This window comes from Chionomys nivalis, chromosome 1, assembly GCF_950005125.1.
Source record: "Chionomys nivalis chromosome 1, mChiNiv1.1, whole genome shotgun sequence".
NCBI lineage: Eukaryota > Metazoa > Chordata > Mammalia > Rodentia > Cricetidae > Chionomys > Chionomys nivalis.
Genome location: NC_080086.1, coordinates 8,839,617 through 8,981,279, shown reverse-complemented (window position 1 = coordinate 8,981,279; position 141,663 = coordinate 8,839,617). Strand labels below are relative to the sequence as shown.

General features: G+C 37.8%; 1 protein-coding gene across 4 annotated transcripts; it reads right to left on the bottom strand.

Annotated features, from left to right (window-relative positions):
* Positions 1–47,433: 47,433 nt before the first annotated feature.
* Positions 47,434–119,861, bottom strand: LOC130873907 (solute carrier organic anion transporter family member 1A5-like). 4 transcript variants are annotated; one of them, XM_057768950.1, is made up of 14 exons: positions 119,802–119,861; positions 115,052–115,193; positions 111,713–111,845; positions 103,226–103,332; positions 97,601–97,747; positions 89,267–89,365; positions 84,702–84,923; positions 66,661–66,825; positions 62,118–62,323; positions 60,537–60,692; positions 54,595–54,767; positions 51,651–51,715; positions 50,488–50,605; positions 47,434–47,653 (listed from the first exon to the last, which is right to left on the bottom strand). In XM_057768950.1, the coding sequence occupies exons 1-14, from the start codon at positions 119,859–119,861 to the stop codon at positions 47,434–47,436; spliced, it is 2,013 nt and encodes a 670-aa protein (XP_057624933.1). The 4 variants fall into 4 exon arrangements, with proteins under 4 accessions (XP_057624933.1, XP_057624923.1, XP_057624941.1 ...); XM_057768940.1 differs by having other exon boundaries at positions 60,537–60,702; positions 62,122–62,323; XM_057768958.1 differs by lacking the exon at positions 115,052–115,193 and having other exon boundaries at positions 119,802–119,820.
* Positions 119,862–141,663: the final 21,802 nt, after the last annotated feature.

The window sequence follows — 141,663 nt, the reverse complement described above, 5'->3', positions numbered from 1 at the left end:
CAGACATAAAAGACCACAGTGTTGAATGAGTATACGTAGGCTTGAGAGAGAGAAAAAAATATATATAAAGAATAAAGTTAATGTCTTAAAAAAAGGGTAAAGTCTTTAAAGAGACAGAGTACAGATAGTTATAGATTAAAAGAAATAAAGAAAAATAAGCCACGTAAAAATGGAAAATTCACAGAGAGTCTGGATTCTTTGTATTATTGTGTTTTCTTTAAAATTTTTGACTGTAAAGGAGCTAAGTACAGAGAGACATTTCATTATATGGGCTGCCAAGCTAAACCAGAATGGATATAAGGGTATTATGATTTCAGAATATGGGTCTAAGGATATGATGCTTTGGAGAGGGTCTTCTTTTGTTTTCACAGAGGATGAGACTCTGTGGATTGCGTCTATCCCGATATGGTATGATAGACCATGCCCTCCTGAAAGGTTGCTGTGAACACTTTCAGAAAATTACTTCACTCAACTGCCGACTGAGATGACCCTGACACACAGGTTACACCATGAAAGATCTGAATACAGCGCCCCCATTCAGCAGGAAGCAGTTTGGAGAAAAAAACTGCGCCCATGTTCCCAAATATGGTTTATGAATGTTCTTTTACATTTAAAGGGGGATATGATATAGATATAAATAATTTGCATTGGTATGGATTATAAGGTCAATTTTGTTATGTGTATATGTATTTCTGATCTTGATTAAGGTATTGTGATTGTGTAGTTCATTTAAAAATGTAATGTATAATTAAGAAATATAGATTAATGGATAATCATCAATAGTCAAGCTTGTAGTCATGTTAGATAGATTTTATAGATATATAGAGATATATTTCAATTAGATAGGCATTCTTCATATCTTTCAAAGACTACAGAACATGGCATTTAATGTTTTAATAACTTAGGGTTCTTCATGGCAATGAGACACGTCTGCTCCTGGCAGCACCAGCTACTTCAAGAGAAAGATGGGCATCAAAGAGGCTCCTTATGGAGTTGGATAGCCATTTGGGCAAGAAACTGTTCTTGCCTGGACTGTTGCATAAACAGGACACAGAGAACCTGCAGAAAGAGGACTGCTGAACTTGCCTAAAGGTGAGATGGCTTTTCGGGGTTCCTGACTCCTAAAAGAGTCTGTGAGACATTCTGCAGGACACAGCAAAAAGTGACTGAACTGTCTTTGGAATTTCCTGCTTGATGAAAATGTCTGCTGGATACTATGGGCCTGAAGGCTGAAGATGGATGTCCCAACAGTACAAAAGAACTTTGGGTGACTGTCCAGGCAGTAAGATGTCTCTGTCATTTCTAGAGTTTTGGATCTCTTGTTTGCTTAGGTAATATTATATCCTTCTGGAGTCTTTGATGGAGTTGAAGAATGGATAGATAGTTATAGTTTTCCTTAGTTATGATAAAATAGATATAAATATTATAACTGTAATTATTGCTTGATAACTGTTTTGCTATATGTAATCTTATTATGTTAAAGTGAAAGCCTTTCTTTTTTGTTTAAACAGAAAAAGGGGAAATGATGGAGGTGGTTCTTGTATTTTATCTGTTGCTTTCCTTGGTTAACTAATAAAGAAAACTGCCTTAGCCCATTTGATAGGCCAAACCTTAGGTGGGTGGAGTAAACAGAAGAGAATGCTGGGAGAAAGAAGCTGAGTCAGAGAGTCGCCATGATTCTTCCACTCCAGACAGACGCAGGTTAAGATCTTCCCTGGTAAGCCAACTCGTTGTGCTACACAGAATATTAGAAATGGGTTAGATCAATATGTAAGAGCTAGCCAATAAGAGACTGGAACTAATGGGCCAGGCAGTGATTAAAAGAATACAGTTTCCATGTAATTATTTCGGGGCATAAGCTAGCCATGCGGGCGGCCGGGTGCCGGGGACGCAGCCCCGCCGCTCTTATTACAACATTTGCCAGATTTTCAAATCCCATTCACAAATAAATATTTATGTATGAAACTAGTTCTCTTTACTGCCTTGAAGGTATAGCAAATATTTACTGAAAATGTACAATGTTCATGAAGCATCAAGATTGAACAAAGAACAGGACAAACTTGCTATTCTATAGAGAAGTGAAGTTGTTTGAGACACCTCAGTCACCAGAGTAAGTTGTTTGTCTCAAATGCCTAGGAACCTAGGCTGCTTCTGAAAAAGATAAAATTTCTTTTTTTTTTTAAAAAAAAATAGAGGTACACTGGGATAGAATGGGGTCACATAGACTGAGGTACAACTTCCTTACTGTGTAAATAAGAAAGAAAATTCATAGGTTCTAGATGAAAATTATAGCGGCTGTCTTGGCAGTTATGAACAGACATAGGAATGAAATCCCAGACTCAAGACTCCCACATAAAACTTCAGGTCCATCAACTTCCTGAGAGGACCTACTACTGATTGAAAAAAAATGACAGAAAGTGGCAATATTCAGTACAGAAAATATTCATGATTTAAATCTATACCGAGTACAAATGAAACATCATCCTCTGGACTTTCCTCCCTGCCTTTTCTTCTTATCTTTAATGCAATCTCTTATCAGTCTTTTCTAGCTTCTCATCCTTCTTGCCCTTCCTGAATCCAGAATGGTCTCCCAGCACATCACTAAGAGAGCTTACTCCTCTCCCATATCAAAGCTGTCTTCTCTTTCCTTCGTGTCTTAAAATGTAACTTATCTCAATATCTACTTTTCATTTTTTAGCCAAGAGGAACGGGAGTTGTCACTCAGATCTTTGGATGGCTGTTCCCACAAATACTAAGTAATCATTGAGGTATTTTTTTTTTATCACCACCTTGAAATTCCTTTCCAAATGCTTTTGCTCTGTCAGAGAAGTTTTACAAACAAGTGTCTTGACTGTAAATAAAGTGTGCAAAGCCAAGTTCTTGAAAACAGATTCAATGTAAATAGACTAACACACACCTACCTCTACTGTGCCAATGCTGTCGATGAAAAACATTGTGTCTTCTCAGATAAATTTTCAAAATGTCCATAGAAGAAATGAGGCAAAGCAAACATGTTTTATTTATTCAACAAAACCCAATACTGAATCATGTCACATTCCCCATGTTGTGCACATTGAACCAAATGAGAAATGTGCATTGAGTAAGTGGCAGTCACATGAACAGTGTGTCTTTGCTATGTCAGCATTGTTTAAACAATGCTTCTGGTCCCAAGATCATGCAGTATCACTGACAAATATGTACTACTCATCAGTGCTCATGAAAACAGAATTTTACACTTTTATTAAGCAGAGAACACTGTCAAGTCTCCTCTTCTTTAGCATCCAAATGAAGGATAGGAACACATTACTTTTGTTCTCAAGAAAAATAATCTACAGCTCTAAATAATTTTGCACAATTTGTTTCATTCTAAAGTGTATGACATAACGTCTGCTCTCTCAAACACTTTAAGAGCACAGTGCAGAATTGCTAAGACAGTGGGTGAGCATACTACATAACAAATCTCTAGAACAGTAACTATCTTGCAGTACTGACACTCTATACACACTGAACAGAAACCCTATTAGTGAGAACCTTTTGGTTGATGGTCCTTAATGGCATCTCTATCCCAGGAGAATACAACTCTGTATAAGGTGAATAAATATACTCACGCATGCTCAGTATCCAAATAGTTTGTGATTATCAGTACCTACATGTTGTTCATTCCACCTTACTCTATACTATTAAATAAATGAATCAAAGCATTTGTTTTTACTATGGCAAAGCAAATAATACATACATGAAGAAGCCTTAGGAGATGGTCTTCTCCCTGGTGAGGAAAATAAAAAAAAGTCACACCAGCCAAAATCTTGTGAAATCACCATTCCCTGAAATCCTCAAATTGCCTCTAACTGCTAGAGACAGCCTATTGGGTGTCATCCAGCTGAAATGCTTTCAATCAATAACAAACCAAGTAAGGGCATGGAGAATCAACAGTGACTTGTTTGCGTCCAAAAAAAATTATTTTACCTTGGTCAGCTCTTCTAGTCAGAAATAAAATAAAACAATTCTGAATTTCAATTATTGAACCTGACATGTACAAGTATACTTTTATATCCTACATTCAAGGTATCTGGAATGTACTGCTCTAGAGAAACCTTAACATCAAGCACATTACCCATTCATGTGATTCTCCCATGCAAAAGAAATCTGGAACACGGACAAACCCTTCACAAGCAATCTTGCCAATTTGTGACTTTGGATGTGCTCTAAGACTGAGAAACAAAATTAGAAATTCAAAACTGCCTTTAGTTCTGCCTTTAGTGGAACCAGTTTTTTTTTTTAATTTATTTAACTTTTATTTTATGTGTATTGGTGTGAAGGTGTCAGATCCCCAGAAACTGGAGTTTACAGACAGTTGTTAGTTGTCATGTGGGTGCTGGGAATTGAACCTGGATCCTCTGGAAGAACAGCCAGTGCTCTTACCCCCTGAGCCATCACTCCAGCTCCCGAGTGGAACCAGTTTTGAATGTCATCAGTGTCACTTCCTGAAGGAAACATATCTAGAGAATAAAGAGATGATTGCAGGAATTGGTACCTACATTTGCTTTGGCCTATGTCTCACCAGGAAACTTCAAGTTCTCTAAGACACAGTCCTGTGGAATCTTGTGCTTTCCATTTAAAGCAGGAATCAGGCCAAGTCACTGCACAGAGTGCTATCTTTATTTCACATCACATTTTAAATGATTCTCTTAGAGTTTCACATCATGCACCCCATCACAATCCCTTACCAGTTTTCCCATGTTCATAGTCCCCTCATGATACCCCAAAAGGAATTTTAAAAAAAGAAAAAGAAAAAAGACCACTTTGTGTTATCTATATGCAGTGGAACATGGTCACATTCATAGTGGTCTGCTCCTTGTATTGAACTGAGACTGAGTTGTACCCCTCTGTTGGAGGAGGGAGGCCACTTGTTAGTTCCCGGCTTCCTGGCTACCTCAGTCTGGAGAGTATGAGACTCTTTTTTATTTATTTATTTATTTGAGTATGAGACTCTTAATCTCAAGTCATGGATTCAAGCCCCACATTGGGTGCCAATTTGTTTGAGGAAGCTGCTTGTTGGTTCTTGGCTGCCCCAAAATAAACACACAGAAACTGTGTTATTTATAACATTGCTTAGCCCGTTAGCTCTAGCTTCTTATTGGCTAACTCTTACATCTCAATTTAACCCATTTCTAGTCATATGTGTTTCTCCTCATAGCTGTGGCTCACTGGGTAAAGTTCTTTCCAGCTCCAGTAGGGCTACATGGTGTGGATCTCACTCTGCTTTCTTTCTCCCAGCATTCCATTTAGTTTTCCCCACCTAACACTTTTCTACTCTATCAGGCCATGCTAGTTTCCTTATTGACTAACCAATAAAAACAACACATAGTCAGAAGGACCTCCCACACCATCCCTCCAATTTTCTGACAGAATCCATCAATTGTGTGAAACTACTCTTCTACATCTCCATCACACTTTTTAAGAGTTCTCTTTGGTATTTCTTGTCTAGGCTGTTACTTTTTGCAGGTGCAGTTTGGGGGCTAAATATTGTCACAGAAGTCTTCCATGTCTTTCCCTCTCAACTGTGCATCTGCAGTCATCAATATCATAAAACAAACTCTCCTTGCTCTTCAGTCAATGAGAATGCAGATCATGGGCCTCCACCTGGTATCTGGCTACAACAAAACCATGAACATGGCCCCTAGCCTCAGTAAGCTCACAGACCTAATCAATGCTCTTGAAATCTGTCCACAAACATTACTTCAGAAGGCAGAGATGGGCACATACATCAACATGGCTTCCATGACGGCAGCATGGCCTATGGATATCAACATGGATTCCGGCTACAGCACAATCATGGACATCACCATGACCTATTGTGGCAATACAGACCATGGACATAAATCAGACTCCAGACCCAGTAGGACCCAGATACAGCTCTCTGCAGCAGTACAGCCCCATATCACCATAGCCTTAGGTGGCAGTTCAGGTCTCTCAGATCAGTGTGGTGTCTGGAGGCAGAATGGCCCACGGACAACTATGTGGAATGAAGATGCAGTACAGACCAAGGACATATTCCTGACCCTTGTTGGAAGCATATACAAAAGACATCATCCAAGCCCCCATCAACAGGCAACTGGGTATCATGTAGGAGTCATGAACTCTGGCTTTTTTAACACACACACACACACATATATCCACTTTCTTCTTTGGTCAATTTCTGCCTCCCCTCTTCATCACCAGAAAGTATTTTCTTAGCAAACACTAAAACAGCTGGCAGATGTTTCCACTCAGTGGCATTCTTCCATCCTCCTTGTCTGTGAGTCCCCATTGATCTCCACTTAATCCTAAACTGTACCCAGTCTAGACTGAAACATTCCCCACAGTTGCTGCAGTTCCTGACGAAAGCTTGCCTTACTCTGCTCACTACTCACTACTGGTTTTTTTCAGAGAACAATGCAGTGAAAATTATAATTTTTATATGGTCTCAATTATTCTCCTTTTTTTATCTGCACAGGCAAAGTTTGAGGAACAAAAGTAGATATCTTAATCTTGTGGAAGAAAATAGTTGAACTTTTTTTTAAAAAAAAGTTTACATCTTTCCATGTACTCCTCATATCTGAAAATACAGCAAAATCCCAGGGTTTCCCCCTAATCCATTTATGTGTGCATTTTTCTCATTATCATCCTAAAAAGGAGGAGATAGCTGGAGAGTTTCAGGTGTGAGACACCATTGTGACTTTAATCCCAGATGTGTTGACTTGCCTATTTGACTTTTTGTCTGTTTATATTGAAACACAGGAATATTTATGTCTATCATGCAAGACTGTTATGAAGAATGAACTGCACATCTACCATCAACACCCTCACTCAGGGATGGAATAAATTAGTCACCCTGTCAATGGTAGTGAATATTATTCATTCACTCCACAAATTTATTAAGGCTTTACTAAATTCCAAGCACAGTTGTAGGTGTCAGGGATCTGAAGATGAAGAAGATGAAGCTCGTTCTTACTCTCAAGAGTTCTCAGAAGCTATGGGAGAGACAGATCATATACTGGTAAAGGGTAGCTATTGCCACGATGCAGTCAGTGTCAGAGGGAAAAGAAGATTAATGAGAACCATTCTTATGCCTGTGTCACCTGAGTGCAGTATAATAGCTTAGCTTCTTCTTCTTTGAAATAAGTACAAGTTTGAAGATCTGTTTGCAAACTATCTGTACGTTTTGGGACAGACCATTCAGTTTCTCTAACCACAAATAAAAACAGCATCTATTGTCATCAAAGTGCAGAGAAGAAAACAGAGTTTATAACCAAAACCAAAAGAATTTAATGTGAGAAGACAGTCACAAAGGTGCAAGAAGCATTAAAAAGTCAAACTGGGAAGCAGGTTAAATCAGGAGGTGAAGGAGCTGAGATGTACAGGCTGGAGATCTCAAAGTCAGAAAGACACCACTGGAAACTCAGAAATCCCTGGCATTTCACTCTTCCCCAAAATCGCAACGGCACACAAATATTTACCAGTAACACATACTAAGAGTCTGATATACTTAGTCTTCAGTCTGGAATATAGATTAAATAGAGCATGGGAGAGAATGGATGTAAAAGCAGATGAACACTAACCAAAACAATCATAATCCTCATTGCCAAATTCAATATCTTAACAAATATTATAAAATCACCACACAAGCAAGGGTCAGCTAATGGTAGTTGTTTGCTGCTGCAGAATAGATTTAAAGTCTACAGTGTTGTTCCAACTGGGTCAGAAGACAGTTCCTTGAATATTTCAGTAGTACTCACTTCCTATACTCACATCACTAAGCCACAGTAAACACAAGGCTTGCCATCAAGTCAACTGATTTATTGACTCAAATACATGGGCTTTTCCCTTCTCCATCACTGCAAAAAGAGCCATAATCACTAGGTCTTCACAGAATATGTTGTGTCCACAAGGAGATGATCAACTATTTGGAGGCTTACTGACAGGAAGTCCATTTGCCAACAGAGACAAGCCACCACATTCTGAAATATCAGCTTATTTAGTGCTCAGTGGTATTTTGGACTCCATGTATGATATAGGTATGAACAATTTGCATTGATATAAATCTTGACTTATTGATATAAGTTTAAGGTCAATTTTGTTATATGTATATGTATTTCTGATCTTGATTAATGTATTGTGATTGTGTAGCTCATTTAAAAATGTAATATATAGCCGGGCGGTGGTAGTGCACGCCTTTAATCCCAGCACTCGGGAGGCAGAGGCAGGCGGATCTCTGTGAGTTCGAGGCCAGCCTGGTCTACAAGAGCTAGTTCCAGGACAGGCACCAAAAGCTACAGAGAAATCCTGTCTTGAAAAACCAAAAAAAAAAAGTAATATATAATTAAGAAATATAAGTTGTTAATGGATAATGATTGATAATAGTCAAGCTTGTAGTCATGTTAGATTTTCTGGATATATAGAGATATATTTCAGTTAGATAGGCATTCTTCATATAGTTCAAAGACTACAGAATATAACATTTAAGTTGTTTTAGTAACTTTGGTCTTTTATGACAATGAGACATGTGTGCTCCTGGCAGCACCAGCTACTTCAAGAAGGTGGGCATTGAATAGGCTCCTTATGGAGTTTGATAGCCATTTGGGCAAGAAACTGCTCTTGCCTGAACTGTTGCATAAAATGGACACGAAGAACCTGCAGAGAGAGGACTGCTGAACATGCCTAAAGGTGAGATGGTCCTTCAGGGTTCCTGTTTCATGAAAGAGTCTATGGGACATTCTGCAGGACACAAAAGAAAGTGACTGAACTGTCTTTGGAATTTCCTGCTTCATAGAAATGTCTGCTGGATACTATGGGCCTGAAGGCTGAAGATGCATGCTCCAATGGTACAGAAAAGCTGGGTGACTGTCCAGGCAGTGAGATATCTCTGTCATTTCTAAAGTTTTGGAACTTGCTTACTTCTTGTTTACTTAGATAATATGATATCCTTCTGGAGTCTTTGATGGAGTTAAAGAATAGATAGATAGTTATAGTTTTCCATTGTTATGATAAATGATAAAATAGATATAAATATTATTATTGTAATTCTTGCTTGATAAACATTTTGCTATATGTAATTTTTACTATCTTAAAGTGAAAGCCTTTCTTTTTTTGTTTAAACAGAAAAAGAGGAAGTGTTGTAGGAGGTTCTTCTGTTTGTGTGCTGCTTTCATTGTTTGAATAAAGAGACTGCCTTGGCCTTTTGATAGAGCAGAATTTAGATAGGTGGAGTAGACTGAACAGGATACTGGGAAGAAGGACATACTGTAAGACGCCATAATTCTCCTGCCCAAGACAGACACTGGTTAGACTCATGCTGGTAAGCCACAGTCAAGTGGTGTACACATTAATGGAGATAGGTTAATCAAGATGTGAGAGTTAGCCAATAATAGGCTAGAGTTAATGGACCAGGCAGTCATTTAATAATACAGTTTCTGTGTGGGTACTTTGGGGGTTAAATTAGCTGAGAGGCGGGAAGCAGCCTGCTCCTCCTTGCTACACATGTATGATGTGTGTTTTTCAGTTGAGTGACAGCATGTAAGAAAAGTTTTAAAGAGTCTTCATTCCTGAAGAGCTGCTACTACAATGGAAGATATGGCTCTGGTACCCTTTAGATAAAACGTAATCCTACCAAATTTGAATATTATGGGAGACTACAGACAATAAATAATAAACATCCACCTGAAGTACTCTTCACAGATTTTAAGCATTGTTCCTGGAAACCTGTCACATTATTGTATTCAGTTCTGATAAAATCCTGTGGCATAAATATTGTCATCCCAACTTTAAAGGTACAGGATTTAAAGTAAAGGGGAGTCAAACAACTATTTAAAATCACAGAGGTCATAAGTGATAAAGTTAATTTTTATCCTTGTAGACTTGCCAATTGCAGCCAGTTGCCCCCTTTAGGTGCATTTGTCTCTGTGTAAGACCTATTCCAGAATCTTCTGTCTTCTGAATGAGTTTACAACACATTTTGTTTTTAAAATCCTATGTTAATTTCTATACGGTTTCTATAAAAACTATTGGAAATTTTTTTCTAATTAAAAAATGGAAATGGAACTAGAGAACTACTGTTAGGAACACTTGCTCATTGGGTAGAGGACATTAGACAGTCGTCAAATCCCTAAAATTGAGCAAGGAATGCCAAAATACCAAGAAGTGGCAGTAACTCTATCAGAAATGTTTGTGACATTTATGCTAATGCATTTTCTTCATCTTTGGTTTTGTGTTTGTGTGTGTATACATGAATGTGCACATGTCTGTGCGTGTGTGAGCACATGTACACATGTGGGTGCATATATATGTGGTGTATGTGCATGCGTGCATGTGTGTGCATGTGCATGCATGTTGGGGAGTTCATGCATGTGTGTGGTTTTGCACATAAATATGCATGCATGCAAATGCACATACCCATTTATACAGATACACATGTGGAGGTCAAAGAAAAGCCTCAATCATTGCTCCTCAACTTTTACTTGATTGAGACAGGGATCCTTCTCTTTGCTGTTCTCTTCTGAGGTTCACTGGCCTGTGAGCTTCCCAGGTTTCTTCTGGCTCTGCCTCCCATCTCTCTGTGGGAATGCTAGGATTTCAGACACTTCCAGCTATACTTGGGTTCTGGGGATCGGAACTCAGATCCTTATACTTTCATGGCAAGCATACTGCTCTCTAAGCATTTGCCCCAGCTTCCCATCTTAGAGCTTCTTGCAGCATAGGCTCATGTGCTATATTGTAAAACACATCATCAGAGCTGCTTTTCTCCTGGAAAATATGTTCTTTTGCTAGAACATCATTACCAAAGGGTACCCAGCCTCCAGAGCTCCACTGTGGATCACACCAGGAACAAATATTTCTGTCCCTCTCCATTTTGCAATTGCCACAGTTTTGAGATTCTTTAGTACATTACTAATTTGGGGGGCATTTGTACTCAGGTATCTCTGGTAATGATATTCTCTGCTGCCAACATAATAAGTAGACTCTAATGCATCTGAGTTCATATGATAAATGCATTGCATATCATGAAGGCTTGATGTGTATGTGAGTGAGGACTGTTGAATAATTTTGTGATTCTGACATTTTTCCATGTATTTAATTACAAAACATTCAGGCATCTGAATCAATAGTCTCATCTCAATGTATCAACAGCACATATTTGAAGTCCAAAATCCAAATTGTGAGTTCCTTTAAAAGCTACCACAAAACAATAACCCACAAGCCCCTAACGGAATGATCTTTAAGACACAAAGTTGAAAGTAAAAATTAATTAGTGAACTCAGTGCATCTAGCTCTTTTGAAATGGCTTGGTTTAGAGCTCTTAAGGTCCAAATGAGGAGCAGAAGGAGGGAGAACATGAGCAAGGAAGTCAGGACCATGAGGGGTGCACCCACCCACTGTGACAATGGAACTGATCTATTGGGAGCCCACCAAGGCCAGCTGGACTGGGACTGAAGAAGCATGGGTTGAAATTGGACTCTCTGAACATGGCGGATAATGAAGCCTGATGAGAAGCCAAGGACAATGGCGCTAGGTTTCGATCCTAATACATGAACTGGCTTTGTGGGAGCTTAGCCTGTTTGGAGGCTCACCTTCCTGGACCTAGATAGAAGTGGGAGGACCTTGGTCTTCCCGCAGGGCAGGGAATTTGGACTGCTCTTCAGTATCGAGAGGGAGGGGGAATGGAGTGGGGGGAGGAGAAGAGGAGTGGGGATAGGGGCAGGGAAGTGGGGGGAGGGGGCAATATGTGGGAGGAGGGGGAGGGAAATGGGAAACGGGGAGCAGGTGGAAATTTTAATTAAAAAAGAATAAAAATAAATAAATAATAATAATAATTTTAAAAAGAAGGGTTTACAGGACAAAAGAAATTGACAGTATTGGTTCAATTACAATCTCCTTTTATACCATTGAAGCACCAATACTGTAGTAGTCCTTGCATATAGAGGCCTACTAGAGCTCTCCAACACACATGTTAAAACCTAAAATTTTTGCCGGGCGGTGGTGGCACACGCCTTTAATCCCAGCACTTGGGAGGCAGAGGCAGGCAGATCTCTGTGAGTTCGAGACCAGCCTGGTGTACAAGAGCTAGTTCCAGGACAGGCTCCAAAACCACAGAGAAACCCTGTCTCGAAAACAAAAAAAAAAAAAAAAAAAAAAAAACCTAATTCTTTTAGAAGGTGCATGTATTCATTATCTAGCAGAATGCTTGCCTTTATGCCTGTTTACATAAGACAATTTGGCACATATAACTTTGTGAACACAGCATTTATATAAAGAGCTCCATTTAAACTGTTTTAGATACCAGTGTTGTTTCATAATTTTTTATTTTGATTATTAAAATCTTAGATTTAACATTAATTTAATAGCAAAAACATGATAAAATTTTTACATGCCACTTAGACCCATTATACTAAAAATACTTTTTTATACTTTTTGAAAAAAATCATCACACTTATTTATTTTGTATGTACATATGTGTGTGTGTGTTGAATTTGTGCATAGGTCAGAAGAAATCTTGCAAGAGTCAGTACTCTCCTTCCACCACATGGGATTTGGGCATGTCATTCAGGTATACGTCCAAGACAACAACTAACTTTTTACCCATTGAACCATTGAAAAGCCTCCTTAATAGGTTTTCTAGTACTGTCCCAAGACACAATCTGTTGTTGGAGGCCACTTGTTCGTTTCCAGACTGCCCTGACTTGAAATAATCACACAGAAACTATATTATTTGCAATACTGTTTTGTCAATAGCTTAAGCATATTTCTGGCTCACTCATATATCTTAAATTAATCCATTTTCATTATTTCATATTTTACCATGAGGCTTGTGACCTACCAGCAAGGTTCCAGTTAGTAGCTTGTGTCTTTCTCCTCTGATGGCTCCATGGCTTCTCACAACTCTGCCTTCTTTCTCTCAGTATTCAGTTTAGGTTTCCCCACCTAGTTGTACTCTGCCCTATCATAGGCCATGCCAGATTCTTTATTCATTAACCAATAAAAGCAACACATATGCAGAAGGGCTTCACGCACCACAAATCCAATATCAGACATTGTGTTTAGGTTATTATTTGTAGTTTATGAATAAGAACCAGAGTCTTGGCTTTTTCTTGGCAAGAGGGGGATTTTTGATCATTTACAGAGAACATCATGGGGCTGAGACATTATTTGTTGGTTAAAAGTACTTGCTGTTCTTCTCAAAGTACACATCAGGTGGTTCAGAACTACCTGTATCTCCAGCTCAAGGTATTCAACACCCTCATCTAGCCTCCTTTGGCACCAAAACCCATGTGACAGACAAACATACTCACACACATCAATTTTTTATTAAAATTTCTAAGAATGCCACCTGTTCAAAATACCTCCCAATACTAATCTATCTAAAGTCCCTTCATGATAAGGCTGTCATTACACTGCTAGTGTGGGAATATTATGGGAATGATATGATGCCTTCCCAATGTGCCCAAGCACATAATGCTCATTTGTTCCAGTATTGGTAAAGGGAGCTTTGGTTATGTGGTCCATGTGTATCTCCCAGTTCTCTTAGAATCAAGGTATTTTCCCCGATTATAATCATAGGACATTTGTGTGGAGTTCTATAGATCACAGTTTCTTGCATATCATTAATTCACTAGTTTTAGCACTCAGTGGTAATTTAAAACTCCATTATTTGTGTTAAATGCAGCAGCTGATATGCTGTGCTAGGAGACTGTTAACTTTATTTCTCAATACTTACTAACTCAAATCAGTATGGATTTAGAGATTTTTATTATACTAAATGAGTAAAGGTCTACATCCTCAATCATTGCATTAGCTGCCTTTTCAATTTCTGAGAAAAAATATCTGACAGAACATTGTGGAATATTACTTTAACTATGTAAAGATAAGTTACGTTTGATTATGTTCCAGACTATCGCTTCAACAATGTAAAGGTCTGTTGAATTTTTATGCCGCATTTAATAATAAAAAGTTACATTAGGCCGGGCGGTGGTGGCGCACGCCTTTAATCCCAGCACTTGGGAGGCAGAGGCAGGTGGATCTCTGTGAGTTCGAGACCAGCCTGGTCTACAAGAGCTAGTTCCAGGACAGGCTCCAAAGCCACAGAGAAACCCTGTCTCGAAAAACCAAAAAAAAAAAAAAAAAAGTTACATTAGTTTATGCTAGAATTTTAATGATGTAAAATTGTGTTCCATCACCTGACTAAAGCTCCTGATTGGACTGATAAAAAATTGTTTAGCTAATAGCTAAGCAGTAGAGCCATAGGTGAGGATGGCAGACAAAGTGACTAAGAGAATAAATCTAATCATAAGAGGAGATAATGAGGAAGAAGCCCTGGGCCAGACAGACAGACAGGCAGTGACCAGACAGACATACCCAAAGGAAGTAGAGAAGTAGGACATATAGAATGAGGGAAAGGTAAAATGTCCCCAGGCAAAACGTAGATAAAGAGAAACAGGCAACTCTCAGCTAAAAGAGTTAATGAAACAAGCATAAGTTAAGGCTGTGCATTCATAACTAATAATAAATCTTCATGCCATGATTTGGGGGCTGGCAGTCTTAGAAAGCCTACTACATTTGATACCCAATGTGGGGACCTAATTTCTACGTAAGTGCTTAAGAAAGCTTTAAAAAGAAAGAAAAATGGATAGAGCTCCTTTAAAAGACTCTGCCAAACAAGTAGTTGAGCAGCTGGTACATTAAGTAGAAACAGTGAACTAAGTAAAAATGCTCAGGGAGGAGCACCAACTTCCTAGAGCTGGGGCAGTTGAATGGAGCTCCTGGTGAGAACCAGCTCCCACTTGATGCACCTCTTCATCAGGGAGGAACAAGTTACCCACATAAAGCTGTGCTGCTAAGGTTTGGCTCACACAGTCAGAAAAGGATTGAGACATGCAGTAACAGGTTACAGTGGTTTTGCAGAATCAAACAGAGGTAAATGAAACCAATTTACTAAGGGGTTCCAATGTAAAGGAATGAACTCACAAATACAGAGAAAGGGCTGAAACTACCACTGATCTTGTGCTGTCTCTCTTCTGTCTTATGTCTCTCCTCATGCTAAGCAAGATAGTGAGCATATTTCTTCATGCAGCTTATAGTGCATACATAGCCCTTCAGACTATGCCCAAAGGTCCAGTACTCCAAAAAGAAAATGAAACCTATGACAGTCACCAACAGAAACCAAGAATGACAGTGTTTTCTAATCATACTTCAGTTGTTATCAATAGCTTGAAGTACTGTCTGTTTTCATTGCTCCTTCAAATTAAATTGTTTTTAGATTTGTCATTAAAAAAATGAAAATGAGCCGGGCGGTGGTGGCGCACGCCTTTAATCCCAGCACTTGGGAGGCAGAGGCAGGCGGATCTCTGTGAGTTCGAGACCAGCCTGGTCTACAAGAGCTGGTTCCAGGACAGGCTCCAAAACCACAGAGAAACCCTGTCTCGAAAAACCAAAAAAAAAAAAAAAAATGAAAATGAATGAATGAATTCCGACAATGCAGTGTGTTTAAAAATGTGCATAGGTTTAAGAAAGAAAAGAAAATGGATATAGACATTCATAGGGAACAATATGTAGCTTAGAGATAATAAAGTCTTTAAAGAAATAGTAGAGTAATACAATGTAAAAAAGACATGTAAGGATGGGAAATACAGAGGGAGTCTGGATCCTGTGTGTATGTTGTGTTGACTTTGAGTGTTTTGTATGCTGGGTAAACATCAGTTTCTGAGAGACATGTGATTGTAAAAGGGACTGCTGAATTAAACCAGCCTAGATACCTTAGGAATGCCTTAACTTTAAAATGGAATTCAAGAAATGTAATTGCATTGGGAGAGAGGTTATGCTTTCGTTCCTGTGGAAACAAAAGCCTGTGGATTCCTTCAAGGTTAACAAAGATCAGGTTTGATCAGAGGAGACCTGCTAAAAAATCTTGACTACAAACATCAAGAAATAAAAAACAAAAACTACAAGAAAGGTGACATATATATTTATCCCTCAGGATGTGAAGACTACTCAGACTGGACAACAAAGGTTACAACTAGTTTTCCCAGGACTTGACCATTGTCTCCATTTCTCATGGTCCCCTGGAGATGCTGTCACCCACAGACAACAGGAAGCAGTCTAGAGAACACAAGCTCACTTTTCCAAGCAGGGAGGTTGGTGGTTTTTAGTCATTTGATGTGTTATGGATGTTTGTCATCATTTTGGGGTATATGGATATAATATGTAAAAATAACGTCAAATATTTTACATTGGTAAGGGTTTTTGTATATTGATAAAAATTTAAAGCTATTTTTGTATGTAGAAGCTGTATGTATGTTTCTACTGTTGTTTGGGGTATTGTGTATATTAGGTTCATTTAAATATGTAATGTATAATTCAGAAATACAGATTATTCGTAAGTAAGCTATATGATTGGATTATATTATAATCAAACTTGTAGTCATATTAGGTACATTTTCAAGGTTAAAGAGATGTATTTTACACAAATAGGTGATTGTCAAATGCTTCAGAGACCTACAGAATATAACATTTAAGATATTCAGTGACATAGAATTTTCATGACAGTGATAAATATCTACTTCTGGAAGCACCGATCTACTTCATAAAAGGATGATAGACATCAAAGAAACTCCATCTGGACTTGCTCTCATTGTGGCAAAACTATCCATTTGGGCAAGAATCTGTCTGTCCTTGCTTTAACTAGTGACAGTATTCCATCCAAACTGGACAAGCAGGATACAAATGAAAAAGGCAGCAGAACTTTACCAAGACAGGTGGGACAGTCATTTAAAATTCCTGCTTCATAGAAAATTCTGCCAGATATGCTTGGCCTGTATGGTGAAGTTGGATGTCCCAATATTACAAAGAAGTTTGGGTGGAACACCATGCAGCCAGATGTGTTTGTTATTTCTTCAGTTTTGGAAATGGCAGTGACTTGCTCTGTACTTTCTATTTACTCAAGTAATATAAATCTTCTTGGAATATTTTATGAAGTTGAAAACTAGATAGTTATCTATACAGTTTCCCTTAGTTACAGTAGGTGATAAACTAGGTATAGTACTAATCAAGATAGAATAAAGAATAAAGTGTTTTCTCTCTGAATTTGTCATATACAAATATACTAGATATTATAAATGTAATTCTTGATAATTGTTCTTATTGTATATTGTCTTTCTATGTTAAAGCTGAAACTTTTTTTATTTAGACAAAAAGGAATATTACTTTAACTATACAAAGATGTGTTGCATTTGTTTATGTTGTGGAATATTACCTTAACTATGTAAATCTGTATTGAATTTATCCATGAAAAGATTGCTACATTTGTTTATGCTTCATTTGTTTAATGATGTAAATGTGTGTTGCTTTACTGTCTAAAACACCTTCTCAGTGAAGTAAAAAGTTGAATAATCAATAGCAAGGCAATTGGGGGATATTCAGGGTTGTTGGACAGGGAGAATAAGTAGGAAGAAGAATTTAGACTGAAAGAGAAGAGAGGCAGAGGGAGAAAGACAGGAAGACACCTGGGTCCAGCCAAACAAGCAGCCAAGAAGCAGGAAAAGTAGGATATCCGGAATAAAAGAAAAGTAAAAAGCCCTGAAGCAAAACATAGATGAAGAGGAAGAGGTTAATGTAATATATAAGAGCTAGTGGGAAAAACTAAGATAAGACTGAACATTCATAATGAATAAAAAAAAGTCTCTGTGTGATGATTTGGTGGTGAACAATTCAAGATCCTGCTATGACAGACATAAGCTATATAAGAAAGAAATTATTTTGTCTCATACCTTGAGGGTGCAGTCCATCATGGCATAGAGGGAAGGGTAAGAGAGTTGAGAGGTGTCTTATTGAAGCCACTATAGAAAAGCTAGTGTTAGCTCTCTTTTCTCCTTTTGACTTAGTCTGGGAGACCCTAGCCTGTAAGGTAGTGACACCCATATTTTTCAGTTAAACTTTCTGCATATTGTCCCATAAATACATGTTTCCATGGAATTTTTAAATCCAGTCAAGTTGACAATGAAAATTAACCATTACTATACCAAACTCATATTCAATTTTGTCTAGTAGAAGTTATGTCAATTTAAGTCCTGCATGTAAAGGAACCGTTCAAATATTATATCATTTTGAAAGTTGCTATTACTGTTCACTTGTTTATTCTTTGTTCCTACTAATGGCTACTTTTTCATTTTCTGTCTCTACCCTGGCAGCTTCTTCATCTCATATCATGAGATGATCTAGTTTTATTTATTTATTCTTACTTTCCCCAGCAGATTTCTCAAGACAAACGTTCCTCCAGAAAATTGATTTCCATTGCTAAAAATTAATATATAGGAACCAAGATGTAGACAGAGATATAGAGATGGTCATACACAGATAAGAAATAGATGTATGTGTCCATATATAGTTACATAAAAATAAAAATAATAAAAGTGAGGACACACTGATGCTTGAAGTTCTGATCCAGCAATGGTCTTTCTTTCTGTACTTGTAGACTTCATTTTCATCAGAGTAAATAGATACCCATTATCATCTATCTCTATGCTTATCTATTCCAGCATAGGATACATAGGTAAGAATTTTCACAATTGCTAGTAAACATCATTTTAAGTAGCTAACCTACTAAGAATTCAACATTTGCTTGTAGCTTATCATGTAATGAAACATAAATTAAGTACAGCATCCCATGAAATACACATGTACAGCTCACAATCCTCTCAATGTATAGAAAATTTACCTCTTGAGAGACAGATTTCCTGTGGACAATCTTATTTTGAATGGTAATATCATTTCCATCTTAGTGCATATCTTAAATAATATGAAGAGAATTAATTACCACTTTAGAAAGCAAAAATAAGCTAAGAATGACTGTATATGGCATTGTGATCTGAGTTTGAGACCCAGAACCCACATAAAGACAGGAGAGAATCTACTCCAAACAATTGTCCCCAATCCACATACTCATACCATGTATCTATCACATACCATGTAACACACACACAAAACAAACCGCACACCATATATGTCAGTACCCTTCAACATGATAAAGAGAATAAATTTTAAGGAAAGGCATAGCACACTACAAAGTACACAATTAGTTGTGAACTGTTTACAAGATTAAGATGGCATTTTCACAGAAAGAAGTAGAGTATTAATGACTCTGAGATTGTTTCACTCATCTACCTGTCTCCATGAATCACAATGATCTGCATTAAAAAATATTTTTTTGCATTAGAGAAAATATTTTCTATTTATTATCAAATTTAGGTAATTTTTAAAAATCTGACTTACTTCAATATCTTAATTTCTTCTAATGTGTTTGACTGAAATCTAAAACAGTGCCAGATGATGATGATTATGATAATTATGATGATGATAATGATGATGATGATGATTATCTGTTTATTACCATGTAGCAGTCACTTACCAGCAAAATTTCAGCATGTTTGACTCTGGCAGAGGCTCCATTGCTTCTTTCCCTCTGTCTTCTTTCTCCCAAAATTCAGTCCAGTTTTTCCCGCCTACCTAAGTCTTGTCCTATCAACAGTCCAAGGCAGATTCTTTATGGGGGAAGGGTTCTCACATTTATTTTATTTTTTATATATTTTTTTTTCTTAAAAACTCCAACCTCCTCCAATCCTCCCATTTCCCTCCAAATCCTTCCCCTCCCCCTTGCTCTCCAGTCCAAAGAGAAGTCAGGGTGCCATGCCCTGTGGGAGATCCAAGGCCCAGCCTCCTCCATTCAGGTCTAGAAAGGTATGCATCCAAACAGACTAGGCTCCCAAAAAGCCAGTGCATGGAGTAGAATCAAAACCCTGTGTCATTATCTTTGGCTTCTCAGTCTGCCCTCATTATCAGCCACATTCAGAGAGTCCAGTTTGATCACATACTCATTCAGTCCCAGTCCAGTTGGCCTTGGTAAGCTCCCATTAGATCAGTCACACCGTCTCCATGAGTAGATGCACCCCTCATGGTCCTGACTTCCTTGCTCATCTTCTCCCTCCTTCTGCTCTTCATCTGGGCCTTGGGAGCTCAGTCCAGTGCTCCAATGTGGGTCTCTGTCTCTATCTCCATCCATCGGCAGATGAAGGTTCTATAATGATATGCAAGATATTCATCAGTCTGGCTATGGAATAAGGCCAGTTCAGGCACCCTTTCCTCAGCTGCCCAAGGACCTACCTGGGGAAATTCCCTTGGACACCTGGGAACCCCTCTATAGCCAAGTCTCTTGCCAACCCTATAAAACTCCCTTAGTTAAAATATCTTCTTTCTTGCTCCCATGTCCACCCTTCCTCCATCTCAACCATCCTGTTCCCCCTAGCTCTCCCCAATCCTCCCCTTCTCCCTTCTCTCTCGCCATCTCCCCTTACCCCAATCCACCCCCACCCCCGTGCTCCCAACTTTTGCCCGGCAATCTTGTCTACTTCCAATATCCAGGAGAATAACTACATGTTTTACTTTGGGTTCACCTTCTTATTTAGCTTCTCTAGGATCATGAATTATAGGTTCAATGTCCTTTGTTTATGGCTAGAATCCACTTAAGAGTGAGTACATACCATATTCCTCTTTTTGGGTCTGGGTTATCTCACTCAGTAAAGTGTTTTCTATTTCCATCCATTTGCATGCAAAATTCAAGAAGTCATTGTTTTTATACCACTGAGTAGAACTCTAACATGTATATGTGCCACACCTTCTTTATCCATTTTTTCTATTGAGGGGCACGTAGGTGGTTTCCAAGTTCTGGCTATTACAAATAATGCTGCTATGAACATAGTTGAACAAATGCTTTTGTAATATGATAGGGCATTGTTGTAATAAGAGCTGCAGGGCTGCGTCCCCGGCACCCGGCTGCCCGCATGGCTTTACCCAAAATAATTACATGGAAACTGTATTCTTTTAAACACTGCCTGACCCATTAGTTCCAACCTCTTATTGGCTAGCTCTTACATATTGATCTAACCCATTTCTAATATTTTGTGTAGCACCACGAGCTGGCTTACCAGGAAAGATCTTAACCTGCGTCTGTCTGGAGTGGGAGAATCATGGCGACTGCCTGACTCGGCTTCTTTCTCCCAGCCTCCTGTTCTGTCTACTCCGCCTACCTAATTTTCTGTCCTATTAAAGGGCTAAGGCAGTTTCTTTATTTAACCAATGAAATTAACTCCTCCATCATTTCCCCTTTTTCTGTTTAAACAAAAAAGAAAGGCTTTCACTTTAACATAGTAAGATTACATATAACAAAATAGTTGTCAAGCAAGAATTACAGTTACAATATTTATATCTATCTTTTATCATAACTAAGGAAAACTATAACTATCCATTCTTCAACTCCATCAAAGACTCCAGAGGATATAATATTACCTAAGTAAACAAGAAATCCAAAACTCTAGAAATGAAAGAGACATCTCGCTGCCTGTACAGTCATCCAAAGATTTTTTGTACTGTTGGGGCATCCATCTTTGGCCTTTAGGCCCATTGTATCCAGCAGACATTTCCATGAAGCAGGAAAATTCCAAAGACAGTTCAGTCATTTTCTGCTGTGTCCTGCAGAATGTCTCGCAGACTCTTTCATGAGTCAGGAACCCCGAAAAACCATCTCACCTTTAGGCAAGTTCAGCAGTCCTCTTTCTGCAGGTTCTTTGTGTCCAGTTTATGCAACAGTCTAGGCAAGAGCAGTTTCTTGCCCAAATGGCTATCCAACTCCATAAGGAGCTTCTTTGATGCCCATCTTCCTCTTGAAGTAGCTGGTGCTGCCAGGAGCAGACGTGTCTCATTGTCATGAAAAGCCCTAAATTATTAAAACAGTTAAATGCCATATTCTGTAGCCTTTGAAAGATATGAAGAATTAACTCCTCTATCAGGGCATCTCTTGGGTATATTCCCAAGAGTGGAATTGCTGGATCATGAGGTAGGTTGACTCCCAGTTTCCTGAGAAAATGTCCCGCTGATTTCCAAAGTGGTTGCACAAGTTTGCATTCCCACCAACAATGGGATGTTACTCTACATCCTCTCCAGCATAGGCAATCATTGGTGTTTTTGATTTTAGCCATTCTGACAGGTGTAAGATGGTATCTCAAAGTTGTTTTGATTTGCATTTCCCTGATCGCTAAGGAGGTTGAGTGTGACCTTAAGTGTCTTTTGGCCATTTGAATTTCTGTTGAGAATTCTCTGTTCAGTTCAGTACCCCATTTTTAATTGTGTTAATTAGAGTTTTAATGTCTAGTTTCTTGAGTTCTTTATATATTTTGGAGATCAGACCTTAGTTTGATGCAGGATTGTTGAAGATCTTCTCCCAGTCAGTAGGTTGCCTTTTTGTCTTAATGATAGTGTCCTTTGCATTCCAGAAGCTTCTCAGTTTCAGGAGGTCCCATTTATTCATTGTTGCTCTTATTGTCTGTGCTACTGGGGTTCAACGTAGGAAGTGGTCTCCTGTGCCCATGCATTGCAGACTACTTCCCAATTTCTCTTCTATCAGGTTCAGTGTGGTCAGATTTATATTGAGGTCTTTAATCCATTTGGATTTGAGTTTTGTGCATGGTGATAGATATGGATCTATTTTCATTCTTCTACAGGTTGGCATCCAGTTATTCCAGAACCATTTGTTAAAGATGCTTTCTTTCTTCCATTGTATAATTTTAGCTCCTTTGTCGAAAATCAGGTGTTCATAGGTTTGTGGGTTAATATCTCGGTCTTTGATTTGATTCCCTTGGTCTGCATCTCTATTTTTATACCAACGGCAGGTTGTTTTCATTACTATAGCTCTGTAATAGAGTTTGAAGTCAGGGATGGTAATACCTCCCGAAGTACTTTTATTGTATTGGATTGTTTTGGCTATCTTGGGTTTTTGTTTTTCCATATAAAATTGATTGTTGTTCTCTCAAGTTCTGTGAAGAATTTTGTTGAGATTTTGATGGGGACTGATTTAAATCTATAGATTATTTTTGGTAGAATTGTCATTTTTACTATGTTGATCCTCCTAATCCAAGAGCATGGGAGATCCTTCCATTTTCTGGTATCCTCTTCAATTTCTTTCTTCAAAGACTTAAAGATCTTGTCAAACAGATCTTTTACTTCATTGGTTAGAGTACCCCAAGATACTTTATGCTATTTGTGGCTATTGTGAAAGGTGATGTTTCTGCAATTTCCATCTCTGCTTTTTTGTTCTTTGTGTATAGGAAGGCAACTGATTTTTTGGAGTTGATGTTGTATCCTGCCACATTACTAAAGGTGTTTATCAGCTGTAGGAGTTCTTTGGTAGAATTTTTGGGATCGTTTATGTACACTGTATCATATCATCTGCAAATAAAGAAAGTTTGACTTCTTCCTTTCCAATTTGAATCCCCTTGATCTCCTTATGTTGTCTTATTGCTATTGCTAGAACTTCAAGCACTATATTGAAGAGGTATGGAGAGAGTGGACAGCTTTGTCGTGTTCTTGATTTTAGTGGAATGACTTTGAGTTTCTCTCCATTAAATTTGATTTTAGCTGTTGTCTTGCTGTATATTGCTTTTATTATATTTAGGTATGAATCTTTACTCCTAATTTCTTCATAAGCTTTATCATAAAGGGGTGTTGAATTTTTTTAAATGATTTTTCAGCATCTAATCATATACTAGGTTTAGGCAGGGACAGGGATAACCCTATACTGACTTTTTTCAAAGATTAATTAAGGCTCTTAACACAGGAGTAAGAGACTCAGAAGCTAGAAGGCTAATTCTTGAATCACTGGCTTTTGAAAATGCAAACTTAGACCGCAAAAAGATAATTGTGCCTTTAAGGTCTAGATCAGCACCTATGGATGAATGGATCCAGCATATCATGAATTTTCAGACCTTTAATTAGGATGACAAATGTTGGGTAAGAGAAGTGATTTCCAAAGCAATGAGGGGACATCAACCTGCCAAATGTTTTAATTTTGGTAAATTTGTACATCTAAAAAGGGATTTCAGGCAAGGTATTTCTAGCAATAACACTTCATCTGAGAATGGCAGGAATAGGAAACCTCAGCCTTCAGGTATATGTAGGAGGTGTGGGAAAGGACAACATTGGACCAATGAATGCAGATCAACAACCAAATAGACCAAAGCTGAGAGTACATATAAATGGAATTGTGATTGTTTGCTTGATAGACACAGGAGCAGATGTGAGTATCATCACTCCAGAATCTTGGCATCCAAATTGGCCTTTTCAAGAGGCAGATGTTCAATTATTAGGAATTGGAACCATATCTCTAGTTAAACAAAGCACGAGACGGGTTGACTGTATTGGGCCAGAATGTCAAAGAGAAAAGCTAAGGTCATATGTAGCTGATATTGCAATAAATTTACAGGGCTGTGACCTGCTACAACATTGGAATACCCAGATTAACATTCCTGCAGTCTCAGGAAGTCATAATTCTGGGAAGGATGTAATAAAGTACTATGCACAAAGGTCATCAGTCATTCAGACTGTACAAGAACATAAAGCAACTAATAAACCTTTAGAGGTACCAACAGCCCTACTTTTCAAATGGCTAACTGAGAAGCCAATATGGGTTAAACAATGGCCTTTAGCTGAAGATAAATTGCAGGTTTTAGAACAATTGGTACAGGAGCAATTAGATGCTCGACATATTGAGGAGTCAACTAGCCCTTGGAATTCTGTGTTTGTTGTAAAAAAGAAATCTGGGAAATGGAGAATGGTGACAGATCTAAGAGCTGTCAACAAGGTAATTCAACCTATGGGCCCTCTACAATCTGGACTTCTTCTGCCTTCTCTGTTACCCAAACAATGGCCTCTCATACTTATTGACTTGAAGGATTGCTTCTTTACCATACCATTACAAGAAAAGGATAAAGAAAAATTTGCCTTCACAGTACCTACTTATAATAACTCCCAGCCTACTAGGAGATACCAGTGGACTGTCCTACCCCACAGGGAATAGCCCCAGCCTGTGTCAATACTTTGTAAGTCAGCCATTGGAAATAATACATAAGCAATTCCCTAAATCTATAATATACCATTACATGGATGACATTTTGCTATCCAATTTAAACATAGATAATTTAGAAAGAATGTTTGAGGAAATAAAGATAATTTTGCCTAAATGGGGATTACAAATTGCTCCTGAAAAGATTCAAAGAGGAGATTCTGTTCATTATCTAGGTTACAGAATAGGTTTACAAAAAATTAGGACACAAAAGGCACAAATTAGGATAGACCGGTTACAAACTCTTAATGACTTTCAAAGATTGTTAGTAGACATTTCCAGTCTACGACAGGCTGTTGGGATAACACCTGATCTAATAATTCATTTAAAAAAAACCTTAGATGGTGACAAAGATTTGAATAGTCCCAGAGAGTTAACAGCTGAAGCAGAAAAGGAACTGATGATGATTGAGGAAAAATTACAGGAGGCACATGTAGATAGGGTTGATTCAAATCTTAGTTGTATTTTAGTCATATTGCCTTCCAGAATTTCTCCTATGGGAATTTTAATGTAGAGGGAAGATATTATTTTTGAATGGATCTTTTTACCACACGTAAAAAATTGAAAACTTATGTAGAAAAGATCTCTGAATTAATTATAAAAGGTAAACTGAGACATTGTCAACTAGCAGGTATAGACCCAATAGAAATTATAGTGCCTTTCACTACTGATGAAATAAAAAAGTTATGGGAAGACAATAAACCATGGCAAAGAGCTTGTACTAATTTTTTTGGAGAAATTAATAGCAACTATCCCCAAAGCAGTAGACTTATAGACTTATAAAGAGAACTTCTTGGATTCTTCCTCAAATTGTATGTGATGCTCCAAAAACAGGAGTCTGTAAATTTATACTGATGCAAATAAATCAGGGAAGGCTTGTCACAGCGTAAATGAACTGCAGATGGAAATTATAATAAAATATTCAGCTTTAACTAGGGAAAGACTCACAGAACCTAAGTTCCAGCAGAGAACAGGAAAACAGAAGGGGCAGCTGGGAGCACACCCGCAATCTTTATAAGTAAAATATATCCTCAGGGGACCCTGCCCCCTGCTAGCAAGGTGATTGGCTGGGTCTCCCCTACATCTCCCCCTTTTGTCTAAATAAGATAGAGCCAAACCAAATACAACTATATACAATAGAAACAAATAATAAATATACTAAACATTCTATTTCAAAGAGTCTAAATAATGTAGAGAATAACTACAATTATCTAATCTTCAACTCCGTCAACGATCTGAGAAGGAAATTAATATTACCTAACAAACGAGAGATATCCAAAATGTGCAACAATTGACAGAGACAACTGACTACCTGGGCAATCACCCAAAGTCTCGTTTGCAATGTTGAGTCAACCAACTTTGGCTAAGGCCTAACATAACTAACATACCATTATTAAAGGCAAGGAACTTTCTTAGAACTATCCTACCCTGTCTTGGCAAGATAATACAATCTTGTTTCATCCACTTCTGGACATTCTGTATCTTTGTCAGTAGTTGAAGTATGGGCTTTTCTTAACCCAAAGGCCAGTTCTGCCAAGAAGACAACCTCCCAGTGGAGTGTCTCTGGTGCTCAACGTTCTCTCGGGAGTAGAGTGGTGTTGCCAGGAGTAATTGTGTCTCATTGGCACAGAATTCTAGGTTAGATTAAAGGCCATTTTTTTACAGTTCTTCGAAGAGGCTGAAGATCATACTATCTATACTAAATAAGAAACCTGATTAACCTAAAAATAAATATGACAAACATATAATTCTTGATACCTATCTAACTTGAATACTAAGAGAATAAACAACTGTGCGATATATGAAGACAATAATCTCCAACTGTAAACAATGTCATTACATATCAAATGTAAACAATGTTATTATATAAATAGTATCAGAAGTGGAAATATACATTGTAATATGGTAGATGTATCAATGCAATATAAATAGTATCAGAGGTACATTCTTATATGGTAGATGTATCAATACAATATAGACAAAGTTATAAGCATACTATTATACAAAAATAGAGGTAGGAACACTCACATTCAATATTCAATATATCAATATACAAGAAACGGTATCAATACAATTTTATAAAAACAGTAATTCACAAATACCAATCATCCCATCAAACCAGTTAATGCCCCTTTTATTTTTTATATTTTTTAATTTTTTTTTGAAAATACTCCTAATACCATAAAATATCTCTCCATCCCCTCAACCTTAAACCAACCACTAAAAGATGTCCGTAACCCTGAGGACAAACTCTGTTGGGAGAGGGGACGTCACCCTCTAAGATTGCTTCTAGCTGACATGGGGGTGACATTCTTCTTAGGGGCTCCTGTGAAAGCAAATGATGGTAAAATTCCCAAATTACCTTTGATCTAAGAAAATTGTAATGAGTCTCTGAGTGCTTTGAGAAGGTCCAGCCAGAGTGTTGTCAAAATTGTGCACCATTCGAAATTGTCTCGTGCAGTTGGTACCAAAAAACAGGTCTAATTTTAGCACTTAAAAAAAAATTCATGACATCATAAAAACCAGATTGAGTTGATGTCATGGGGCCCCATCTTCATCCTGGAAACTTTAAAGATTACTGTCGGAAAATTTGTTGCTTGTTATGGGAAATTTGAACATTAACAACAAGGACATATACTGACATAAAGAAAGACACAGATATGAGGAAAGGCAAAGAAAGTTAATCGAGTACATAATTATTCTTATTCTGTCCCATTTCATGGCTCCTGACCTGAGACAGAAACTCTGAGATATCCCTTATCAACAGGCTTGGAAGTGAAGAGGGATTGAGCCATAGTCCAACTCCAAAACCAGCTCTACATATTTATAAAGAAATGTTCAATAAGACATATAAAAAATTAATACTTACTACACACGTTTAGTTTTATTGTTGATCCCTAGTGGGTCATAACTAGTTTCCATCCATCAGTAATTAAATATTCAGGGTCCCTTAAATTCTTTGAAGATGAGTATTTTCCTGTGGAGATAAGAAAAGAACCCTGCCCCCAACCTATCTGTATTTCTTACCATCAGTGTAATCGCCATCCTTGTGAATGAATTGTTATTTATTGTTTCCAAGTGGCTTCTCTTCTTCAAACCGAACCTTTATTAATTGTGACGGTATCCACAATTTTTCCTCACCTGTGGAGACAAGAGCAAAACCCCTTCCCCAACACAGCACATCTCCTGGCTTCCATTGTGAGGTCAGCACAACCTTGAAATAAACTGGTTGATTTAGTTCAGTAGACTTTTCCATTATCCAATGTCTTTCTGCAGCCGTTGTTCCCTTCTCATTAGCGTTGAGAAAATTCAAGGTTAGCAAAACATTATGTAACCTATTTCTGGGGGTGTTTTCCACCCCTTTCTGTTTGTTCAACATATCCTTTATGGTTCAATTTGATCTTTCTATGACTGCTTGACATGTAGGATTGTATGGTATACCTGTAATATGCTTGATATTGTAATAATCAAAAAACCGTTTCATTTTCCTAGAGACATAAGCAGAACCATTATCTGTCTTTATTTGTGTAGTTATACCCATGATAGCCATGACTTCAAATAAATGAGTGATTACTGAATCAGATGTTTCTGAACTTAAAACAGCTGCCCACTGAAAGCCTGAATAAGTGTCAATGGTGTGATGAACATATTTTAATTTGCCAAATTCTGCAAAGTGGAACACTTCCATCTGCCAAATTTCATTCCTTTGAGTGCCCTTAGGATTAGCCCCTTCAGGCAGTGGTGTTTGATTATAGAAAGAGCAAGTAGGGCATTTCTTTACAATCTCCTTAGCTTGTTGCCATGTAATAGAAAACTCTTTCTTCAAACCTTTGCTATTAACATGATGTTTTTTATGATATTCGGAGGCTTGTAGCACACTACCAGTCAATAATTGATCAATTTCTGCATTACCTTGTGCTAGAGGACCTGGAAGACCCGTATGGGATCGGATGTGCATTATATACATAGGGCAAAGTTTGTTCCTGACCAAATCTTGTACCTGGATAAACAATGAGGTTAGTTCTGTATCATCAGGTATAAATTCAGCAGTTTCAATATGTAAAATAACTCTTTCTGCATATTGTGAATCAGTAACTATATTAATAGGTTCTTTAAAATCCCTTAGCACCTTAAGAATGGCATATAATTCTGCCTTCTGGACAGAATCATAAGGACTTTGTTCTACCTTACCCAAGTCTTCTGATTTGTAACCTGCCTTCCCTGATTTATTGTCATCAGTATAGAATGTACGGGCTCCAGTTAGTGGAGCATCACGGACGATTCGAGGAAGGATCCAAGAAGTTCTCTTTATGAAGTTAAGCCTCTTGCTTTTTGGATAGTTGTTATTAATGTCTTCCAAAAAAATAGCACAAGCTCTTTACCATGGTTCATTATCTTCCCATAATTTCTTTAGTTCATCAGCAGTGAAAGGCACTATAATTTCTCCTGGGTCTATGCCTGCTAGTTGACGAAGTTCTCAACTTGCCTTTTATAATTAACTCAGAGACTTTTTCCACATAAGTTTTCAGTTTCTTACTTGGTTTATGTGGTAAAAAGATCCATTCCAAGATAATATCATCTCTCTGCATTAAAATTCCTGTAGGAGAAATTTTTGATGGTAGTATGATGAGAATACAATCGAGCTCTGGATTCACCCTGTCCACATGCACTTGTTGTAATTTTTCCTCAATCATTGTCAGTTCCTTTTCTGCTTCAGCTGTTAATTCTCTGGGACTGTTCAAATCTTATCACCATTCAATATTTTGTTCAAATGAATTATTAGATCAGGTGTTATCCCAATAGCTGGTTGTAGGCTGGAAATGTCTAACAGTCTTTGAAAGTCATGAAGAGTCTGTAGGCGATCTCTCCTAATTTGTGCCTTTTGTGTCTTAATTTTTTGCAAACCTATTTTATAACCTAAATAATTAACAGAATCTCCCTTCTGAATCTTTTCAGGAGCAGTTTGCAATACCCATTTAGGTAAAAGTATCTTTATTTCTTCAGTCTGTTCAAGGTATCCATGTTTGAATTGGATAACAAAATGTCATCCATGTAATGATATACTATCGATTTGGGAAATTTCTTGTGTATTATTTGCAATGGTTGATTCACAAAATATTGGCACAGGGAGGGGCTATTTAACATACCCTGGGGGAGGACTGCCCAGTGGTACCTCCTCTAAGGTTAAGGACTGTTACATGTAGGCACTGTGAAGGCAAATTTTTCTCTATCTTTTTTTTGTAAAGGTATAGTGAAAAAACAATCCTTTAAATCAATAACTATGAGAGGCCATCCTTTTGGCAATAAAGAGGGCAAAGGAATTCCAGATTGCAGAGGGCCCATAGGTTGAATAACCTTGTTGATAACCCTGAGATCTGTCACCATTCTCCATTTACCTGATTTTTTCTTAACCACAAATACAGGAGAATTCCAAGGGCTGGTAGATTCTTCTATATGTCTAGCATCTAATCGCTCTTGTACCAGCTGTTCTAAAACCTGTAACTTTTCCTCAGCTAAAGGCCATTGCTTTGTCCATATTGGTTTCTCAGTCAAACATTTTAGAGGCAAGGCTGTTGGTATCTCTGAAGAGACATCAATTGCTTGCTCTTGTACAGCCCGAATGGCTGGTTTTCTCCGTTTGTAATATCTTTTAATATTATTCTCAGAAATATAAGCTCTAGAAGTAGCAGGAATGTTAATTTGGGTATTCCATTGTTTGTTAATTTGGGTATTCCATTGTTGTAATAGATCACGACCCCATAAATTCATTGTAATATTGGCTACATATGGCCTTAATTTTCCTATTTGTCCCTCTGGCCCTATACATTCAACCCATCTCATGCTCTGCCTTACTCGAGATAGGGTTCCAATTCCCAGGAGCTGAACATTTACATTCTTAAGAGGCTAATACGGATGCCAAGATTCTGGGGTAATAATACTTACAACTGCACCCGTATCCAGCAGGCCAGTAATAAAAATGCCATTTACACACACTCTCAGCTTTGGTCTTTGATCATTTATAGAAGTTTGCCCAAACACACGGAACTCATCTTTCTGATCATTATTGCTTGTAACAGTAGGCATGGGGCTTCCTAATTGTGCTGACGAGGCACATTCTCTGCAGTAACTAAAAATGACTGAACCATGTTTGCCATGGGGGCCTCTGAGCCCCCCCCACGTTTCCCATCTGTATCAGGTTGCCTTGTCTATCTCTTGTAGACCTGCGTTCGTTCATCCAATGTCTGCCTTTCCCACATCTTCTACATAAACCTGAAGATTGAGTTCTCCTATTTCTGTTATTTCTAGAAGATGCATTATTATTATTTCTGAAAATCCATTGTCTACAATTCCTTTTCATATGACCCATTTTACCACAATTAAAACATTTGGTATTCTGGTGTTTTCTTTTACCATTGGAAATTGCTTCTTCTACCCATGCTTCAGTGCCATAGTCAAATGCATCAACATTCAGTGTATGCAAGACCCATTCTTCCAAGGGCGCTGATCTGAGCTTTAAAGGCCCCAAGATCCTCTTACATTCCACATTTGCATTTTCATAAGCTAAAGACTCAATCATTATATGTCTGGCTTCTGGGTCAGATATCCCTATTTGTACAGCCTTAGTTAGTCTCTGTAAAAAGTCACTAAAGGGTTCTCTCTGACCCTGTTTAACTCTGACAAATGATTCCAATTTCTGTCCTGGGTCTTTTACCCTGTCCCAAGCCCTTAAGGCTGCTGTAGTACATACGGAGAGTGTGTTTTCACTCAATTAGCACTGGTATAGTACTTTTCTGTAGTAATAGGAGTGGCAGGCTAAGTTCCTGGCACCTGGACACCTGCACGCTTTATACCAGAAATAATTACACAGAAACTGTATTCTTTTAAAAACTGCCTGTCCCATTAGTTCCAGCTTCTTATTGGCTAGCTCTTACATATTGATCTAACCCATTTCTAATATTCTGTATAGCACCACGAGCTGGCTTACCAGGAAAGATCTTAACCTGCATCTGTCCGCAGTGAGAGAATCATGGAGACTGCCTGACTCAACTTCTTTCTCCCAGCATTCTGTTCTGTTTACTCCACCCACCTAAGGGTTGGCCTATCAAATGGGCCTAGGCAGTTTCTTTATTAATTAACCAATGAAAGCAACAGATTAGAAAGAAATCACTTTTCTACCCTATGGTCCCTTTCCAGGTACTCACTATGGACCTGACCTTCCCTCATCTTTTTCCCTCCAGCCTGCTTTAGTATATAGAGAATCTCCTCATTTACAAACCTCCCCTCTCTCATAGCCAATCAGATATCATTCCATTCCTCTATTTCTCCAGCTCCAGGCATTACCCAACCTCACCTCCCAAATCTCAACTCTCCACTACCCAAGTCACCAATCTTTAATTATCTCTCAACCCAACACACAAACATCTCACTTTAAGCTGAGTGGTCCATCCACACTCCTCTCCTCTGTCCTCAATGAAATCAAAACTACTTAAAATTTAAAATGTTCTCCTTTCTGTCTCAGCACTCTGCCTTGCAGATCTAGCTATGCAGACCTTTCCATCTTTACACTTTCAAAACACACAAACATTTCCTAGGACTATAAGCATGGGTAAATGAGTCCATGAGACAAGGGGATATCAAATATTTATTAGAGAACACTCATAAATAACAATAAAGTAAAGAACTACAATGGTTGTCAGCCCTGGAGGAATTTGAAGCTGCTATAAGGTTCTGACCCCCACAAAAGAGAGGGCGAGATATCTATAGAATATTCCATCGAAACAGAAAAGAATATACCTTCTTCTCACCACCTCATGGAAGCTCCTCAAAAATTGACCACATACTCGGTAACAAAACAAACCTCAACAAATACAAAAAAAATGGAATAACCCAATATATCTGATCAGATCACCACGGTTTAAAACTAGAAGTCAACAGCAATACTAATTCCAGGAAGCCCACAAACACGTGGAAATTAAACAATGCTCACCTAATCATCAATGGGTGAAGGAAGAAATAAAGGGAGAAATTAAAGACTTCCTAAAATTCAATGAAAATTACCACAAAACATACCCAAATTTATGGGACAAAATGAAAGCAGTGTTAAGAGGAAAGTTCATAGCAATAAACATCTACATAAAGACGCTGGAAAAATTCCACACTAGTAAATTAACAGAACATTTAAAAACTTTAGAACAAAAAGAATAAAACTCACCTAAAAGAACCAGATGGAAAGAAATAATCAAATTGAAAGCTGAAATCAACAAAATAGAAACAAATAAAACAATACAAAGAATAATGAGACAAATAGTTTGTTCATCAAGAAAATCAACAAAATAGACAAAACTTTAACAAAACTAACCAAAAGGCAGTGAGAGAGAGAGAGAATATCTAAATCAACAAAATCAGATATGAAAAGGGAAACATAACAACAGACATGGAGGAAATACAGAGAATTATCAGGTCATATTTAGAAAACCTTTACTCCAGAAAATAGAAGAAAATTTAAAGGAAATGGATAACTCTCTGGATAAATATCACTTACCAAAATTAAATCAAGACCAGATAAGCAAATTAAACAGTCCTATAACTGCAAAAGTTGGCATAGGCAAGAGATAAGCTATGTTTCAAATATGAATACATCCTCTCCAACTATGATTTTTGAAAGCATAAAATCAAAGAACTATTGAAAGAGTTATACCAGTAACTTGGAGGCATGGTGGCTTGCATCTGTAAGATCACTCCCTTACTGCCTTTTCTGATTCTGTTTACTTAGGTCTGTGTATCCAATGTCTACATATATTCAAGAAAACATAAGTGACACAATAAATCTAACAATTGAAGCTGCCATTGTCACTATATTTAAAATACCAGGAACATTTCAAAACCATTTGATCAGAGTCCAATTAAATATATTTACTTTTTCTCACACAAATTTTGATCATATCCCCTAATTTTACTTACCCCAGACCCATGTCCACTTCCTTACCCATCCAAATTTGTGCCCTCTCATCTTTGTGAAGCTCATCAATTTTAACTTGTGCCACCCATATGTTCTTGGGAATGGCCTTTACCAGACCATGGTGAACCAATCACAGGCCACACTCTTAGACAAACTTATTTTCCCTGTCCTAGTAGCTATCAACTGCTAATAGCTCCTTAGCGATGGAACTTATTATCTACCTCCCATCCTGAAGCTACGGTTTTGTCATCTTGAACTTGTAAATTAATGGATTTTGTGCAGCATGTTTATATTTATAATATATAGCACATTTCTCTAAATAAGTTTATTCTAAGTACATCAATTTACTTAGAGAGCTGGGGACATAGTTCATAGTTTAAAAGTATTGTCAGCTCTTTGAGAGGTCCTGGGTTCACTTTCCAGCACTCAAATGTAGCTCATAACCATCTGTAACTCTAATTCTAGGAAATCTGACACCCTCTTCTAGTACCCATGGACACTGCATACAGGTTGTGCACTGACATGAATGCAGCAAATAAAACATATAAATACACATATAATTAAATAAACAAATTCAGAAACAATTTGCAATACTTAATTTAGTAATGCTACCATTTTAAAGTTAGACCCAGAGAAATTAAGGGATGAATTTTACATTGCCTAAGTACACAGAGGAGTGACTTTCTTTTATAAAGTCATCATACAGAAACTCTCCAGAGGCCCTGATGGTATTTTCCCTATCCCTCAAAACATGATCTCCATCCAAAAACAAATCCACATATATGACTTGCATCCACTTTAAGAATATGAGAATGGCATGTACTTTTAGAAACTTCAAAGCTCACTCCCAGTGATGTAACTCATCTAATGAGGTCATAACTCCTTATCCCTTCCAAACAGTTCCATCAGCTTGTGACCATGCATTCAAATATGAGCCAATGGGGGCCATTTTCACACAAACTAGCACAGGTTAAAAAGTTATCAATATATTTTATTCTAACAAATCCTGTTAATCCCTCTTTCCTTTTTTTGATTCATATATTTTTTCTTTCAATCCACAGCTACATCAAAAAGCAAATTCTTTGCTCTAATATTAAAATGTGACCACATTATGGAATATGAGTTTGTGTCTCCCCAAATCACCATGTTGAATCATTAGTCATACATACTGTTAGGGCAATTAGGAGGTTGTTGGTTCTTGAGAGTTGAACTTTCACACTGGAATGAGTGACCTAAGAGAAAGCAGAGTGCTTGTTTCTCTTGCTCTATCATGCAAGGATGCTGTAAGAAGTCCACCTGCACATTCAGAGAGAGAGTTCTCACCACCTGGCTCTGGAGGAAGCTTGGCTTCCGTTTCCCTGCTTCCAGTGAAATGCAAAATGAATTTCTGTTGTTGAAGTTGCCTACTCTTCTCTTTCTCAGTTGAACATTCAGTTTAAAAAGAGGTAGAGTGATGCATTCACAGTGTTGGGAGGGCAGAAATAAAACCTCTAAACTAAAAGCTGTAGTTAGAAAAAATGTCCTTAAGAATTCAAAGAAAAATAATTATCTTCCTCAGATGAGTAGAATGTATGGGCGTTTATTTAAAAGTTTTCACAGTGAGAGAGAACAGAGGGAAAGTGGAATCTGATGTTTATTCTCTTGTTTCCTTTCATCGTTTTCACTTTGTTTCCCTTACTAAAAACTAGTTGGGTGAGTCTACTCATTTATTTTGTCACTGACTCATTCCTGAGACAAAGCACCAAGGTCCCACAATCAGAATTCACTAATTGGCTAATATATGCAATCAGGATTTACCAACTCACCTAGCACAGACTCCCCTCCCCTCCCTTAAAAGCTCTCTCCTGCAGAGATAACTTTGTTTTCCCATTGATTTCCTTGTTTACTTGCTGCTGCTACTACATTTGCAGCCTCCCAATTACAACCCTACATTCCTGCCAGGTTATAAATCCCATTTGTGCTAAGAATTCAGTGTTCGATATGTTCTGTACTGATTACAGGGTGGCAGGTGACCTCCCTTCCAAGAGATTTGCTATTTGGTAACTTCTGAGAAATATTTCAAAATATATTACCTAGATTTATGCAAGAATTAGTGACTACATCTATTCCACTTAGGTGATACCAACTCTAACAAAATAATTAGTTGGGTATATTTAATGTGAAACTTCCCTGTTCCCTAAGAAGTTAAAAGAACGTATATTTACTCCTATAAACTCCTAATTTTTTAAACCTGGAAGACTCTGGGATGCTTCAACACAGATTCAAGATTAAATAAAAATAGGTTTGGGAGAATTTTGTATCAAGATTGATGAGATGTTTTCTTCATGATTCATTAGTGTTTAAAAAATTAAATTTTATCATCCTGTGAGCAGGAGTATCCATCTTAAACAAAGGAAACAGCTTTGTAAATAAGGTTTACGGGAATTGCCACTTAAATGGCCTTGTAGAACATTTGTCTATTGTTCTATTATGCTGTTTAAGAATGTAATGAAATCAGCCGGGCGGTGGTGGCGCACGCCTTTAATCCCAGCACTCGGGAGGCAGAGGCAGGCGGATCTCTGTGAGTTCGAGACCAGCCTGGTCTACAAGAGCTAGTTCCAGGACAGGCTCCAAAACCACAGAGAAACCCTGTCTCGAAAAACCAAAAAAAAAAAAAAAAAAAAAAAAAAAAAAAAAAAAAAAAAAAGAATGTAATGAAATCCCCTGTAGGAAAATTAACTACAGAGTTAAAGTATTTGGCTTCTACTACATCCTGGCCTCATGGGATGTTCCCTAGAGAAAAAGCAGAACAAATTCTTTGATAAAGGGAAAAGAAGGAATGGACATTGAAGAAGGTGAGAGATAAGCCTTTCATCTGAAATGTGGGAGAAGAAATTATGCACGAGGAGAGTTGAAGGACAGACACACATGCTGTCTAAGCCATCCTATCATTAAAAAATGGATATGACTGATGCAGTCACCATGTGAAATGAGATTAAGTTTTAAGATTTTAAATTTTTATGTATGCATTTATTTTTTATTTATTTATTGTTAATTTGTTTATTTGTGAAAACAGGTGCTTTATTCACATGCTTGTGTGTGTCCCAAATGTTTGCATATAGAGGTCAGAAGAGAATTTTGGATCCTTTCAGATTGGTGTACGTACAAGTTTCCTGTCTCAGAGCCACATATTTCCAAATACCCTGTAGCTGCTTCCCTAATTACAACACAGACGCATAATATAAATTATAAATTCTCAACCACTAGCTCATATTTATTATTAACTAACTCTTACATTTTAAGTTAACTCATAGTCTTTATTTGCACTCTGCCATGTGGCAGTATGACATGTCCATCTTTGATGACAGCCCAAGTTGGACATCATTTTCTGTATCCCATGTCAACTACCAGGTCTTGTCTGGTTTATTCATTCATGCTTGGTGGGAAGCATGAGGACTAAGAAAGAAATAGACAAGAGGCAACTGAGAGAGTCAGAAGAGAATCTATTAAACTCTGAGATTCACCTGGTGTTTAGTTTTCATAGGCTTTCTATACCCCAATCCAGAAAGGAGGGGAAAGGCAAAAAGTTTCTTTACCAAGATACAAAGAACAAACTAAGTATTTGCCTTCTTTTTTTTTCTTTTTTAATTAAAATTTCCACCTGCTCCCCGTTTCCCATTTCCCTCCCCTCCTCCCAAATATTGCCCCCTCCCCCCACTCCCCTCCCCCTATCCCCACTCCTCTTCTCCTCCCCCCACACCATTCCCCCTCCCTCTCGATACTGGGACTGAATAAGTATTTGCATTCTTAATAACAAAAAGATCAAGTAACCACACTAGGTAAAAACACCTTGTTAGTAGCCATACCATATATCAAACCTTCTGTCATATAACCTTGAGGGAACAAGAATAGGTCTGAAGTCTCTGACCTTAGTAAAATGGATCCACTTCTGTAGGTTCCCACACATCTTGCTCTCTCTACATCTGGCCAGTGTCTTTTGACTCCACCCTTCTTCTTCCCATCATCCCTAGTTTGGTTGGCCCAGCTATACAGTTGATCAGTCACTCAAGGTTCCTCTGTAATGTTGGGGCACCCATATTCAGTCTGCATGCCTAAAATACCTGACAGACTATTCTGTGAAGCCAGAATTTTGAAGGAATTTTGTAGTGATATTTCATTTGTATTTTAATAAATAAAGCTAGCCAGAAGTTCAGAGAGTAAATCAGCTGCACTGATCAGCCTTATAGACCAGGCAGTGGTGACACACACCTTTTACATTGGTTTGCCATCTAATCATGGTGGTAGTGGTGCAATCTTTATTCCCAGCACTAGAGAGGATTATAAAATGGAAGGAGAGAGATCTCACATACAGTCTCATTCTGAGATTTCTGGAGGCAGGACCACTATTTTGGACTGAAGTAGAGGTAAGAGCCAGTGGCTGGCTGTTTTGCTTTTCTGACTATCAGGTTGAAACCAAATTTCTATCTCTAGGTTTTTATTAATCATGCTACATATTGTACCTTGTCATGTCAGATTACAGCAATCATGTTTTTGTGTGTTGTGCTTGTTCAATTTGGACAGTGCACTTTCATTCACATGGCAAGGAAAGCTTCTTGCCCAGTGGCTAATTTTTGCCACTAAGAAAGTAAATTCCATAAGGATTTTCTTCAATGCTAATCATCTACTCTGAGGTGTATTGGTTCTGCCAGGAACAGTCATGTCTCATTGTCATAAAAAACCTTATGTTATTAAGACATCTTAAATGAAATGTTTTGTAGAGCTATAAAGTGTTTGAAAACCATCTTTCTATTGAAAATATAGCTCTGTTTGACCTTGAAAACCTACCTAACATGACTACAAGTTTGATTGTAATAGGTAACTATTAACCTTATATCTATATTACCCTAAATAGTTTGTAATAATAACATTTAAGGACTAGGAATTTACATCACTGTGTTCCTTGAGCTGTATAGGTATAATGCCTTGAAAAAGAGTAAAAACATATGTAGGTTGTGCCACCATTCCATTCTACTCTATTTTTAAGGACTTCTCTATCTTTTTTCTTTTCTCTCCCAAGGCTTCATTTATTTTTAAATACACTGTAAACCATTTAAAGTTTTTATTTTCTGTCTGAATATGTCTTTAGTGTATATATCTATCTTTTTCTTTGCACATGAGTATTTAATCTGATAAGTTATATAACTAGGATTAAAGCTGTAGTTTGGCAGCTTGCTCTACCCAATTCCTTAGCTTATTGAGAGTCTAGCTTCATGGCAGAGGTACTGGCAGGAGTTGCTTTATTGCCAGAACTCTATGGAGTTTTTAGGTCCATGCTACCACCAAAGGAATCTGATGCTAACTTCCTATAAGTACTATTAAGTGTTTGGTGTCAGGACTTCTTAAAAGAGATGTTAGATTTTTACTGCTAATCCTGAGTCAGGAAGCCTCTCTTAAAGGAGCTATGCTTCTGCTTGCCTCTAACAGAGCCCACATGAGAAAATTATGCTACCAAGAAGCCATGTTTGACTCTTTTATGTCTAGAATCACTTCCCAAGCTCTCTCAAGTTTTATGTGGATGTAGATGCTGAATGTTGGGCATCTGTTGTTAGAAGTTTCTGTCCCACCTGGTCCCACAGCCATTCAGTACCAAATAAACATATAGAGGCTTATATTAATTATATATTTCTTGACCTATTTGCTCAGACTTATTATTAATGCTTATAAGGAAGAGCTTGTTCATCCCCGCTGCCCTAAACCAAAATAACCACACAGAATTTGTATTAATTAAATCAATGCTTGGCCCATCATCTCTAACTTCTTATTGGCTAACTTACATATTTATTTAATCCATTTCTAGAAATCAGTATATCTTCACGAGGTCGTGCCCTACCTGCAAAGTTTCAGCACATCTATCTCGGGTGGTTGATCCATGGCATCTACTGACTCCTCCTTCCTCCCTGCATTCCGTTTAGTTTTCCCCACCTACCTCTGTTCTTCTATAGCTCTGTTATAGGCCCAAAGCAGTTTCTTTATTCATTAACCAATCAAAGCAACACATAGACAGAAGGACCTCCCACACTAATTAACTATTATTACAATCTAAATTAACCCAGAATTCTTGTCTATGTTTAACCACATAGCTTGGTGTCTTTTCTCAATGAGGTATTTTTATCTTGCATCTTCTATATCTGGTTGATGACTGATGCTCTATCATTCCTCTTCCCAGGATTCTCAATCTGGTTGTCTTACCCACACTTTCTACCTGGCTACTGGCCAATCAATGTTTTATTAAACCAATATGGGTGACAAATCTTTACAGTGTACAATAGTGTTTTCCCACAGCAATGGAGCAACATTTCCAGGACAGCCAAATCTACACAGAGAAGCCATTTCTTGATAAGCCAAATATATATTCCTCCCATTCTGGAACTGAATATCAGACTCTTGCTCACTAGACTGTACTCCTTCCTTGAATGTTAGCCCAAGCCCAAACATCTCTTTTCTTCCATATGCTGAGGTGCATAAGGACTGGGGAGGTGACTTAGAGGCTAAGTGGTCTAACTTCTTGCTTGATTGAATTTCAGGTCTATTTAATTTAGAAGCATTCAACAGTAGCAATTTTAAGAGTGATGATGAAATCCATTCTACAATGTAGATTAGAGATAGAATGGAGACATGGGTTGCTAAAATGACCACAACTGCAACAATCAGCTTTAATAAGTATGCTCAGATTAAACTTACCTATTCTTAGGTGGGTGCCTGGATCAAAGAGATGAAATCTCAGAAAGGTTTTTCTCTGGGTTTTTAGCATAAGATTGTTTCTTTCTGGTAATAATATTGAAAAAAAAAACATCTGCCAAAATATGTCAAAGTGAACTGAAAACATCATAATAGTCAAAGTAGTTGGCATCCATAATTTAACTCGGCTTCTTTCCTTTTTGGTGGTACTTTTTCTTACAAATATAAGTTCTAAGGGATAATGGAGTATAATAAAGAAACAATAGTCAAAATGGTGATTCAGAAACAGGCAGAAAAAAGTAGCTGAACCAATGAAGCTTTGACAAGAGTTACATATTGGAGGAAAGAGAGGGGAAAGACATCAAGAGAATGGTTGAAGGCTTCTCTCTGACTCCTCCTCCTTTTTCCCAACATTCATCTTAGTTTTCCCTGCTTTCCTACATTCTGTCCTATCAACAGGCCAAGGCAGTTTCTTTATGGTAATCACGACATACAGAGGGGAATCCCACACCAGAGAGCAGGGAAGAGGGGAGCAGGGAAGAAAGTATATTAAAATATGGAAATGCTATAAGAAAAACCATTTCTCTGAATTCTAATATGAAATTTTAATGTAAAATGGAAGGAGTCAGAGAGAATTGGTTAAATCGAAAGAAAACACTTAAAAGCAGTTATAATGAGTTCAGTGTTAGGCTGAACTATAAGGCCAAGGTAGGACCACTCCCAAACTACCACCAACAAAAACTGAATCAGTGTTGTTTGTTAATTTAACAGGACCCAGAATCTCTCAGAGGGTAAGATTCTGAGAATGTCTTGAGGGATTGTTGATATTAGGTTAACTGAGATAGGAAGATCCATCCCAAAGGTGGACAGAATCATTCAATACACTGGGTTTTAAACTGAATAGAAAGGAGAAATCAAACTGAATGCTCATCTCTCTGCTTCCTGACTTTGAATGCAGTAGGAAAAACAACCAAAACTCTAGAAATGACAGAGGCATCTGACTCAAAGTGCTTCTGTAATGTTGGGGCATCCTTCTTCAGCCTATAGGCCTAGAGTACCTCTCAGATTTCTCACTGAATCAGGAACCCTCAAGGACTGCCCCACCTTGTTTTTGCAAATTCAGCAGTCATTTTTCCTGTGGGTCCCAAATGTCCAGTTTATACAGCACACAGTCAAACAGTCCAGGCAAGAGCAGTTTTTGCCTAAATGTTTAGCCTTGCTTCATTGAAAGCAAACCCCATAAGGAACTTCTTTGATGCCCATCATCCTCTTGAAGTAATCAGTGCCACCATAAACAGATGTTTTCTGTCACTGTCAAGGAAAGTATAAGTACTTAAAATATTTTAAATGCTATATTCTATAGGTTTTGAAGTGTTTGAAGATTACCTGTTTCATCTGAAATATATCTCAGCATATCTGGAGAAGCCTATCTAACATAACTCTAAGTGTGATGATTAAAGATGACTATTAATTTGTATTTTGTAGCTATACATTTCATTTTAAATGAAGAAAATCAACATAATATCTTAAACAAGAGGAGAAATATGCATATAGTCTAACAAAATTGATGTTAAATTTTTATCACTATACAAAAATTTTGAAACAAGCATAGAAATATAAATAAAGTGTATAAAATTAACTTTAAATTTATATTTGTATATCAAAATCTATGTTAATGCAAAAATGACTGAGAATAAGAGTTATCTTTTTCCTGTATTCCTATATTCCCCTAAATATAACAAATATCCATAGCAACAAATAACAAAATAACCAAAGACCATTTATGACCCCAAAACTATTGCAGGCCCATTACCCACCAGAAAGAGAATATTGTAAGGGAGTCCCAGACTTCCTTCATTCCTGAGGATCACCCACGTTTATTATTCAAACACCTTTTATTCCTCAAGGTAAACTAAGGTGGAAGTTCATTAATATTCTCTTTCTGGTGGGTAGTAGGACTACAGTCACTTCAGCAACTTGGTCACTAGGTTGGAATTCAGACTTCTTCTCAGGCAATCTACATAATAACAAAAGAGAACGATAAGTATATCCTGAGCCTTTTTTTTAGGTAGTGGCAGGCTGTCTGGCAGGATAGTAACTGCTTTCAATACCAACCATGGCCTGAGAGCTTGGCTGTTACACCATGTAGAAAACATGGGCCTACAGATTTATTTTTAAAAATACCAATCCAAATTCCTACTCCCTCCCCTCCTTCCATTCCCTCTATACACCCTCTCACTTCACCCCCACCTAATCCTAAGAGAGTGTAAGGCACTTGCTTTGTAGAAGGTACAAGGTTCTCCCTCTACTCTAGGCTGAGCAAGGTATACATCCAAAGACAACAGGATCCCCAAAAGCCAGTGTTAAATTGGGAGCATAGGCCTTAGCCCCTCACATCTATCCCAATCCCCAGGCCTGAGAGTTATATTGGTCTAGACTCCAAATTCCAGCAGGCCAGGTCCTGACCCTGAGAGTTATATTGGTCTGGACTCCAAATTCTAGCAGGCCAGGGCCTGACCCCTCCCTGGGGGGTCAGGACCACTTCCACAGAGTATTTAAATGAACTCCCAAAAAAGGAACATGTGGTCCATTTTCCTTCCACCCAGTGGTTGCTTTTGTGACCTCCCTGTTCCCCCTCAGGGCCACTTGAGGGCACAGAACTCCCATTAAACAGGGATATTTCTTAATTTGGCTTGTTTTTATTTGGCTTGATTGGGAATTTGTATTGGCAGAGAGTTCATGTTAAGAAATACTCCTAACAGCTAGTATATGCAGTATAGATAAATCATGCTGCCACTGCCAGTGGCCCCTCAGTCTGTCCCAGCCATACAACTGTCAACCACATTCAGAAGGACTAGTATGATTCTATGCTGTTCTTTCCTAGTCCAGCTGTAGTTGGTAAGATCCCATTAGCTCAGGTAAACTGTTTCAGTGAATGAACCCTTCATGGTATTGATTTCTTTGCTCACATTCTCATTCCATCCACTCTTCAAATGGACCTTGGGAGCTGGGTTCTGGTGTTACCATGTTGCCTTTTAGGTTGTTCGAGGAATTCTTGCATTGGTGCCTACCCACCTCTTCCTTCAAAGGAGGCCAGCAGAGTCTTTGCGTCTTGCTCCAATCTTTGCAGTGACTGTCTGAGTTTGGGGAGTTTTTCTTGGTCTTTTCTGTACTGTCAATGTCTGTGTCAGAAAGCCCTTGAGGTCTCTACAAGCCTGCTATTTTGGTCTTCTCTCCTGGTTTGCTCTTTTGGTGCTCTTTCTTATTCCCCTCAGTGTTGTAGCAAGCTCTTGGTCTCCTCAGTATTATAGCTCTCAGTTCTTAGGCATGGTGTGGCTAGCAGCTTGTGTGGTCAAGTGGATGTGTTTGGGTTTTGGTGGAGCCTAGCTACAGAAAACTCAATGCTGTCTGGATAGAAAAGCCTAGGGAGTTGGAGGAGTGGCCTGGAGTTTTTCCCACTGGAGAGGACTTAGAAAGTAGGCATCCCAATGTGTGACTCTTCACTCACCTCTTAAGTCTCCTCAGTATTGGATCAAGCTGTATTTTAGAGTTCCTCTGAGATTGCAGGAGGATAGGCAGGTTTGGTGGCAGGGTGTGGCTAGTAGGCTGGATGGGTTTGTGATTTGGAGCAGTCTGGAAGCAGAGAACTCTTGGCTGGCTATTTAGAAAAGCCAAGGAAGTTGGGGGATGGGTCTGGGGATTTGTCTCACTAGGGAGGACTCGAGAGTGGAGCTTCCCATTGTGTGGGTATTCACTCACTTCTTAAGTCCCCGCAGTATTGGAGCAAGCTGTGTTTCAGAGTTTCACCAACGTTGCAGGAGGATAGGAAAACTAAGGCATTTTTTAAGATACTCAGGTTGATGTGCTGTATTGATGTAGGTGGGTCTTCTTTCTATGTGTTGCTTTCATTGGTTAATTAATAAAGAAATTGCTTGGTTGATAGGTCAGAGAACATAGGTGGGTGGTGTAGACAGAACAGAATGCTGCGAGAAAGCAGCAGAGCTAGGCAGATGCCATGATTCCCCTTCCCAAGACGGATGCTGGCTAGACTCATGCCAGTAAGTCACAACCTCATGGTGGCATATAGATTATTTGAAATGGGTTAGTCAAGATGTGAGAGTTAGCCAAGCTCTAAGAGGCTACAGATAACAGGCCAGGCAGTGTGTAAAAGAATACAGTTTCCATGTAATGATTTTGGGTAAAACTAGCTGGGAGCCTCTGCAGCCTGCTGCTCCTTTTACACTGTGAGTCTCTTTCAATCCATGTCTCTTAGAAACTCTTTCACATACCTCCTCCCAATGCTGCCATCAGGTAGCTTACAGTCAGCCCACACACTTTTTATGTCCATATGAGCAAAAGCAAAATCTGTAACACAGTGCTTGACTGATTAGCCTCTCTCTAACAAGGCCTGTGTGAGACTGCCAAAACCCCCCACCCACTGCATAGCTTAGCTCATGGCAGCTGTCAGCCAGCATTATCTTGCAGGCCCTATGAAAATTTGAGCACCTCATATTGGTATACCATTTGTAGTTTTAAGTTTCTCATTCTACCCAGTCCCACAGTCACTTTTAAAACAACCACTCTGAAGCTTAATAATAATTGCAAGCTGTTTGGTTTATTAGTTCAGGCTTATTATTAACTAGCTCTTGCAAATTAAATCAACCCATTCTATCTTTCCATATTTTTCATGAGGCTCCTGGTTTGTTGCCTCACATCTTACTTCCATGGGTGCTCCTGACTCCACCTTCCTTTACCTTTATCCTTACTTGGATTTCCCCCAGCACTATTCTGCCTGGCTAGTGGCCAAATCAGATCTTTATTAACCAATGGTAATAAAACATATTCACACAATATGGAAGGGCATGCCACATCAGGAGGTGGAAGCATCAAGGCATGAGGTACAGAGGGAGGAAGTTTGGTGGTAACATGTGGAAGAGATTCTAGGACCTTTGTTCCTTACATACATCTCTGTTTGATTCCAGGTTGAAGTGATGCCAACAAGTTCCTTCCAATGATTTACTTTCCCACTGTGCTGCACAGACACAGCTCTAAACAGCAGGGTCAAGAGATCATGTCCTAAGATCTCTGAAAGAATGAACAACATAAGCCTTTCTTTCATGGAAGTAGATTTGCCTAAGTTCAAGTAATGAAAATGTAAACTTAACACTCCCATGGACTGACTGGTTTCCTCAAAGAGTTGTAAGACTGTGCCTTCCTTTATTCTGCTCTTGCATGTAGGTATGCTCACTATATAGAAACAAACACGCTATATTGACCTCCACTCCTCAACTTTTCTTCCTTCATCCTCCTTATCTTTAGGGATTTAGCTCACATGCTCAATCAAAGCACAAAGCAGAGAGTGACCTGAAAGTAGGTGATGCTTTTAATTCTCAACATCCAGCTCAATGATGCACTTCCTCCATTAAGGATGGAATCCTACTTATTCACAAAATAAGTGCAACTGGAGTGCAGATGTCTAATTGTCTGAACCTAGGATGGACATTTCTCACTCAAACTACCACAACTTGATTTTGTTTTTAATGTGTACTTTCAATATTATTAATTACAGTTTCATAGAATAAGTCACTCTTTAAACATTTATAATTTTTTTCATCTTTTTATTAATTTATTTATTTACAAGTGGGGCAAGCACACCACAGTACAGGAGTAGATGACATGGGACAACTTGCAAAACAGTGATCTCTCCTCCCACCATGTGGATCTCTGGGGTCAAACCCATCTTGTCAGGTTTGGTGGCAAACTTTCCTTTCCACTGAGCCATCTAACTGATCTCTCTTTAAATATTTTACTCTAAGACTATTTTGAAAATCAATAGACATCAGTGTGTCTAATGACACATGAGTAAAATGAATTTTTGTCAAAGAGGCCACCTGAATATGAGATATTAGCCTTTTGAGAACATCTGATACTGCATCCAGCCTTTATTTATTTTTATTTTATTTTATTTTCAGTCATTTGCTCTACTTTGACATTGAATCCAGAACCTCACATGTACTAGACAATCACTGTACCACTGACACACAACCTCTTCTCTATGAAGGCCTGTGAAATACAGGCTTCCTCAAATTCTTGCTTTTAAGAGTGAGTTTTATGACCAGCTTTGAATTGCTAGGGCAAAAAAGTTCCAAAGATCTTTTCTTCATGACTTTTAAAACCACGATTAAAATTTTCAATGCTCTAAGTAATCAAATGTGTGACATGAGTAATAAAACAAGGGATTGAAAACAACAGATGGCATTTAATAAGAAGTCTAATTTTAGAAGCATCATACCTAGATAAAAAAGAGAATTAAGATCTCCTAGCTAGACAAAGAAGTATGCCAATATTTTGCATATAGAAAGGATAAATTTGAACAAATAATTTCAATGTAACACAACCAAGATGAAAATGTTCACTCTAAATAAATATAACATCAAAGCAAAATTTCATGAAATTGAATAGTATTTAAGCATGGGAAAGTCTTAAAGTTTTTTGCAGATATGTAGGAAAGGTGCACTTGTTTTGATTGAGTTAAAATAGAAAATGCTGTTTGACAATGAAGGCAGCTCTAAAGTTCATTGTGGTGGGGTCACCATAGTCTTCCCTGGGAAAGCCTTAAGTGTCACTCTAATGCTTCTAAAATATCAGTAAATATTTTTATCATGATTAAAAATAATTTTTGGGTTCCTCAAGCATAAGAAAATAGCTCCCTTAGTACTTCCCATAATTCAAAAGAACTAAATGCACACTGTTCATGCACTTGTGTAGGTCAATAGAAATCTCATTACAGCCTTGTTTTCAGTTCTTGGTTGTTCTCAGACTCAGGACTTCTGTGCACATCCATGCACTCGCTTTCCTTCTCTGTGAGCTTCATCTCTGCAAATTCAGTCTCTGAAGTGTCAGTTTCCTCAGGGAGTTGGAACTTCCTCAAAAGTATTAGAATGCAGATTGCTGGGAAGAAGCTTGATCCTCTTAGTACTGCTGGTAACCCAAGGAAAATGTTCCTGTAGAAAACAACTATTCTGCATTAAATCTTAACATGATCAATGAAATCTAATTTTGTATACTCTTACAGATCATTTATTCTTCAAATAAAAACATCAGGTGATTATTTTGTCCATGTACTTAATATAAGTTACTTTGCTAAGTTATTAATTCTTTTTGTTAAAATATCAAATGAAATCCAGCATAAAAGTTTGAATGTATTTCTTATGTTTGGTGATGTCTAGCTTCCTTTGTCAACTCGACTGGATTTAAGATCACTATAGAAAGACATCTCTTGATGTGCTATGAGAATGTTTTTTATAAATGTTTAGCTGAGGATGAAGTCCCTTATGCCATGGACTGGGCTTGTAGCCCTCAACACTTCCTGTTAGAGCAAGTAACATGACCAGCCTCCTAGCCAAACTGTGTCTATAAGTACCTCATACTAAGTCACTATGCTACACTGCCATTATTGCCTGCTTTCTGAAATATTGAGAATAATATACCTTTCAGTTTAAAAGAGATAATCTGTCTTGTTTGCTCAGAGTTTGATCACACGTGAATAAAACACAATAAAGTCATTTTTCAAGATTTCTCTCCTACTAAATATTTGTATGTGTTCTATAACAATAGATTTTTGTGACATGGATATTTTTGTATATCTAAAATAAGCCCAATTAGTCACTTTATATATTAATAGCTTAAAATTGTTTATTTTCATGCATAATTTTGCATATATAAAGATCAATTTATTTTTCATTGTTTAACTATTGTAGGTGTTGGGTATCTCTATCTGCATTTTTCCAGTAGTCCTGGATGTCTTGTAGTTGGAGTAACAGGAAGTTTTGAGCTGCATAATATGGGAATTGAACTCATGTGCTCTGCAAGAACAGTATGTGCTCTTAACCCCTGAGCTATATGTTTAGCCACAAATTCTTTTCATTTGCTGAACTTGTCCAGTTTATGCATGAAGACTATGGATGTTTCCTAAAATGAATTAAGTAATTTTCCTTTTCACCATTTCTGAGAAAAACTTTTATACTATCTTAAGCATCTTTCTTTATAAATTTGATAAAATATGCTTAAGATTTCTGGACTTCATGTGTATACAAAATATGTATTTTTATATGTACAATTCTAAATAACTATGAAAGCATTCTTTCATATTCTCAACACATTTGTAGGAAAATATGGTGTGATGGATAGTGTTGTCAATTTAATACAATCTAGAATCTCCTGAGAAGGAAGTTTCAGTGAAAGCCTGTGTGGATTTTGTTGACATGTGAATAGACTCATGGGACAGGACCACAAAATGATGGAGAAATTAATCTTATCTACTTCTACAGTGTTAAAACATAAAAATTGTATATATGTGTAGATAGACTTCAATTATAACAATTCAGAAATATTTTTCTAAAGGAATAGATAAAAAAGTTATCAGTTTATGCTTCTTTCACTTTTTAAAAAGACTCTAATAAAAATCAACTTAAAGGAAGAAGGAGTCAATTTAGTTCACAAATCTAGATTACATGCCACTATTATGGGGTACCAAGGCAAACTGAACTGTAATCCACACAGATATACTGACAGAAGTAATTGAGATCTTCCACACTCTTAGGGTGAATATACCAGCCTGGGAATGGCATGTCAGCTGATCACAGCAGACGTACTTGAGGATAGGTCAGCACTTTTCTTTCCCAGAATTTTTCAGTATATTGCTGACACAGAAACAAATGAATGGATATTATCTACAGTTTTTTTGTTTCTAATTTTTGGAGGAAGAAGGAGCCCAGTGCAGTCTGTAGGAAGCAAAGCATCTCTATGGGCTTTCTTAGACCTGCTGCCCTCGAGGACCAACAAGTTAACAAAGTATGTCTGGTTCAAGATCAGCCTAGAATAACCTCTGGAAATGAGGCAGCAGTGAACCACAACCATTTCACTGCATAGCACTGAGTGTGATAAGATCCATGCAGGTATTGCTTTTAGTTGACGCCACAGCATAAAAGAGCACAGCTGGATGCACCTGGATCTCAGAGGACAGGCTCCCTGGTCTGCTGGATCTTGATGATAATGGTTTCAGTTATTTCTATGTGTGGCAACATCCTCCCTCTTTGTGACACTCTCAGCTCGTTTGAACCACACTCTTCTACTGAGCCACATTTTGTTCATGAGACAGCCAATCACTAAGTACAGTGGAGCATCTCTAAGTTTTCAGAGATGAGACCATCAGTCAAATTCAGGCAGCTGGGTAGGTCCCTTCTCATGATAGCCCCTGGCTAAGGCACCTGACATGTTTTATTAAACTGCAAGGGCAGCATACAGATTTGGGGTTCTTAGTATATCAGGGTGCAGGCATGAGACGGTTGTGAACTTTCCAGAAGCTCTAATGTCAGGATCTATAGTGCTTGAATGTGCTGGAACTGTTATCCTGGCCCTTGCAAAAAGAAGGAGTCCTCCTCTTTGTCCATAGTTATGGGGTGGTAGGAGCTAAGAGATTTGTTCCCACCTACTGTGCCATTGTTCCTGGTCTCTGAAGCTTGCTTTCCTCTTTAGAACTGGTGTTTTGCCATGCTGGCTCAACTCAAGATTCAGCTCTTCCCTTACTGTTTCAGAGTGTTCACTTAGACACCCTGTTCCCTTTTTAAGTATTTAGAAGGGTTAAGAAAACCCACTGAGACTTATATGCAACAACTAGTTTAAAAATAGTTGGAATATATTAAAATACATAATTAAGGAAGGTATACCATTCACATGTATTCTAAAAATGAAACACGTATCATCTTACCCCTCAAAATGTTACATATGAATAGGAACTCTTTGTACTAAAATCATATGTCACAAAAATTATTATTACCTGAAGTTATTTATATCATACATCCTGCAAGCCCCTGCCTTCCCACATTTCTGAGTTCCCCAGTGTAAACAGGTTCTGTCTGTCAAGGCACCAAAGTAAATAGGTACTGGAATGCCCACTGCAATAAAATGAGAAAGAAAAACAGCCCGTTGGAAATAAAAAAGCAAAGAAAACTATGTAATTTGGAAGTGTATCTGTTTCCCTATTTTAAAAATGTAAAAATAATGAATAAAAGTCTCTATGCTTACTTTAAGAAATTATCAGTTAATTTAAAATTTGTAGATCAAAACAAATTAAAATTATGTATAAAATGCTAAAGAAGTATGCAATGAATTCGTATTTATGAACCTCATTTATTTTCTGAAATATCCTTTTCAGTTTTCTGTACATGTAAAAAACAAAACTATTTTCTTCTCATATTATTATTGAATCTCATAAAAGATGAAAAAATGTAATTAAAGTCAGATAAGTTCTTTAAACACAAGGGGAAACTTTTTTTCATCTCTGCAGTTACTTCACTCTCAGGCTGATTAACCATAGCCATTTCTAACCACAGGGGCTTCAATATGAAATTTAGAGTAACATGGGCAGAGCACACCTATGTTAAAAATGCCATGAGGTCATTGGAGCTCCCTGGATGTGGACAGCTGGGATGGTACAGATCCAGACACAAATTACATTTTCTCTGTTTTTTTTGTCATTCATTGCTCCATCCCAGTGTCTGACCATATATCCATGCATCTATCACATGAAGACTTTGCAGATGTATTGAGTTAACAGGATGCCATCCTCCACTCACCCAAACACTAAGGATGCTGTCAAACAGCATCTGAGCCTGCAGCAGAGAATTCCATTCTGTGCTGTCACCAATTTACTGGACATCCCTCTAGATATGTTTGAGAAGCTTCTTATTCATGACTGCTGATATTCTCCAACTATAAACATCACTAACAGTCATCATGTTGAAACATGATACTTGGGTGATCTAAATCTCTGTTGCCTTCATGGTGATTCTTGTTTGATTTCAAATTAAAGCTTTGTATTTACTTTAGGGTGAATGTTGTGTTTTGACTTAAGAATATAGTTGCTGTCTTTTTCTTCAGAAAAATTTAATTGGTTTACTAAGCATTTGATATTAATATATTTGGGAAAGTTATTCATACCAAATACTTTTATGAAAAATGCATGTAATCCAACTCCAAGTGACTTCTCTTCAGACTTGATACACCTGAAAAATCATACTCACATAAATAAAAGTATATCATGCAAATGAATGTTTTTCTTATCATCCACCCAATGTCAATTATTGTTCATGAACCTAAGGGTTAAGCTTTTAAGCATGAAGAGAAGACAATGCAGTTCTATGTCTGTTAAACATGCACAAGGGGAGGAGAATAATGACTTCTGATAGCTCTCCTGTGACATCCACACATCTGATTCAGGGTGAAATCCTTTAACAGTTGGACACTGACTGCTAACCTAGATAACCTAGGTTACCGTGGTGATTGCCATGCAGTACCCTTATACCCAAATTAATAGACCCAAACTTTTGAAACCACAAACCAAATAAGTCTTTTAAAGTTGTTTCGCAGCATTTGTTCTGATGATAAAAAATCTAACACATGTTATATAAAAATTCAAGATATAGTAAAAGCAATCCCACAGATAAACAGAAAGACTGCATCATGTAGGCTATGACATTAAGATAAGGCCTTTGTCATATGCAGGTAAAAACATTAAATATTTCTCTTTCAAGTACCACCCACAAAATTAGATAAGATAGTTTTGTGAATTACATACAAAGAGGGGGCTTATAAAGCAGTCAGGATAAAATCTGAAAAATATTCTTATAAGTTATGAACACAGAAGTCCTTTTAAAATGCGGTCTTTCCCCACCAAATAAACCCCTGTGTAAGAAAAGCATAAGAAATGCAGCTGCTGGGATTCCATTTTGGAAGTGATTCAATGGAAGAATTCAAGAAAACATAACAGAAGAGTAACAATAGTGTGCAAACATTAGTACTATGCCATCTATTATTTACATTGCAAAATAGGTCAAAAAAGTATGAAAATTTTTATTTGAGTAGACCTTAACCCCATTGCATCAAGAAGCCACACATTAGGGTGTACAAGATTGCTCGGTGGGTACCATCAAGACTGTAAAACTGAGTTCAATAATGGGAATTTACATAGTCACAAAAGAACCAATTCCTGCGAGGTGTCCTCTCATTTCAACATGCATGCCATAGCGTGCAAACACACACATGCACAAATACACACATACACACACATGCAGAGAGAGACTAAATGTTTTTAAAAATCACACATTAAAGGGCCACAGTTTTTACATCAAGTTGAAGAGTCAACTTCAGAAATTAGGGTGATTAAAAAAGTGAGTGGGACATGGAAGTGGGAACAGGGAGTGTGTTTAGGGGATCCAACAGTATAGTTCAGCTAATCATATTCCTTTTACCTAGGACCATCCTCCTCTATGAGAAGTACTTATCCTTATGAACTGAGCATGATGCCTTGGAATAGTGACACCTGGAGTACTGAGGAAGAAAGGAGACACCGTGTAGCCACATCAGCTGAATCAGCCTGAAACATGATGGGGTGACAGATGCCACAGTTAATCTCACTCACTAGCAAAAATAAATCTGCAGAACTAGTAGTATTTGGTGCATTTATCTGTCTATAAACTAAAACAAGGCATATACCACATTTCCACTTGTGTGAATATAAAAATATCACAACTTACTACGGAAAATGAATATATAAGAACATATATCTAGGCTATTTCAGTGAATGCTTTGGTGAGTAAAAGTAGAGGGAAAGAAGAACCAAGGTCAAGGAATGAAAAGGTAGGAGGAGGGGGAAGGGAGAGATGATCAGGGAAGAGTAGAAGAGAGAAGATCAGAGAGGAGAGGAGAGGAGAGGAGAGGAGAGGAGAGGAGAGGAGAGGCACCATGAGAGAAGAGGAATGAAGTGAAGGAAAAGTAATGGGAAAGGGCTTTGGAAAAGGAGAAGGAGAGGGGATGAAAAGGGAATGTGGACACGGAAACAAAAAAGCACAGTTGCCCATAAGGGAGAACTGAGAACATTGGTCCAGTCTATTTGGCTAAAATATTTAATGACACATTGTAATTAACAACTTGGCTTCTGAATTCCATTGAGACAAGAAAAGGGTTGAACAGTCTCCTCATTGTTGGTGTCTGTTAAGTTTGCTAGACTAGAAAGACCATGTGAAAGAAGAAAATAACTTGAAACTTGGCTCTGTAACTTCTTTACATTATATTAGATATTAGAGTAGCTACTATTGTATTCTTATATCTTCTCATTAGAGAGGATCCACTACTGCATCCATGTGCCTCTGGTCAGATAATATTACTGAATTTATGCTTTTGATAAAGACAGATTGAGCTCAGGATGTCAAGGGATCCTGGTCACCTTTGCAAATAGATTTTCACATTTTGCCAGTCACTTAGCTGAGCATAGGAAGTGGGTGTAAGCAAATACTATCTCCCTCCACAACTAGATGTCCCTTAATGTAGGCTTAAGACATAAAGGGAGAAAGTAGAAAAGGAACAGAAAAGAAATTCCAGTAAACTTTACATTACTCTTAAATACTGCAATATAATATTTGTTTAAAAAATCTTAATAAATGTAACTTAGAACATCAAGGTTGGGAACCATTACTCCAAGGGTCTTTCTTGAGAAAAGGAATTTTAATAAGTGACCAAAAAAATCTAAATGGCATTGGTAGGGTATTCTTCATGTAAAGGTGCTTGCCACAAAGGCTAGATGACCCGAGTTCAACCCAGAGACATATGAAAAAAAAAAAAGGAAAAAACAGAATTATTTAGAACTCAGCCAGGATAGCAGCAGAAATAAAAAAGACCCGGACTCAGAAGCAAGATAAGTGGAGAGAACTGATCCTCAACATTGTCTTTTGATCTTTCCCTGCTCTCCAAGGCACACAGGAGCTGCCAGCCAGTCTCACACACACACACACACACACACACACACACACACACAATCATAAACTGATGTATGCCCACACTGCTATGAGGATGAGAGACAAAGATAAATGAACAAGTTACTTATTACCTCAGAAGAACCATATACCCAGGTATGGCTGCTAGAGAATAGATGAAACTGCCAATTACTGCCATGATGAAAAAGTACTGCAGCTTTATAGTACAGTCAGGGCCTTTGTTACACAGCCCAAGGACTGCAGACGAGTTTCCTGAAAACTGAATGCAGCTGCAATTTTGAAATACCTGTAAACAAAACAAAACAAAATCAAAATGAAACAAACAAACCAAAAACAATGTCCTTTTTACAGAAGAAAATTATTGGGTATAAATGTTCAGTATTTGCTACATAGCCAATTAGAGAAAACTGGAGAGTGTTGAGGACAATGGTACGACTCAGAGGAGGAACACTGATCTATCATGAATGAGATGGAGCACGAATACCATTAAATAAACACTAAATAAGTAAAAAGGAGGTTCTTTTCCTCTTTATTAACATCTCTGTTTTGGCATTTGAAAATTTTATCTTAAAATACAAAGGGGGGAATTTTTTTTAAAAAGAATTGATTTTTTTTCTAAATTCAGGAAGTAAATTTGCAAAAATTCAATTATCCTGAATGCATACTTATTTGCTTTTTTCTTTGTTTTTTCTTCTATGTATGTCTATATATATGCATGTGTGTGTGCTTGTGTGTATGTGTGTTTGTGCATTTATGTATGTGCATGCATATGTAGGTATGTGTCAATGGGTAGACATGAATATGCCATGAAATCCATATAGAAGTCAGGGATAAGTAATGGGAGTTAGTTCTCTTCTTCTCTCATATGGGGCCCCAGGATGTAGCTCTGGTGGTGGTGTTTGGTGACAGATGTCTTTACCCACTGAACCAAGTTTCTAACCTGCACATACTTTTCTTAAAAAGTAAACAAATACTGTTTTGTTTTGACCCAGTACGAAGTACAAAAACAAAATGTGTTTCAAAATGGTGATGGAATACTAACAAGTTACATGCTTACTAATAAAGTTCCCCAGAAAACAATTTATTTTAAGAATAAAGTGAATCTTTTTTGAATTATGTTTCTGGGTATGATTAAGAATCAAAAGTTATATTTTATTTTGAATACCAACCAACTCTGTAAGTATTATAACATGTTTAAGGCAAGGAAAAATGCTTAAATCTTCATCTGCTGCCCAGGCATGAGGACCTGAGTTCAGATCCCCAGCACACATGTGAAAGATGCATGTGTAAATAAAGTGTCCTCAACACTGGTGCTCTAAAGGATAATACAGGTGACTCCCTGGGGCTCACTTGCCAGGGAGCCTAACAGAATCAACAAATTCCAGGTAAGCGAATTTCTGTCTGCAAAGCACAAAGTGGATGGGACCTAAAAGTCCACAGCAGAGGTTGTCTTCTGACCTTCATATGCACATGCACACACACATACACACGCACACACACACACACACACACACACTCACCATGTGGGAGGTATGTAGTAATAGGAGTGCCACTCTGTTATAATATTTGCGGCAGGGCTACATCCCCAGCACCCAGCCGCCCGCATGGCTAGCTTATGCCCCGAAATAATTACACGGAAACTGTATTCTTTTAAACACTGCTTGGCCCATTAGCTCCAGCCTCTTATTGGCTGGCTCTTACATATTGATCTAACCCATTTCTAATATTCTGTGTAGCACCACGAGCTGGCTTACCAGGAAAGATCTTAACCTGCGTCTGTCTGGAGTGGGAGAATCATGGCGACTCCTGACTCGGCTTCTTTCTCCCAGCATTCTGTTCTGTTTACTCCACCCACCTAAGGGTTGGCCTATCAAATGGGCCTAGGCAGTTTCTTTATTAATTAACCAGTGAAAGCAACAGATTAATACAAGACCCACCTCCATCAGGAGATACTTCTGTCTATCTGTTGCTTTCATTGGTTAATGAATAAAGAAACTGCCTTGGCCTGTTGATATGGCAGAAATTAGGTGGGTAGGTGGTGAAAACTGGACTGAATATTGGGAGAAGGAAGGCAGAGAGAGAAAGAGAGAGAGAGAGAGAGAGAGAGAGAGAGAGAGAGAGAGATAATGGTGCTACTGTGGGATATAGATGTGCTAAAACTTTGCTGGTAGGCAATGACCTTGTGGCAATATACAGATTAATAGAAAGGGGTTAAATTAATATAAGAATTAGCCAATAAGAAGCTGGAGCTAATGGGCCAAGCATTTTTTTTAAGTAATAAAATTTATGTGTGGTTATTTTGGTTCTGGGTTGATGGAGGAAGGTCATTAGTTAATTAATAAAGAAACTGCTTGGCCTGATAGGTTAGAACATAGGTGGGTGGAGTAAACAGAATAGAATGCTGGGAGGAAGAGGAAGCAGGCAGATGCCATGCCTCTGCTCTTGGGGGCAGACGTGATGAAGCAAGCCGCCAGGTCAGACATGCTGAATCTTTCCCAGTAAGACTAGTGCTACACAGATTACTAAATATGGGCTAGGCAAGATAAGTCACCACCTCATGGTGCTACACACATTAATAGAAATGGGCCAAGCAGTGTTTATATGAATATAGTTTGTGTGTTGTTATTTCGGGGCATAAGCTAGCCAGGTGGTCGGGAGCCAGGGAGCCAGGAAGGCAGCCCACAGCTCCCTTCTACGCTGGATGGCCATGAAAAACAAATGGACTCATTCCTCCAACAGATTGGTGCCCACATGGGTAACTTCATCCATTTTAAACCTGAGAAAGCATAAAAAGAAATCCTAGACACAAAAGAACAGAGTTAAGCATAGTTTGGTAGCAGCATTTTCTTCAGTGGGCTCCATTTACTAGAAGGAAGCAGAGGCATAGCTCCTTTGAGAGAGGATTTTCTGATGCAGCAGTAGAAAAAAAACCCACAAAAAAACAAAAAACAAACAAACAAAAAAAAAAAAACAGTGCTTTTGCATTCCATTTGGAAATGCAGGCTTTCTGAGACCTGCTGCAGCATGACCTCTGGCTCTTTCAGAAAACCAAGTATTTGGATGTGATTTGTGAGAAGCATTATACAGCTTGCTTAATGGCAATGTGAACCAGCTGTATGCCTGGAAATGTGACTGTGTGTGTGGCTGTTGCAAGCAGCAAGCAGTGCCCATGTTGGAATGGGCACAGCAAGCAGGATGTACCCTATGTAGTCTAATAACATTGCAGCAAAGATTCTTAAGTGCTTAGTATTTTAAGAAGCACTTTTGGTCAGAAAATAATTACAAATATGCAATAAAGACAAATTCAGATAAGTCATAGTGTTGTATAAGTATATGTAAGCTTGGAAGAGAGAAGAATAAGAGTATAGAGAGTCATAAAATAAAGTTAATGCTTTTTAAAAAGGGTAAAAACTTTAAAGAGAGAGAGTACAGAAAGTCATAGATTAAAAGAAGTAAAAAAATAAGCCATGTAAAGATGGAAAATTCACAGAGTGTGAATTATATATATTACTGTGTTTAATTCGAATTTTTTGAATGTGAAAGAGCTAAGTATAGAAAGATATTTCATTGTATGGGCTGCTAAGTTAAACCAACATAAAGGTATCTTGATTCCAAAAGTTGAGTCTAAGGATATGTTGTTTTGGAGAAGAGGTTCTTTTTTTGTTGTTACAGAAGATGGGAATCTGTGGATTACTTCCAGACCAATATTGTTTGATAGAGCATTGGCCCCTGAAAGCCTACTGAAAACACTATCAAAAAATTACTTCCCCCAACTGCTGACTGAGATGAACCTAGCATACAGATTACAACATGAAAGACCTGATTAAGAGGACCCACAAACAGCTGTAAGCAGTATGAACAGAAATACGCCCATATTTCCAAGTATTGTTTATAATTGTTTGTTTTCACTTAACAGCGGATATGCTATAGATATGAATAATTTACATTGGTATGAACCTTGATTTATTGATACAAATTTGAGATCAATTTTCTTATATGTATATGTATTTCTGATCTTTATTAAGGTATTGTGTTTGTGTAGCTCCTTTAAAATATAGTGTATAATTAAGAAATATAAGATAATAGATAATCATCTATAACAGTCAATCTTGTAGTCATGTAAGTTGGATTTTCTAGATGGATAGAGTTATAGTTTAGTTAGCTAGGTATTCTTCAAATCTGATGCAGCGTAATAACCAGGCTGGCTTAATATGAAATAGTAAACTTTAATGAGGGAATAGCTTACAAAACCAGGGATCCAGCAATGAGCAGGAAGTACAAAAGGGACCAGAGGGGCTCACACCAGCCAGATTTATATATAAACTTTAGCCCGAGGCGAACACGCCCCCTTGGGCTGGGCTTCCCCTACACAAATCTTTCAGAGACCTTCAGAATATGGCATTTAAAATGTATAAGAACTTAAGACATTTCATGACAGTGAGACACATCTGCTCCTGGAAAAACAAGCTACTTCAAGAGGATGATAGCCATTGAAGAGGTTCCTTATAGAGTTTGCTATCCATTTGAACAAGAAATTGCTCCTGCCTGGAATGTTGAACTGGATATGCTGGACCCACAGAGAAATGACCGCTGAACTTGTATAAAGGTGAGGTGGTCTTTTGTGGTTCCTGCTACATGAAAAATACCTGCTAGACATTCTGTAGCACACAGAAAAAGTTACTGACAAACTGCCATTATAGGTATAATTATCCTTGAAATTTCCTGCTTTATGGAAAAGTCTGTTGGATACAATGGGCCAGTAAGCTGAAGATGGATGCCTCAACAGTACAGAAAAACTTTGAGTGACTGTCTAGGTTGCAAGATGTCTCTGTCAATTTTTGAGTTTTGAAAGTTGCTTGAAAAGCACTCCCTGTTTACTTGGGTAATATTATATCGTTCAGGAGTATTTGATGGAGTTAAAGATAAGATATAGTTTCCCTTATTACAAAAGATAAAATAGATATAAATATTGTAACTGTAATTCTTGCTTGATAACTGTTTTGTTATATGTAATTTTACTATGTTAAAGCCTTCCGTTCTTAAACAGAAAAGGGAAAATGGTTTGGGAGGTCCTTCTGTTTATGTGTTGCTTTTATTGGTTAATGAATAAAGAAACTGCCTTGGCCTGTTGACAGGACAGAACTTAGGTAGGTGGGAAAACTGGACTGAATGCTGGGGAGATGGAAGGAGGAGAGAGGGACACCATTGAGCCACTGCCAGATATATACATGCTAAAACTTTGCTGGTAGGCCATGACCTAATGGTAATATACAAATTAATAGAAATGGGTTAAGTTAATATAAGAGTTATCCAATAAGAACCTAGAGCTAATGAGCCACGCAGTGTTTTAATTAATATAATTTCTGTATGGTTATTTTGGTTCTGTATGGCTGGGACAAGCACTCGACCTCACTCCTCCAACACACAAACACAACAGCAATAAATAAATTAATTAATTAAAGAAGTTCATAATATGAAAAGATAAGTTATCTGCCTGCCTCAACTTTACAACTTGTTTGAGTCTGGCTTGACTTCATGAATCTCTATCACAAAAAAGGTCAGACTTTGTCCAAAGCATTTTACAGTTTTAATTTTAATGTTTATGTGTGTGCTTCTGTATCTGTGTTTATTAAAGCAGGTGTATTTGATGTCTGAGGAAGGTCAGATTGAGTTTCAGATTGCCTGGAGCTGGACTTGTGAGCTGATCCTCTTGGTGCTGGTAACCAAACAAGTTTACTGAATGAGTAGCAAGTGCTCTTACTGCTAAACTAGTTCTACCACCCATTCTGAGGATTTTAACTCTAATAATTTGAAAAATGGTCTCAATTGCTCTTAAATTACAAAATAATTCTCAGACTCTGCCAGGGCTTTACATAATATCTAGAACAGCAAGGTCAAATATGCATATAAAATGTAAAGTCAGTTGTTCACAAAAGTAATCATATCTATATTAAGCATAAGCTAATTTTATCCTTTTAGAAGATGTGGCTTAGATCATAGCACATATTATTGCAGTGAACATAACATCAGCCTACAACACTGAAAAGATGTTTACCATGTTAATTCCTGTTCCAACAGATTTCTCACAGCCTGCAAGGCAGGCTGACATGTATGCTATTCCATTGTCTCCACACACTGGATCCCACATTTTGGTTAAACAGTTGCACCTTGTGTTGCAGTTAGGAAGAATCTTATTCTCCACATATAATGGCTGCTGAGTTCTGAAATGATTTAAAATAATGTTACAGAGAGTGAAGAACCACCAAGATACTTATTTTCTTCTCTTCATCTCAGCCTGTGTGTGTGCAAACATAGAAAATGAAACAGGATGAATCAATAAATTTTCAAAAAATGTTTTCAATAATACAAATGTAGAATTATACATAGTAACTCCATCTCCAGTCATGATGACTTCACACTGGGTTTGTGTGACAGGATTTCAATTTGACCTCTAGAATCCCATGTTACCCTCTTTTAAACCCATTATAAATTTTGGGGCAGATGCTTTCTATTGCAGAAGAGCATGTCTGATGATTCAAACTACTCTTTTGGGGTAGGGGGTAAATGAAGTATCTATTTTATAAATGGAAATTGCTGATTTTGCTCAAGCTAGTCCTTTTAATCTGTTTTTGTTCTGGAGGAGGAGATGAATTGTGTTTCTTTCCCTCTACTATGCTCTCTCTTTCTTCCCTTTCTGAGTCTCTGTCTTGCTCTGTCTTGCTCTCTCTCCCTCTCTCTCTTGTGTTTGTGTGTGTGTATATGTGTGTATAAGCACATATGCAACACCAAGCATGTAAGAGCAGAAGATAAACTTCCACCTTGTTAGATATAGAGTGCCCTGTTGTTCACTGATGCATATGCCAAACTAGCAGGCCTATGGTCTTTCTGGTTTTTCCTGGGATTACAGATACCATGTCAAGCTATACATGCATTCTGGGTATCTAAACTCATGACCTTCTGCCTGTTCGGTTAATATTACAAATGAGTTGTCTCCCCAGAACCTTGAAAGGAATCCTCATTTATATGTTTCATTTCATTTTAGCTGATTGGATGATATATAACTCTGCCCTAAACTAAGCTTTACGATTCCTATGCTAATACAGAATATGACCAGGTAATCCTTAAAATACAAAGTCTAAGAGTACAAAGTATGTGAGATATAATTATACTGGTATATTAAATAAATATGTACATGTATTGAATTACCATGTATTAGACTCAATTATGATAAATTTGTGCCCATTGTAGAAATATATGAAGGTTTCTTGCCTGTATAGTTGAGTTTTAATGCTATCTGTTGTTCTATAGTCAACTTTTAAAGTGATCTCGAGTATAAAATACATGGATAATTTAGGCTACAAACATCTAGGTTATTTTCTTCATTATACTTTAAAGCAGACTAGAATATCATTTTGCAACCACTCATATGTATATAGAATTATAAATATACTAATTGGTACTCCCTAGGCCTCTTTAATAGGCTCACAGTTGTGTATGATTGAAGATGGAAGAAAAATAGAGAATAACTATGGATGATTGTCTTTATGTTATAATAAAATGACCTGGTCATATACAGTGCTTGAAGAAAAATGGATTAACAATAGTGAAAATATTATTATCTTATTTAGGAAATAACATACCGTTCATGCTCATAAGATGTAGTTAAGCCAGCAACTGGGAAATTATCACAGGTCCACAGAAAGTTTAAGAAAAATAAAAGCCACTCAGTCAGGGATAAGCAGAAAGCTACGTATGCAGCTTTCTTGACAGTAAACTTGAACTTTTTCATAACCAAACCACTAATTAAATATCCAATACATACTGCAGGTAAGTTATAAATACCTATAAATGAAAAAAATAATATTTATAAAACAGAGCAGGAGAAGAAATGTTATCAATTTTTAGAAAATCTTACTAGGAAATTACTTAAATATACAGTCATCCTAACCCCTACTCATTCACATATTTCAAATGTCCCATAATGTCACTTTAAAAAGACAATTGTCCTTTGCCTAATTATTTGAAATACATTATAAACACATTGTAACCCTCACACACAGAGACAGACACACAAACTCATATACACACAATAGGTATTTTAGGTACTTTTATCTGCTCTGTAATTTTGAAGGTCCCCCCCACTGAACCCAAGCTTATCAATTTATAGAACATTCTGTGCAGTCCTTATGTTGCCCAGAAATCTTTCTTCCTGACTCTAATTCCACTGCTTTAAAAAAATTAAAAAAAAATAAGACAAGGAAGATAAAATACAGTCTAGTTTGCATTCAAATAACATCAGCCCCAAACTCAGAAGAATTTATGCATCATTTTCAACTCCATTGAACTACCATTGCATTCAATTTTTTATATCTGAGGGTAGACACTGGGATTTGGACTTTCAATGAACTCTACAAAATGTGGATGCTGCCAGCCTATGATTGAAAATTTTCAATAGTAAACGTACTGTGAATAATCCACTGTGAATATGTATTACTCTCATTGGTCTAATAAAAAGCTGACTGGCCAATAGCTAAACAGGATAGAAATAGGCAGGAAAGCCAAACTGAGAATGAGGGGAGAAGAAGGATGGAGTTGGGGGAGTTTCTTGCAGATTTGGATGGAGCAAGAGAAGATTATTCCATTCTAATAAAGGTACGTCCATGTGTCAAACAATAAAAATATGGGTTAATTTAAAAGGCAGTAGTAAGCCTGAGCTTTTGACTGAGCATTTACCACTAGTATAAGCCTCAGTGAGCATATTTGAGAACACAAATATGTAGTCAGAAGTAACTTATTGGTAACTGCCTTTTCTTCAGTGAGCTCTTTGCTGGCAGTAAGCAGAGGTATGACTCCTTTAGGAAACAGATTCCTGGCATGGCAAAAAAATGGGCAGCTCTCTCGAGAGGCTCTGCTACTAAACTCTTTATTGGTGTATATGAATGGTGGATGAGATGCTACTTGGTGGCTGTGTAAAACTCAGAAACTTCCCAGAGTTAAGGCAGTAACATAGCTTCCAGAGCTGGAGATAAACACACCTTAGCCATGAGACTCAGGTCCCAGGGAAGCAGGCAGGTGGACTCATCCACGAGAGCTGCCAGTGAAAAGTCATTTAGCAGTTTAAGGTTTGACTCATGTCATCAGAAAAGGATAGAGATACACAATAAAAAGAGAATCAGATTGAAAAATAATGTTTAAATGTGCTATGGTGCTTAAAAATACATATAAGTTTAAGAAAGCAAATAAACTAAGAAAGAATAGTTTAAAATAATAAATTCTTTAAAGAGAAAAGTACAATAATAAAAAAGGATAAGCCATGCAGAGATGGGGAATACAAAGAAAGGCTGGATAAGGTATGTTATTGTATTGATTTTGAAATTTTTGAATTCTAATGAGCAAAAGACACATGCTAGAGGACATGGAATTGTGAACAGGACTGCAATTTTACCTTTATAGCTATCTTAAATTTTAAAATGAAATAAAAATATACTTGTCAAATAAAAACCAAAAATGTTTTGGAGAAGAGTATTTGCTTTTGTTCCTACAGGAAACAAGAATCTGTGTATTCCTTCAGGAACAATGTTTGTCAGATTTCATAATATGAGTTCTCATGAATCTTGCAGATGATATATATAAGTTTATTGTTTATCTTTTTAGCACTTGCTCATTATCTCAAATTTTCTCAGGCACCCTAAAGATACCTTCACCAACAGACAAAAAAAGCAGTTTACAGAACATGATGCCACACTCCCAAGATATGTGGAGAAGGCTTTTGGTTATTTGGTGGCCTATGGATGTTTGCTATTAATTAGGAGAATACAGTTATTGAGATAAATTTAAAGTTAACATTGTGACATGGCATATATGTTTCTATTGTTGTTTAAGTTGTTATACCTTTGCAGTTCATTAAAAAATAGAAGATAAAATTCTAGTTTTTTTGATGGAGGAAGGTCATTGGTTAAATAATATAGAAACTGCCTAGGCCCATTTGATAGGCCAACCCTTAGGTGGGTGGAATAAACAGAACAGAATTCTGGGAGAAAGAAGCTGAGTCAGTGAGTCGCCATGATTCTCTCATTCCAGACAGATGCAGGTTAAGATCTTTCCTGGTAAGCCAGCTTGTGGTGCTACACAGAATATTAAAAATGGGTTAGATCAATATGTAAGAGCTAGCCAATATGAGGCTGGAACTAATGGGCCAGGCAGTGTTCAAAAGAATACAGTTTCTGTGTAATTATTTCAGGTAAAGCTAACCATGCAGGTGGCTGGACGCTGGGGACGCAGACCACCACTCCTCACTTCAACAGTTTTTGAAAGTTATTATAAAATATTTTGGTTAACCAACAAATACAAGTTAGTAGTAAGTCACTTACAACAATCATACTTATAGATATGTTTAGTATGTTTTCAAGATCATGTAGAGATATATTTTAAATAGATAAATGATTTTTAAGCACTTCAAATATTTACAAATATGACATATAAAACGTTTTGTTAACATATGGTTTTTCATGACAATAAGAAACATCTTCTCCTGGTAGCACCAATTTACTTCAAAGAAGAAAATAGGCATCAATTCAACTTTGTAGTCATTTGCTTTCTTTGTGGCAAGATTAGTAATTTTGGCAAAAACTACATTTGACTTGACTACTTGACTGCATGCTCTATAAACTGGACATGCCAGACCCATAGGAAAAACATTGCTGAACTTGGCCAAAACAAGGCAGGACAGTCTTTCAAGATTCCTGATTCATAGAAATGTCTGCCAGACATTCTGCAGAACAGATAGGAAAATGTTTGTTGAAATTTTCCAATACAAGGCATGATAGTCCTTTGAGATTCCTCCTTCATGAAAGAATCTGTCAGACATTCTGCAGGACACAAAGGAAAATAATCAATGAACTTTGCTTATACAAGTCAGGAAGGTCCTTCAAATTTCTTGCATCACAGAAAATTATGCCAGATACTTTAAGCTGGTAGACAGTAGATGGATGCTCCAATGTTACAGAGAAATTTGACTGACTGTCCGGGCAGCAAGATGTCCTGTCATCAAGTAACATTTCATCCTTCTGGGGTCTTTATGGAATTTTAAATTAGATAATCACAATTAGATCTTTCCTCAGTTAATAAATAAAGTATAGAATTTTAGAATCACCAAGATGAGATAGATGACAGAATATTTTATCTACTTTTGCAAAATACAAATTGACTAGTTATTGTACCTGTAATTCTTAATAACTGTCTTTGTTGTTTATAATCTCACTATGTTAAAGTTAAAACCTACCATTTTAATTAGACAAAAAGTGAGAAATGCTGTGGAATAATACTTTTATACACTGTAAATATGTATTACTCTCATTGATTTAATAAAGAAGTTGACTGATTAATAGCTTAACAGGATAGAGATAGGTGGGACACTGAAACTAAGGATGAGGAAAAGAAGAAGGGTAGAGTCAGAGGAGTCATCAGCAGAAACTGAGGGAGCAGGAGACAAATGTGCTATGCTAATAAAGATGCCACCATGTGGCAGAATGTAAATAAGGATTGTGTGTTAATTTAAAATGTTTGTGCTGGTTAGCAGTAAACATGAGCTATTGACTCAGGATTTGTATTTAATATAAGCCTTGGTGTGTTTATTTGGAAGCTTCGGGATGGACTGAGGCTTCCATCTATATAAAGGAACCAAGTTAGGTAGGATCCCTAGGTTTACTCTACTAACAAGAAAGCAGATGTGACTGCACGGACTCCACAAACAACCAGAGGACAAATCAACTGAATTAGGTGAAATGTCAAAGGCAAGACTTGAAGCTCAGAAGTAAAATCTGGGAGTAAGATATCGAATCCCAGTGAGTTAAATCTATATTCCTCTTTGAATTAATATGTTGCCTATCTGAAAATTGACTAATATGAACATCCCTAAATATTTCTATAATGATGATGATTTTATTATGATTAGAGAGAGAACAGAGAGGGTATTTCTGGCCTCTTTCTTTCTTTATCAATTCTTGATTTATTTTCCTGGAGACTAGAAAGAAGAAATTTAAAAATATGCAAACTCACATTAATTGCCTTGTAGTTTCTGAGTCACATTATCATATTGTTTTGCTTGTCTTTGGAGACAATTTTTATCGTGTCCTTGAGGAAAGGGAAAGTGTTACTAAAGAAATAATAAAATTACATACCCATGAGAAATACTATCTCTGCAGTTGATTTTCCATATTGTTGTTCCAGATATTTAGGCGTGAAGACAAATGTTATGGCATATGAACTGATCTGAAGCACACTTACAAGGACTAAAATCACATAAATTGGGTTGCAGAAGAGGCTCTTCATGAATGGCAAAAAATCTGAAACAAGAGAGTATCAATACCATCAAGATAACCGAGTCTTGCATTTTGTGTCTGGTAAACTGAAATCTTCTCACAGATTCTGTAGTGTTACAGAAATATATTTAATAAATCTTGACCCCTCTGGGCTAAAGTTCTATATCATCATTTAAGGAACTGGCTTTATAAGAATCAGAACCCAATTGTGTCATCAAGCCAAACAACAAGGAGATGAAATCCTATCTATGACAACACCCTTTCATTTCTTCTCTTCTTTTCCTTCTATTAATATCCTGAATTCACTACACAGTGACTAGTCTGTTCTCTGGAGTCTTCAAGGGATGCTCTATGATGAAGTTTGAGCTCGGATACTGATGTAAACACACCATTGTGGAAGAACAGAGAAACAAAAAACTTAGGAAGACTCCAGAAATCTTGCTGTGGCTCAGCCAACCACAGCATCCTTACAGCACTTCTAAACAGAACATTTATTAGAAGAATTAGTGATATTTTTAAATTTCTCAACACAAGGGTCTAACTGCAAGGGATGCTGACTCACTTGGTATAGACCTTCCAACTGACTTAACCAGGACCTTTTCCTGTTAAACAGGTTGTTACTCAACCTGTTTCTGGTAAATAGATGGAATCTAAAAGATAATTTTACTGCACTCCACACTTAATAATCTCTTTTCTTGTTTTCATGTTTTCTAACTGCATTTTCTAATTTTATACTATCCTAAATAAATTATCAAATCTTTTTAGAGAGCAAAATATCATAAAATAATTTAGAACAATAGGTATAGCAAATAGTGGCAAAATCCGTTTTTATGAATGTTAGGGCTGCAACCAGAAATACCAGAAGCTTTTAAACTCACCCATGTTTGCAGACATCCCTGTTCTCCAAAATGACTGTCCACATTTCACATAGATTTTTCTATGTGTCTTATACTATGCTGAGTTCTTTCCTAGTTTTGAATATCAGGTTGACCTAGCAGATCACACAATCACACATAACAATCACTATTTTCTTTTTTCGGAGAATCATTAACATGACCATGATTCTAAGAGTGTTTAAGCCTCAAAATTTAATCCTAGCATGATTGTCTGCCAAGTAATGTTTAACAGTATATAAGGTAGATGTGTGTTCTTTAGTGCATGATGGTTTTAAAAGTTATGAGTAATGGAAAATAGATACATCATTGATAAAGTTCTCCTAACAGTACTCTAAACCATAATAGCACAGAAACCCAAGAAGACAATGTGATTTTCTGCTCATTTTACCTGTAAAAAAATAGCCCCTTTCTATCTTCCAACTATAAATTTCCAGAATGTTGCAGAATGTCAGAGGCCAAGCTTTGCTCCCCACAGAGTTATGAAGTTAGTGCTAAGGTTTAATAATAAGTAGACCTCATTCTCTAGACCCTAGGTCCCAAGGCAAAACCCTGGGCCCCTTTTCGACCTGTCTCAGCCACACCTCCTTCAGGCAGGCTCCTTCAGAAACCCTCATCAAACCCACTTATCTCCAAGTTCCACTCTGCTCCCAAACCGACCCAACAACCATGACCTCAGTGACTCTCTGAGACACAGACATGGACTGTACAAAGCAGATCAAGAGCAGCTCCCTGACACAGAAAGCAACTGCAGCAATCAGTCCAAGACAGGATCCCAAAGACACAGATACCACCTAAAAGGACTGGATCAAGAAGCAAAGATACTGCCTGAATCAATTACAGGAAGAGATGGATATGTACCAATGCAAGAATATATTCAAAAACCTAAAGAGCTGTATGGCACCAACAAATCCTAGTGTCCTAACACAGAAGAAGAGGAAAAATATAACTTTATGAAGATGATAGAGACACTTAAAGAGGAAATGAAAAAAACCCTTTAAAATATGGAGGAAAGGACAAACAAAAATTGGAAGAAATCAATAAACATTTTAAAGAAAACCAAGAAAAAAATAATTAAACTAGTGTAGCAAACTGTTAAAAACTCGAAAATTGAAATAGCAGCAATAAAGAAAACAGAAACTGAGGGAATCCTGGAAACAAAAAAAATCTGGGTAATGGGATAGGAGCTACAGATACAGCAAAACAAAAGAATAGAAAAGATGGAAGAGAGAATCTCAGGAGCAGAAGATACAATGCATGAAAAAGATTCATCAGTCAAAAAATGTAAATTCAACATTTTTAACATAAAACATACAGGAAATCTGGAACACAATGAAAAGATCAAACCTAACAAAAATAGAGATAGAAGAAGGAGAAAAACTAGCTCAAGCACAGAAAACTTATTCAACAAAATTATAGAAAAAAATCTTTCCCAATCTAAAGAAGGATATGCTGATGAAGGTACAGAAAGCTTACAGAACACCAAATAGATTGGACCCAAAAAGTCCTATTGCCATATAATAATCAAAACACTAAACTTACAGAATAAAGAGAGAATATTAAGAACTGCAAGGGAAAAGGCCAAGTAACATATGAAGGCAGACCTATCAGAATTAAACCCAATTTTTAAGGGAAACTCTGAAAGCAGAATGTCCTGAACAGATATGCTGAAGACATAAGAAATCATAGATTCAATCCCAGACTATTATACTTGGCAAAGCTTTCAATCACCATTAATGGAAAAAATAAATAAACAAGATATTCTATAACAAAACCAGATTTAAACAACACCTATCCACGAAACCAGGCTTACAGAAAATACTAAACTCCAACTAAAGAAGTTATCTGTACCCACAAAACAGGTAACAAATGACCTCACACCTGCAAATCCCTAAGAAGGGAAACATACAAATACTACCACTGAAAAATAACAGAAATTAACAATCACTGTTCAATAATATCTCTTAATATCAATGACTCAATTCACCTATAAAAAGACACAGGCTAACAGAATAGATAAAAAACAGGACTTCTTCTGCATACAAGAAACACACCTCAACCTCAAAAACAGACATTACCTTAGAGTAAAGGTTTAGGAAAAGAATTTTCAATGAAATGCAACTAAAAAAAAAAGCTGATGTAGCTATCCTAATATCTAAAAAAAATAGACCTGAAACTAAAAGCAATCAAAAGAGATGGAGAAAGACACTTCATACTTGTCACAGGAAATCCATCAAGATTAAGGCTCAATTATAAACATCTATGCCCCAATTACAAGAGCACCCATATATGTAAAAAAAAGAAAAAAATTACTAAAGATTAAATTTGCACATCAAACCCCGCACACGAACAGTACAGGACTTCAACACCCCACTCTTACCAATGGATATGTCTGCCAGATGGAATCTTAACAGATGATAAGAGAACTAATAGATGTCATTATTCAAATGGACTTAACAGACATCTACAGCACATTTAACCAAAACACAAAAGAGTATACTTTCTTCTCAACACCTCATAGAAACTTCTCTAAAATTGACCACATGGTCAGTAACAAAGCAAACCTCAACAGATACCAAATAATTGGAATAACCTCCTATATCTTATCAGATATAGTCAGAATTAAACAACAACACTAATTTCAGAAAGCCTACAGATTCATTGAAATTGAACAATGCTCAACTAAACCAACCCTTGGTAAAGGAAAATAAAGAAAGAAATTAAAGACTGCCTAGAATTCAACAAATATGAATACACGACATACCGAAACCCATGGGTCACTATGAAAGCAGTGCAAAGAGGTGTTGTAATAAGAGTGGCGGGGCTGCGTCCCCGGCACCCAGCCGCCCACATGGCTAGTTTATGCCCCGAAATAATTACACGGAAACTATATTCTTTTAATCACTGCCTGGCCCATTAGTTCCGGCCTCTTATTGGCTAGCTCTTACATATTGATCTAACCCATTTCTAATATTCTGTGTAGTACCACGAGCTGGCTTACCAGGAAAGATCTTAACCTGCGTCTGTCTGGAGTGGGAGAATCATGGCAACTCCCTCACTCGGCTCCTTTCTCCCAGCATTCTGTCTGTCTACTCCGCCTACCTAATTTTCTGTCCTATTAAAGGGGCCAAGGCAGTTTCTTTATTACTTAACCAATGAAACAACAGATAGAAAAATGACCCACCTCCATCATTTCCCCTTTTTCTGTTTAAACAAAAAATGGCTTTCACTTTAACATAGTAAGATTACATATAACAAAATAGTTATCAAGCAAGAATTACAGTTACAATATTTATATCTATTTTATCTTTTATTATAATTAAGGAAAACTATAACTAACCATTCTTCAATTCCATCAAAGACTCCAGAAGGATATAATATTACCTAAGCAAACAAGAGATCCAAAACTCTAGAAATGACAGAGACATCTCATTGCCTGGACAGTCACCCAAAGTTCTTTTGTACTGTTGGGGCATCCATCTTCAACCTTCAGGCCCATAGTATCCAGCAGACATTTTCATCAAGCAGGAAATTCCAAAGACAGTTCAGTCACTTTTTGCTGTGTCCTGCAGAATGTCTCGCAGACTCTTTTAGGAGTCAGGAACCCCGAAAAGCCATCTCACCTTTAGGCAAGTTCAGCAGTCATCTTTCTGCGGGTTCTCTGTGTCCAGTTTATGCAACAGTCCAGGCAAGAGCAGTTTCTTGCCCAAATGGCTATCAAACTCCTTAAGGAGCCTCTTCGGTGCCCATCTTCCTCTTGAAGTAGATGGTGCTGCCAGGAGCAGACGTGTCTCATTATCATGAAAAGCCCTAAGTTATTAAAATATTTTAAATGCCATATTCTGTTGTCTTTGAAAGATATGAAGAATGTCTATCCAACTGAAATATATATATATATATATCCAGAAAATCTAACTAACATGACTACAAGCTTGACTATTATTCATGATTATCCATCAACCTATATTTCCTAATTATACATTACATTTTAAAAATGAACTACACAATCACAATACCTTAATCAAGATCAGAAATACATATACATATAACAAAATTGACCTTAAAATCCATACCAATGCAAATTATTCATATCTATATCATATCCCCCTTTAAATGTAAAAGAACATTTATAAACCATATTTGGGAACATGGGCGCAGTTTTTCTCTCCAAACTGCTTTCTGCTGAATGGGGGCGTCGTTAATTAGGTCTTTCATGGTATAACCTGTGTGCCAGGGTCATCTCAGTAGGCAGTTGAGTGAAGTAATTTTCTGAAGGTGTTCACAGCAGCCTTTCAGGAGGGCGTGGTCTATCATACCATATTGGGATAGACGCAATCCACAGAGTCTCATCCTCTGTGAAAACAAAAGAAGACCCTCTCCAAAGCATCATATCCTTAGACCCATATTTTGAAACCATAATACCCTTATATCCATTTTGGTTTAGCTTGGCAGCCCATATAATGAAATGTCTCTCTGCAGTTAGCTCCTTTACAGTCAAAAATTTTAAAGAAAACACAATAATACAAAGAATCCAGACTCTCTGTGAATTTTCCATTTTTACATGGCTTATTTTTCTTTATTTATTTTAATCTACAACTATCTGTACTCTGTCTCTTTAAAGACTTTACCCTTTTTTAAACCATTAACTTTATTTCTATATTTGTTTTTTCTCTCTCTAGCCTACGTACATTCATCCAACAGTGTCTGAATGAGTTCTATTGTGAATCTGTAATTTTTTTACTATCCAGGAGCATTTCTTAAAATGTTAAGCACTTCTTAAAAACTTAAGTTGCACCATGTACAGATAATACGGTACCGCCTGTGTCCTGCTCAGTCCAAACCTTAACTGTGCTGTTATTACGGTAATTATGGTAGTTCCTGCCTGAGACCAGCACAGTTCAGCATGGTGGAGCTGAGCCCTCCTGCCTCAGAGCCATTTGGTGCCCCTGAGCCACACACAGTTCCAGACACACAGCAGTCCACATTGCCATCAAGCAAGCCGTAGCACTTTACTCCAAATGCTCCATTTAAAAGCTCTGTCTCCAGCAGGAGCCAGACAGAGATTGCAATGGCGGCACAGCCCAGAAAGCCGGCATTTTAAAACAGCCAGTTTTTTCCTATTGCTGAGTCAGGACAATTTTTTGCCTCAAGCAACCCACAAACAGCAAAAAGCTGTCTTAAATTCTCTCTCTGTCCTTTTTAAGCCCTCTCAGGTTTTACGTGGAGTTCATTAGCATGCTGGGCGCCACTCTGTTGTAATAGGAGCGGCGTGGGCTGCATCCCCGGCACCCAGCCGCCCGCATGGCTAGCTTATGCCCCGAAATAATTACATGGAAACTGTATTCTTTTAATCACTGCCTGGCCCATTAGTTCCGGCCTCTTATTGGCTAGCTCTTACATATTGATCTAACCCATTTCTAATATTCTGTGTAGTACCACGAGCTGGCTTACCAGGAAAGATCTTAACCTGCGTCTGTCTGGAGTGGGAGAATCATGGCGACTCCCTCACTCGGCTCCTTTCTCCCAGCATTCTGTCTGTCTACTCCGCCTACCTAATTTTCTGTCCTATTAAAGGGGCCAAGGCAGTTTCTTTATTACTTAACCAATGAAACAACAGATAGAAAAATGACCCACCTCCATCAAAGAGGAAAGTTCATCACACTAAGTGCCTACATAAAGAAAGAGAAGCAACCTTATACTAGTGACTTAACACCACACCTGATTTCTAAGTAACAAAAAGAAGCAGTCTCACTCAGGAGGAGTAAAATGAAAAGAAATGATAAAATTGAAGGCTGAAATTGTAGAAAGGAGAAATGGGCTGAGTTCCTGGTTGTCTGGCTAGCTTATGTTCCAAAATAACAACACACAAACTGTATTCATTTAAACACTACTTGGCCCATTATATCTAGCCTCTTCTTGGCTAACTCTCATATCTTGACTAATCCATTTCTATTAATGTGTGTAGTGCCACGGGGTGGTGGCTTACCAGGAAGATTCTAACCTGCATCCATCTCGGAGAGGAAAACTATAGTGTCTGCCTTACTGCCTTATTCCTACCAACATTCTGTTCTGTCTTTCTCACCTACCTATGTTCTGACCTATCAGGTCAAGCAGTTTCCTTTATTAATTAACCAATGAAAGCAACAGATAGATAGAAGACCGTCCTACATCATTTCTCTTTTTTTCTGCTTAAACAAAAAAGAAAGGCTTTCATTTTAACATAGTAAAATTACATATAACAAAACAGTTATCAAGCAAAAATTACAGTTACAATATTTATATCTATTTTATCTTTTATCATAACAATGGAAAACTATAATTATCTATCTATTCTTCAACTCCATCAAAGACTCCAGAAGGCTTTAATATTACCTAAGCTAACAAGAAATAAGCAACTTCCAAACTCTAGAAATGACAGAGACATCTCGCTGCCTGGACAGTCACCAAAACATCTTTTGTACCGTTGGGGCATCCATCTTCAGCCCATAGTATCCAGCAGACATTTCCATGAAGCAGGAAATTCCAAAGACAGTTTAGTCACTTTCTTTTGTATCCTGTAGAATGTCTAATAGACTCTTTCATAAATCAGGAACCCCAAAAGATGATCTCACCTTTAGGCAAGTTCAGCAGTCCTCTCCTGTGGGTTCTTTGTGTCCAGTTTATATATCAGTGCAGGCAAGAGCAGTTTCTTGCCCAAATGGTCATCAAACTCCATAAGGAGCCTCTTTGATGCCCATCTTCCTCTTGAAGTAGATTGGTGCTGCCAGGAGCAGACATGTCTTGTCATGAAAAGTCCTAAGTTATTAAAACATTTAAAATGCCGTATTCTGTAGTCTTTGAAAGATATGAAGAATGCCTATATGAAATATATCTATACACATCTAGATAATCTAACTAACATGACTACAAGCTTCACTATTATTGATGATTATCCATTAACAACCTATATTTCCTAATTTTACATTACATTTTTAAACGTACTACACAATCACAACACCTCAATCAAGAGCACAAACACATACGCATATAACACAATTGACCTTAACTTTATACCAATAAAGCAAAATTTATACCAATGTAATATATTAATATCTATATCATATCCCCCTCTAAATGTAAAAAAAAATATAAACAATATCTGAGAATATGGACATAGTTATTTCTCTCAAAACTGCTTCATGCTGAATGGGGGCATTGTTAATCAGATCTTTTATGATGTAACCTCTGTGCCAGGTTCATCTCAGTCGGCAGTTGAGTGAAGTTTTTTGAGGGTGTTCACAGCAACCTTTCAGGAGGGCATGGTCTATCATACCATATTAGGATAGAAGCAATCCACAGGGTTTCATCCTCTGTGAAAACAAAAGCATCATATCCTTAGACCCAAATTTGGAAGTCAGGATACCTTTAGAACATACATGTTGGATCAGATTAGCAGCCCACACAATGAAATGTCTCTCTGTATTTAGCTCCTTCACAGTCAAAAAATTGAAAGAAAATGCAATATACAAAATCCAAACTCTCTGTGAATTTTCTATTTTTATGTGGCTTATTTTTCTTTATTTCTTTTAATCTATAACTATCTGTACTCTGTCTCTTTAAAGACTTTACCCCTTTTTAAGGCTTTAACTTTATTCCTTATATTCTTTTTCTTCTCTCTCCCAAGCCTATGTATGTCTAAGACTATGACCCATTTAGAGGTCTTTTATTTCTGAATTTGTCCTATTGCATTGCCTGTAACTTTTTTTACTGTCCAGGAGCACTTCTTAAAATGCTAATCACGTCTTAAAAACTTAAGTTGCACCATGTAGATGTAATATGGTACTGCCTGTTTACTGTCAGTCTAAACCTTAACTGTGCTGTTATTATGATACTTAGAATAGTTTCTGCCTGAGGTCAGCACAGTTCAGCATGGCAGAGCAGAGCCAGAGCTGTTCCTGCCTTAGCCATTTGGTATCACTGAGCTGACCACAGTTTCAGGCACACAGCAAGTTCACATTGTCATCAAGCAAGCTGTAGAAGTTTAACTCTGAGAATGAGCATTTAATCTGAGTTATATCCAAATCTGCCACGCCGAGCACTATGCAGCCTGGAAACATCTCTCTGTATAGCAGCAGAAATACGCCATGCTCTCATGCTTGCCTAAGCCTGATCCCACAGTCTGTCCAGACAGGGAGCACAAAGGCATTGGCATAGTCTCAGAGTACTTTCTTCCTGATCCTGAGTGGGCACACAAACATCTAGTCTCATAAAAGCCATTGGAAGGCTTTAAAGCCAGAGTTTGCACTGGTGGCACAGCCCAGGAAGCTGTATTTGAAAATGTCGCAGCTTTTTTCCTGCTGAGGCTGAGTCAGGAAAATTTCTCTGCAGCACACTCCAGCAAACAGCAAAAATCTGTATTAAACTCTCTCTCTCCATTTTTTTAATTAATTTTTTTATTATTAAATTTTTTTAATTAAAATTTCTGCCTCCTCCCCAACTCCCTTTTCCCTCCCCCTCCCCCCACTCCCCATGCCCCACTCTTCTCCCCCCTCCCTCTCCAGTCCAAAGAGCAGTCAGGGTTCCCTGCCCTGTGGGCAGTTCAAGATCCTCACACCTCCATCCAGGTCTAGGAAGGTGAGCATCCAAACCGGCTAGGCTCCCACAAAACCAGCATATGCAGTAGGGTCAAAACTCAGTGCCATTGTCCTTGGCTTCTCAGCAGCCCTCATTGTCCACCATATTCAGTGATTCCAGTTTTATCCCATGCATTTTCAGTCCCAGTCCAGTTGGCCATGGTGATCTTCTAATAGATCAGTCCCACCATCTCAGTGGGTGGGTGCCCCACTTGCGGTCTTGACTTCCTTGCTCATGTTCTCCCTCCTTCTGTTCCTCATTTGGATCTTGGGAGCTCAGTCCAGTGCTCCAATGTGGGTCTCTGTCTCTGTCTCCATCCATCGCCAGATGAAGGTTCTATGGTGATATGCAAGATATTCGTTAGTATGGCTATAGGATCGGACCATTCAGGCTCTCTCTCCTCAGCTGCCCAAGGACCTAGTTGGGTACATGTCTCTGAAACCCTGGGAACCCCTCTAGAGTCAAGGCTCTTGCCAACCCTAAAATGACTCCCTTAATTAAGATATATGCTTCCCTGCTCCAATATTCAACCTTCCATTATCCCAACCATCCCATTCACCCAAGTTCTCCCTATCCTCCCTTTCTCACTTTTCTCTCCCCATCTCCCCTTTACCCATCCCTCCCCACCCCCCAGTTCCCAAATTTTTGCCCAGCAATCTTGACTACTATCAATATCCAGGGGAATAACTATATGTTTTTCTTTGGGTTCACCTTCTTATTTAGCTTCTCTAGGATAGCGACTTATAGGCTCACTGTCCTATATTTATGGCTAAAAACCAATTATGAGTGAGTACATCCCATGTTCATCTTTTTGGGTCTGGGTTACCTCACTCAGAATAATGTTTTCTATTTCCATCCATTTGCATGCAAAATTCAAGAAGTCATTGTTTTTTACCACTGAGTAGTACTCTAATGTGTATATATTCCACACTTTCTTCATCCATTCTTCTGTGGAAGGGAATCTAGGTTGTTTCCAGGTTCTGGCATACAGGCTTTTGTAGTAAGATCTAAAGATTCTCTGAATTTCCTCTGTGTCTGTAGTTATGTCCTCCTTTTCATTTCTGATCTTATTAATTTGTGTGTTCTCTCTCTGCAGTTTGATTAGTTTGGATAGGGGTTTGTCAATCTTGTTGATTTTCTCCAAGAACCAACTTTTTGTTTCATTGATTCTTTGGATTGTGTTCTATCTTTCTATTTTCTTGATTTCAGCCCTCAGTTTGATTATTTTCAGTCTTCTACTCCTCCTGGGTGAGTCTTCTTTTTATTTTCTAGAACTTTCAGGTGTGCTGTTAAGTCTCCAATGTGTGCTTTCTCCATTTTCGTTAAGTGGACACTTAGTGCTATCAACTTTCCTCTTAGTACTGCTTTCATCGTGTCCCATAGGTTTGAGTATGTTGTCTCTTTATTTTCATTAAATTCAAGGAAGAGTTTAATTTCTTTCTTTATTTCTTCCTTGACCCAGTTGTGGTTCAGCAGTTGACTGTTCAGTTTCCATGAGTTTGTTGGCTTTCTGGGGGTAGCCTCATTGTTGAATTTTAACTTTAATCCATGGTGATCCGATAAAACACATGTGGTCACTAATTTTTTTTTGTATCTGTGGAGGTTTGCTTTGTTACTGACTATGTGGTCAATTTTCGAGAAGGTTCCATGAGCTCCAGAGAAGAAGGTATATTCTTTCCTATTTGGGTGGATTGTTCTATAGAAATCTGTTAAGTCCATTTGCTTCATTACCTCCATTATTTCTCTTATTTTTCTGTTAGGTTTCTGTCTGATTGACCTGTCCATTGGTGAGAGAGGTGTGTTGAAGCCTCCTAATATTAGTGTGTGAGGTTTGATGTCTGCCTTGAGTTCTAGTAATGTTTCTTTTACATAAGTGGGTGCTTTTATATTAGGGGCACAGATATTCAGGATTGAGACTTAATCTTGATGAATTGTTCCTGTTGTGAGTACAAAATGACCATCTCTATCTCTTCTGATTGATTTTAGTTTGAAGTCAGATTTGTAAGAAATTAGTATGGCCACACCCGCTTGTTTCTTAGGTCCATTTGCTTGAAAAACCTTTTCTCAACCTTTTTCTCTGAGTAGATGTCTATTTTTGTGGTTGAGGTGTGTTTCTTATAAACAGCAGAATGTTGGATCCTGTTTTCTTATCCAGTCTCTTCGCCTGTGTCTTTTTATAGATGAATTGAGTCCATTGATATTAAGTGATATTATAACCAGTGGTTGTTGACTCCGGTTGTTATTATTTTTTTGGTAGTAGAGTTTGTGTGTTTCCCTTCTTTGAGTTGTGCTGGTGAAGGGTCACTAGTTGTCTGAGTTATTACACAGTTATTATAGGAAGTGTTGGCAATGTTGGATTCCTTGGGTTGTGATTTTCCTTCTATTACTTTCTGTAAGGCTGGGTTTGTGCGTACGTATTGGTTAAATTTGTTCTTTTCTTGGAATATTTTGTTTTCTCCATTGATAGTGAATGATAGCTTGGCTGGGTATAGTAGTCTGGGCTTGCATCCATGGTCTCTTAGTTTCTGCAATACCTCTATCCAGGACCTTCTGGCTTTCATGGTTTCCATAGAGAAGTCCGGTGTAAGTCTGATAGGTTTACCTTTATAAGTAACTTGACCTTTTTTCTTTGCAGCTCTTAATATTCTTTCTTTAATCTTATGTTTTCTGTTCTGATTATTATATGGTGAGGGGATTTTTTTTTTGATCCAAACTATTTGGTGTTCTGTATGCTTCTTGAATATTCATAGGAATATCTTTCTTTATGTTGGGAAAGTTTTCTTCCATAATTTTGTTAAATAAATTTTCTGGACCTTTGAGCTGTAATTCTCCTTCTATCCCTATTATTCCTAGGTTTGGTCTTTTTATGATGTCCCATATTTCCTGAATGTTTTGTGATGAGAATTTGTTGGATTTGCTGTTTTCTTTGATCAGTGTGTTTATTTTCTCAATGGTGTCTTCAGAATCTGACATTCTTTCTTCTATCTGTTGGATTCTATTAGTTATGCTTGTTTCTACAGTTCCTGTTCATTGCTCTAGATTTTCCATATCCAGTTGGCCCTTGGTTTGTGTTTTCTTCCTTGCCTCCATTTCAGCTTTCGATTCCTGAACTGTTTCCATTACCTGTTTGATTGTTTTTTCTTGTTTTCCCAGGGGATCCTTTACATATTTATTCATTTCTTCAAACTTTTTGTTATACTTCTCATCCATTTCTATAAGGGCGTTTTTTACATGCTGTTTAAGGGACTCTATCACTTTCATAATGTCACTTTTTTCCCTTTCTTCTTGATTAGGGTGTTCAAGATCTTCTGTTGTCTGATCACTGGGTTCTGGTGTTTTCATGTTGTTTTTCAGATTGGTGGAGGAATTCTTGCCTTGGCGCCTGCCCATCTCTTCCTTCAAATGCTATCCTATGGATCTTCTGGAACAGGATCAGGTTCCCTTGGTGACCAGGAACCTCATTAACAAAGGGCCTACCTTGCTGCAGACAAGCTATTGAAGCAAAGCAATTCCTGCCAGCCCCTTTTCCCTCAGCACCCTGTCCCAGTGCCCAAACAGGCTGAGCTGGCGGATCCCGTGGCCCCACAGAAGGGAGGAAGAAGGGAGGAGGTTCCTGGGTGCAAACTGGGATGTGTTAGAGAGAGAGAGAGGCCCCAGCAGAGGGGAGCAGCCCATGGTGAATGACCAGGGAGTGAAGGGGGTTGGGGAATGTCCCTGCTCTGTTTCCGGGCTCCTGCCATGGGTCAAGAGCACACTCACCAACCACTCTGATTGGTCCCATGGAACAGGATTTGGCCTTTGGTGGCCAGGAACCTTGTTAAGAAAGGGCCTACCTTGCTGCAGACAGGCTATTGAAGCAAAGCAATTCCTGCTGGCCCCTTTTCCCTTGGCACCCCATCCCAGCACCCAAACAGGCTGAGCTGGCGGATCCCATGGCCCTGCAGAAGGAAGGAAGAAGGGAGGACGCTCTCTCTCCTTTTTAAGCCCTCTCAGATTTTTAAGTGGATTTAGTCCATCAAGTTGGAGTACCAAATGTCAGGCATGGTCTACCAGTAGTTAGAATTAACCAGACCAGCTCAAAAATAAGGAATATAATTTTAATAATTGGGAGAAAGAGAAACTCACATGACCAGGGTCCAGCGAGAATCACGCGCAGCCTCGAAAAATAGAAAACAAGAGATGGGCTCCTGGATCCCCAGGTCCTTCTTCCTTGTCCCCTAGTGGCCACAACCTAGCCAAATGTGATTGGCCGAGCTTCCCCATCATTAAATCAATAAAATAGAAATAAAGAAAACAATACAAAAAAATCATTGAAATGAAGAACTGTTTCATAAAATCAACAAAATAGGCAAACTTTTATCTAAATGAACCAAAGACAGAGAAAGAGTATCAAAATTTTAAAAATGAGAAATAAAAAGGGGGATATAACGACAGACACTGAGGAAATCCAGAAAATAGCTCATAATTTGAAAGTCTATAGTCCACAAAATTGGAAAAAAAATATAGAAGAAATGGACAATTTTCTAGATAGGTGCCTCAAATCAAGGACACATAAGCAATTTAAATAGACCTATAACCCCTAAGGAAATAGAAGCTTTCATTGAAAGTCTTTCCCCAACTACCCCCCCCCCGCCGCCTAAAAAAACCCAGGGCTGGTTGGTTTCAATGTAGACTTTTGTCAGAACTTCAAAGAAGACCTAATACCTACACTCCTCAAATTGTTCTATACAATAGAAACAAAAGGACTATTACCAAACACTTTTATACAAGGCTAAAGTTACCCTGATACCCAAGCCACAATCAATAAGAAAGAGAATTACATACCAATCACCCTCATGAATATTGATGTAAAAATGCTCAATAAAATACTGGCAATTGGAACCCTAAAACACATAAAAAAATCATGCCCATGATCAAGTTGGCTAAATCCCAGAGATGCAGGGATGTTTCAACCTACAAAGATCTGTCTATGTAATCCACCACATAAATAAATTGAAAGGAAAAAATGGTCATCTTATTTGAGACTGAAAAAAAAAGACTTTGACAAAATCCAACACCCCTTCATGATAAAGGCCTTGGAGAAATCAGGAATACAAAGAACTTACCTAACATAATAAAAGTAATATATAGCAAGTCAACAGCCAACATCAAATTAAATGGAAGGAAATTCAAAGTGATTAGACAAAAATCAGGAACAAGACAAGGCTGTTCATTCTCTTCTTATCTATTCAATATACTACTTGAAGTTCTAGCTAGAGCAATTAGACAACAAAAAGAAATCAATAAAATACAAATTAGAAAGGAAGAAGTCAAACTTTCATTATTTGCAGATGGTAGGATAGTAGACATAATTCATCCCAAAAATTCAAAAAAGTTGTAACTTCTACAACTGATAAATACCATCAGTAATGTGGCAGAATACAGTTAAACTCAAATAATCAGTATTGCTCCTATGTATAAATGACAAATGAAAGAAACTGAGAAAAAAACAGAGGAACATCACCCTTTATACTAGCCACAAGTAACAAAAAATAACTTGGTGTAATGCTAGACAAAGAACAGAAAGATCTGTATGAAAAGAACTTTAAATATCTAAAGAAAGAAACTTAGGAAGCTACCAGAAAATGGAAATATCAGCCATGCTCTTGGCCAGAAAAGATCAACCTAATAAAAATGGCAATCTTACTAAAAGAAATCTACAGAGTCATTGCAATACCCATCAAAATACCAACACACTTCTTCACAGAACTCAAAAGAACAATATTTAACTTCCTATGGAAAAACAACAAACCTGAAAGAGCCAAAACAGTCCTTTACAAGAGAAAAACTTCTGGAGGTATCATCATCCCTGATTTCAAGCTCTACTATAGAGGTATAGTAATAAAAAAATGGTATTGGCATAAAAACAGGCATGAGTACCAATGGAATCAAATTGAAGACCTGGATATTAATCCATACACTTATGAACACATGATTTTTGAACAAAGAAGCTAAATTTATACAATGGAAAAAAGAAAGCATCTTCAACAAATGATGCTGGCATGGATGTTGACATGCAGGATGCAAATAGATCCAAATCTACCCTATGCACAAAATACAATTTCAAATTGATCAAATGCCTCAACATAAATCCAGCCCCACTGAACCTCACATAGAAGAAACAGGGAAGTAGCTTTGAATGCATGGGCACAGGAGACCGCTTCCTAATACAACATCCATAGTGCAGACACTGAGAACAACATTTAATAAATGGGACCTCCTGAAACAGAAGTTTCTCAAAGGCAAAGCACACAGTCAAAAAGACAAAACAACAGCCTACAGAATGGGAAGGAATCTTTACCAAGGAATTGCTCAACATCCTTAGCCATCGGGGAAATGCAAATCAAACCGACTCTTATAATCCCACCTTATACCAGTCAAAGTGACTAAGATCAAAAACACTGATGACAGCTTATGCTGGAGAAGATATGGAGTAAGGGGAACACTTTTCCATTGCTCCTGGGAACGTAAACTGGTACGACCACTTTGGAATTCAGTATAGCAATTTCTCAGAAAACTGAAGATCAATCTACCTCAAGTCCCAACAATATCACTCTTAGGTATATACCCAAAGGATTCACACTCATACCACAAGTTCAACTGTGTTCACAGCAGCATTATTCATAAAAGACAGAAACTGGAAGCAACCTAGATGTCCCTCCACCAAATAATGGATAAAGAAAATGTGGTACATTTACACAATGGAGTACTACTCAGCAATAAAAAACAATATCATCTTGGAATTTGCAGGCAACCAAATGGAACTAGAACAAAAAAAAAAGGAAACTTGTTGCCTCGCTCAGGTTACCCAGATCCAGAAAGACAAACATGGTATGTATGCACTCATAATGGATATTAGATGTACAGAAAAGAAAAATGAACCTATAGTCCATTACCCCGGAGAAACTAGGTAACAAGTAGAAACCTAAGAGAGACATACATAAATCCCCTTAGGAAGGGAAAAAAGACAGGAACTCTTGAGGAAATAGATGAGATCTCCTGGGTAAACTGGAAATGTGGGGGGCAGTAGAGCAGAGCAGATGAGGGATGAGAACATACAGGAAGGAAATGGTTGAGTTGGGGGAAGGGCGAATAGGGTGCAAAATGAAAGAACCCAGGGAGGTAGAAGAACAAAGGGACGAGAAGAACCTGAGGGACTGGAATGGTCAAGAAGAGGGACAGAGAGGTAAATGAAAAAGAAATGTCTTGATTGAGGGAGTCACTAGCAAGAAACCTAGCAGTAGGTAAATTCCCAGGAATTCATATGGAGGACCTCAGCTAAGACCGTAAGCAATAGTGGAGAGGATGCTTGTACTGGCTTCCCCTGTAATCAGATTAATGACTACCTTAATTGTCATCATAGAACTTTCATCCAGCAACTGATGGAGGCAGATGAAGAAATCCACAGCAAAGCACTGAGCTGAGCTCTGAGAGTCCAATTCAAGAGAGGGATGAGCGATAATATGAGCAAAGAGATCAGGACCGGAAACAGCTGAGCTGAGCTAGTGGGAGTTCACTGACTCTGGACTGGCAGTGGGGGAACCTGCATAGCACCAAAGTAGGTCCTCTGAATGCAAGTAACAATTGTGTGTCTTGGGCATTCTCTGAGGCCACTGGTAGTGGGACCAGGATTTATCCCTAGTGCTTGTACTGAATTTTTGCAACCTATTCTCTATGGAGGGATACATGGGATGGCCTAGATATAGAATGAAGGGCCTTGTTCCTGCCTCAAAGTAATCAATTTTGTCGATTCTGCACAGGGAGACATACATAAAGGGATGGGCGGTCTTGACTATTCAGCTTCTCACAGATGCACCACTGCTCTGCACCAGAGACTGAAAACATTTCTGCTTGTTTTTCAACAGTCTGCTCCTTGGGGACAGAATATTGAAGGTGGGGACACCTTCAAATACAGAAGATTATGTCACCTCTCAGGTTTTCTCCTCCAATCTTAACTTCAAGCATGCTCATAGCTAAGCTGTCATTTTTCTTATCAAACTATGGTGTTACCTTAGTACAGGTAATTCTCTCCCATTGTTTTTACCTTGAATTTTTGATTATTGTTTTTTAACTTGGAACAATATTTTCTATAAAACAGACTTTTCAAAACAGGTGGGAAAAATATATTTGCTCAGTGAGTGTCTGGAATGATGAATTTTTTATAAAGTCTAATTTAAGATGTGTCATTTACAAATTATGTGAGTTGTAATCAAATCAGTAACTTGCAAAGAAGTTTGAGGCATCTGAGTAGGGACCCTTAGTGACAAACCATCTTAACTCAGCATAGCAGACACATGCTCCACTACCTGCAGACCCATCTAAACCAAATACAGGGGTTAAGGTTTGTCTGTTTGCCTTTAGTGATTCCACGTTTTTCCTTTTTGGCTTTTCCTTGGTGTTTCTTTTCTTTGTTGCTGTTAGTCACATCTTCAGTATCCTCTAGTCCTTCCTTTGGGAGCGTGTTGGGAAGAAAGAAAAAGGGGATGCTGGTCAGGACATTCACTCCTGCACAGATCAAAAAGCCGACCCACCAAGCACCAACCCAGCGCGTATCAGTGGGAGTTATGGTCAGGTCATCTGTGGAGAAATACAGATATTTTGTTAGCTTGATTCATTCTTTCCAGTGTAAATTGTAGAAAATTGTTAAGAATCATAATCCCTTCTAACACAACATTTGTGCATTGTTTGTAAATTATTCGCATTTGTTCTCGTTGAGCTTATTTACTGTGATCCCTGCCTTTACTCCTAAATGCTATGATTACAAATATCTTCCACCCCTTTGGGCAAATTCAGACCTGTAGAAAAACTGTCTGACTTTGATCAATTGGGTGGAGATAAAATTATCTAAGAAAGTTGATTATTGTCCTTTCAAGATCTGTGAAGAATTTTGATGGGATTTTAATGGGGATTGCATTGAATCTATAAATTGCCCTTGGTAGAATTGCCATTTTTACTATGTTGATTCTCCCAATCCAAGAGCAAGGGAGATCCTTCCATTTTCTGGTATCCTCTTCAATTTCTTTCTTCAATGCCTTAAAGTTCTTGTCAAATAGATCTTTCACTTCCTTGGTTAGAGTTACCCCAAGATATTTTATGCTGTTTGTGGCTATCGTGAAAGGTGATGATTCTCTTATTTCTCTCTCTGCTTCCATATCCTTTGTGTATAAGAGGGCGACTGATTTTTTGGAGTTGATCTTGTATCCTGCCATATTACTAAAGGCGTTTATCAGCTGTAGGAGTTCTTTGGAGGAGTTTTTGGGGTCGCTCATGTACACTATCATATCATCTGCAAATAATGCAAGTTTAACTTCTTCCTTTCCAATTTGAATCCCCTTTATCCCCTTATGTTGTCTTATTGCTATTGCTAAAACTTCGAGAACTATATTGAAGAGGTATGGAGAGAGTGGACAGCCTTGGCGTGTTCCTGATTTTAGTGGGATGGCTTTAAGTTTCTCTCCATTTAATTTGATATTAGCTGTCGGCTTGCTGTATATAGCTTTAATTATATTTAGGTATGACCCTTGTATCCCTAATCTCTCCAAGACTTTTATCATAAAGGGATGTTGAATTTTGTCAAATGCTTTTTCAGCATCTAATGAAATGATCATATGGTTTTTTTCTTTCAGTCTATTTATATGATGGATTACATTGATAGATTTGCGTATGTTAAACAACCTACCCCTGGACCCAGCAATACCATTCCTGGGAATATACCCAAGAGATGCCCTATCATATGACAAAAGCATTTGTCCAACTATGTTCATAGCAGCATTATTTGTAATAGCCAGAACCTGGAAGCAACCTAGATGCCCTTCAATGGAAGAATGGATAAAGAAAGTGTGGAATATATACACATTAGAGTACTACTCTGCGGTAAAAAACAATGACTTCTCGAATTTTGCATGCAAATGGATGGAAATAGAAAATATGATCCTGAGTGAGGTAACCCAGACCCCAAAAGAAGAACATGGGATGTACTCACTCATAATTGGTTTCTAGCCATGGATAGGGGCCACTGAGTCTATAATTTGTGATCCTAAAGAAGCTAAACAAGAGGGTAAACCCAAGGAAAAACATATAGATATCCTCCCAGCTATGGGAAATAGACAAGATTGATGGGCAAAAAATTGGAATCTTGGGGGTGGGGTGGGATGGGGATGAGGGGTGATGGGGAGAGAAAAGTGTGAAGGAGAAGATGAGGGGAACTGGGGGAATCGGGGTGATTGGGGATAAAGGAAGGTTGGATAGGGGAGCAGGGAAACTCATACCTTAGGTAAGGGAGCCACCTAAGGGTTGGCAAGAGACTTGAATTTGGAATGGCTACCAGAGGCCCAGGGCAATGTCCCCAGTTAGTTCATTGGGGCACCTGAGGATAGGGAACCTGAAATGAACCTATCCTATAATCATACTGATGAATATCTTGCATATCGCCATAGAACCTTCATCTAGCGATGGATGGAGATAGAGCCAGAGACCCACACTGGAGCACCGGACTGAGATCCCAAGGTTATAATGAGGAGCAGAAGGAGAGAGAACATGAACAAGGAAGTCAGGACCATGAGGGGTGCACCCAACCACTGAGACAGTGGGGCCGATCTATTGGAAGCTCACCAAGTCCAGCTGGACTGCTACTGAAAAAACATGGGATAAAACCGGACTCTCTGAATGTGGCGGACAATGAGAGCTGATGAGAGGCCAAGGAGAATGGCACAGGAACTTTCATCTGGCGATAGATCGAGAGAGAGACAGAGACCCAATTTGGAGCAACGGTCTGAGCTCTTAAGGTCCAAATGAGGAGCAGAAGGAGGGAGAACATGAGCAAGGAAATCAGGACCACGAGGCGTGCACCCACCCACTGTGACAGTGGAACTGATCTATTGGGGGCTCTCCAAGGCCAGGTGGACTGGGACTGAATAAGCATGGGTTGAAACTGGACTCTCTGAACATGGCGGACAATGAAGGCTGATGAGAAGCCAAGGACAATGGCACTAGGTTTCAATCCTAATACATGAACTGGCTTTGTGGGAGCTTAGCCTGTTTGGATGCTCACCTTCCTGGGCCTGGATGGAAGTGGGAGGACCTTGGTCTTCCTGTAGGGCAGGGAATTTGGACTGCTCTTCAGTATCGAGAGGGAGGGGGAATGGACTGGGGGGAGGAGAAGAGGAGTGGGGATGGGGGAGGGGAGTGGGGGGAGGGGGCAATATGTGGGAGGAGGGGGAGGGAAATGGGAAACGGGGAGCAGTTGGAAATTTCAATTAAAAAAGAATAAAAAAAATCAAAAAAAATTATCTAAGAAAGATAGGTTCTGGCTTTCTATAAACGTTGTAGTTAAAACTTCATTTCAAAATGACATAAACATGATTTGAGACATTTAAGTAACCAATTTTAACCTGATGTGTTCATCTCTCAAAGTATCACATTGAGTGAAAAAGGGGAGTGGAGAGAAAATTCAATGACTAAGTGTTATTGCTGCTCTTGCAGAGGCCCTGAGTTCTGTTTCCAGCACACTCTTGGAAATTTATTGTTGCCTGTAACTGTGATTTTCAAACATCTGTAACTCCCTTCCAAACTCAGTAGGCACCCATACACATAGTGCACATACACATGTACAAAAATTAAGGTAATAAAACATCACATGACATGCATTATTTTTGTTTTATGTATTCATTAAGAAACTTAACAAGTTTGATCTTGACATACATGGTGATATATTGCCAGAGGCCATGTCATAGAAGCAGCAGACAGAAATGAATCTTATGGAATATAGTCCAGAGGATGACAAAGCTACCTGGATACATACTGGAGAGGCAGAGCCCCTAAGGATTGTTTGCAAAATGCCAATTTTATTTTCTGTGCTTCATTATGTTTGCTATTGCCATGTTTCTGCTTTATTTGGCATGGTATAATTTGTATGAAGGACTTCACTATAACTAGTATACTGTGATTGCTTCTTGAAAAAAATACCACTCCTCATTGGGCAATTCATTTGCAGATAATAATAAAGATGATTTTCATAAGAATAATGGTGCTTAGTTCAATCAATGATTTGATTGCCTTCCTGAGTTTGTGTAAAAGATGCAGGTAGTTAGGACTATTAGTAAACATGATTAAGGACATGATTTAAGTTATTCTGCCAGTTGCTCCAATAAAACATACAAAAAGAGCAAATATAGTCTAGTAGCTACCTTGCTTTTTGTTAGATAAGAGATTTTCAGGAGAAGGAAAATAAGAGCAGGAAAGCTTCATGCATTATAGACCCATGAATTCTTCCTGTGTCAAGTCAGATGATTAAAGAAAATAATTATGTCCCTGAATCCAAAGTTAGGCCTGAGTTTCTTCTTAAGGAAAGATACAGCAGGAGAACAACTGAAAAGGGAAGTTAAGAAAAATAATGGGGTAAAAGAATTGAACAGACATAGAACTGAGTAAGAGCAATCAGCAGAGAGAAAAACAAAAAACTAAGCTTTGGCCCTCAGATTAAGTGCCCATGGGTGTCTGTGCATATGTCCCACAGTTCACCTCCTCTATAGCTCCCCTGCAGTTTCTCTGTACTTCTGGGGCTAGGCCCCTTGTACATTATATTTTCTATCAGTTAATGAATCTTCTATATAAAACCTTTTAAATTGGTGCTTATGACATAACAGAAAGATCTCTTTCATTATCCACAGTGACTGCCTCATTGAGAAAAATCTATGTGAGTAAATCCTCTGATACCAAAGGTGTGGCTACAATGTGGTGGGAGAATGGTGAATTCTTGATTAGAAGGTGACATTTTATCCTTACCTCTGTTCCTCTTTGGTCTGCAGACTGTAAGCAGTGATAATATGCCTAACTAAGGATCAAAGGAGGCAGCAGAATAGCAATCTGGGCCAATCTCCTACACTGTAGAGGCTATACTATATAAATAAAATGTATTTTACCTGTATTCACAGACCCAGTATCTACATAGATGTTTGCAGAGAAAGATGCCAGCAAAAGTCCTATAAAAGGGCCAACCATGTTTCCTGCTTCTAAAATCCCTGGAAGTAAACAAAAATAGGAGTTACACAAGCACACAAAGAGTTTGTTTGCACAATAAAAAGAAGACTTTAATCCCAGCACTTGGGAGGCAGAGGCAGGCGGATCTCTGTGAGTTCGAGACCAGCCTGGTGTACAGAGCTAGTTCCAGGACAGGCTCCAAAACCACAGAGAAACCCTGTCTCGAAAAACCAAAAAAAAATATAAAATAAAATAAAAAAAAATAAAAAGAAGACTTGATATTGAATTATTTTTAACATTAGATTTATTTTCCTTCCTTTATAGAGCTTGTTAACAAATCTGGCAAAATTGGTAAGTACTATGGGACAATGGTCTTGTACCCTGTATAGATTTGTCACTTGTATTGCTTTAATAAAGCATGGATTGGCCAGTAGCTAGTCAAGAAGTTTAAGTGGGGTGACCAGGCACAATGTATACACAGGTTGACCAGAATAGGATAATTCAGGGAAGAGGAATGTCTCAATCCACACTTGTTACCCAAACAAAGAGGAAGGAAGATGAGAATTCCTCACTGATAAAATTTACCAAACCACAAAACTAACACAGACAAAAATTATGGGTTAATTTAGGATGTATAAGTTAGTTAATAAATAGCCTGAGTTAATAGGTCAACCATTTTATAATTAATGTAATCTCTGTGCGTTTCTTTGAGACCAAACTGTAACATGAAGGGTCAGGCCTGCTTGTTTGGGTTTCTGCCTTGCCCAGTACCCCACAACTGTTTAGCCCCAAAGAAAATCACACATAGGTCTCCGTAAATTATAAGCTGATTATCCTATTAACTTTAGCCTCTCAGTGGCTAACTCTCACATCTTGATTAACCCATTTTTCTGATCTATGTTAGCCATGTGGCTCAGTACCTTTTTTCAGTGGGGCAGATCACATCCTGCTGTTTTGGTGGTCTGGGCAGGAGTGGGAGGAATCAACTTCCTCCTTCCTAGAATTCTCTGTTTTCATTACATCATTTCTACATCATGTCTGGTTTTCCTGCCTGTATTTCCTGCCTGGCCAATCAGTGTTTATTTATAACATGATTGACAGAATACAGATAATTCTCCCGCACCACCAAATGGCTGCAGAACTGGGCAGGACAGAAGCCTCTGTCAACAGAAAAGTGCTCTACAACTGAGTTATACCCTACTACTTCAGATATTCTTATATATTCAACATATGAAAAATTAAACTTTGTATGTATATATGCATATATATGTTGCATGTACTTATGTGTGTTGCATGTACATGCACTGGTTTCTATAATATTAAAAAGGAATCCCCCATTTTTTAAATATAGAATGTTTCCCAAAAGCTCATGTGTGACAGACTTGTTTCACAGGGGGCACCTCTGGAGTCTTATGGGACCCTACTGAGGCCCAACATGGTATTGGGTCTTCAGGTCATCTGGAGTACAACCTTTGCCTTTTTCTCATTCAACTTTGCTTCCCAGTTTCAGGATGAATGATTTCACTCCACCCATCCTTCTGTCATAATGAACTGCCTCATGGCAGGCTTCTAAAACACACAATCCAGTGATATAGACCAAAACTTCTGGAGCTTTGAGCCAAAGTAATCCTTTCTACATATCAATAATTATATCAGAGGATTATTAAAGTTATAAAAAGATGAATGACACAGAAGTTTTGTTACTTAAAGCCACATTCCAAATTCTCTTTTATTCTGAGTTAAGGCTGCACTATCACACGCAGTCCCATCAAAGCCATGGTGTTAGAAAATGCCTTTTGATGCTTCAATAGCCATGTTTTCAAAGGGACTCTGATTGTTATCTTTGATAACAATCTAATTTGATACAACTTAGAACTCCCTAGAAGAGAGTCTTAATGAGATATTGTCTATACTGGGTTTACCTTTAGACATGTATAGAGAAGACTGTCTTAATTAAGTTAATTGATATGAGAAGACCCAGCCCACTGTGGGCACTACCATTCCCTAGGTATGGAGTCATTGGTGTAGAAGTTTCTTCTGTTTGTGTGTTGCTTTCATTGGGTAATGAATAAAGAAACTGCCTTGGCCTAGTTGATATGACAAAACTTAGGTAGGCAGAGTAGACAGAACTGAATACTGGGAAGAAGGGCAGAGTAGCAGATGCCATTGATCTCCTGCCTGAAATTGGTGCTGGTTAAAAACTTGCCTGTAAGACACAGTCACATGGTGATACACAGATTCCCAGAAATTGGCTAAATTAAGATCTAAGAATTAGCTAATAAGAAGCTAGAGCTAATGGGCCATGCAGTGTTTAAATGAATATAATTTCTGTTTAATTATTTTGGGTGTTAGATAGCTGGGTAGTAGTTATATGGTCAACTAAATCCACATAAAATCTGAGAGAGCTTCAAAAACAGTACAGAGTTTAACAAAGTTTCTTTCTATTTGCTGGTGGCTTGACACAGCTGCTTTAAGAGAGATTTTCTTGACTCAGCTGTAGCCAGAAAAAAAGCCATGAGAGTTTTGAAATGTCTGTTTTCTGGGCTATGCTGCTAGCATGACCTCTGGCTTTTGTGGGAGACAGAGCATTTGGATAGGTTTTTTGAGTAAAGTGCTACCATTTGTTTGATGGCAACTGGACTTACTCTATGCCTGGAAGGGGGGAACTGCTCAGAGGCACAAGTAGCCCAGGGCACAAGTGGCTCTGCAATGCTAGCCGTGCACATGGCTCAGAGACTTGAGCGGCTCCATCATGCTGGGCTTGGTGGGGCAAGCAGGCAGAAACCTGTATTTGACCTAGGATTGTTGCAGCTTAGATTCTTAAATGCTTAGCATTTTAAACACTAAGCGAAAGTGTTTCTGAACAGTAAACAATTACAGATTCACAATAGGGCAGATTCAGACATGAGCAACCTCTAAAGGAGTCACAGCGTTGGATAAATGTAAGTAGACTTGGGAGAGAAAATACATAGTATATAGAGTCATAAAATAAGGTAAATGCTTTAAAAATGGGTAAAGTCTTTAAAGAGACAGAGTAAAGTGATGGAGTAAAAATAAGCCATGTAAAAATGGAAAATTCACAGAGAGTTTGGATTATGTATGTTATTGCGTTGTATTTGAATTTTTTGACTATGAAGGAGCCATGTAAAGAAACACTTTTAATTGTATGGGCTGCTAAACTAAACCAACATGTATATTATAAAGGTATCTTGACTTCAGAATTTGGGTCTAAGGATATGGTGCTTTGGAAAAGAGGTTCTTTTGTTTTCACAGAAGAGGAGAACCTGTGGATTGCCTCCATACAAATATGGTTTCATGGACCTAGGCCTTTTGAAAGGTCACAGTGAGCACCCTCACAAAGGAAATGCTTCACCAAACTGCTGACTGAGATGAACCTAGCACAATAGCACTCCCATACTGCAGGAAGAAGGTTGGAGAAAAATAATTACATTCATATTCCCAAATATTTTTATAACTGTTTATTTACACTTAAAGTGGGATATGATATCAATATGAATAATTTGCATTGGTATGGATTTTGCTTTATTGATATAAATTTAAGATCAATCTTGTTATATGTATATTTCTGCTCTTGATTAAGGTATTGTAATTGTGTAGGTCATTTAAAAATGTAATGTATAATTAGAAAATATAGTTGTTAATGGATAATCATCAATAGTAGTCAAGCTTGTATAGTCATGTTAGTTAGATTTTCTAGATATATAGAGATATATTTCAGTTAAATAAGCATTCTTCATAACTTTCAAAGACTACAGAATTTATAATGTTTTAATAATTTAGGGCTTTTCATGACAATGAGACTCATCTGCTCCTGGCAGTACAAAGCTACTTCCTGAGGAAGATGGGCATCAAAGAGGCTCCGTATGGAGTTGGTTAGCCATTTGGGCAAGAAACTGCTCTTGCCTGGATGAATACATAAACTAGACATGAAGAACACACAGAGAGATGACTTCTGAACTTGCCTAAAGGTAAAACGATCCTTCAGGATTCCTGTTTCATAAAAGTGTTTGTGAGACACAGAAGGAAGTGACTAAACTGTCATTAAAATTTCCTTCTTCATGGAAATATCTGCTGGATACTATGTGTTTGTAAGCTGGAGGTGGATGCCCCAACAGTACAGAAGAACTTTGGGTGACTTGCAGGCAGTGAGATGTCTCTGTCAATTCTAGAGTTTTAGAAGTTGTTTATAATACACTTCCAGTTTACATAGGTAATATTATATTCTACTAATGTCTTTGATAGAGTTGAAAAATATATAGTTATAGTTTTCCTTTGTTATGATAATAGATAAAATAGATATAAATATTGTAACTGTAATCCTTGCTTGATACCTGTTACACGTTAAAGTCTTCCTATCTGTTTAAACAGAAAAGGGGAAATGTTGTAACAGTTCCTTCTGTTTGTGTGTTGTTTTCATTGGGCAACGAATAAAGAATCTGCCTTGGCCTAGTTGATAGGACAGGACTTAGGTAGGTGGAATAGACAGAACTGAATGCTGGAAAGAAGGGCAGGGTGGCAGATGCCTGAGACGGACACTGGTGTGGTGGCACACACCTTTAATCCCAACACTTGGGAGGCAGAGGCAAACAAATATCTGTGAATTCAAGGTGTGGTGGCATATGCCTTTAATCCCAGCACTTGGGAGTCAGAGACAGGTGGATATCTGTGAGTTCAATCATAGACTGATCTACAAAGTGAGTTCCAGGACAAAGATACACAGAAACCCTGTCTCAAAAAGTAAAGATATAAGAAATAGACATTAAAATAAAGCCACACAAAGATGAAAAATATACAGAGAATCTTGATACTGTATGTTATTATGTTCTCTTTGAATTGTTTGGATGCTGAAGAAGGAGCAACGGGTGGTAAAACATGCTTGCTTATAAATGCCACTAAATTAATCCAAGTTAGGTATTTTGAAATTACCTTGACTTCAAAATTGCAGTCAAAAGATATGTTACTTTGGAGAAGAGATTTTGCTTTTTGTTCCACAGGAAATGAGAGGCTGTGGATTCATTCTGAGTTAAGCAAAATCAGGTTTGATCAAGAAAGACCACCTGAGAAATATCTGGTAGGAACATGTGGCACAGATGTCAGAATTCTACATCCATAACAGGCTCAACATTAGTGCCTGAGATGATTAAGACTCATAGAATACTCCAGTCAGGACTTGATCATAAATGTAAATTTTTTTAGGTCCCCATGAGATTATCAGTACCTTCAAACAGCAGGAAGTAGCCTGGAAAACTATGCCTATATTCCCAAAAAAAGGACAATGGATGCTTTTGTTTTCTTTTAAAAAAAGAGGGGGAAATGGCATAGGACAATTCTGTATTCTATCAATTATGTTTTATATAAATGCTGATGGGCCAGTAGCCAGGCAGGAAGTATAGGCAGGACAACCAGAAAGGAAGTAGAGGCAGGACAGTGAGAAGAGGAGTATTCTGGGAAGGAGGAAGCCCATTCTTCCCCAGTCCTGACCAGACACAGAAGGAGGAAGATGTGACCTGCTCTGCCAAAAACAGTACCGAGCCATGTGGCTAACATAGATAAAAACAATGGGTTAATACAAGTTATAAGAGTTAATATGAAGCCTGAGCTAAGTGACCAATCAGTTTATAATTCATACAAACTTTCTGTGTGATTTCTTTGAGACCTAAACAGCTGTGGGACCTGGTGGGAGGACAGGAACCAGGCAAGGCAGAAACTTCCATAACAAGTCATCAGCTGTGTAAGTGTGGAAAAGGTGCTGAGACACAACCATACAAAGACATAAGCATGCATAGATTTACTATCTCTGCTCTTGTAGGTGTGACTAGTGGATTCAAAATCCTGCTACTGTGACTTCTGTCTTGTGATGGAATTAAAAGCCAAATAAATTATAAGTCCTCTCTCCAAGGTTGCATTTCCTCACAGAAACAGAATTGAAAATAGCACCATCTTCAAAACTGTGATGGATTTCTTTTAATGTGTCTTCATCAAAGGCCATCACTGGAAAATTCCTTCTAAAGAAATAATGTGCCCTCATAATGGCCCTTCTCTTTGATGCTTTCCTCCTCATCTTTTTTTTTCTTATTATTATTTTTATGTTCTTTGTCTCTTTCAATTTCACACGTTTCTTTGATTCCACCAACAGCATCTTCCAACTTTTCTGAGCCATCCCTACTCACAGAAAAACCAGATATGAACTTCAGCTTCCCTACATTTCCATACTTTACACTTTGGTTTTCCTCTTTCTCTGTGGTTCTATGAGTTAGTCCTCCTATATTTGACTGATCTCTAAATACCAAACTCTTCTGTTTTTTTTTTTGTTGTTGTTCTGTCAAACACTCCCTGCTGTTTGACGCCCCGAGCTAATGATTCCTACAAGATCTTCAACCTCCATTCTTCCTCCCTGCCCTTCACTGTGCTCCATGACTTCTCAACTCTTATTGTGCTCAGATGTTTCCTAATTCTAAGATACTATCTTGGCACCAGTGACCCCTGTCATGGATCACTTTTTCCACTTTTGATCTTTATTCTCATAACTTATTTGACATTGTTGGCCAACTCGTCATCTGTAAGCTTCCTCCTAAGACCTTCTCCAAACTTTGTTTATTGTTCACTTTATTCCCATGGAGAAACTGACTTTTCTTCCTATCACTCTACCCACTAGGGAGAAGAATCTGCCAGTGTGCTGCTTTATGGATTCTCAGTACATACATATCTTCCCAAAGAAATGCCATTTATTCTTGATTCAACTTATTGTCTAACATAGATAATTCTAAATTTTAACATTTGGCTTCTGTATCTCTTGTGCTACAGAGCCACAGTGCAGCTATATTTCTAATTTTTTAAAGTTAATTGACTATATTTAAGCATTCATATATTATGTTTATATCCTTAAATAGATATCAATTTATAAAACTAAGCTATTTGTGTTCCAAGACACATGAGTCATGACTCTTTGAGAAAAAGACCCATATTCTAAAAATTTATTGCACAAAAGTTCCTGTATTATTATTTCTTAGATAGCCATGAAGGTATCTAAAAAGATAACTAGTTTTATAAGAAAAACTTAGTGCAAAATGAATAAGTCTCTAGTGATGTTATTTTTAATTGAATTAATCTTGATTAATTCTAACACAATTCCTGTATTCTCTTATGCACTTTTATTATTGTTCATTTGTTTAAGTAGTATGTATATACTAATTGAAAAATATCTCTATATACAAAGTCATGGACTAATAATCAACTACAGATGGATTGACTTAAGAGCACAAGTAAAATATTCTTAATAAACAAAGATAATTTAAGAGAAAATGTAAAAGGTATACATTGAATTGACTCTTTCCTGAAGATGCATATAATTTTTAAGGATATTTTCACATAGTACAAACAAAAGATTCATATTTGATAGTTATTAAAACTATGAAAATAAAACAAATCTTTCAAGGCTGAGGTGTTTTAAGGAAGGGAATGATATCATTAACTTCATAGAGAGGCAGGGTGCAAAACCTCAAGGACTAAAAGGGAGTAGACAGTAAATAAAAAACCATTTGGTGAACATGGTAGACATGATGGAAACAGGGTTTGGTAAGGCTTTTCCTGCAAGAATGTTTACAAGAAGGCAACTAAGAAAAACACTAGAGTCAGGCAGAAGGCTCAACAGGTAAAAGCATTTGTCCACTAAACCTTGCCCAAGGACCAGAGTTAATCTCAAGTCCAAATCTTGATAACTGTATTATGACCACCACATTGCCAAGAAAATGCACACACACACACACACACACACACACACATACACACACACAGAGAGACAGAAGCACAGAGAGAGAGACAGGGAGACAGCAGGAGAGAGAAAAAGCAAAGCTGTTTTAAAATACTACAGACATAAAATGGCCAATAATGAATTTGTAATAACTTATAGAGGAAAGAATGACAAACTAAGCAGAAAAATAGAAAATAAACCATTGTATCTGAGAACATTTTTCAGGAAATATTGGTGAATTTCTAAGGGTTTAGAGTTAGTGTGGCAGCATCAGAGGACTGTAGGATCAGCAGATAAGAAGGATCTCCAATGTGAGAAGCGGCTTGCTGAAGCTGCTTGTTAGGAACTGTTGTTTAATTCCCCCAATGAGAACTTTTACAGCCAATGGTGCCATAGCACTCTGTTCATGGTTCTGGAAAACACAGGTTTCAAATCAATAACTGTTTTTGACCTTCCCAGAACTAGCTTTGTTAAAAATGATCCCACGTCTGATTTTCAAACTTACCAATGTATAATGGAGAGTTTTCAGATTTGGCAAAATCTTCTATGTAGGAAATGCCCAAGGGCATGATGGGAGTTTCACCAATTCCACGAATAAGATTTCCTACCAGTACATATATCCACATTAAGGATTTAATTTCTTTTTCACAGTCTACATTAAAACAACGGAAAATTACATGAGCATTTTGACAGTCAAGTGTTACTGACAGTTAATACAAATTTGTCTTTGTTTCTTGAGGCCAAAAGCCTATGATGACCATCAAGTAACTTATATAACTATGTTAGCAATGAATCATTGAGTCACCCCTATTTTATATTTTAAAAGAATACTTAGCTATGATAATTACCACTTTAGAGGAGAGATGACTTTACATCTCTTCCCAATTCAGTGTTTAGTGACAACATATTGGTTATAAGAATTTACACCAAAAAAATAAGCAAGCAGTAAAACCAAGATTTTGTTCACTCAGTTTTCCACCAACTAGTAGACCCAGTTAGTTAATATGTACACTGCCTAATTTCTCCACAACATTGAGGATTGAAAAAGAAGCACACATGTGCCTTGTCTAACAATTCACGTTGTACTGATATAATACAGAGAGAATACTGATGGAAGTTTGAATTCCCCATAGCCTCAATTACTTCGTAAAAAATAAATATTTACCTGAAGAATAGACATATTTTTCCTATAGATCTTATCTTTTACTGTCAACACAATACTCTCACAATTGTTTAGCACTGGGATAACATAAAAAAGGCCAAATGGGATGGGAAAGGTCAAAGGTGAAATCATTGAGTAATTGCATGTACCTTCCACATTTAAGCTAAATGAACTCTGTAGGGAAGCTCAACTTGGTGTTTTTAGGGAAGTAGACAAAGTACTCTCTCTTTGGATTGATCAGTGAATGACCATAAATGTCCTAAGCACAGTTGGGTCCAGAGGTCTAACTCTTATTTATTCTTGATTAAAGTAAAATCCATTTCCATTTCTATGTATTCAAATTCTTATCTTTGATAAGCATGATGATTTCAGTCTACAGATCACAGAATGACTCTCAACCATCTTATAGGGCAGGACTAAAAGGATCAGACTTTGGAGGCTCAAGTGATTTCCCAGGGCACTGTACAGGGAAGACTTTATCTTTTCCACCAAAATGCAAGGAACACAATGGGCGGATTTTCAAAGGTCGGTTCCGGAGACGAAAATGAGCAAGCATTGAGGTCACTATTTCACCTTGCTTTGCTTACAAGGTTTCTGTAGCTCAGAGCTTCAGAGATGGTTGCTCTTTGACTCTCAAATTATTTTGATCTCCACAGAATCCCTGGGAGCAGTGACATGACCTCTGTGTGATTATTTTGGGGCTAAATGCCTGTGAGACCTGGTGGAAGGACAGAAACCAGGCAGGACAAAAACCCCAACAAGCAGGTCCTCGTGTTACAACATTCCAACCCTGGAGACTGCTACAAATTCTGTGGCATGGATCTAGCATAAGAGGGAGAAGTTTTCCCAAATTTCCTGATAATCGCCACACTGATTTCCAAAGTGGTTGCACAAGTTTGCATTCCCACCAGCAATGAATGAGTGTGTCCCTTTCTCCACAACCTCTCCAGCAAAGGCTATCATTGGTGTTTTTGATTTTAGCCATTCTGACAGGTGTAAGATGGTATCTCAAAGTTGTTTTAATTTGCATTTCCCTTATCGCTAAGGAGGTTGAAAATGACCTTAAGTGTCTTTTGGCCATTTGAATTTCTTCTGTTGAGAATTCTCTGTTCAGTTCAGTGCCCCATTTTTTTTATTGGGTTAATTAGCATTTTAACCACTCTTGGGAAAATACCCAAGAGATGCCCTATCATATGACAAAAGTATCTGTTCAACTATGTTCATAGCAGCATTGTTTGTAATAGCCAGAACCTGGAAACAACCTAGATGCCCTTCAATGGAGGAATGGATGAAGAAAGTGTGGAATATATACATATTAGAGTACTACTCAGCGGTAAAAAACAATGACTTCTCGAATTTTGCGTGCAAATGGATGGAAATAGAAAACACTATCCTGAGTGAGGTATCCCAGACCCAAAAAGAGGAACATGGGATGTACTCACTCATAATCGGTTTCTAGCCATAAATAAAGGACATTGAGCATATAATTTGTGATCCTAGAGAAGCTAAATAAGAAAGTGAACCCAAACAAAATCGTATAGTCATCCGCCTGGAGAGGGGAAGTAGACAAGATTGCAGGGCAAAAACTGGGATCTTGCGGGTGAGGTGGCATGGGGCAAAGGGGAAATGGGATGAGAAACGTGAGAAGGGGAGGATGGGAGGAGCTTGGGGGATTGGGATGGTTGGGATATAGGAAGGGTGGATACTGGAGCAGCGAAGTATATATCCTAACTAAGGGAGCCATCTTAGGGTTGGCAAAAGACTTGACTCTAGAGGGGTTTGCAGGTATCCAGGGAGATGTCCCCAGCTGGTACCTTGGGCAACTGAGGAGAGCGAACCTGAAATGACCCTATCCTATACTGATGAATATCTTACATACCACCTTAGAACCTTCATCTGGCGATGGATCGAGGTAGAGACAGAGACTCAATTTGGAGCAACCGTCTGAGCTCTTAAGGTCCAAATGAGGAGCAGAAGGAGGGAGAACATGAGCAAGGAAATCAGGACCACGAGGGATGCACCCACCCACTGTGACAATGGAACTGATTTATTGGGAGCCCACCAAGGCCAGCTGGTCTGGGACTGAATAAGCGTGGGTTGAAACTGGACTCTCTGAGCATGGCGGACAATGAAGGCTGATGAGAAGCCAAGGACAATAGCACTAGGTTTCGATCCTAATACATGAACTGGCTTTGTGGGAGCTTAGCCTGTTTAGATGCTCACCTTCCTGGACGTAGATAGAAGACCTTAGTCTTCCCGCAGGGCAGGGAATTTGGACTGCTCTTCAGTATCGAGAGGGAGGGGGAATGGTGTGGGGGGAGGAGAAGAGGAGTGGGGATGGGGGAGGGGAGTGGGGGGAGGTGGCAATATTTGGGAGGAGGGGAGGGAAATGGGAAACGGGGAGCAGGTGGAAATTTTAATTAAAAAAGAATAAAAATTAAAATTAAAAAAATAGAGGGAGAAGTTTTGGCTTGAAGCAATCCTGCTGAGACAGTATCAGACTATGTGTCCACGAGATGTGTTGGGTCTTTCAGCATATGTGACTTTAAAAATACTCTTTAAAATGTGTTACCTTAAAGAGCATGTATGCACCATGTTTGTGCAGATGCCCAAGAAGGACAGAAGAAGGCACCCAATTTCCCAGAACTGGAATGACAGGGATTTTAGAAAAATATGTTTTCATTGCTGGGAATAAATCAGGCTCTCTGTAAGCATGTTATGGACCTCTGAATGAAAATGTCCCCCTTTAGAGGCTCGCATATCAAATACTTAGTCTCCAGTAAGTGGTATTTGGGGAGGTGGGGGAAGAATGTCACTGGAGATAGCCTTAAAGAGCTTGGAGCCTGACTCTACTTCCAGTTTTTTCCTTCTCCCTTAGATTTATAGTTGAGATGTGAGCTCCTAATTTCAGAATTTCAGGCTCCCACTGCCACTTTCCCTGCCACGATTGATTCTTATTCCTCTGGTGATATGGGAGTACCCTCTGTGTACTGTCATTACTATTAATGAATAAAGAAACTGCCTTGGTCTGTTGATAAGGCAGAACTTAGGTAGGTGGGGAGAACTGGACTGAATGCTGGGCAAAAGAAGGGTGGAGTCAGAGAGACACCATGGAGCTGCCAGAGTCAGACATGTTGAATCTTTGCCGGTAGGCCACTGCCACATGGCAATATACATCTTAACAGAAATGGGTTAAATTAATATAAGAGTTAGCCAATAAAAATTTAGAGCTAATGGGCCAAGCAATGCTTTAATGAATATGGTTTCTGTGTGATTATTTCAGTTCTGGGCAGCCATGACAAACAAGCATCCTTCCTCCTACACTCAGGCTTTTCCACCTGTGGGTTGTGACTCTTTTGGGGATGACCCTTTCACAGGGTTGAAGACTACTTGATAACTTGGATATACAAAATGAAGGTGCAAAAAAATAATTTTATTATTCATGTCCTCACAATTAAAGTGTTGAGCTTTAGGAAGATTTAAAACTACTGCTTTAACATCATAAACACAAATATATTCTTCTGTGTATAAGGTCCCTTGCCCATGGTAATCTACCAAACTAAAAGAAAAGGAAATAATACATGCAATAAATATTTTAATATGGCATCTGGTTATGCTTGTGGGGCATATATAGAAACCAGTCACCATGCACTGACATATTCATTGGATTGATGTGTTAAAAGAATCATAAGATTTGTTGATGGAGTCTTAAGACTGGCAGTATTGAGAAGTACTGACAGGTAACAAGTGGTGTTAATTGAAAGAAGTTGGTCATCATGTTGGTATGTCTACAGAGGTTGTATCTCACCAATTCCTGTATCTCGTTTACCATTCTTCCTACCCACCATGAAGTGAAGAACAACATGAACAAAAGCTCATCTCACCATGATATTCTACACATAAACATGGGGCAAAGTGAGCATGGAATGAACCCTCCAAAACAGTAAGAGAAAACAAATTTGTCCTTCCTTGGGTTGTTTGGGATTTTGATCACAGTGATGTGAAAATTATTAATACAACTAACTTATGAATGGCAGAAGCCAGGACCACAGTGCATGAGCCCATAGGAAGTAAGGGAACCACTACTGTTTGCTTCAACTGTAAAGCCATGCTTCTCTTAAAGAGGGAAAAGGAAACTAGAAGACAAGTTACTGTGTAATCAGTTAATTGTGAACAGTGACAATGCACCTGCTTTTCCATGGTGCTTTAGGCATGCAGTACAGATCTGGGAAAGTTTCTGTCTGTATATCTTATAGTATAACAACTGTGATGGTTAGTTTTTATCAACTTGACACAAGTCCAGATATACCTCAAAGAAAGTATCTTAATTGAGGAACTGCCTCCATTGGCCTGTGGGCATGTGTATGAGGCATTTTCTTCCTGGCTAATTAATGTGAGAATTCATAGAACACTGTGGGTCATACCATCCTTGGGTACCTGGGTCTAGGCTGTATGAGAGAGGAAGCTGAGCAAGCCAGAGGACCTAGCCAGTATGAGGCACTCCTTAGTGCTCTCTGCTTTGTTCTCTCCCCCCAGGTTCCCTCATGATTGGGTACTATTTGTAAGCTAGATAACCTCTTTCCTACTTGGGTTGATTTTAGTCTATATTTTATTACAGCAACAGGAAACCATACTAGACGAATCACATAGATCACATCATAAGTCTAGATCTGTCCTTATAAGTCATTTTCCCTTGTGGGACTAATTCAACAATGGTTCTGGAGTAGATATATTTTGCTTATTTTAAAATACCCACATTAAGAAACAAAGGAGTCTTATTGAATAGATTCAAACTCAGGGAGCAGAGTATTTCATGTTATTGCACAGCTCCCTTCCATGAAGAGGGAAATAAAGATTGTTCATTTGTCTTAGGTGCCTACTAAACCCAGTGTCACATTCAAAGTCCTTCATAAAAGAATGTTCTGTCCCTGAGTCTCTGAGAAGAAAACAATAAGAAGTACTAATCACCTTCTGGGTCTGGTATTGTTGTTAAGGTCACACTTCTGTTTCCCGAACACAAGAAGCTGTTTGAAGACAAGTTACTTGACGGTGAGGTCATTTTCTCATATTCGTATCTGTATGGACACAGAAAATATTCACCATGAGGACTTGAGGGCAACAAGAGCATCTACAATTCACTGACTCTTGCTTTCCTAAAAACACAGTATCTAGAGGCCATGCAGACATGTGTCTACAGCAGTCATTCTAACCATTATGAATTCCATTGCTGGGCCAGGGAGATGACTCAGCAGGAAAAGACCTCTCTGCAGAGCCTGATGACCTGAGCTCAGTCCTGGAAATCACATAAAGGTGGAGGAAGAGGAGTGACTCCATAAAGTGGTCCTCTAATCTCTACATGTGAATAACTACACCCACCATGCAACCACAGACACATATACACAGGCACACACACACACACACACACTCACACACACATACACAGACAAATAAATAGAAACAGAAATCTGTATCATGAAGGTGTGCATGTAGTTGCAGGGCTGAATTCCATAATGCATTATCAGGGAGTGGTGGTCCTTGCCTGCCATCCTAGCACAGGAGAGGTGGAGGCTCAAGGTCCCCCTCAGCTATGTAGCTAGTTTGAGGTGAGACTGGGCTTCACAAGAGCCTATCTGAAATAAAAACAAAAATAATATAAACAAACAAGCAAACAAAAAGCAGAACCCAATTTTAAAAACTTGAATGAATAAAAATAATAAATATTTATTAATAGTTAGTTATAGTTAATTAATTTTATATAATTAAATATTTAAATAATAAATGTTAATAAATATTTAAATAATGAATATCATCAAAAGAAATTGTGTATCACCAAAAAAGTGCCCCTTCTTTATAGTTAGCTCTCAAGCCTCTACATGTAGGTGACATAACTTTCTGGTTCTCTAGTACCAACCCTCTGTGATTTCTAAATGACTGTTTGCTAGAAATCAACGGGAAGAGATAAAGAACAAAAGCAAGAAAGAGAAAGAGACTCACTAAAGTATCATTGAGAAGATAAAAGCTTTAGAAAGACAAAAAACATTGGCACAAATCAAGAGAGTTGCTCTGCATTTTCTGAGCTGTGGTCGTATTCTCCCTTTCTGAGAATTCCAACAATCATTCTTACAATGTACTCATTAATTTCAACAGCAAAAAGAGTTTATGTGTCACAAGAGGTGACAGAGTCCATCTCGTGGCAAGGCAGTGTGATGAGAAAGAAAAAGTGCTAATGAACTTTGGTCAGAAAATGACAGACTGCAACTAGAGGAGAATGTGTCCGACTACGACTCTTCCGATTGTATGCATGCTGGATTTCCTTTGTTTCTTTTTATTTATTTAGATATAAGTGTTTAACATTCTAAGTTTTAAGCTGCATACTTTAGCACAGAAGTCAGACCAGCTACCCCCAAAAACTGCTGCCTGGATGTACCCACAAAGCTTGCCAATGAAGTGTGGACAGGAGCCTGTGTCTCCTTTCTCATGACCCAGTGAGGACAGATCATCTTCAAAGAAATACCACCTTTGGCAGAAGGTAGGAATACTTAATAATAGTCAAATATTTCTTGACATTAATTTGAATAAAATAGAAGGTAAAAAATAATTTTAATTCCATGTACATACTTTCAATTCCCCACAAAAACACTGAGAGGCAAAAATATCCTTCATTTCATTCATTATCCAATTTATGTAAGGTTGTTTGCTCAACATCTATTTATTCCCAACTGACAGTAAAAAGGCAGAAAAAAAGTCAAAATGAAAAAGGGGAATGGCAATTTCCTCACAGGTAGAGAAATCTAGAGATGAGGATGTATTTCAATTAGTACAATAGTGCCTGGCAAACACCAATCCTGGGTTTGATCCTAAGCACTCAATAAAACCAAGCATGATGGATCAGGCCTGTAATTCTAGCACTCAGGAGACTGAATAAAAAAGAAAAGAAGTTCATGATTGTCCTTAAATACAGAGTACATTCAAGGCCACCCGAGCTACATGAGATTGTCTTTCAAAAAATGAAATATATTTATATATGACTTGTGAAATACCAGATGTCTCCATGGGTACAGATGCCTGTGTGCAAGCGTGATGATCTAGATTGCATGTCAGGTCCCACAGAGTAGGCAGAGAGACATTACTCCTGAGAGTTGTTTCCTGACCTCATATGAAAGCACACACACTCCTTCACCAGAACAAAATAGGTGAAAACAAAATTTAAAAAAAAGTTTTAATGAGGGATTAAAAATGTGGTCACTTAAGCTCAATAATCTTGAGATTGGGATATGGATGTAAGAAAGGCCCCTGAATGAGAACACAGGGAAATATAACTATCATGCTTCAGGGAACAACAGGGAATGTTTCAGGTCTCTACTGAAAACTGCACTGCATGAAGAGACTCCAAACTTAGGGCCCAACTGAGTACTTGAAGCAAAGTCTAAAGTGAGGGGTAAAGTGCACATAAGGAGTTTCAAGATCCTCAGGTTCATTCTCCGTCTCTCCAAATGGAAAGGCTAACAGGTAGGAAAAGATCCACACTGCTACAATGGGGACACAGAGGACAAAAAGAAGAATCATTTTGTTTTAAAACTCCATGCACCAAAAGACACTGTTCCCATTCCTTTCTAGCTGATAGCCAAGTTTCTATCTATTTAGAAAGTGCAAAGAATTTCTGCCTAGGATCACAATTTACACATGCTTCTGAGATAGATTAACATCAGCCAGTCCAGCTCATTCACTAGCCAGTCCAACTCAGACAGAATCCATTCCATCTCAATCAGCACTCAGTCTAGATCAGTCATGATTCAGTCCAGCTCAATCACCTGTCTCATCCTACTGAAAAAGACAAACAACTCACATTAACCAAGTCTATTCTTTATACAGAATTTCTATGGGGTAGGAAGTTTTTCTGTTCATGTACTGCTTTCATTGGTTAATGAATAAAGAAACTTTCTTGGCCTAGTTGATAGGGTGGATCTTAGGTAGGCAGAGAAAAGAGAATTAAATGCTGGGAGGAAGAAGGGCAGAGTCACAGAGAAGCCATGGATCCTCTGCCTGAGATGGATGCTGGTTAGAATCTCGTGTAAGCCATTGCCATGTGGCAATACACAGATTAAAGGAGATGGGTTAATCTAATATGTAAGAGTTAGCCAGTAAGAAGTTAGAACTAATGCCCAACCAGTAATTTAATTAATACAATTTCTGTGTGGTTATATTGTGTGTAAGCTAGGTGGGTGGTCGGGACAAACAAAAGGGCCCCTCTCTCCTTACATTTCTATTTAGCTTTCTGTTGTTATTCTTTCTTAAGTATTTACAAATAATGAAATGTCATCTATGGGAGACACTATTACAGTAAGTCAAAGACAAACAAAAGCTACACTTGAAGAAGCCAGAGGCACACATACAGAAGAAGAGAATCACATAGAAAAAGAGGTCTTGAGAAAATAAAAAGATGTTACCTCAGAGGATAGGTAGAGAGGTGTCCTTGACAATATAAATTTACACACCCTGAATTGAAGAGCCTGGATGATGAAGCTGAATTTCCCAGAAAGTAGCTAAGAGATTCAAAAACATGATGTTAGAAATTTGGCAAGATATGAATGAAATCTAGGATTCCAGTGAACATGTAATAGCTGCAGAAGAGGAGGAGGAATATATCATCAGAGAGAAAAGAGTAAAAAAAAAATCTTTACTAAATGTCCTGACCAAAAGCAACTAACTGATGGAGGTGGCAAAGGCCTTAAAGCAGTCTTCATCAGTGTCAAACTGTGGAGATAAAAGAGAAACCAGTCACAGTAGTTAGAATACCAATTATAATATCAGAATGCACAAAATTTGAGACAATGTCTCCAAAGTCTGTAGGGAATTTTTTTTCTCTACAGAAAAAAGTGAGAGAAAGTAAACAGGGAATCAGAGGGTAGGGTGTTCCACTAGTGAGTAATTAAGCATAAGAAAGAGGCAAAGAATGGTTGTGGTGGAGGCTCATCTTTGTAATACCAACACTTGGAAGACTGAGTCAGGAGGATCACCAAAAGTTTGAGAGGATCACAAAGATTTGAAGCCAGCCTAAGCTAAATAATGAATTCTAACCTGGACTTCATAGCAAGATCTTATCACAAAAAGAAAAACACAGCAGCACTAGGGAGATGATTCAGTGTTGCAGAGCACTTGATGCTCTTGAAGAGGATCTAGGTTCTTTTTCTAGCACCCACAGAGTAGCAGACAACTACCTGTAACTCCAGTTCCTGGGAAAAATTACATACTCTTCTGATCACTGCAGGCAACAGACACAATATAGTGTGCAAATGAAACACTCACACAAATATAATTGATTAAAGATCTTAAAAATAAAATGATAAAAGCAAATAATGAAAATATAGTGTGAGAGAATGGTCTGTATTCATTCAATTATATTTTAAATAAACTCTGATTGGCCAGTAGTCAGGCAGGACATATAGGTGGGACAACCAGACAGGAAACAGACTTGGGTCAATGAGAACAGGAGCATTCTGGGAAGAAGGAAGCCCATTCCTTTGCAGTCCTGACCAGACCACAGAAGCAAGATGTGACTGCCTTGCTGAAAAAGGTACTGAGCCATGTGGCTAACAGAGATAAGAAAAATGGGCTAATATAAGTTATAAGTTAAGAAGAAGCCTGAGCTAATGGGCGAATCAGTTTATAACTAATGTAGCCCTCTGTATGATTTCTTTGGGACTTAACGATTGCGGGAACCAGGCAGGACAGAACTTTCGACAACAAATGGTGCTCAATGTGTGGACAACTGCATCCACATAAAGCCTGACAGATCTTGGGAAGTAATTCTAGACAAAAAGAATAGAGTTAAGCATGACTAATTGATAGCAGCATTACCTCAGGTAGGCTTTTCTTTCCAGAGGTAAGCACACTCATTTAAGAGAGGCTTTCTTACTCAGTTTTAGCTGTAAAAGCTTGCAGTTCTTTTAAGATGTCCTGCCATGAAACACTTAAATGGTGTTGATAAAAAGCTGACCATATGCTTTTTGGTTTTCAGCTGTAGCAGTAAGAAAAGTTATGCTATTTTAAAATGGTGACTTTCTGTGTTGAAGTTTTCTTCCTGCAAGGGACTTTAAAATTCCATAGAGTTGTGGCAATAAACATGGCTACAGCCAGTACCTCTGCCATGAGGCTGGAATCTCTAAGCTAAGAAATGGGCTTGATCAAGCCATCAAAGCCACAGTTTTAATCCTCTCCATATTGCTTAGCAAATTAAAGACTCACATGGTCAGATAAAGAAAGATATATAGTAAAGAGATATTCAAAGACAAAGAAGACCTCTACATGGTTTACAGTGTGTTAAAAATATATATAGGCTTGGAAGTGAAGAGAAAATTTTATCATTCTTAAGAAAAAAAGAGAGAGAGTAGTTGGGTTTGGTGGCACACAACTTTAATCCCAACATTTGGAAGACAGAGGCAGGCAGATCTCTGTGAGTTCAAGGCATGGTGGCACACACCTTTAATCCTAGCACTTAGGAGGCAAAGACAGGGGATCTCTGTGAGTTCAAGGACAGCATGGTGTACAGAGTGAGTTCCAGGACAAAGATACACAAAACCCTGTCTCAAAAAGCCAAAAAGTAAAAATAGAGGTTAAAATAAAGTCACATAAAGATGAAAAATACACAGAGAGCCTGGATACTATAAGTTATTATGTTCTCTTTAATTGTTTAAATGATGAGGAAAAAACAACAGCTGCCAAAAGATATTTGTTTATAAATGCTGCTAAACTAATCCAAGATAGATATTTTAAAATTTTTATTCTATGCAATAAAAACAATATGCATAGACCTAGTACAAAATTTCTTAGTTTTTACTTCAGTAAAAACAAATGAGAAAGGTTTGTAAATCTCTTTGTTTCTACTACTATAAAAAGCTGTTATGACATCACCAGTATCAACTCTATACATGATTTTTGCCCTAGGCATCATTTCATCTAATGAGTCTGAAAGCTTCTCTGAATATGCAGTTACGTCACAGCTTTGCCATAGCTGTGAAAGCAGCTCTGGCCCCAGAACATGGGAGATACACTTGCACATAACAATCATCAGTGTAAAAAGAAAAAGGAACTGAATATCAAACTTTAACCGACCTTATCCTTTCTAATTTGACAGTTTAAGGCAATGAACTTAATTGGTTTCTTGTGCCTACTCACAAAGACAGCTCCATCTTCTATCTTTTAATTCTCAGGGATTGTTTCACACTGCGAAGGATGAGATCACTTCGTCCAACTTCAGCCATTTGCTCTTCCCAAGACTTCATTTCATTATCATAATGAATTCTATTATCTTTAGCAAGCTGAATGTACACCTGCCTTTCATCACTAGGTAGATTTTTCCAAGCCTGATTCATAGTCTTCAGTTTTCCCTGAGCAGAGTCATCTTAAGCCTCTTGGAAGTTTTCAGATAATAAATGTTTTATGCTAATCGAGGTCTTTTTGGTTTTCCAAGCAAAGTTAATTCTCTCCTTTTTATTGAAACTCTTTTTAAAACGTTTTTGCCTGACTTCTTTCTCAAAAGAACCAGCTGGGTTGGCGTTAGCTGGTCTTTAAACTTGTATATAGCTTCTTTGTAAGCTTTCCATTCTGCCTTAAAATTAGTTTCAGACATTTTTTTTCCTGCATCCGGTAGTTCCCTCCATGCAGCCGCAATTTTCCAACGAGTTCTCCAAGTTTTGCATCTGGGTGTCTAGCTTTAAATCTGGGTAGATGTTCTGTAGAAAATCGGAGAGATAAAGTCACAGGTTTCTTTGGATAATTATCCACCTTGGATAAAAAATATTTCAGAATACAGACAAGGCTGAGCAGCAAGGGCATGTGATCCTCCCAGCCCGCGCATCTCGGCCCCCCAGTGTCAGAGGGCAGTTAGTGTGCACCTCATTTCCCGGAACTGGGCCATCAGTCAGGCCAACGATGTACTGATTCGGTGCCACTGGCTCACAGCTGAACATGTTGCCTGGGAACCTGGCCGATTGTTATCATGCCCTCTGAGTGAAAGGCACTGTGGGAAGCCCAGACTACCCATCGGAGGCAGGGCAGACCTAGGTATTTTAAAAATACCTTGACTCCAAAGCCACAGAGAAACCCTGTCTCGAAAAACCAAAAAAAAAAAAAAAAAAAAAAATACCTTGACTTCAAAATTGAACTCAAAAGGTACGTTACTTTGGAAAAGAGGTTTTGCTTTTGTTTTCACAGAAAACGAGAAGCTGTGGATTCATTCTGAGTTAAAAGAAAAATCAGGTTTGATCAAGAAATAACACCTGAGAAATCTCCAGTAAGAACAAATAGCCTCAATACTGCTGCCTAAAATGATCAAGACTAACAAGATACTCCAGTCAAGACTTGATCATAATTCTAAATTTTCTTTAGGTTCCCATAAGATTATCAGTGCCCCCAACCAGCAAAATGTAGCCTGGAAAAATATGCCCACATTCCCAAAAAATGGACTATAGATATTCTTATTTAAAAGAGAGAGAGGGGGGGGGGAAGTGGTGTAGGAGAAAGGTCTTTACTCTGTCAATTATATTTTAAATAAATGCTGATTGGCCAGTAGCCAGGAAGGACCTATAAGTGGGATAACCCGACAGGAAGTAGAGGCAAGTCAATGAGAACAGGAGAATTCTAAGAAGAAGGAAGCCCATTCTTCTGTAGTCCTGACCAGACCACAGAAGCACGATGTGACTGCCTTGCTGAAAAAGGTACTGAGCCATGTGGCTAACAAAGATAAGAATAATGGGCAAATATTAGTTATAAGAGTTAAGAAGAAGCCTGAGATAATGGGCCAATCAGTTTATAAATAATGTAGACCTCTGTGTGATTTCTTTGGGACTTAACTGTTGCAGGAACCAAGAAAGACAGAAATTCCAACAACAAAAAAGAGTCGAAGGGAGACAGTAGGAGAAGAAGATAAGGGAAGGAAGCCAAAAAATTCATTCTGACACCTAGGCAAGCAAAAGAAAGAACTGAAAACTATCCATAGAAAGCAGAAAGAGTTGAACATAATTTAAATTTTACAATTTTCTGTTTAAGACACTTTGCTAAACATGAAAATAAAAATTAATATTTACATTAGTCTATCTCTCACTCATCTGTGATTTTATCAAACAGTAGACTCCTTATATCTGGAACGTCTAAGTAGTCCTGATGAATGATGGAGCACATGTTTAGGCAGACTCAGAGAATCCATTCAGGTATCTCAATTTTCTGAAAGCAGTGTTTCATATCCCCACTTCACAGTGAACTGGATAGGACCTTAAGGAGACTGAAGGTCATAAGAATCACAAATCTATTGGTAGAGTGGAGACCATATCTTCTAATTTCCATTTTTATCTTCTGTACTTCAGAGGAACATTGCCCTTCCCAGGGAGGAAATTCTGAGCATCATTTCATGTAAGGAAGAGTAGAACCTAAAATTTAATCAAAGACTGGAGTACTCACCGTCCCATCAGGAAATGAGGTAGTGATATTAAGAAACACCCAAGGCCCATAACCATACAACCAGCACCAATCATGATAGGCCTGTGCAGTTTTGTTCCAAAATAACTCACGAATATAATCAACAGAAGGCTTCCTAGGAGAGGGAAATGAGAATGTTGTTTCAGTAAAGTATTAGCAGATCATAGTCAACAGCTTCTCCATTGTTTAAATAATCACCTTAAGAAATATATATATATTTCTTAATATATATATTCATCAGTCCTGATGGATAGTTCTCTTCCATTCTGAAGAATATTTAATGCTCTACTCAGGAGTATCCAGCTCTTGGTAAAGCATTAAAAAAGCAAGTGTCAGCCTACACATCACCTCTGACCTCTTTTCTCATGTCTTCTCTAACTCTATGTAGAATCAAATGGATTCATGTATTTTAACATAATATTCAGAAACTCCTTTATTGTTCAACATGGTCAATCATGGTATCTGCTTCTACTGTCACATCCTCCCTTAGACCAGGCAATACTATTAACAGAAATGTCGGAGTCCTAACTCTCCAACTGCATCTTAGGTCTAGATTGCAGAAGTCAAAAGTTCAAATCAAAAATTCATCTCTGTGGTTTAGGAGAAAGCTTAGGTTTAAAACTCAGTTAGAAACCCTATTCTAACTTAGGGACCTTTGGAAAACGTGCTTAAGAAATGAAAGAATAAGTGTGGTCTGGTGGCACAGAGCTGCCATCCCCAGTCATAGGGGGTGGTAAGACAGGAAGACTGAAAGATCAAAGGTGGCCTGGGCTACAGAGGGAGTTCAAGACCAGTCTGGGAATCTTACTGTGAACTTCCTAAAAATAAAAAGTAAATAAAGGGACTGGACATAGATTGGTTGAATGTTTTGTCTAATATATGTGAGACCTAGGTCCATGTAATCAGTATTATTCACAGAAGAAAGGGGAATTAAAAAGAAACAAATATATAAATAAGCACTCTAAAAATCTCATACTTTTAGTTTGGTGAATATTTACTGTGCTCATACTATATATATAGTGAGGATCAGAAAACGCATACACACTTGTTAATGGCTTAGAAAATATCTCAGTGATCTTAAATATCTCAAAAATATTTGAAGACTGTTTTTCTTCCAATTCTATTTCTCTTTAGTCTGCTATCTACATAGAAGAGATGGTATATTATTTTGAATAGTATGTGCCCTACCTATGTATATTTATTATGCTGTCTCTCTTCAAGACCTGTTATCGAGATCATCAAGCAGAAGGTAATGTCCCAGGACACCAATCGTTTGAACTCTGAGAATCTTTCTAGTCTATAGATGAACAAACATGAATGCACAGAATCTTGTCTGAAATCTCTGTTTTTTGAAAAGAAAAGCCTCCCTTCTTCACATTAGGCTTAGATGGCCTTTACATTGCCTTGCTGTCCCCCTCATATAACTTGTGGGAGGGTGTGTGGGAAAAGGTAAGGTGCTATCTAGGCCCTGGGAAGGTTGCTGACAAAACTATCAAAACTACTATTTGGTAGGGAAAAGTCTACCAACTGCTACATTCACTGGTCAATGATTGCATTTAAGACTTCCCTTTGCCGGGCGGTGGTGGCGCACGCCTTTAATCCCAGCACTTGGGAGGCAGAGGCAGGCGGATCTCTGTGAGTTCGAGACCAGCCTGGTCTACAGAGCTAGTTCCAGGACAGGCTCCAAAACCACAGAGAAACCCTGTCTCAAAAAACCAAAAAAAAAAAAAAAAAAAAAAAAAAAAAAAAAAAAAAAAAGACTTCCCTTAAGTCACCTGCCAGTCAGTGGTGGTATTATAATTTTCTACTTTATAGGACTTTTTACCTTTAGTTTAAAAACCACTGATTTTACAGAAATTAGAATTTTAAGAACTTGGGTAGGAGTTTTTATCAATAATTATTAACTGGACATTAGCATTTGTGTTTGTGGTAGTGCAGAAGGCAATAGTGACTTAAGAAGTCATCATTCTGTCTCCAAAAGGCTTATAACCTTGTGGTTGTTGTAAATACTGCAAAAAAATCATGCAGCCAATAATTAGTAGAAAATCAGATGTAGATAATCTTTGCCTTTTTAAAACGCATGAATATTCCTTCCTGAAAAAATGTTTAAATGTTCTGATAATTATACTTCAGTGTAACTGCATTCCTTTTGACCTATATAGTTTCATTTTGTACAATTAAAATTTCCTAAAATCTGGTGGTATTGGGTTTTCAATAGGAGTCCTTAGCATAGAAAGATCAGGACCCTCTTCAAAGCCCATACTGGCTCTCTGGCACCAAAATGATAAAAGACACATTCCAGAGCAAGCTATAGTCTTTTCCCATTTTTCATCTCTGCACACTTCTCCAGGTTCATGTTCTAACAACTTACACCTTCCCATAACACAGGGCTGACTTGGTCCAAACACAAACTATTTGATGGTTAACCCCTGTACACATCTCCCCATCACATTTACCTGTCTGTTTCTCCTCCTGGATCACCTTTACCCCTTCAGGATACTGTCTTCCCTAGCTCAATGTCTTCCATAGGACCTTGGATAATGAATGGACAGCACTTGCTGCATCTAACACACTAGAACATGACTGAATCTATAAAAAGTCTATGTAAGACATTCATCCTGACTGCACTGGGAAAACCTAGGACACATGTAAGATTTTTATCCTGGGAGACGAGATGGAACACCCTCAGTGTGAGTTGGTCACTTCACAGTCCTGATTTTCATGGCTGTTTTGGTTGAATACATTAAAATCAATTTCACTTTGAAGAAAATAAAAACTAAGAACAAAAGGTTTCTAGGTCACTTTGTTTATAGAAGGCATCTTTCCCTCCTTCACCATTTGTACTGTCATATTCCAGTTCATTACCCTCATTACCCAAATCTTTGGGATTGTGTCTGACACAACTCAAACACAGGAAAGCATCCTCATCTTCCTCAGTATCTATGAGTGGAGAGCTGCCATCTTCCCTGGCACAGTGGGGGCAGAGAAGCATTTATTCTTTCCTTCAGAAAACTAGTTCCTCCAGGCTCCCACAGCAAGCTTCTAAAATGCCTTGAAAAGGCCTTAGTGTCTGTCTGAGTTATCTAGTGATGGAATTAGATAATAATACTCTAAATCTTATTTCAATTGTCAGAAAAAGAGGCCATATCAAGGTATATGGTAAAAATTACATATTATCATGGGTACATTTAAATAAATGGTTACTCCACACCCAGACCAGACCAGACCATCAGAAAGCATGTAATTCAGTCAGATTAGAAAATCTTAAGCAGGAAATTGAGAGAGAATATAAATACACAGTAATCAATACATGTAACTCACCAATCTCAAAACTCCCATTGATAAGTCCAACTACAGATGTGGGGATATTGAATTGTCTCTCTATTTGTGTGAGCATGGAAACCATATAAATTCCGGATATTGATTTGGCTAGATATGCCACTGTTAATGCCAACAGAAACATCTAGGAAGAAAAACGTTTAAGAAAAAGTGAGAACTTTTTTTTCCAATATATATTTGCCACCTACTAACAAAACAGCCTCTACCACGAGGTTTGCTTCCAAATTAAACAGTCCTTGTACATGGAAGAAAATTTAAAATGTAATCTCTCCTTTACCATATTGTCCTCACTCTGGAAATTCAGTTAGAATAATAGGTTAGCAGTGGTGAGTTTTTAGAAAGCCATGTCTGCCTTTTTTTTTTTTTAAATCAGTATACCTTATTCATACAGAAAGACATGGAACTATTCAATGTAAGACACAGTCATTGACGGGTCTTCAGCATTATACGATTATCTCCAAGACAAGTGCTGTCCACTTTAAGGAAGATAAGAAACAGAACACAGAATTAAACCAAAGCATATTTCTGCTCATGTTTTCAGGAATGACTAGTCTCTGGATGTCCTTGACTACAGTGATATTTTGTGTGTAATATAATAAATAAACTTTCCTGAAGATCAGAGTGCAGAATTAAGCCACTAGTCAGTCACAGAGACCAGGCCGTCCTGGCACACACCTTTATCCCAGCACTTGGGAGACAGAGGCAGACAGACCTCTGTGAGTTCAAGGCTACCTGGGCTATATGAGATTGTATCTATATAAAAGAAATTTAGACATTACACAAAGGTGATCCCATCAGTTGGGATCACATGTCTTTAATCCCAGCACTGAGGAGGTAGAGACAGAAGTGATATGGTTGGGTGGAAAAGAAACATAAGGCAGGAGGAGACAGGAGTGCAGGATCAGTCTGAGGCTTCAGAGACACAGATGCAGTTTGAGTATTCAGTCAGAGGATATAGCCTAAGGTTTCTTAGAGAGAGAATTCAATCTGAGGATTCATGGAAACAGGATCACACTTCAGTGTGAAGATTTGGTAGAGGTAAAAGGTCTCTCCAGTGGCTGGCTGCACTGCTTCTCTGATCACTCAGCTTTCACCTCTAATATCTGACTCAGGAATTTTATTATTAAGAATAATAAGAGTTTGTCCTACATCTGGTGAACAACTTTTGGGGTGAGAAATACGGAAAAGCTGCTTGACCATGGTCTTGCTGTCACCAGCATAGGCTGAAGCTACACACAGCCAGAGTCACCACCTCACCAGCTAGGTTTTCCGTTGTTCTCTCCTGGTAGAATTTTTGGACCCTCTTCTCTGACCTCTGCTTGAACCTGCTCAGGCTCCTACTATTCTATGCAGTAGCAGTCAGCCTCACCCTTCAACAGCATCTGAATTGTCCTTGGTGGCAGATTTGTTGAGACATTTGGGATTCCTTAAAGGAAGAATTAGTTAAAAGAGAGCTTTTTCCCATCAAAAGGTGGGAAACTTAGGTCTCTGTATGAGTATGCACTGCATGATTTCAAACTGGAACAATTAGATAAAAAGAGGAGACAGGAGCTCAGTATCAGTCTGAGATTTCAGAGAGACAAACGCAGTTTAAGGATTCAGTCAGAGGATGAAGTTTGAGGCTTGTAGACAGGGCACTCAGGATCACACTTCAGTCTGATGATTTGGTAAAGGTTCTCTCTAGTAGCTAGCAGCACTACTTATCTGATCTCTCAGCTTTCACCCCTTAATAGATCCTTGACTCTGGACTTTTATTATTAAGAACTATTAGAATTTGTACTGTCCTTGGCTAGTTCAACGATTTGTCCTCCTTACATTCTTGAGAAAAACAAGCTACAGTCTCACTCCTGGAAACAATAGTCGCAGCAAAGGGACATGTTTTATTTTTCTTGCTGGGGCAATATGCTTGCCCTATAACCCTCTAACACAGTAGTCTAAGTGGTGTCCAGGGCATATAAACCCAGGGCAGAATATTTTGGGGGTCTCTCAGGTGCAGGATAAAATGTGTCTGTTTCCTGATAGGACTCCTCACTACTTTCCTGTTACTAATGAACTTATTTTGAATGATGTAGTGAATGAACTTTCTGTTTTCCTTAACTTATATCCCAGCAACAGGTTGTTGGTAATGTCATCATCCCAGCTTCTGGAATTTCTGTAATCTCATCTGAAATAATAGGCAAGCCATCCTGGATTAGCTTAGTGTTTACTGCTTGGAAAATGTTTTATCACCAGTACCAATTAATCTGGATTAACCTAAGCAGAATTTACATAAAAATAAATAAAATGGTAAGAATGAACACCGAGTCCAGTACACTTTAACAGTGTTCTAGAAGTTTGTCTAACACTAAATAGAATTTGCAGAAATATTCCCTCTTCCCACTACAAATCTTTCAGAGAATGCAATTGATAATTGATTATTTCACATGAGTTTCATATTTCCGGTCCTATGCATGATTAAAGGTCATTAAGGCCATCATTTCCCCTATCCTGGGACACTTTTCTTAATGATTGTTTCCCAAACATAAGAAGCAGAAGCTTCAGTCTGGCACTGTAGACTGTTTGACCACCCTAACATTTTGGACAGAGAAGTCTAATTCTTTTTAAACAATCATCTCTAAATTTTGATTTGTAAAGTTACGGTTTTAACATTTTCCCATAAACTGCACACCAGTATCTACCATTGTTAAACTCTGAAGTAACTGTGGTGGCTTGATTAGGAATGGCCCCAGAAGCTCATAGATTTGAATGCCTTGCCACCAAGTAGTAGCATTAGGAGCTCTGGCCTTGTAGGAGGAAGTGTCAATGAGGGTGGCTCTGAAGTTTCAGAAGCTGCAGATGGGCACAGTACCACTCTATTCCTGTTGCCTGTTGACCTAGGTGTAGAACCTTTGGGTCCTTCTCGAGAACTGTATCTTCCTTGGGTTGCCATGCTTTCCACCATAATAGTTATGAACTAAACCTCAGAAATTTTAAGCTAGCCCCTGATAAATGTTTTCCTTTATAGGAGTTGCATGGTTCTAGTGTTTCTTCATAGTAATAGAAACCCTGAGACAGTAATCAAAGATGAGTGTTGGGAAATGTTTATGATACCTGATGATATTTCACTATAAATGCTAATAATATTGGTAATTGATAATCAGAATATCCATCATTATCCTTAGCTTTGAAGTTGGAGATGTGGCTCAGCCGTCAAGATTACTGAATGCTCTTTCTGAGGACCTGAGCTCAGCTCTTCGCACCCACATTGTTTCAAAACTACCTGTATCTTCAGTTCAAGGGAATTCAACAGCTTTTTCTGGCCTCCAAGGATACCAGATGCAAAAGTGGTACACCAACATACATGGGGGCAAAAGAGTCATATACATAAAAACATATATTGAAGGTAATTAACATATTTAACAGTGAAGAAGGAGGTATAGATGAGTGATAGAGGTATTGGCCATTGTGTTGAGCATCTGGGTCTAATCCCCCATAGCACTTAAAAACGATCGCACTGAATGGTGAGCACTCACACACATACAGAGATAGACACAGAGAGGGATACACAAACACAGACGTCTCAGAATGATGGTTTTGTCTTAAAATGTAGTACTACCACTATTCTTTTCAGATGAAGTACAAACACATTGCACAAATTGTCCAATGAGACACATCTAGTAAACATCTTTCAAATGTTAAGATCCAGGGGCCCTGAGCTCCTCAGAATGTGAGAACTGAAGGATAACTTGTGGGGATGGATTTCAATGATTCATGCATCACTGCAGGTAAAAACACTTTCCAGGGCTGAGTCTGAGGTCTCTTCTCTTTTACATTAGTGTATGGAGTCCACTACATGTGAATAAGGTAAATGAACTTGTGATAGGATGACTTAGGAGGCAGCAGCTTAGAGAGGAGCCTGGAGGAACTCTACAGAGACCTAGTCTAACCATGTTCAGATCCTGGGTTAAGCTAAGCTTGCATTTAGTGATACCTTTGGAACTGTGAGATGGACAACTATCTCAAAACTACTGAAAACCACCCGAACAGTAAACAGAATAGATATTTTCTCTTACATAATGATTGGAATATTGTCAAAGCTCATAGAATATATTCATCTGACTAGATCTTTGCATATTAATCAACATAGCACTCCTATTCAGGAACTGTTTCCTAGGTGTGACCTGATCTTTTCTCAAAAATCCTTCAGAACTGGGCACTGGCTGGACCTCTGACCACAGACCAAATTCCATCACAGTATAATACACATATAAAATATTTTAAGCCTCATGCTCCTTTAAGACTCCCTAAAACAGTGATAATCAACCTTTATAATGCATCCTTTAATACAATTCCTCATGGTCAGTTGGACCCAACCATGAAATGATTTTTATTTGTTCCTTCATAGCTTCAATTTTCCTACTGTTATGAATTGTAAAGTAAATAGCTGTGCTTTCCAATGACCCTAGGTGACCCCTGTGAAAGGGTCTTCAACCCTTAATGGGTCTCAGATCATAAGTTGAGAATCTGTAATATAGATTAGTCTGAAAAATCTTTCTAGTTAAATAATCCTAGTTAGATAACCATAATAATAAAATCAATTTCTTTAAGGCAGTACATTAAGAACACATTAGGCAAAATAGTTTTTATGTTGGGAAACTTCATATAAGCTGAGCAATGTTACAAGAATTTTCAGTGCTTGCTTTAAAAGATTGTCATGCATATATACATGCACATATATCTAAATAATTCATACCTTCATTTTCGAAAAGCATGTCACCCCATGGGTTGCAAACCTTTTCCCAGGTTCTCCCATGTTCTTCTGATGGTTTCCAGATGTTTATGTTTTAAATGTCTTACTGCTTCCTTCTCAAAAAGCAAACAATTGTTAATTAAATTATTTACTGATCTGTAATGAGTCATTCCAAAAATGAAAAATAAAGCTTCCCTAGGTCTCTTAGTCAAGATTACTATTGTGATAAAATACCAAGACAAAATCAACTTAAGTGGAAAGGTTTTATTTTAACTTACAATGTTTCAATGACAGTTCATCACTGGTAGATGTCAGGGTAGAAACTCATGGCAGCACCCTGAATACAGGTGCAGTTGCAGAGGCCATGGAGAAACACTGTTTCCTCTTTTGTTCCTTATGGCTTGCACTGCCTGATTTCTTAGACAACCCAGGATGGCCATCCCAGTTATCCACCCACAGTGAGCTGGGCCCTCCACCATTAATTTTCAATCAAGAAAATGCACCACAGAAAAGACCATGTCTCCTTGGGACTGTTTTTCAATTAATAGTCCCCCTACCCAAATGTCTCTAGCCTGTGTCAAGTTGATATAAAACTGTTCAGCACAGCTGTGGAGGTGATTCAGTTGGTAATGTGTTTGATTCCTATGACTGAGGACCTCAGTTTAAATTCTTAGCAATCAAGTGATCATCTGGGAAACTGCCTGTAACCCCAACACTGGGAGGACCCAGACAGAAGTATCACAGTAGTGTGTCAATCTGGTACTCTAACCAAATGAACAACCGAAAAAATTGTGAAAAAAATTCCATTATAAAACCTAAGGTAGAGGAAAACATTACGTATTGACTCATCTATGTATGGGCATCTGCACCTGCACACACATTTACATATACATACATATCCATACGTACATATTCACTGCATTCACATACATGTACACATAAACATTTGAATAGGATCAACTTAACTAATACCTTGAATATTATAAAATTACCTAGGAAGTTTTTTATTCTGACTGATCTTGAAAATAATGCTATAGGAGAAGTTTTGGTTTGCTGTGGGAACTCCTTCAAGATACCCTTCCACTTGGGCATGGTCACTTATACTATAAATGCAGCCATAATTCATTCTCTCTCTCTCTCTCTCTCCCTCTCTCTCTCTCTCTCTCTCTCGCCCTATCTCTCTCTCTCAGCTGCTGGATTCTGTTCCTGTTCCCTGCTTGTGTAGTGGACTGTATATTATATTATATTATTATATATATTATATTATATTCAACTCTGAGCTAGTGTGGGACTATTTTATACTGTCAATCTACATTGGTTTGTTGATTTCGACTGAAAAAGCCAATGCAAACTACTTTAATTAGATTTTCGTGTTATTAAAGCATGACTCAGAGCTTATTAGGCTCTGATGTTAACCTAATGTCAATGTAGTTAAAATAAAACTTTTCAGTTCTTTAACAAAGCAAAAGAAACCCAGGTGGTGCCCTTTCAACTTACTTGAAGGCTGCTGCCTTTAAGAACTCGAAGATATCTCTTGGGTTTTTTTCTCAACCTTTGCCCAACTAAGTTCATAAAGGCTGCTTTCCAGGCTTCCTTCTTGAGGTCTTTACATTCCAAACTTCCCTGGAATCTCAATATGAGAAAAACTTTTAGAGACTTTGACTCACAGAAACCTAGGGAGACATAAAATTTTAATCAAAAATTGATACAAATATAAACAACAGATACATCTAGAATTTCAATGTTTTAAAATGTAGGGATATGAAAATACCAGAAACCCAAAGAGACATCTTGCAAGCTTGTTTATCACTACATCTTATGTATGGACAAACATGCACCTCTCTGTATAGGTTTTATGCAGGTGCAAGTATTAATATACAATGCAGAAAGGTGACTTGAAATCTATTTAACAGTACTAGCCTCATCAAACTATTTTGTGTCTTGGAAGTAGGACATTTTCATCATCATTTTAATTTTATACTTATTCTAGAAAGTCCATTTCAACATACCAGTATTATTTTTTACCCACATCAACAAAACTAATTTGTGAAAGTCCTCTGAACAAAATTCATTCAGCATGCAATTCAGAATGATTCTAAGTTTATAAAACATTTAAACCATTTGCCAGATTTTCAAATCCCATTCACAACTGAATAATTATGTATGACACTAGGTCTCTTTACTGCCTTGAAGTTATAACAAATATTTACTGAACATTTACTATGTTCATGAAGCATCAAGACTGAACAAAGAACAAGAGAAACATGTTATTCTATAGAGAAGTGAAGTTGTTTGAGACACCTCAGTCACCAGAGTAAGTTGTTTGTCTCAAATCCCGAGGAACCTAGGCTTCTTCTGAAAAAGATAAAATTTCATTTTTTTAAAAAAATAATAGAGGTGCCCTGGGATAGAATGGGGTCACATAGGCTGAGGTACAACTTCTTTACTGTGTAAATAAGAAAGAAAATTCATAGGATCTAGATGAAAATTATAGCGACTGTCTTGGCAGTTATGAACAGACATAGGAATGAGATCTTAGACTCTAGGCTCCCACGTAAAATTTTAGATCCATTAACTTCCTAAGAAGACCTAATACTGATTGAGAAAAAAATGACAGAAAGTGGCAATATTCAGTAGAGAAAAGATTCATGATTTAAATCTATACCAAATACAGATGAAACATCAATCTCTGGACTTTCCTCCCTGCCTCTTCTCCTCATCTTGATTCTTAATGCAATCTCTCATCAGTCTTTTCTAGCTTCTCTGCCTTCTTGCCCTTCCTGAGTCCAGAATGGTCTCCCTGCACATCACTAAGAAAGCTTACTCCTCTCCCATATCAAAGCTGCCTTCTCTTTCCTTAGTGTCTTAAAATGTAACTTATCTCAATATCTACTTGTCCTTTATTTAGCAAAGTGGAACTGGAGTTGTCATCCAGATCTTTGGATGGCTTTTCCTGTGCACACTAAGTAATCATCGAGGTATTTTTTATCACCACCTTGAGATTCCTTTCCAAATGCTTTTGCTCTGTCAGAGAAGTTTTACAAACAAGTGTCTTGACTGTAAATAAACTGTGCAAAGCCAAGCTCTTGAAACCAGATTCAATGTAAATAGACTAACACAAACCTTCCTCCACTGTGCCAATGCTTTCTTTGAAAAACATTGTGTCTTTTCAAAATATGCATAGAGGAAATGAGGCAAAGCAAACATATTTATTCAACAAAACTTAATGCTGAATCATGTCACATTCCCCTGTTGTGTACATTGAACCAAAATGAGAAATGTGTGCCGAGTAAGTGGCAGTCACATGAACAGTGTACCTTTGTTAGCTCAGCATTGTTTAAACAATGCTTCTGTTGTCAGGATCATGCAGTATCACAGACAAATATGTGTCACTCATCAGTGCTCATGAAAACAGAATGTTACACTTTTATTAAGCAGAGAACACTGCCAGGTCTCCCCTTCTTTAGCACCCAAATGAAGCACAGGAACACACCACTGTTGTTCTTAAGAAAAAGAATCTACAGCTCTGAATGATTTTGCAATGTTTGTTTCATTCTAAAGTGTATGATGTAATGTCTGCTCTCTCAAACATTTTAAGAGCACAGTACAGAATTGCTAAGTCAGTGCGTGAGCATGCTACATAGACAGTATCTAGAAAAGTAATTACCTTTTAGTACTGACACTGTATATATACTGAACAGAAACCCTAGTACTGGGAACACTTTGCTTGATGGTCCTTAATGGCATCTCTATCCCAGGAAAATACAACTCTGTACAGGTGAATAAGCACACTCACTCATGCTCAGTATCCAAACAGTTTGTGATTATCAGTACCTACATGTTGTTCATTCCACCTTTACTAGGTACTATCAAATAAATGAATCAAAGGATTTGTTTTACTATAACAAAGCAAATTATATAAACATGATGAAGCCTTAGGAGATGGTCCTCTCACTGGTGAGGAAAATAAAAAAAAGTCACAGCAGCCAAAATCTTATGAAAATCACCTTTCCCTGAAATCCTAAATTGCCTCTAACTGCTAGAGACAGCCTATTGGGTGTCATCCAGCTGAAATGCTTTCAACCAATACCAAACCAAGAAAGGGCATGGAGAATCAACAATGACTTGTTTGAGTCCAGGAAAATTATTTCATCTTAGTCAGCTCTTCTAGTCAGAAATAAAATGAAACAATACTGAATTCCAATTATTAAGCCTGACATATACAAGTACACTTTTATATCCTACATTTAAGATATCTGGAATGTACTTCTCTATAGAAACCTCAACATCAAACACATTACCCATTCATGTGATTCTGCCATGCAAAAGAAGTCTGGAACACGGACAAACCCTTCACAAGCAATCTTTCCAGTTTGTGGCTTTGGATGTGTTCTAAGACTGAGAAACAGAATTAGAAATTCAAAACTGCCTTTAGTTGCACCTTTAACAGAGCCAGGTTTGAATGTTATCAGTGTCACATGCTGAAGGAAACATATATACAGAATGAAGAGATAATTGCAGAAATTTGTACCCACACTTGCTTTGACCTAGGTCTCACCAGGCAGCTTCAAATTCTCTAAGACACAGTCCTGTGAAATCTTGTGCTTTCCATTTAAAACAGGAATCAGGCCAAGTCACTGCACAGAGTGCTATCTTTATTTCATATCACATTTTAAATGATTCTCTGAGAGTTTCACAACATGCACCCCATCACAATTCCTTACCAGTTTTCTCATGCTTACAGCCCCCTTGTGACACCCCAAAAAGAATTAAAAACAAGAAAAAGAAAAAAAAGATCACTTTGTGTTACCTATATACTCAGTGGAGCATGGTAAATTCATAGTGGTCTGCTCCTTAAATAGAACTTAGTTGTGACCCTCTATTGGAGGAGGGAGGCCACTTGTTGGTTCTCGGCTGCCTAGCTGTCTCAGTCTGGAGAGCATGAAACTCTTAATCTCAGGATCAAGGATTCAAGCCCCACATTGGTTGCCAATTTGTTGGAAGAAGCTGCTTGTTGGTTCTTGGCTGCCCCAAAATAATCACACAGAAACTGTTATTTCAAACACTGCTTAGCCCATTAGCTCTAGCTTCTTATTGGCTAACTCTTACATCTTAATTTAACCTATTTCTAGTAATCTATGTATCACCACATGGCTGTGGCTCACCAGGTAAAGTTCTTTCTGGCTCCAATGGGGCTACATAGAGCCTATCTCACTCTTCTTTTTTTCTCCCAGCATTCCATTTAGTTTTCCCCACCTAACTCTGTTCTACTCTATTAGGCCAAGCTTGTATCTTTATTGATTAATGAATGAAAGCAGCACATAGACAGAAGGACCTCCCACACCATCCCTCCAAACCTATGACAGAACCCATCAATTGTATGAAATTACTCTTCTACTCCTCCATCACACTTTTTAAGAGTTCTCTTTGGTGCTTCCTGTCTTGGCTGTTACTTTGGGAGGTGCAGTTAGGGGGCCGGTCACAGAAGCCTTCCATATCTCTCCCTCTCAACTGTGCATCTGCAGTTATCAATATCATATAACAATACTCTCCTTGCTCTTAAGTCAATGAGAACACAGATCATGGGCCTCCACCTGGTCTCTGTGTACAACATAAATCAAGAACATTTCCCCTAGCCTCATTAAGCTCACAGACATATACAATGCTCCTGAAATTTGTCCATATCATGACACAAAAATGACTTCACTTCAGAAGGCAGAGATGGCTACCCACATCAACATGGCCCTCATAATTGCAGTATGGTCTATGGACATCAACATGGATTCCAGCTGCAGCACAATTATGGACATCCCCATGGCCTATTATGACAACAAAGAACATGGAAATAAATCAGACTCCAGAACGAGTAGGACCCAGACACAGCTCCCTGCAACAGTACAGCCCCAGACATCACCATAGCCTTAGGTGGAAGTTCAGGTCACTCAGATCTGTATGGTGTCTGGAGGCAGAATGGCCCACAGAATATGGAATGTAGTGCAGTACCGATCAAGGATATTTTCTTGACCCTTGTTGGAATCATGTACAAAAGACATCATCCAAGCCCCTATCAGCACGCAACTGGGTGTCATCTAGGAGTCATGAACCCTGGCTCTCTTAACACACACACACACACACACACATATATGTTCTATATTATAATTATGTACATAATTATATAATATTATGTAATTATATAATAATTATAAATATATAATTATATTTACATTATATATATATATCAGATATCCACTTGCTTCTTTGTTCAATTTTGTCCTCCTCTCTCCATCACCAATAAAGATTGTTTTAGCACGCACTAAAACAGCTGGCATGATGTTTCCTCTGGATGGCATCCCTCCACCCTCCTTGTCTGTGAGTCCCCACTGATTTCCACTTTATCCTGAACTGTACTCAGTCTAGACTGAAGCATTCCCCAAAGTTGCTGCAGTTCCTGAAGAAAGCTTGCCTTACTCTGCTCATTATCCAATACTGTTGTTCTCAGAGAGCAATGCAGTGGAAATTATAATTTTTATATGGTCTCAATTATTCTCCTTTCTTTATCTGCACAGGCAGAATTTGAGGAACAAAAGTAGAAATCTTAATCTTGTGGAAGAAAATAGTTGAACTTTTTTTTTCTCATATAAAAAAAGTTTACATCTTTCCATGTACCCCTCATATCTGAAAATACAGCAAAACCCCAGGATTTCCCCTAATCCATTTATGTGTACATTTTCTCATTCACATCTTAAAGAGGAGACATCTGGAGAGTGTCAGGTATGAGACACCATTGTGTCTTTAATCCCAGATGTGTTGACTTGCCTATATGATTTTTTTGCCTTTTTATATTGAAGCACAGGAATATTTATGTCTATCATGCAAGGTTGTTATGAAAATGAACTGCATATCTCCCATCAACACTGTGACTTGGGGCTGGAATTAAACAGTCACCCTGTCAATGGTAGTGAATAATATTCATTCACTCCACAAAAGTTTATTAAGGCTTTACTAAAATCTGAGCACAGTTGTAGGTATCACAGATCTGAAGATAAAGAAGATGAAGCTTGTGCTTACTCTCAAGAGGTCACAGAAGCTGTGGGAGAGACAGATCATAAACTGGTGGGGGTAGCTATTGCCATCATGCAGTCAGTGTCAGAGGGAAAAGAAGATTAATGAGAACCATTCTTATGCCTGTTTCATCTGAGTGCAGCATAATAGCTTAGCTTCTTCTTCTTTGAAATAAGTAAAAGCTTGAAGATAAGTTGTTTGCAAACTATCTGCGCGTTTTGGGATAGACCACTCAGTTTCTCTAACCACAAATAAAAACAGCATTTATTGTCTTCAAAGTGCAGAGAAGAAAACAGTTTATAACCAAAACCAAAAGAATTTATTGTGAGAAGACAGTCACAAAGACAAAAGAAGAGTTAAAAAGTCAAACTGGGAAGCAGGTTAAATCAGGAGGTGAAGAAGCTGAGATGCACAGGCTGGAGATCTCAATATTAGAAAGCCACCTATGGAAACTAGGAAAGCCCTGGAATTTCCTCATTCTCCATAATCACAATGCCACACAAATATTTACCAGTAACACATCCTAACAGAGTCTGATAGACAGGGAACCTTTGTGTTCAGTCTGGTATATAGAATAAATAGAGTATAGGAGTGAACGGATGTGAAAACAGATGAACACTAACCAAAACAACCATAATCCTCACTGCCAAATTCAATATCTTAACACATATTATAAAATGACCACACAAGCAAGAGTCGGTTAATCGTTGTTGTTTGCTGCTGCAGAATAGATTTAAAGTCTACAGTGCTTTTAAAACTGGGTCAGGAGATAGTTCCTTGGATATTTCAGCATGATGTGTTTGTGAGTACCGTTGATTAATTTTGTGATTCTGGCATTTTTCCCTGTATTTAATTACAAAACATTCGGGCAGCTGAATCAATAGTCTCATCTCAATGCATCATCAGTACATATTTGAAGTCCAAAATCCAAATTGGGAGTTCCTTTCAAAGCTACTACAAAACAATGACCCATAAGTCCCTATCTGAATAACCTTTAAAACACAAAGTTGAAAGTGAAAATTAATTAGTGGACTCAGTGCATGTAGCTCTTTTGGAGTGGTTTTCTTTCAGAAGGATTTACAGGACAAAAGGAATTGACGGCATTGGTCCAATTACAATCTTTTTTTTTTACCACTGAAGCACCAATACTATTGTAGTCCTTGCACACAGAGGCCTACTAGAGCTCTCCAACACACACATTGAAAACTAAAATTCCTGGTTTTTTAAAAGTTGCATGTATTCACTATCTAGCTGAATGCTTGTCTTTATACCTGTTTACATAAGACAATTTGGCACAGATAACTTTGTGAATGTAGAATTTATATAAAGAGCTCTATGTAAACTGTTTTAGACACCAGTGTTTTCTCATAATTTTTTATTTTGATTAAAATCTTAGATTTAACATTAATGTACTAGCAAATACATGATAAACTTTTATATGCCATTTAGACCTGTTGTCCTAAAAATACATTTTTATACTTTTTGGAAAAAATCATCACAGTTATTTATTTTGTATGTGCATATATGTGTGTGTTGAATTTGTGCTATATCATACATGTGTAGGTCAGAAGAAATATTGCAAGAGTCAGTACTCTCCTTCCACCACAAGGGTTTTGGGCATGTCATTCAGGTATACGTCCAAGGCAACAACTGACTTTTACCCACTGAACCATTGAAAAGCCTCCTTAATAGGTTTTCTAGTACTGTCCCAAGACACAATCTGTTGTTGGAGGCCACTTGTTCATTTCCGGACTGCTCTGACTTGAAATAATCACAAAGAAACTATATTATTTACAATACTGTTTGGCCAATAGCTTCAGCATATTTCTGGCTTACTCATATATCTTAAATTAACCCATTTTCATTATTTCATATTTTACCATGAGGCTTGTGACCTACCAGCAAGGTTCCAGTTAGTAGCTTGTGTCTTTCTCCTCTGATGGCTTCATGGCTTCTCACAACACTGCCTTATTTCTCTCAGTATTCAGTTTAGGTTTCTCCACCTAGTTGTACTCTGCCCTATCATAGGCCAAGCCAGATTCTTTATTCATTAACCAATAAAAGCAACACATATACAGAAGGACTTCCCGTATCACAAATCCAATCTCAGACATGTGTTTAGGTGATTATCTGTAGTTTATAGATAAGAACCAGTGTTTTGTCCTTTTCTTGGCAAGAGAGGGATTCTTGACCTTGTACAGAGAACATCATGGGGCTGAGAGATGGTTTTTTGGTTAAAAGCACTTTTTGTTCTTCCCAGAGCACACATCAGATGGTTCAGAAGTACCTATAACTCGAGCTAAAGGTATTCAACACTTTTGTCTAGCCTCCTTTGGCACAAAAACCATGTAACAGACACACAGACTCACACACATCAATTTTTTGTTGAAATTTCTAAGAATGCCAGCTGTTCAAAATACCTCCCAATACTAATCTGTCTAAATTCCCTTCATGATAAGGCTGTCATTACACCGCTAGTGTGGGAATATTGTGGGAATGATATGATACCTTCCCAATGTGCCCAGGCATGTAATGCTCATTTGTCCCAGTATTGGTAAAGGGAGCTTTGGTTATGTGGTCCATGTGTATCTTCCAGTTCTCTTAGTATCAAGGTATTTTCCCATTTTAATCATAGAACGTTTGTGTGGAGTTCTATACATCACATAGTCTCTTGTATATCATTAATTCACTAGTTTTAGCACTCAGTGGCAATTTAAAATCCATTATTTGTGTAAAATGCACCAGCTGATATTCTGTGCTAGGAGACTGTTTCCCTTATTTCTCAATATTTACTCACTCAAATCAGTATGGACTTCAAGCTTTTTATTATACTAAGTGAGTTAAGGTCTACATCCTTGATCATTGCATTAGCTGCCTTTTAAATTTCTGAGAAAAAATATCTGACAGAACATTGTGGAATATTACTTAAACTATGTAAAGATAAGTTACTTTTGATTATGTTACAGACTGTCATTTTAACGATGTAAATGTCTGTTGAATTTTTATGCTGCAATTAACAATAAAAGTTACGTTTGTTTATGCTAGAATTTTAATGATGTAAAATTGTGTTCCATCGCCTGCCTAAAGCTCCTGATTGGACTGATAAAAATTTGTTTAGCTAATAGCTAAGCAGTAGAGCAATAGGTGAGGATGGCAGACAAAGTGACTAACTAAGAGAATGAATCTAAGTAAAAGAGGAGATAATGATGGAGAAACCCTTGGCCAGACAGAGAGACAGGCAGTGACCAGACAGACAGACTCAGAGGAAGTAGAGAAGTAGGACATACAGAATGAGGGAATGGTAAAATGTCCCCATGCAAAATGTAGATAAAGTGAAACAGGCTACTCTCAGCTAAAAGAGTTAATGAAACAAGCATAAGTTAAGGCTGTGCATTCATAAGTAATGATAAATCTTCATGTTATGATTTGGGGCTGGCAGTGCTAGAAAGCTTACTACATTTGATACCCAATGTGAGGACCTAATTTCTACGTGTGGCCTAAGAAATCTTAAAAAAGAAAGAAAAATGGATAGAGCTCCTTTAAAAGACTCTGCCAAACAAGTAATTGAGTAGCTGGTACATTAGGAAGAAACAGTGAACTAAGTAAAAATTCTCAGGGAGGAGCACCAACTTCCTAGAGCTGGGACAGTTGAATGGAGCTTCTGGTGAGAAGCAGCTCCCAGTCAATGCACCTCTTCGTAGGGGATAAACAAGTTACCCACATAAAGCTATGCTACTAAGCTTTGGCTCATGCAGTCAGAAAAGGATCAAGACATGCAGTAACAGGTTACAGTGTTTTTGCAGAATTAGAGGTAAATGAAACCAATTTATTAAGGGGTTCCAATGGAAAAGAATGAACTCACAAATACAGAGAAAGGGCTGAAATTATCACTGATCTTGTGCTGTCTCTCTTTCATCTTATGTCTTTCCTCACACTAAGCAAGAGAGGGAGCATATTTCTTCGTGCAACTTATAGTGCATACATAGCCCCTCAGAATATGCCCAAAGAGCCGGTATCCCAAAAGGTAAATTACTGATGAATTCTGACAATGCAATGTGTTTAAAAATGTGCATAGGTTTAAGAAAGAAAAGAAAATGGGTATAGACATTCATAAGGAAAATATATAGTTTAGAGATAATAAAATCTTTAAAGAAACAGTAAAGTAATATAAAGTAAAAAAGACATGTAAAGATGGGAAATACACAGGGAATCTGGATCCTGTATGTGTGTTGTGTTGACTTTGATTTTTTGAATGCTGAGAGATGTGGGATTGTAAACGGGACTGCTGGATTAAACCGGACTAGATACCTTAGGAATGTCTTAACTTTAAAATGGATTTCAAGAAATGTAATTGCATTGGGAGAGAGGTTATGCTTTCATTCCCATGGAAACAAAAGTGCATGGATTCCTTCAAGGTCAACAAATATCAGGTTTGGTCAGGGGAGACCTGCTGAAAATCTTGATTACAGACATTAAGAAATAAACAACAAAAACTATAAGAAAGGTGACATATATACTTGTCCCTCAAGATGTAAAGAGTTATCAGACTGGACAACAAAGGTTACAACTAGTTTTCCTAGGACTTGATCATTGTCTCCATTTTCTCATGGACCCCTGGAGACGTTGTCACCCACAGACAACAGGAAGCAGTCTAGAGAACACAAGGCTCACTTTCCCAAGTAGGGAAGTGGGTAGATTTTAGACATTTGATGGGTTATGGATATTTGTCATCATTTGGGGGTATATGAATATAATATGCCAAATATTTTACATTAGTAAGGGTTTTTGTATATTGATAAAAATTTAAAGATATTTTTGTTATATGGTTTGTATGTTTCTACTATTGTTTGTGATATTGTGTTTATTGGAGTTATTTAAATATGTAATGTATAATTCAGAAATATAGATTATTAGTATGATATCTACATGATTTGATTATATAATAATCAAACTTATAGTCATATTAGGTATGTTTTCAAGGTTAAACAGATATATTTTACCTAACTAGGTGAATGTCAAATGCTTCTGAGACCTACAGAATATAACATTTAAGATGTTCAATAACCTAAGGTTTTTCATGACAGTGAAAAATATCTGCTCCTGGAAGTACTAATCTACTTCATAAAAGGATGATAGACATAAAAGAAACTCCATATGGAGTTTGCTTTCATTGTGGCAAAGCTATCCATCTGAGCAAGTATCTGTCCTTGCTTTAACTGGTGACAGTATTCCATCCAAACTGGACAAGCAAGATACAAATAAAAAAGGCAGCAGAACTTTACCAAGACAAGTGGTACAGTCATTTTAAATTCCTGCTTGACATAAAATTCTGCAAGATATGCTTGGCCTGTATGGTGAAGTTTGATGTCCCAATATTATAAAGAAGTGTGGGTGGTACTCCAGGCACCCAGATGTCTCTGTCATTTCTACAGTTTTGGAAATGGCAGTGACTAGCTATGTACTTCCTATTTACTTGAGTAATATAAATGTTCTTGGGATATATTATGAAGTTGAAAACTAGATAGTTATCTACATAGTTTCCTTAGTTGTAAGAGGTGACAAATTAAGTACAGTACTAATCAAGATAGAATGAAGAATAAAGTGTTTTCTCCGTGAACTTGTCATACACAAATGTACTAGATATAAATGTAATTCTTGATAATTGTCTTTCTATGTTAAAGCTGAAATCTTTTTTTTTAATTAGACAAAAAATATTACTTTAACTATAAAAAGATGTGTTGCATTGGTTTATGTTGTGGAATATTACTTTAACTATGTAAATCTGTATTGAATTTGTTTATGTATGGAAAGATGTGTTACACTCGGTTATACATCATTTGTTCAATTATGTAAATATGTGTTGCTTTGCCTATCTAAAGCACCTTATCAGTGAAGTAAAAAGTTGAATAGTCAATAGCAAGGCAATTGAAGGATATTCAGGGTTGTTGGACAGGGAGAATAAATGGGAGAAAATTTAGACTGAAAGAGAAGAGAGACAGAGGGAGAAAGAGAGGGAGACACCTGGGTCCAGCCAAACAAGCAGCCAAACAAACAGAAGAAGCACGAAAATAGGACATCTGGAATAAAAGAAAAGTAAAAAGCCCTGAGGCAAAAGATAGATGAAGAGGAAAGGTTAATGTAAGTTATAAGAGCTACTGGAAAAAGCTAAGATAAGACAACTTTCATAATTAATATAAAGGTCTCTGTGTGATGATGTGAACAGTTCAAGATCCTGCTATGACAAATATAAGCTATATAGGAAAGAAATTATTTTGTCTCACACCTTGATGGTGCAGTCCATCATGGTAGAGAGGGAAGGGTAAGACTGTTGAGAGGTGTCTTACTGCAGCCACTGTTGGAAAGCTAGTGTTAGCTTACTTTGTCTTATTGACTTAGTCTGGAAGACCCTAGCCCATAAGATAGTGTCACCCATTCTTTTCCCACCTCAGTTAAACTTTCTGTATAGTGCCCAATAGGTATACATTTCCAAGGAATCTTTAAATCCAGTCAAGTTGACAATGAAAATTAACCATTACTATACCAAAGTCATGTTCAATTTTTTCTAGTAGAAGTTATGTCAATTTAAGTCCTGCATGTAAAGGAACCGTTGTGAATGACACTGGCCCTTCAAATATTATATCATTTTGAAAGTTGCTATTATTGTCCAATTGTTTATTCTTTGTTCCTATTGATGGCTATTTCTTCATTTTCTGTCCCCAGCCTGGCAGCTTCTTCACTTCATATCATGAGATGATCTAGGTTTATTTATTTATTCTTACTTTTCCCAGAAGATCTCTCAAGACAAACGTTCCTCCAGAAAATTGATTTCCATTGCTAAAAATTAATATATAGGAACCAAGACATAGACAGAGATATAGAGATGGTCATACACAGATAGGAAATAGATGTATGTGTCCATATATACTTACCTAAATATAAAAATAATAAAAGTGAGGACACACTGATGCTTCCAGTTCTGGTCCAGCAGTGGTCTTTCTTTCTGTACTTGTAGACTTCATTTTCATTATAGTAAATAGATACCCATTGGGCTGGAGAGATGGCTCAGTGGTTAAGAGCATTGCCTGCTCTTCCAAAGGTCCTGAGTTCAATTCCCAGCAACCACATGGTGGCTCACAACCATCTGTAAAGAGGTCTGGTGCCCTCTTCTGGCCTTCAGGCATACACACAGACAGAATAGTGTATACATAATAAATAAATAAATAAATAAATAAATAAATATTTAAAAAAAAAATAGATACCCATTATTGACAATCTCTGCTTATCTACTCCCTCATATGATACATAGGTAAGAATTTTCACAATTTCTGATAAACATCATCTTAAGTAGCTAACCTACTAAGAATTCAACATTTGCTTGTAGCTTATTATGTAATGAAACATAAATTGTTTAGTATAGCATTGAATGAAATAACCTGTGCAACTCACAATCCTTTCAATGTACAGAAAATTTCCTCCTGAGAGACAGATTTCCTGTGGACAATCTTATTTTGAATGCTAATATCATTTTCATCTTATTGCATATTTTAAATAATATGAAGAGAATGAATTACCACTTTAGAATGCAAAAAGAAGCTAAGAATGACATTATATGGCATTGTGATCTGAGGCTGAGCCCCAGAACCCACATAAAGACAGGAGAGAATCTACTCCAAACAGTTGCCCCCAACACACATACTCTTACTCATATCATACCATGTATCACATACCATGTAGTATAACACACAATATACCACACAACGTACATATCAGTACCCTTCAACACAATAAAGACAATAAATTTTAAAGAAAGGCATAGCACACTACAAAGTACACATTCAATTAGTTGTAAACTGTTTACAAGATTAGGATGGCAATTTCACAGAAAAAAAGTAGAGTATTAATGACTGTGAGGTTGTTACACTCATCTGCATGTCTCCATGAATCACAATGACCTGCATTAAAAATATTTTTTCTGCATTACAGAAAATATTTTCTATTTATTATCAAATTTGGGTAACTTTTTAAAATCTGACTTACATTACTATCTTAATTTCTTCTGATGTGTTTGACTGAAATCTAAAACAGTGCCAGATTATTATTGTTGTTGCACCAATCAATATTGTATGACATCTCTGAGTTCATTGAAATAAACGTGAACCTCTGGCAGAATTTTTGCCACATATTTTTTTCTTGCCAAGGACAGCACTTATTTGTATCTGTGATTGCTTTGGGGTTTGATTCTGTTTATCTCCTCTGATAACTTTACCTCTGGCTGCTTGATTCTGTGTTCACAAGACTATAGCAATGGAAAAAAATCTTTTCTCATTGTTTGATGCCAATTTGCTTGTGGGTTATTGTCATGTATTTCTTTTTGCATTTGACCAGAACTTTACCTAGATTGAGATCAATAAAATACTGTGCTTCCACTTAGTAGAAACATGGAAACACTTGTATGCTCCCCCCACGATTTCAACACCCATTCTGGAAAGACCTGTTTGCTGTTTATCTCTTTCACCTGTCAGTAAGATTTGCTGTCCACATACATTTTTATCCTGTTTTGTGTGATTGATTAGTGCTTGTATAAGAAGGGATAGCGGGCTATGTTAGAGAAAGGAAAGGTGGGGGCTAGAGAGATAACTCAGAAGTCAAAAGCGCACCTATTATTACATAGAACACATGTTCAATTCTCAATACCCAGTTCATTACTAACTTTATCGCCTGTTCCAGGTATCCAACACACTCTTCTGGCCTCTGAGTTTGCTATATTCACATGGCTCAGATAGATACAAGCAAGCCAAATGCCAACAAATAAAAAATAAATAATATTTTTAAAAGATAAGTAAGGGTTATTTGAAGAATTTTTGAGTTAAAAGGATGTCATAGAACATGTATGTGACCATTCACTGAAGGGAATAAAGGGACCTAGAGAAATCAATGGGATCAAGGCATTGTGGACTTCCCAAGTAGAACAAAACACTAAATATGATCTCAGTGAAGATTAAAAACAAAAGTTAAAGGGAAGTGAGTGAGGAATAAATTAGTCCAGATGATTTTCTACTCTGAGAATATGAATGGGAGATGCTTGTAAATAAGTTAATCCAAAGCATCAACAAATGACTTAGGTACTAAAAGATTATTTGTGCTGGTTTTGAACAGGAGTTTTCACACATCAATAAAATATAAAGAAGGATAATACCGCAGATTTATGCACCATTCCATAGAGCGCAGTGTTTCTGAATGTTTGAGACACAGTGCCCTCCACCTGACCAACTGCGTATAGCCTCTCCTGTTATGATATACTCTAGCTGCCGGCAAGATCACCTAATTGGTAAATTCTACCTAATATACCTCCAACTTCTTAATTTTGTGTTTCTTTGTTTTTTCTCTTTTTTAATTAAAAGGACTGGTGTTGTAGTGGGGCAGCTTGTTCTTCCCAGCTGCCTAGCTAGCTTAGCCCTGAAAGAATCACACAGAAACTGTATTAATTAAAACACTGCTTGGCCCATTAGCTCTAATTTCTTATTGGCTAACTCTTACATCTTAATTTAACCCATCTCCATTTATCTATGTATCGCCATGTGGCAGTGCCTACCAGCAAAGTTTCAGCATGTCTGATTCTGGCAGAGACTTCATTGCTTCCTTCTCTGCCTGCCTTTTCTCAGCATTCAGTCCAGTTTTCCCCGCCTACCTAAGTTTTGTCCTATTAACAGGCCAAGGCAGTTTCTTTATTCATTAACCAATAAGAGCAAGACATAGACAGAAAGACCTCCCATACCATTTCCCCTTTTCTGTTTAAACAAAAAGGAAGGCTTTAACTTTAACATAGTAAAATTACATGTAACAAAACAGGTATCAATTCAGAATTATAGTCACAATATTTATCTACTTTATGTCTTATCATAACTAAGAAAATCTATAACTATAAATTCTTCAACTCCATCAAAGAATCAAGAATGACATAATATTAACTAATAAACAGGTAGTACATTGTAAGCAACTTTCAATACTCTAAAATTGACAGAGACATCTTGCTGCCTGGACAGTCACTCAAAGTTCTTCCGTACCATTGGGGCATCCATCTTCAGCCTACAGGCCCATATAATCTGGTAGACTTTTTCATGAATAAGAAAATTTCAAAGTCAGTTCCACCTATATTGGCAGCTTGTCTATCACATTTTTCTGTGTCCTAACAGCCTCATGTATCAGGAACCTTAAAAGACCATCTCACCATAAGACAAGTTAAGCAGTCATTTCTCTGTGGATCGTGCATGTCCAGTTCATCTAACAAACTCCTTAAGGAGCCTCTGCAATGCCCATCTTCCTCCTGAAGTAGATTGGTGCTGATAGGTGCAGCTGTCATGAAGAGTCCTAAAATTTAAAACATTTCAAAATCTCTGAAAGATTTGAAGAATACCTAACTAACTGAAATATATATCTACATATTTAGAAAATCTAACTAAGATGACTACAGGCTTAACTATTATAGATTATTATCTATTAACCTATATTTCTTAATTATATATTACATTTTTAAATGAACTACACACACAAAACACCTTAATCAAGAGCAGAAATATACATATAACAAGATTAGCCTTAAAGCTATATCACTAAACTAAGATATATACCAATGCAAAATATTCATATCTATATTTTATCCTCTTTGAAAGGAAAAATGACAATTCGTCCACAATGATGATATTCATACCAGTGGTAAGAAAAACATATAGAATGGGGGCAGGGTTCTCTTCTTATCTCTGCAGGAAAACACTAATCTTCAAAAAATTCAAGGGACCCTGGATGTTTGAATACTGACAGATGGAAACTATTTACAACCCAATAAGAATCGGCAAGAAAATAGAATAGGTTCCGTAAGTGAAATTATTCTACACTTATCTTTAAATATGTATTAATGTGCATTTATTTATAAATATATAGAGCTGGTTTAGAAGTTGGACTCTGGCTCAGTCCCTCTCCAATTCCAAGCCTGTTGGTAAGGGAAAAACCCAGAGTTTCTGGAGTTTCTGTCTCATGTCAAGAGCCATGATATGGGACAGAAAAATATGAGTTTAGAAAACATCTTTGCTTTTCTTCATATCTATCATACCTTTCATTAAATAAATCTATCATGCCTTTCATTGAATATATGTATGTCTATATATGTCTATATGATTGATGTTTAAGTTTTTCACAATGAACAATGAGTTTTTCCTGAAGTGACATTTGAAGTTTCCAGGAAGAAGATGGGGCCCCATTAGAACATCTCCACCTGGTTGATATGACATCATGATACTGATAGTGCTACTACAAGTCCTGTTTTGGGTACCAGCTACACAAGACAGTTCCAACTTGGTTAGCTAAAATGGTGCACATCTTCTACAACATTCTGGCCAGACCTCCACAAAATATTCAGAGACTATTTGCAATTTTAAAAAACATTGATCTTGAAATTTAACCATCATCTTACTTTCACAGGATCCCCCAGAAAGAACGTCGCCCCCATGACAGTTGAAAGTAATTCTAGTAGGCAAAGTCCCCTCTCCCAGTAAAGTTTGTCCTTGGGTTTAGGGACATCATTTAGGCGTTGATTATAATTAGTATACGGTTGAGGGTTGGGGGGTTGGGGGAGGAATTTTATGAGCTCAGGGATCTTTTGAAAAAACAAAGGGAGATAATTGGATGATGGGATAATAGATTGGTACTTGTTGGTACTTGTGAGTTATTGTTTTGAGACAAATATATTGGTATCAATTCTTTTTTTTTTTAATTTGTTAATAGAAAAATAAACTTTATTATTTGTCAAGTTAGTTTGTGGGATTTTTTTTTCTTACCAACTTTATGAGCAGAGCAAAAGATATGTTTGAGGGCCCGGAGAGATGGCTCAGAGGTTAAGAGCATTGCCTGCTCTTCCAAAGGTCCTGAGTTCAATTCCGAGCAACCATGTGGTGGCTCACAACCATCTGTAATGAGATCTGGTGCCCTCTTCTGGCCTGCAGGCATACACACAGACAGAATATTGTATACATAATAAATAAATAGATATTTTTTTAACAAGATATGTTTGAATATGCATTCCCCTCCAGGTAGGAAGGCAAGGTTGGACACTTGAACCATGGCTGTCAGGTTATAATTCTTTTATTATTATTATTATTTATTTCTTAAAGATTTCTGCCTCTTCCCTGCCACTGCCTCCCATTTCCCTCCCCCTCCCCCAATCAAGTCTCCCTCCCTTGTCAGCCCAAAGAGCAATCAGGGTTCCCTGTCCTGTGGGAAGTTCAAGGACCACCCACCTCCATCCAGGTATAGTAAGGTGAGCATCCAAACTGCTTAGGCTCCCACAAAGCCAGTTGGTGCAGTAGGATCAAAAACCCATTGCCATTGTTCTTGAGTTCTCAGTAGTCCTCATTGTCTGCTATGTTCAGCGAGTCCGGTTTTATCCTGTGCTTTTTCAGACCCAGGCCAGCTGGCCTTGGTGAGTTCCCGATAGAACATCCCCATTGTCTCAGTGTGTGGGTGCACCCCTCGCGGTCCTGAGTTCCTTGCTCGTGCTCTCTCTCCTTCTGCTCCTGATTTGGACCTTGAGATTTCGGTCCGGTGCTCCAATGTGGGTCTCTGTCTCTGTCTCCTTTCATCGCCTGATGAAGGTTAATATCCAGGAGGATGACTATATGTTTTTCTTTGGGTTCACCTTCTTATTTAGCTTCTCTAGGATCACGAATTATAGGTTCAATGTCCTTTATTTATGGCTATATACCAAATATGAGTGAGTACATCCCATGTTCCTCTTTTTGAGTCTGGCTTACCTCACTCAGGATAGTGTTTTCTATTTCCGTTCATTTGTATGCAAAATTCAAGAAGTCATTGTTTTTTACTGCTGAGTAGTACTCTAATATGTATATATTCCATACTTTCTTCATCCATTCTTCCATTGAAGGGGATCTAGGTTGTTTCCAGGTTCTGGCTATTACAAACAATGCTGTTATGAACATAATTGAGCATATACTTTTGTTGTATGATAGGGCATTTCTTGAGTATATTCCCAAGAGTGGTATTGCTCGGTCCATGGGTAGGTTGATCCCGAATTTCCTGAGAAACCACCATACTGCTTTCCAAAGTGGTTGCACAAGTTTGCATTCCCACCAGCAATGGATGAGTGTACCCCTTTCTCCACAAACTCTCCAGCAGAGGCTATCATTGGTGTTTTTATTTTAGCCATTCTGACAGGTGTAAAATGGTATCATAATGTTGTCTTGATTTGCATTTCCCTGATCGCTAAGGAAGTTGAGCATGATCTTAAGTGTCTTTTGGCCATTTGAATTTCTTCTATTGAGAATTCTCTGTTCAGCTCAGTGCCCCATTTTATAATTGGGTTGATTAGCCTTTTACGGTCTAGTTTCTTGAGTTTAGGGACATCATTTAGGCGTTGATTATAATTAGTATGCTGTTGAGGGTTGGGGGGTTGGGGGAGGAATTTTATAAGCTCAGGGATCTTTTGAAAAAACAAAGGAGATAATTAGATGATGGGATAATAGATTGGTACTTGTTGGTACTTGTGAGTTATTGTTTTGAGACAAATATATTGGTTTCAATTCTTATATATTGATACAAAGTTAATTATATTGACTATAGTGTGTATGCATGCTTCTACCTCTGTTTAAAACATTTTTTATGTATTGATATATATATATATAATTGATATTGTATATTTACCATATTGCAGTGTACATTTCTACCTCTGATTAAGATACTTATATATTGTTTGTGTATTGATATATATTCACCATATTGCAATGTATATTTGTACATTTTTTATATTTAGAGGTCATTATCCTCATTTGTTGCACAGTTGTTTATTGTCTTAGTCTTTAAGTTAGATAGGTATTGAGAATTATATAGATCAATAGTATTCTAAGTTTGTCATTTATAATTAGACTAATCAGGTTCTTTAGATACATAGAGATTATACTTAGTATAGATAGATAATCTTCAACCTCTTCAAAGAGCTGGAGAAAATGGCCTTTAATCTAACTCAGAGTTTCGTGGTAGTGAGACACAATTGCTCCTGGCAACACTGATTTATTCCCAAGAGAATGTTGAACACCAAAGACACTCCACCTGGAGCCTTTCTTCTTGGCTGAACTGGCCTTTGGGCAAAGAAATGCTCATATCTCAACCACTGACAGAGATACAGAGTATCCATAAATGGAAAAAACAGGACTGTTATATCCTGCCAAGACAGGGTAAGATAGTTTTGAAAAGTTTCTTGCCTTTGAAAATGGTATGTCAGTTATGTTAGGCCTTAGCCAAAGTTGGTTGCATCAACGCTGCAAATGTGACCTTGTGTGATTGCCCAGGTAGCTAGCTGTCTCTGTGATTTGTTGCATGTTTTGGAAGTTGTTTGATTGCACTTCCTAATTATTCAGGTAACATTATTTCCCTTCTCAGATCCTCAAGGGGGTTGAAGACTATATAAATGTAGTTATTTTCCACTCATGACTTGGCTAAGTTATTTATTATATAAGACTTAAGCTAGTTAGAATAGGATATTTGTACTTATTGTATATACTTTCATAGTAGGTTTAGAACTCTCTTACTGAAACAAAAGGGGGAGGTGTTGCGGGAGCTCCTTCCACTCCTTCAGTCAATAGCTGCTTAGATACCAGCCCATTGGGGTGTGGTCTCTCTCCCTTTAAAAAAGCGGCCACTTCCCTCTGCTCTCTCTCTGGCTTCCAGCTCTGCTTCCTGCGACTAGGCTCCTTTCCTGATTGTGCAGAGGGCTGTTGTCTGGGACAGTGATCTGTAA

Bases quoted from the DNA above. Each gene is read 5' to 3' on its own strand.
- LOC130873907 (XM_057768940.1), bottom strand. From the start codon at position 119,861: ATGGGAGAACCTGGGAAAAGGTTTGCAACCCATGGGGTGACATGCTTT. The intron at 103,333-111,712 runs GTGAGTACTCCA...GTGTCCATACAG, and splicing joins CCTCATTTCCTGATGGGACG to ATACGAATATGAGAAAATGA. The intron at 62,324-66,660 runs GTATGTAATTTT...TTTCATTTATAG, and splicing joins AGAGATAGTATTTCTCATGG to GTATTTATAACTTACCTGCA.